General features: G+C 42.1%; 23 protein-coding genes and 2 long non-coding RNA genes across 49 annotated transcripts; 14 read left to right on the top strand and 11 right to left on the bottom strand.

Annotated features, from left to right (window-relative positions):
• The first annotated feature begins 7,104 nt into the window (after window positions 1-7,104).
• On the top strand, window positions 7,105-9,614 carry LOC110189329 (serine protease grass-like). The gene is made up of 4 exons (XM_020959372.2): window positions 7,105-8,696; window positions 8,755-8,797; window positions 8,867-9,042; window positions 9,099-9,614. Exons 1-4 carry the CDS (start codon window positions 8,480-8,482, stop codon window positions 9,536-9,538), a joined length of 876 nt encoding a protein of 291 aa, XP_020815031.2. The 5' UTR covers window positions 7,105-8,479; the 3' UTR covers window positions 9,539-9,614.
• Window positions 9,615-28,707: 19,093 nt separating this feature from the next.
• LOC110189404 (uncharacterized) lies at window positions 28,708-30,683 on the bottom strand. Of its 2 annotated transcripts, none has more exons than XM_020959459.2 (3): window positions 30,262-30,683; window positions 29,642-29,791; window positions 28,708-29,383 (listed from the first exon to the last, which is right to left on the bottom strand). In XM_020959459.2, the coding sequence occupies exons 1-3, from the start codon at window positions 30,374-30,376 to the stop codon at window positions 29,262-29,264; spliced, it is 387 nt and encodes a 128-aa protein (XP_020815118.1). In that variant the 5' UTR covers window positions 30,377-30,683; the 3' UTR covers window positions 28,708-29,261. The 2 variants fall into 2 exon arrangements, with proteins under 2 accessions (XP_020815118.1, XP_020815119.1); XM_020959460.2 differs by having other exon boundaries at window positions 28,708-29,570; window positions 30,262-30,580.
• On the top strand, window positions 30,487-31,861 carry LOC147643928 (uncharacterized). 2 transcript variants are annotated; one of them, XR_015271340.1, is made up of 2 exons: window positions 30,487-30,695; window positions 31,477-31,861. It is a non-coding gene; the product is annotated as an uncharacterized LOC147643928 (long non-coding RNA). The 2 variants fall into 2 exon arrangements; XR_015271339.1 differs by lacking the exon at window positions 30,487-30,695 and adding an exon at window positions 30,792-30,871.
• Window positions 31,862-32,496: 635 nt separating this feature from the next.
• On the bottom strand, window positions 32,497-38,679 carry LOC110189520 (uncharacterized). The gene is made up of 3 exons (XM_020959646.2): window positions 38,310-38,679; window positions 35,347-35,526; window positions 32,497-33,119 (listed from the first exon to the last, which is right to left on the bottom strand). The coding sequence occupies exons 1-3, from the start codon at window positions 38,359-38,361 to the stop codon at window positions 32,704-32,706; spliced, it is 648 nt and encodes a 215-aa protein (XP_020815305.1). The 5' UTR covers window positions 38,362-38,679; the 3' UTR covers window positions 32,497-32,703.
• Window positions 38,680-40,466: 1,787 nt separating this feature from the next.
• On the bottom strand, window positions 40,467-42,978 carry LOC110189408 (uncharacterized). Its single transcript, XM_086831548.1, has 4 exons — window positions 42,686-42,978; window positions 42,428-42,608; window positions 41,578-42,362; window positions 40,467-41,518 (listed from the first exon to the last, which is right to left on the bottom strand). Exons 2-4 carry the CDS (start codon window positions 42,501-42,503, stop codon window positions 41,378-41,380), a joined length of 1,002 nt encoding a protein of 333 aa, XP_086687674.1. The 5' UTR covers window positions 42,504-42,608; window positions 42,686-42,978; the 3' UTR covers window positions 40,467-41,377.
• Window positions 42,979-43,224: 246 nt separating this feature from the next.
• Pcf11 (Pcf11 cleavage and polyadenylation factor subunit) lies at window positions 43,225-53,441 on the top strand. 8 transcript variants are annotated; one of them, XM_086831539.1, is made up of 12 exons: window positions 43,225-43,513; window positions 44,018-44,286; window positions 45,404-45,529; window positions 45,594-45,812; window positions 45,877-46,185; window positions 46,252-46,927; window positions 48,288-48,870; window positions 48,943-49,048; window positions 49,105-49,207; window positions 49,287-51,650; window positions 51,711-52,190; window positions 52,269-53,441. In XM_086831539.1, the coding sequence occupies exons 2-12, from the start codon at window positions 44,104-44,106 to the stop codon at window positions 53,036-53,038; spliced, it is 5,919 nt and encodes a 1,972-aa protein (XP_086687665.1). In that variant the 5' UTR covers window positions 43,225-43,513; window positions 44,018-44,103; the 3' UTR covers window positions 53,039-53,441. The 8 variants fall into 8 exon arrangements, with proteins under 8 accessions (XP_086687665.1, XP_086687672.1, XP_086687669.1 ...); XM_086831546.1 differs by having other exon boundaries at window positions 43,343-43,513; window positions 46,255-46,927; window positions 48,612-48,870; XM_086831543.1 differs by having other exon boundaries at window positions 43,343-43,513; window positions 46,255-46,927; window positions 48,594-48,870.
• Window positions 53,442-53,811: 370 nt separating this feature from the next.
• On the top strand, window positions 53,812-55,738 carry U3-55K (U3 small nuclear riboprotein factor 55K). Its single transcript, XM_020959570.2, has 5 exons — window positions 53,812-54,008; window positions 54,065-54,903; window positions 54,962-55,159; window positions 55,218-55,354; window positions 55,409-55,738. Exons 1-5 carry the CDS (start codon window positions 53,955-53,957, stop codon window positions 55,645-55,647), a joined length of 1,467 nt encoding a protein of 488 aa, XP_020815229.2. The 5' UTR covers window positions 53,812-53,954; the 3' UTR covers window positions 55,648-55,738.
• Window positions 55,739-55,929: 191 nt separating this feature from the next.
• LOC110189377 (transmembrane protein 177) lies at window positions 55,930-57,071 on the top strand. The gene is made up of 3 exons (XM_020959424.2): window positions 55,930-56,153; window positions 56,209-56,665; window positions 56,724-57,071. Exons 1-3 carry the CDS (start codon window positions 55,981-55,983, stop codon window positions 57,054-57,056), a joined length of 963 nt encoding a protein of 320 aa, XP_020815083.2. The 5' UTR covers window positions 55,930-55,980; the 3' UTR covers window positions 57,057-57,071.
• On the bottom strand, window positions 57,062-59,082 carry HPS1 (Hermansky-Pudlak syndrome 1 protein). Its single transcript, XM_020959423.2, has one exon. It carries the CDS (start codon window positions 59,080-59,082, stop codon window positions 57,283-57,285), a length of 1,800 nt encoding a protein of 599 aa, XP_020815082.2. The 3' UTR covers window positions 57,062-57,282.
• A 156-nt stretch (window positions 59,083-59,238) lies between these two features.
• Ciao1 (cytosolic iron-sulfur assembly component 1) lies at window positions 59,239-60,569 on the top strand. The gene has a single exon (XM_020959216.2). It carries the CDS (start codon window positions 59,446-59,448, stop codon window positions 60,451-60,453), a length of 1,008 nt encoding a protein of 335 aa, XP_020814875.2. The 5' UTR covers window positions 59,239-59,445; the 3' UTR covers window positions 60,454-60,569.
• Ercc1 (DNA excision repair protein Ercc1) lies at window positions 60,466-61,668 on the bottom strand. Its single transcript, XM_020959218.2, has 2 exons — window positions 60,824-61,668; window positions 60,466-60,770 (listed from the first exon to the last, which is right to left on the bottom strand). Exons 1-2 carry the CDS (start codon window positions 61,406-61,408, stop codon window positions 60,582-60,584), a joined length of 774 nt encoding a protein of 257 aa, XP_020814877.1. The 5' UTR covers window positions 61,409-61,668; the 3' UTR covers window positions 60,466-60,581.
• Window positions 61,669-61,671: 3 nt separating this feature from the next.
• Window positions 61,672-63,494, top strand: wash (WASH complex subunit washout). Its single transcript, XM_020959214.2, has one exon. It carries the CDS (start codon window positions 61,769-61,771, stop codon window positions 63,302-63,304), a length of 1,536 nt encoding a protein of 511 aa, XP_020814873.2. The 5' UTR covers window positions 61,672-61,768; the 3' UTR covers window positions 63,305-63,494.
• An 84-nt stretch (window positions 63,495-63,578) lies between these two features.
• LOC110189232 (putative methyltransferase-like protein 25) lies at window positions 63,579-66,572 on the top strand. Its single transcript, XM_020959215.2, has 3 exons — window positions 63,579-64,560; window positions 64,616-64,807; window positions 65,403-66,572. The coding sequence occupies exons 1-3, from the start codon at window positions 64,180-64,182 to the stop codon at window positions 66,324-66,326; spliced, it is 1,497 nt and encodes a 498-aa protein (XP_020814874.2). The 5' UTR covers window positions 63,579-64,179; the 3' UTR covers window positions 66,327-66,572.
• LOC110189236 (uncharacterized) lies at window positions 63,747-66,572 on the top strand. 2 transcript variants are annotated; one of them, XM_086831537.1, is made up of 2 exons: window positions 63,747-64,560; window positions 65,403-66,572. In XM_086831537.1, the coding sequence occupies exon 1, from the start codon at window positions 63,747-63,749 to the stop codon at window positions 64,173-64,175; it is 429 nt and encodes a 142-aa protein (XP_086687663.1). In that variant the 3' UTR covers window positions 64,176-64,560; window positions 65,403-66,572. The 2 variants fall into 2 exon arrangements, with proteins under 2 accessions (XP_086687663.1, XP_086687664.1); XM_086831538.1 differs by lacking the exon at window positions 65,403-66,572 and adding an exon at window positions 64,616-64,864.
• On the bottom strand, window positions 64,814-65,168 carry SmF (small ribonucleoprotein particle protein SmF). Its single transcript, XM_020959220.2, has one exon. It carries the CDS (start codon window positions 65,166-65,168, stop codon window positions 64,902-64,904), a length of 267 nt encoding a protein of 88 aa, XP_020814879.1. The 3' UTR covers window positions 64,814-64,901.
• Window positions 66,573-66,761: 189 nt separating the features above from the next.
• On the top strand, window positions 66,762-69,358 carry Cyp6g1 (Cytochrome P450 6g1). Its single transcript, XM_020959759.2, has 4 exons — window positions 66,762-66,856; window positions 67,410-67,903; window positions 67,961-68,761; window positions 68,819-69,358. The coding sequence occupies exons 2-4, from the start codon at window positions 67,439-67,441 to the stop codon at window positions 69,125-69,127; spliced, it is 1,575 nt and encodes a 524-aa protein (XP_020815418.2). The 5' UTR covers window positions 66,762-66,856; window positions 67,410-67,438; the 3' UTR covers window positions 69,128-69,358.
• Cyp6g2 (Cytochrome P450 6g2) lies at window positions 69,056-72,143 on the bottom strand. 2 transcript variants are annotated; one of them, XM_020959762.2, is made up of 3 exons: window positions 71,660-72,143; window positions 70,016-71,244; window positions 69,056-69,952 (listed from the first exon to the last, which is right to left on the bottom strand). In XM_020959762.2, exons 2-3 carry the CDS (start codon window positions 71,150-71,152, stop codon window positions 69,665-69,667), a joined length of 1,425 nt encoding a protein of 474 aa, XP_020815421.1. In that variant the 5' UTR covers window positions 71,153-71,244; window positions 71,660-72,143; the 3' UTR covers window positions 69,056-69,664. The 2 variants fall into 2 exon arrangements, with proteins under 2 accessions (XP_020815421.1, XP_020815420.1); XM_020959761.2 differs by lacking the exon at window positions 71,660-72,143 and having other exon boundaries at window positions 70,016-71,284.
• Window positions 69,282-73,396, top strand: Cyp6t3 (Cytochrome P450 6t3). Its single transcript, XM_086831535.1, has 3 exons — window positions 69,282-69,646; window positions 71,664-72,898; window positions 72,957-73,396. The coding sequence occupies exons 2-3, from the start codon at window positions 71,669-71,671 to the stop codon at window positions 73,239-73,241; spliced, it is 1,515 nt and encodes a 504-aa protein (XP_086687661.1). The 5' UTR covers window positions 69,282-69,646; window positions 71,664-71,668; the 3' UTR covers window positions 73,242-73,396.
• Window positions 73,314-79,804, bottom strand: LOC110189623 (proteasome-associated protein ECM29 homolog). Its single transcript, XM_086831533.1, has 8 exons — window positions 79,668-79,804; window positions 79,410-79,540; window positions 78,405-79,285; window positions 77,862-78,347; window positions 77,342-77,808; window positions 76,922-77,284; window positions 76,223-76,858; window positions 73,314-76,153 (listed from the first exon to the last, which is right to left on the bottom strand). Exons 1-8 carry the CDS (start codon window positions 79,693-79,695, stop codon window positions 73,482-73,484), a joined length of 5,664 nt encoding a protein of 1,887 aa, XP_086687659.1. The 5' UTR covers window positions 79,696-79,804; the 3' UTR covers window positions 73,314-73,481.
• Window positions 79,805-80,940: 1,136 nt separating this feature from the next.
• Window positions 80,941-82,282, bottom strand: RpS11 (ribosomal protein S11). 3 transcript variants are annotated; one of them, XM_086831532.1, is made up of 4 exons: window positions 82,250-82,282; window positions 81,904-82,026; window positions 81,346-81,551; window positions 80,941-81,146 (listed from the first exon to the last, which is right to left on the bottom strand). In XM_086831532.1, the coding sequence occupies exons 1-4, from the start codon at window positions 82,259-82,261 to the stop codon at window positions 81,023-81,025; spliced, it is 465 nt and encodes a 154-aa protein (XP_086687658.1). In that variant the 5' UTR covers window positions 82,262-82,282; the 3' UTR covers window positions 80,941-81,022. The 3 variants fall into 3 exon arrangements, with proteins under 3 accessions (XP_086687658.1, XP_020814941.1, XP_086687657.1); XM_020959282.2 differs by lacking the exon at window positions 81,904-82,026 and adding an exon at window positions 81,629-81,754; XM_086831531.1 differs by lacking the exon at window positions 82,250-82,282 and having other exon boundaries at window positions 81,904-82,080.
• Window positions 82,283-82,914: 632 nt separating this feature from the next.
• Rpn13 (regulatory particle non-ATPase 13) lies at window positions 82,915-84,776 on the top strand. 2 transcript variants are annotated; one of them, XM_020959309.2, is made up of 4 exons: window positions 82,915-83,145; window positions 83,256-83,797; window positions 83,891-84,108; window positions 84,214-84,776. In XM_020959309.2, exons 2-4 carry the CDS (start codon window positions 83,277-83,279, stop codon window positions 84,654-84,656), a joined length of 1,182 nt encoding a protein of 393 aa, XP_020814968.1. In that variant the 5' UTR covers window positions 82,915-83,145; window positions 83,256-83,276; the 3' UTR covers window positions 84,657-84,776. The 2 variants fall into 2 exon arrangements, with proteins under 2 accessions (XP_020814968.1, XP_020814967.1); XM_020959308.2 differs by having other exon boundaries at window positions 83,891-84,776.
• An 875-nt stretch (window positions 84,777-85,651) lies between these two features.
• AGO1 (protein argonaute-1) lies at window positions 85,652-100,924 on the top strand. 10 transcript variants are annotated; one of them, XM_086831520.1, is made up of 8 exons: window positions 85,652-85,960; window positions 86,644-86,810; window positions 89,296-89,458; window positions 92,736-92,810; window positions 93,774-94,562; window positions 94,625-94,847; window positions 94,915-96,525; window positions 96,591-100,924. In XM_086831520.1, exons 3-8 carry the CDS (start codon window positions 89,338-89,340, stop codon window positions 96,727-96,729), a joined length of 2,958 nt encoding a protein of 985 aa, XP_086687646.1. In that variant the 5' UTR covers window positions 85,652-85,960; window positions 86,644-86,810; window positions 89,296-89,337; the 3' UTR covers window positions 96,730-100,924. The 10 variants fall into 10 exon arrangements, with proteins under 10 accessions (XP_086687646.1, XP_020815571.2, XP_086687649.1 ...); XM_020959912.2 differs by having other exon boundaries at window positions 85,653-85,924; XM_086831521.1 differs by having other exon boundaries at window positions 85,682-86,388.
• Window positions 88,575-88,835, bottom strand: LOC110189724 (uncharacterized). Its single transcript, XM_020959915.2, has one exon. The coding sequence runs from the start codon at window positions 88,833-88,835 to the stop codon at window positions 88,653-88,655; it is 183 nt and encodes a 60-aa protein (XP_020815574.1). The 3' UTR covers window positions 88,575-88,652.
• mRpL53 (mitochondrial ribosomal protein L53) lies at window positions 88,575-90,096 on the bottom strand. Its single transcript, XM_020959913.2, has 3 exons — window positions 89,743-90,096; window positions 89,097-89,224; window positions 88,575-89,035 (listed from the first exon to the last, which is right to left on the bottom strand). Exons 1-3 carry the CDS (start codon window positions 89,886-89,888, stop codon window positions 88,842-88,844), a joined length of 468 nt encoding a protein of 155 aa, XP_020815572.2. The 5' UTR covers window positions 89,889-90,096; the 3' UTR covers window positions 88,575-88,841.
• A 984-nt stretch (window positions 100,925-101,908) lies between the features above and the next one.
• LOC147643927 (uncharacterized) lies at window positions 101,909-111,388 on the top strand. 2 transcript variants are annotated; one of them, XR_015271337.1, is made up of 3 exons: window positions 101,909-101,995; window positions 102,113-102,223; window positions 111,022-111,388. It is a non-coding gene; the product is annotated as an uncharacterized LOC147643927 (long non-coding RNA). The 2 variants fall into 2 exon arrangements; XR_015271338.1 differs by having other exon boundaries at window positions 101,946-102,018.
• The last annotated feature ends 7,943 nt before the right edge of the window (window positions 111,389-119,331 follow it).

The raw sequence follows: 119,331 nt of genomic DNA, 5'->3' as shown, positions 1-119,331 counted from the left end.
ACTACGAGCCGCTGCTTATCTGCCAGCATTCGAGGGAGCATTGTCTCCTCGCAGGATGTGTGTGTGTGTGTGTGTTTATTTGTTTGCGTGCCAATATTACACATACGCCGCATAGGCAGCGTTTTAATTTCCCGTGCAGAGACGGAAATGCATTCACAAAAATTTAACGGAACTCATGCCGCATTGCTGATGACGTTTCCTGTCTACCATTTTGTTTGTCTGCCGCCCGAAAGATGTGCGAGAAATGTGGGACGATGTTTCTTGGAAATGGAACAGAGTAGAGGGTTTCCTTAAGGAATTTAAGATATTAAAGTGAAGGAAAATATTTAAATAATTTTAAGAGCTAGAATTTAAACCATAAAGAACGAATGAAAATATTTTCTTAGACAGATCTTAAGATTTTCAAAGAAGTATAATATTAAGAGCGTTTTATTTATAATTAAAACTACCATTTCCCATTAAAAAATAAATAAATATATGTCTTCAGTCAAAGGCTATAAATTGAGATGCATTTCACAAACGAGACTTTTTTTCAACTGAATCAAATTATGCGCTTCAATGAGCAGGCCAATGGAAATGTCAAAAGTCGATGCAATTTAAACACAATTTAATTAACATTCGAATGAATGAATAAGCGCAACAAACGAGGGTTTTCCACTTCCCCCTATCTCTCTGTGCGAGGCCATTCGGTTGGAAATTTATGCAACTGACAGTTGCACACAACAAAATCAAAATCAAAGTGCGTTTCAAGGCATCTCTCTAAATAATTTTGCCGGCACCCCCCCCAAAAACCCATTCCAATTAATGGAATCAATTCAATTTCCGGTTGTCTTTAGTTTATAAAAATATATATATTTATTTCACCCTGAATTTCAAACGCAATTAAAGCCGTCTTCAAGTCAGAGATGGAGTCAAGTCAAGTCAGTCGTCGCGTCGGCCGGAGTCCTGTGTCGTCCTGTCAGCTCCTTTTCTGTCCAACGGAGCCCGCGAGCCAAGTTCTTGCCTCAAATAGCCACCGGCAATGCGATGGCAAAGAACCGCCAACAATGCCAAAGCGGCAGCAACAACTACAGCAAGGACTGAAGACAAATACGGGGAAAAGGCGAAAAAAGCAACAACAACTGCATTTTAGTTGCGCCATACCAAATGGCCGTCAGCAGTGGCTACACTGGAAGAAATAAGACAAACTTTTGGGGCCTTACAAGAAATACTAAAAACATCAAATATCAAAATTACAATTGGTTTTGAACATATTGTAACATATTTATTTAGGAAATAGTACTTATATCCACAATTTATTTAAATAATATGAAAGAAAGCTAACTTCAGGAAGCCAAAATATGTTATTTCTTTCATTATGATATGAGACCAGGGAATCAAATTCTTAATAGATCATAGCTAAGCCAAAAATGCTTTAATTTCAATTAAGAAAACTTTTTTGTGATAGTTTTTGTTAGGTTAACAAATTGAGAATATGGAATTAAAAAATTTAACGCTTGTAAAATATCTAAAAAGATTCGAACATTTTATATTTTATGACAGATAGCTAGATCGATTCAGCTGATGCTGATCAGGAATATATTTGACTTATAGAGTCGGAAATGGGTCTTTTATAGCATGGCAAGCTACTAAAATTTAAATACTAAAATTAAAGTACACTTAAAAATCGTTATCGCCAAAAATTGGATTTATGGTGCGCCCTAAATAATAGAAAAATTAAAATAATAATAAATTCAATATAAATAGGAGCCTTTTTAATTAATTTTTAAGTAGAATAAAACGCTTAATATTAAGAAAGACCCTTCTGAAATACTTATGTTTCATTTCTATAATATATAAAAAAGGTTATATGAATAAATATGTACAAATATGGATTTAAATGACTATTTACCTAATATAATATTCTCACCATAATTATTCTTATATCATAAATAACTTTTCGTTCAGTGTACATCTGTTTATGTACAGCGGCTTATGTACTAAGTACGGAACCAAGTTGAAGGAGTTGCGGATGAGAAGCGCTGCCGCCGCTGTCGCTAGCGCAGTCGCTGCATAACTGTACTGAAAAAGCGTCGCTGCGTGAAAAAATGTCCTGAGGCGGACAGCGAAGCCGACGGAGCCAGCGACAGCGCAGTCCTTGCGCATCGCTGTGTTAATGTTGCCGCAGGACTTAGACGCTTTGATGAGCGGCCGAGGGAGCAGGAGCCGGAGTCGAAGCAGGAGCAGGAGCAGAACCAGGAGCAGGGGTAGCAGAAGGAGCTGGGGCGCCACGGAAGCAGGCGGAGATAGAAGCCGAAGGATAACCGGCGGCGATCTGCCGGATGATGGGTCGTGGAGAATCGCCCAAGGATCTGCGCCTGCGCAACTAACACGGACGGCTCGCCGCTGGTACAACTGTCACGACAGCCACTGTTGCAACAGTTGCAACTATTCTATTTTAATTGCATATTAATGCGAAAATGTGTGAAATGCGCCCGCAGGACACTATGGGAAATTCACGACAAAGCAGCCCTTGTTACACTAGAGTCGATTGAATCAGGAAGATTGTATAGAATGTCTCTTTTTTGTCGCTAGTTAATACATAATAATATAAGCTGTTTATTATTATTAGTCCGACCATTTAAAGTATATGTATTCTTGATCAGCATCAACATCCGAGTCGATCTAGCCATGTCCGTCTGTCCGTCTATCCGTCTGTCCGTTTCTACGCAAACGGGTTTTGATGCTATCTGAATGAAACTTTGTAGTTACTCTTCTATATACTCTAGCTCGTATATATACCTGCCATAGGAACGATCAAAATTAAAACTTATCCAGTTTTCAACAGATTTTCATCAAATTTGAGATATAGACTTTCCATATATTATACTAGAATTTCAATTTTAATTTTATGAAAATCGGTTGACTATATAATATATCTTTTATAAATAATTATTAAATAAATATATCATATAGCTCCCGTACAAACGATCGTTAGATATAGAGGAAAATGTTTAACTGTGAATGTAAAACTGTAAATATAATAAGTATAGATGAATAAAATGAAGACAGGCATTACTTTATTGCTTTATAATATATATAATTTATATTTTATTAATTCATATTAATCGAAGTTCTATCTGTAAGGGTACGTAAACATCGGCGTGCCGAAGATAGCTTCCATTCTTGTTTGTTTTTTACAACAATTTTTTGTACAACTTTCTTGCCTTGAGCTTATTTACTTGGTCGACCTGGTCTATATACTCTTCCACGATATCTTGCCAAGATAAACCCTTTAAAAACTCCCAATGAGGTGTTTCTACTACATGATGCGACCGACTGCTAAGTGTACACATTTTTAATTGAAAAATGTTGAATTTGAATAATAAAAGTGCCGCACTGTTTTATTCAGTTCCGATTTCAATGCCGAAATATTTATTGTAAAATATTTATAAATGGATATTTTGTGCTGTTTTCTCGCTGTTATTTTTCCTGCTGTTTTTCGCTACCCACCAAAGTGTTGAATCGGACTCGCGGTCTAACGCCTCCTTTGGCGGCGCTTTCCCCCCACACCTGACGCGCTAACAAATGAAAAACAAATATTAAGCTTTTGTTGTTTGGCCAAAATAGAACCAAAAACCAGCACACACACTCGCACAGACAACCACGAGCAGCAACGAAATTGTAAAGTGTTAAAAATAATAAATTATTTCTGTTATTCTAAGTGGTATTAGAAAATGTTCATGCATAAATTTAAATTGCCGGCGAGCGCGTGTTGGAAAAACATTGCCAACGCTTGGCGCAAATTGAAATTCCGTTGTCAAAGGAATGAATGAGGCCGGGCAGAGTGCAAAAATAGATGGATTGATAGTTATTCTTTATCCACCTGCCGCACCTCCCTTTCCATATCTCTTCGTATCTCCTGACATCAAATAAATGTCACTGGCCCCCGGCCCGCTTAATCCGTGGACTTAATACCTGGGGGGAGGAACTCAAATTCTGGCACAATTTATGTAATTTGAAAATATTTTTGTGAGCCGCTAAAGATGCTCGTAAATCACTCGTACTTCTCGGCTTTTGGCCAAAAACTCTGGCAGCCAACATCGAACGTGTTCGAGGCTCAGACGAGGGGGCCATTGCAACTGCCATTTACAACGTAAACACAACACAAACAATGCGGGGAGTATCTATGAAGTGAGAGGAGGGGGTGTAGAGTATCTTGCGGATGCCCGGCGGGCTATTTCTTATTCTCAACTCTCCTCTTTCACTATCCGAATATGAAATCTGGCCGCTGGCCACTGGCCTGACAAGACCGAAGTCCCCTTCCCCAGCTCCCCCACACAAACAGCGCCCAGAAAGAAAAGCTTCCAAACGCCGGGAGGGGGTTGGGGAGAAAAACTCTAATTGCAACTGAAAATCAAGGTATTTCCCAGGGATTTTTTCCCATTCGTTTGGGAACTCAATTGTATCTTAAAATTATTATACTTCAAAGATAAATTAAGTAACACATGAAAACAGAGTAGAAAACCCCATTGAATATGAATTAAGTAATTAACTATAATAAGAAATAAAAAAGTGAAGTAACATTTAATAAATTAATAAATTCCCCTTAAAATAAACCTCTTAATAAGCCATAAAATTAATTACTAAATTATTGGACATGTTAATTAGTCAAAGGCATTTCCGTTCCGCATTTCGTTTGGACCATTAGCCGTAGCTTATTAATTTGGCTGGAGCCTCCCAAAGCGCAAATAAGCTAACTTGGCTCGAAGGTCTCACTACCAAAAAAAAACAGAAAACCAAAAACTGAAAACCCCAAACGATGGATGCCAATTGAACTGAGGGCGATATTCTCACATATATGTGGGAACTCTTTTTTTGCCTTGAACACACAGAGCGATGATGCCACAGATGCCACAGATACGGATGCAGAGAGACCGGAGACCGGAGAGCCGAAACCGAAACCGAAGCCGAAGAGACCTATCTTCTTTGAAGCAACAATGCGGCAAATGTCCCTGGGGCACTATCTCCGGCTCAGTGCGACTACGACGCTCATTTGTTTCACAGTCGTGGACAAGATAATCGCCAATGTCCGCCGCTTAGAGGAGCAGTAGAAGAAGGGCTATGGGGAGAGAGACTCTACTAAAATACTCTTCGTTTTCATGGCTGGGGGAAATGTATCTCAATAATTTTCACACGAATTTCAAGTCGAAATGAAGCTGTTCCAATTCCCTCCTTCCCCCAGATTGAGCAGGGGCTAAGACCACTTCATTTGCGGTATTTTAGCCATGTCAGTCAGTCAACCAGTCACTCAGTCAACGAGTTGTGGCAGTAGCAACAGCTGTACGACATAGACACATGCAACCAGCTTACACACTCCCCCCACACACACACCTACTCCAGTGTGTAGCGCTTCTCAGGCATGTTGCCTCCTCGAAACAGACGGTAACTGAAACTGTCACAACGTCAGCGCGGACACCTTTGGCGCTGGTTCGACTTCATTTGGGAATCAGGAACCCAGGGAACCCCCATTCTCACCCACTCCCACTTCAACTCCCTTTGGCTGCTCTGCCTCCACCAGGTTGCCATGACTGCTAACGCTCCGGATACAGATATGACTCTACAGAGAAAGGGAAAACGCAAACCTTTCAAAAACAACTTAACTATAAATATAAATCTACGAAAATAATAACAAACCTTTCAGTTGTATCCTTAGATATTTAATCAAGATTTGAGCCCAATTTTATACCTATTTTCTGTAATATAACTCTAGCTCGTGTTTACTTTTCGCTCAGTGCACAGATACAGCTTCGACTACGGCTTCAGTCCAAGAGCAAGCCAAAGCCAAAGCTGATGCCTGGACCGAAATGGAGGAGAGCAGAGCTCTGGGGCCTGTTTCGCTTGTAATTATAATATTCCAGCCAACCCAGAACTTGGCTTCAGGCCACAAACAGGAAGATGAAGCGGCGTCATACGGAACTCTCGTTGTTCTTGCTGTTGTCGTGTTGCATGTGCCACAACAGCAGCAGCAATGGCAGCAACAACAACGAAGACGGCTACGGCGACTCCGACATCGCCTGCAGACTTTGCGGATGACCTCGAGCGCCACAAATGCTGATTACGAGGCCGTCGCACCAACAACAGCAGGAGCAACACAGCAACAGCAACATTCAGCAGCGTTCAGACCTCCATCAGGCAACAAACCAAAAATAAAGGAGAGAAAAAGGAACCTGGCCAGCCAAAAAGGGTCCATGTTGACATGGAAATACCCTAAAAGAAATCGGTGTTCAACTGGGAATACGATGGGAATATTTATATAGGAAAGACAAGTCTACAATCTACTTTAAAAATGATGTCAATAAATTCATTATTAAATAAAAATCATGTCGACTCTGTTATATATGCACTCTAGGCTATAGCTGTATGCTTCAGCTGTGTAGCTTCAGTTAAGAATATATCTAGTATTTAAGAAACAAATCCAAGGGCCTATTTATCAAGAGGAATACTGCTTTTAAAATATATATATTTATACTAGAAAATTGCAATCATTTTTTCATAATGATATATACAATAATTAAGAAACTTATCTGAGATCCTTTTGGTACTTTCTTACCTAAGAAATACTTAAGTCCGAATAGTGGATATAAAATATATTTTATAAGTAGTAAGTCTTCTTGTCCTTTTAAGGCTCCTTCTTAGGTAAGTTAAGAAGGCTACATTGAATTTTATTTCACATTATTATCCTAGATATTAACTTTAATATTTAATATTTTTAATAGATACAAATTTGATCGAGTTAGGGCCTAAACTCTTGCTTTGGCTAAGAAGCCACAAGAGGCTGTCACAAGAGGCTGCCACAAGAGGAGGTTGCCAACCTTTTCTCCTTTTGTTTGGGGGTGTGCAAGCATGAGGGTATATCTGTATGACCAGGGGGTCCTTCTCCTGCTCCAACCTGCTCCTTTCTGTACTCCCACTCTCACTCCCTTTCCCGCTCGTGGTCATGTTGTGCGTGGACAGGACATCGCTGGCCGGTCGCTGGAGCTGTGGCCCATTTACATAGCTTGAGGTATTTCAATTTATTTCATTGTGCTTTTCATATTATTGTATTTGCAATTTTGATTGCAGTTGCCCTGGGTGGGCGGTGGTCAGAGGGTCAGAGGGCATGTATACATACATATATATGCAAAAATCCGTATAGAGGCATTTCGAACGCAGATTGACAGACTTCGGCGAGCGATAACTTGATTATTTTCCATTTAAATTTTCACATACGCAAATTGCACACACTCGCACAGAGAAAGAGAGAGAGAGAAAGCGAAACGCTTTAGGCGGATACTCGACATTTTTCTTATTATGAGAAATAATATTTTAGTCAAATATTTGATTTAAATACGATAACTTGGCATTAAGTAAATAAACATAAATAAGACAAAAGACAAGGAAACAACAAATGTCAGATCAAATGTGTGCCCAGCGGCCAGCTTTTGATTTTTATGCCCGACTTTATTGTCCTTGCATGGCACACTGCAGCTCACCGAGCATTATCAATTGCAACGACATTGATATATGATGGCTGTCGAATCGGAAATCACAATAATAACAACAGCAACAGCAAACAAAAAACAAAAAAATAAAAATAAGAAGAAAGCCAGAGCGGAATTTATGTGGCCAGCGGATAGAATAAAAGTCATAAAATCAATGCACAAATTACACTCGAACGTACTTACAGATACGAATATCTCTGCAGCTCTGCATATCTCCATCGACATCTGCAATCCAGTTCAATCAAGCAAAGATTTTAGGCACAGATACTTTATTATCATTTCCGTTTTCCGGGCTCCTTAATTACACAACTCCCATCGGGATTGCCATTTAACTCGGGACTCATTGGCACTTGGCAGCTGCGGCAAGGATTTGAGTGCAAAATTGGAATCCTTCATTAAGCGGAGCTCGGGCAGAACAAATGTGTCATGTTCAATTCGAGGAAATATCTTTCAAATGGCTTGATTTTGATTGCAGCCTGCCTGTCGTCCCTGGCCGAAACAACAGGCCGAAAGAACAATGCCAGCAACGGAGTTTGGTAACAAACAATTGCCGAAAATTGAACAGACAGAATGAATATTGAAAATGAAAAATAAATACGTTCAAAAGTGCTCAGGAGGAGGTGGTACCAAGCCACCAGGAGCGTTCTCAAAGGGGGTTATGAGCCCATGGGCTTCAAAATAACCAAGAGAATATATTTCGAAATAACAAAAAAATATTGAAATAAACTTTAATGTAATTAATCAGAGAAGAACACAAACAAATAGTGGCTACGGTAAACTAAAATCAAGTCAATTGCAAATGCTTATCTCGCCTCTTTGCTTATATTTTCTTATATTTTCCTCAGAAACTTGTAATCTATATTTGAAGATTGTTAAATTCTTCGAATCAGCATTACTTTAAACTATAAAAGTGATTGAAATCGCAATACAGAGTCTCAGTTAGTCTCAGTTTCAACATGAAACTCGGTGAATCTATAATCATTTTATTCCCTTTTGTGATCCTGGCAAATGGAGCAACATTCCTCGAGCCAAACTGTGGCATTTCGATTTCAAGCGCTCGACGTTCGTCACCTCGAATAGCTGGAGGACGAGTGGCCGATATGTTTGGAAATCCTTGGATGGCATATGTATTATCCTCAAACAAAGCCTGTGGCGGATCGTTGATTACAAACCGTAGGATTTTGAAATCAACAAAATTAAGAAATACAAATGAATACAAGTTTTTTTTTAGGCTTTGTACTCACTGCTGCCCATTGTCTGACATATCAATTTATGTGAGTATTCTGGGAGCTGTTAAGCTATTAAATATTAGTTATAATTCTATCCCAAATTTCCGATTACAGGGAAGTATTCCTAGGTGATTTTGACATCTCTTCACGGACCGATTGCTCTGCCCGAGGCTGCATGCCAAATGCTCTCCGGGTGCCCGTGGATCAGCAAATACCACACCCTCGATATGTACATTTTACCAGAGATGACATCGCCCTGCTCAGACTGGCCGGATCGGTGCGGTATACAGGTGAGTAAAGAATAAAAAAAAAATATTTACAAAATACAATTACTTGTATTTTCTAGACTTCATCAGACCCATTTGCCTGCTGACTAACTCCAATCCTTTGAGTACTCTCAGGCACTTGACCGTCACCGGTTGGGGTTTAACCGAAAACGGGCGCCCTAGCAATATTTTAAAGACACACTCCTTACAGCAATTTGATCGTTCATATTGTGCCCGAATATTTAACCTCCAAGTGGATAGATCTCACATTTGTGCGGCAAGTTACAATTCGAAATCCTGCAAAGGAGACTCCGGGAGCCCAGTCTCAGCCCCTTTAACGTTGGGTGGTATGACCCGCATAGTTCAGTTTGGAATTATGAGCACAATACACCAATACTGTAACTCTGCGGAGGTCTATACGAATGTCATGCACCACATGGGGTGGATTAGGGAAGTGGTGCGACAAGGCGGCAATCAGAAACCACGATATCCCACTCGATATTGGCACTTTTACGGTTAAGGACTACTATATACATTTTATAGAAATTCGTTAAGAGATTAGCTGATGAATGAATAAAATATATTTCAAGCAAAAACAAGTAATAATATTGAATTTAGTTAGGTTCTAAGAAAACCACAGGGCTTAAAGCTTATCTGTTGCTTACATAAATTTTACAGTGAATTTTTAAACAATTATTTAATTCCGAGAACTCATATATGTACATTTACATTTGAATTGGCTTATCTCCTTACATAGCATTCCATTTGGTCATTATTTAAGTGTGCTATATATGAATACATTTCTTTCTTTTTGAAACCGATACCATTTCCTAAATTAAGTATTAAAATAACGAATTTAATATATAATACTCTTTATGTGACCTTAACCTTTTAGAAACCCCTTTAATGCCTACGCCTCAGAGTTGGACTCTGGTTTTCAACTGCAACAACTAATTGCAACCTTGCCAGCATGATGCTGCAATTAAAAGAAATATGAAATTTTAGTCGAACTTCTATTTCTAGCAACATTTGCCAAAAAATTTCTTTCTCAACTTGTGTGTAGTCTGTGTGTGTTCTCATTTCAATAGGGTTCCGGCTGGACATACGCCCACAAAACACACACGGCGCACACACCACACACTCCCGTTCCCAATAAATCAGAATGCAAGAACTGACCAAATACAAGAAACGAAAAATGCATAACGAAAGCATAAATTGCCAACAATAAATAACCGAAAAAATTGTAAATAAAGTTGCAGCACAAATATTTCATAAAAGCAACAACCGAGCGAACGAGAGACCAGACCGACCAACTGAATCCCAGCTTAGGGCTAAAGAGCAGATGCCAAAAACGAGGAACGAGGTAAGAAACACCATGGCACGGGCAGTCGCTGCAGTTCCCGCAGTTCCTGCAGTTCCAGCATCCCGGAATCCCAAGCCAAGCATCGAAGCACTTGGGCATCGGGCAGCAGGCAGCAAACAGCAGACACCAAATGCCAAACACCAGGCGAGGCCAAAAGTATTTATGGCCAAGTTAACACATGCCAGAAGTGGCAGCGTGACACGAACTTAATGGGGAAAAGTTTGCGCATATTTGGAACGATGTATAAACTAAAATGGAATTATTTCAACAATAATTTTACTTTGCGTAAGAAAAAGGGATTTTATATTTGTATATTGTTTGTATTTTATATATATTGGTAGCTAACAGGCGCCCAAAAACTCAATCTCAAAGCGTATTTAAAATCGATCATGACAAAGCCAAAAATGCATTAATTTCAATTCGGAAAGCGTTCCTACACTCATATTTATTAAGTTAAAAATCCTGCACTTAAAATTTTTAAATTGAACATATGAAAATTTATTTGAACTTTTTGACAATTTCAACAATGTAACCCCTAATAAAATGTTCAAAGAATTTGGTCAACATTTTTTTCCTTCCAAACATGGCTAGAACAACTCGACTTTCAATGCTGATCAATAATATTTATGATTCATGGCGTCGGAAGTGACTTCTTCACTGTTTTCCAAGCTTCTGACTAAGATTACAATACCAAGCAAGGTTATAAAAATATATATCTTAATTTCATAATTTTAAAATACACAATTTCCTTCTCCAAACTATAAAAAAAAAAACATAATAATTATGTTAAAAATTCAAGGACTCACGCCCTCACACCTGGCTCCCACACACGCCCAGGAGGCCAACTGCAGCAGCAGCTTTTGGTCCTTCCCCCTAAGTTGAGGGTGGTGGCGGCAAGGATGCGGGGATGCGGCTGTCGTATCGAAAAACCAAAAAGTAAAAACGGCCCCCGGCGCATGTTGCAAGCAGCGCCAGAGCCAGAGAGAGATAAGCAGCGGCAACTTAACATTTTAGTGGGATGAGGGAGTGGTGAGGGGGCGGCCGGCCGGTAGATATGCAAACAAATTTCATACTTGGCCCAATGCTTAAACTCCTCAATTGGCTGAAAGCGTTTTTCCCCCTCTCTCTCTTTCTCTCTGTGTGTGTGTGTGTGTGTGCGAGTGGTATCTAAGCGTGGCACGATTATTGTTATTATTGTGGCAAGCAGGCGGCGGGGCAGTTAGTTAGTCGATAGGGTCTAACTATTTATTTGCATAAGAGTGCAGCTAGAATTTATTATTTATTTATTGCAATCGTAACAGGTAAGTGAACTGTGGTCCCGGTATCCTTATTCTTATTACTCATAAATAGCACACGAGGCGAAGGCATCCGGACTTTTGTCAACGCAATGCTACAGAATGTTGCAAAATAAGCGAAAATAAAGGAGCAAGTGAAATAATCTTAAGAGGGAGTAAAATAACAGCTAGGTAATACCCTAGAATAGAGAAAGAAAATCTTAAATGTATAAATATTAAATTTCACTAAAATAAGTCAAGTCTAAGTGACTTAGACAACTTTAATGGTATTTATTACCCGATTTCTCAGCTATTTAGGATTATTTTCTCCATGAACTCCTATTATATTCTGTTAACTACGTAGAAAATACATGTTTTCATGTTAAACAATTTCAAAACTAATATCAAGCTGATCCTTGCGATCCCTAGACTCAATATACCCCTCGATGTATTGCCCCCAAAAGAAAGTACTGAATATGACGGAGAAAGGGAAAGACTTGGCGGTCATATAAGAACACCAAGAGGAGCAACAACAAAGGCGGGTACCGCTGGCGATGGTGGAATAAGAGCGAGTCAGCGGCAGCGGCAGTGGCAACAACAACAAATTGGAATATATGGCTGGCAGGCATAACGGTGTTCATAATAATGATGGCGTGGTCTCTGAAAAGAACCATGACGGAGGAGCAACCGCAGCGGAATCACCAGTAGAAGCAGGAGCAGAAGCAGGAGCAGGGAGCAGGAGCTGCCGCCAGGAGCCAGGGAAAGCAGTATGGAGCAGGCCGAGGGACCAGGCCGAGGCCGAGGCAAGGACAACATGGCCGCAACATAATGAAAACGAAGGGAATTTTCAGTTCGCGAACTCGGCGACAAGGATGACGATGACGACGACGATGAGGGGCAACGACGCACGAAACCGCACCAAATGCCCGCCGGCCATTGCAAGTTCTCAAGTGCTTCCGGCTGAGAGGTTGCCTACCCAGAACGAGCCACAACCAGGAATGGGAACGAGAACGAGGACAGAACAGGAGAATGTTGAATGGTGGCAGCAGAATGGAGAACGAGGGGTTGCCACCCACTTCCATCAGGCCACATCAACCGGCTTCCTGCACCGAGGAAAAATATTAAATGAGACAAGAATCAAGCTTAATGAAAAGGAGTAAAACCAGGATCCTTTAGAAATAATCACCAGAGATTTGAAATAATATAGATCCATCTGTAGCTATCATTTTCCCCAGTGCAACCCCGACGCTCACCTTCCAACCTACCAATATTGTCATGTGGTTTTCTTTACCAATGGAGGAGGCAGGCAGGAGCCGGAAGGTGGCTGGCAGCAGGACGACATGGAGGTAAGTCCTGGTTGACTGCCACTAACCATTGAGCTTCATCAGCAGGCAGCGACAACGACGACGACGATGATGATGACGATGGCGATGACGACGACGACGTCGACATCATGGGACGGAAATGAGTGAAGCGTGACATTTGCTGCTCCTGCGATGTCACGCTACGCTGCTCTTCTCCGCTCCTTGCGCTTGCCATCTCTTTATCCTTCCCCCATGCTCCTGTGTCCTTTTCCTCCCTGCTCCCTGCTCACATGTGAGCCGCGGGCCAGGCAAAAGGAAACTCCTCGTATAACGCAAATTAAAAATCGCACTGCGAATGCAAGACATCCCGGTAATGGGAAACTAGCGCGAATGTGTGGATGGAGGAAAGGAGCTGCCAAAGAAAGGTCTTCTTCTGCGGTTCCTTAGAGTATGCAACGCTTTTTTAATTAGCCCTCGACCAGGCAGAAGGATATCCAGGGATAAAGATCAATTCCAAAAGAATATATGCGAGTGAGTAAAAACCGAAAAATGTTAAGTACTGAAACTATATTTTCTCTAATTAGTTTTATTTAATACATTTCCAACCTTTTAACCATTAATTTCTGACCCCTTTAAGTAGCGCAAATAATGTAGAGAATAGCCGCGGGCAAAGGGAACATTTCAACATCAAAACAAATGCATAACAAAAGGTGTAGCACACATATCATGCATATTTTGAGGAAAATTGCCTCTAACGTGCCGCTGTCCGCTTTTCCAGCAATCCCCACACCTCCCACTCTCTCCCCCCCCCCCCCCTATCCTTGGTGCCGCAATCAACCTTTGGCAGCGGCTCGCGTTTTTGACTTGCCAGCGGCCAAATATCGATGTAAAGAATTAAAAACATAGGTACATGCGTACTGAGGGCGGCGCTTTGCCCCCGAGGCACTGAGTCCTGACGAATGGGTGGGGGAGGTGGGAGGGGAAGGGATTGAAGGACAGGGGTGGCCTAAACTGGGAGAGTCGAGCAGATACAATAAAACATGCAAATATGCGCCCAAGGACATTGCAACAACAACAGCAACAACAATAGCAGACACACAGTCAAAACAGAGAGAGAGCGCCAAAGAACGCAGCCCAAACATCAAACACACACGCACACACACACATACTCGGGCATAGAGAAGGTCCTTTGGTGGCGGCATGACCGCAGGTGTACACCCACACATACGCATCAGCTGTGTGTGTGTGTGTGTGTGTGTGGATGTGCGGCAGATACCAAAGGGTATAAAGTTTATTTAGCTTTAGACGAAATTAAAGGCCTTTGTATATTAAGTAACCCACGTGGAAGGCATCATCCATCCACACACACACACACGCTCACCCATTCGGCCATACATAAATGCAGTGCGATAACAGAACACACACACATATCCTGGGCATATCCTGGGAGCCCAGCAGCCTGGGAGTGTTGAAGTTGTACATAAAATATGCCCCTGGCCGTTCTAAACATACCAAAAATGAAATTTGTACCAGAAAAAGCAAAAAATAAAAAAGAAGAATATAAAACATATAAAAAAAAGAAGGAACGGAATGCGAACCGAATTCGTTTCAAATGTTCATTGGAGGGCCCAAAAGGACGCCGCAGGACATCGTTGCGTACCTTCAAAACGAGCTGTAAAGTTCCCCTGGCCCATCGCTGCCTGGTTATGAAAATACTTCGCCCATATTTTGATTTCATCAGCAGGCTTTTGTTAGTAATAACTGGACAAGAAGACAATCAAGAGACAGATCCACAGACTCATGAAACAAATCAAAAATCCGAATTGCAGGAGTCGTAAAATGGTAAATGGTTAATGGATGAGGGATTTAATGGATATCAGGAAATAGGAGTTTACGATATTTGCGAATGTCTCAAAATATTCTTTTTAAATGTTAGTCTAGTCTTTGTTTAACAAGAAATAGTAAAGAGATTTTTACTGCTTTTAAGCTTTCAGAAAAGCAAACAAAATAATAATATTTTAAGGTCTTACAAGACTTTTAAGGTCTTTGAAGATCCTTAAAATCTTTCAAGTTCCCTGCAATAAATAATAGTATATTCTAAGGCTATAGTTAAGAAATCAATGAATAAATTTAAAAATTTTCATATTTCTTGTAATAAATGAATATATAGTGCAATGGTAAGAGAGAAGATAGGAAATTATGAATTAATAAACTCACAACCTTTCCAGATCCTTACCATAAATGATAAACCAAAGCCATCAAAAAAAGCAAGAAACTCTCAATATTTCCCCACTATCTTTGGATATCATATACAAAATATTCCCACCCAAATGAAGGTCCTTAAAAAATAGCTCTGTATTTAAGATGGCCAAGCCATCGGCATGATTATTAACTTTTGAGCCGTATTTACATTTTGACAATTGCAGTACTGCAATCAGCCAGGCATGTCCTGGACTCTGATGCAGGTCCTGTTCGTTCTGATGCAGTGCAGGCGGGCAAATGTCATAAAATAAAATAAAATAAAATACAAAATATTGATGACGATGATGGCTTGTGCCGCTGTCTGATCCGTAACCATTACAGTCACCCCGCAGTGCATGTGTCCCAATGGTACAATTCCATTTTTTTGACTTTATTTCCTCTCTTTTTTGACATATAAAAATGCATGAAATGCGGCAAACGTAGGACTTCATAGTATATCTAAATATATACATATATATGTTGTACATTTAAATGCCGTTACACTGATTGACAAAAGCCATATCGGCGGGGGCTGAATAAAAACACGAGGACCACGGAGCGTATGAGTAATGTAACCGAAACAATGCAATTGCCAATAAAGATGAGATGAGGCGGTCACAGCAGAAAAACTTGATTGCCATTTCGAGGTTTTTTATGCATATGTTGATTCGTTCAGGGAAGTCCTCGAATTTTTTATGCATCGAAAAGAAATATATATACTCTTTAAATGCGGAAATACTTGGGCTTTTTCCCCACTCACCTTTGCATTAATCTAATAAAATATGCTGAATGCAAATAAGAAAGCTTAGAAAAGTGCAAAACTAACGCCAAAAAACACACTCACTCAGCACACAGAACGGCCTTCAATATTTAATGCAATTGTTATAGAAACTTATTTTGATTTTATTACAGCGCTCATCAATAATTGGCACACCTGAAGTTTGGGTACCTGAGACCGGGCATGCATACGGAAAAGCGTTTTCCATCTCGCTGCGTTTTCCTAAAACCGCTTGTCCCCTCGCGATCTGCATATTTTTAGGCAACATTTTATTATTAAAGCTGCCGACACTCAAGCATATATACATATGGATGTATATGGTAAATGTGTGTGGGTTCAGATCAGGTGGAATTTTCTATATAATTTTGTACTCTTGCATTTTGCGGAGCTAATCTGCATTTAAATGGAATTTTTAATTATTTTCCTAGCCGCATCCTTTGACAATCACAGCGGACCGACGGCGCTCGAGGCGCGAGCGAGGACGACCATCTGCCCCTCATCCCGGATCCGGTTCCAGCTTCAGTTCCTGGCCGATTCGCGGTCAGCAAACTGTAGTTCGAATTTAAATAAAACTTAACAAGCTTGTGCATACACAAAGGTGGGTTAGTGCCCCACCGTTCACCGATATAGTATATATATATACATATATATATGTATATAACTCAATGCTGGCGCATTTTAGATTGCCAATCAAAATGTGGAGCAAAATATATCAGATGGCGTTAGGGATACCCGGAAAATCGGTGCCGATGCACCTAACAATTTTGCCATCATCGGCTAAGCAAATAAGAATATTAATGGTTTTTTCCAGCCATTGCACAATATTTTGCACCCACCCATGCATAATACACCTGAGCGAGTTTTTCGATTAGAGGAGTCAGCCCACCTGCCCTACCTTCCTTCTGTGCCATGTTTATATACATATATACATATATGTATGTACTGTAAATGCCAGTGAATAAAATTAATATTGGCGACATTTTACAAATTGCATTTTCGCATTTATGCCAATGAAAAATTGTAATTAACATGTTAATTAATAGTTGGCCGCCGGCCGGGTTTGTTTTATTAAACATAAAAAACGCGTTGCATAATTTTAGGCCGCACGCAGTTCACACAAACACACACACACACACAGGTACTTGTCGTTGAACAAAAACAAAATCACTTTATGAGCCTGCTATTTTAATATTAATTAGTTTTGGCTGCCTGTAAAAAAAAACACACACACAAACAAGAACACACAATAAGGCAAACAATAAAAGTTTTATTGTACATTTTAATGACAATCCGTGTGGCAGCATGGAAAGGGGTTTAACCGATATATCCATTTGGGGTGATTTTGGCTTATATTATAAAGAAGTTGATTTTTTAAAACATGATACCATAAAAAGAAGGAAAACATGCTACCAATTAAAAGGGTCAAAGTTATTGTTTAAATACCTAACATAAACATTTATTTTATGTTCATAATAATAACATCAGGATGTAAGTCGAAGAGGAAATAAATTGTTAAATGGTCTTATAAAGTGTCTATGGAGAGAAAAAATATATTCCGAAGTTTTAAATTTCCTTAAGTACAGGATATTAGAAAATGTTGGGATTTATGAGGTCATTAAAGTATTTACTTTTAAAAAAATTTTTTTTTTTCAATATTTTAATCGGGTTGTGAAAATCAGCAGCGTTTTCTAAACCCCTGAGTAAGTGTCAAAATTATGTTTAAAAAAATTTGTATTAACTTTATATTGTTTTTAGAAACATTTTTAAGGGATTTCAGAACCTTAGTGATTTCTGGAACATCATAGATTATCTTAAAAATCAATGATTGAAAGTGATTTTTGACTACCTGTTTATCTAAAATTATTCAAGAGAAGGGACTCCAAAAACGGGTAGCAATATCGTGCAAATTATTGTCATTCTGGTCATAGCAAAGACCGGAAGTGGCCCCAAAATCCTGCGGGCATTAGCCGCTTGTCTTTCAATTTAGCTGCCTCGGCGGCAAGCATGTTTGGTTTCATCAGGTTACGGCTATGGCTATGGCCACGGTTACAGCAATGGCAACGGCTATGGCATATTCTGAATTCCGGTGAGACGATGGACCGAATTGGCCATTGGCGTTTTGCTTGAAATTCCCGCTTCCTCCGTGACACACTCCCCACTCCGCCTCCTTGGTATTGCTGGAAAGGAAATGTGAACGTGAACTGCATGTCTGGCCTGGATGGGGGACAGCTTCAGCTGCCTCTCACCTGGCCAACATCAACAGGCCAAGGAGCCGATGACGACGATGAAGGGTCCAAAAGATGACCCCCCCCCCCTAAGCCTGAGAGGCACAGAGCCTGAGTGAGCCCGAGAGCCAGCGAGCCACCGAGCCGGAGTTGGCAACATAACGGAGCGGAAATTAAAAGGAGCAAAAAGAAAACAGCACCGGAACAGGAAGAGCATGGAGGGAAAACTCTAAACCACAAGACACCCGAGCCATTGCGCATTACAATGAATCCTGCGGCGGGCGTTGTGCAAACCAAACCGAACCAACTATGTTAACTTGCGAGCAGTCCTTGGCAAAAAGGAGAAGAAGCGACGACGCATGTGGGAACGATATCATTCCATTCAAATCACTCCCCTGATCCTGATCCCCACCCGCCCCAACACTGCTGATGGCAGGATAATGATGCACAACGCCGAGTAAACCCTTTGCTGACTTGTTGCTTGGCTAAATACGGGTTCTGCAGAGATTGACAGTTGGCAGTCGAAAATGCAAACAAGGATATTCCAATTCTTGCGTTAAAGCGGCAAGTAAAATAACACATGTATTTGTTACAAATAAACAGTGTTGCATGTGGGATTTTAGTATTAGTTTTATTTAATTAGTTTTACATAACAACTGGAACTTAAGAAGGTTTAAAGTAAATAAAATAAAACTTTTAACTAAGGGTATACTAGTTATTTCTTAATACTTAGAATCCTATAGAATACTATACTGATTATTTCAGTTGGTGAGTATTTATCAGTATTTATCTTTTAAATAACATGTATATTATCTGCACAATCCTGTATCTATCTAAGACTTTTTACCCGTTTATCAATTTACTTATAGATCCCATTCAATTTCTGGCAAGTTGGAAAAGCAATTACTTTTTCGTTAACATTTTTGTGCTTCGTAAACATTTAATTTCCAATTTTAATTTGCTTCAATGCATTGCCACACACACACACTCATACTCATACAGAAGGGCCGCATTGGGGACTGCTGCTAGATGAGGTCCTGCTGCTGCAGCAAAGGACCTGTATGCCCGCCTCCTCCTCCGACTCCCTCTCCTTACACCCCTCTTCTCATATGGCCTGGGCTCCGTTTCTCATTTACATTAAATAAATATTGTACAATTGTATTGAGCAGCTGGCAAAGGTGAGTCGTCGAGGCGTCCCAGTCCGATGAAATGAGCTCCGATTGGATTCCGGGCCCAACTTCATCTTACGAGTGGTGCGGCTTTGGCTTTCCACCTCCACTCCGGCAAGTGTAAATATTCCCAGAAAATAAAAGAATTCCTGCCCGGTTCTGGCCCCAATTGACAAAGGATAAAAATAAATGAAGAAATGTAGCGAGTATTTGCAATGTATACTAAAAATAAAGATAACTTCGAAGCTCAAATACCCTAAAAGTTTTCAACTAAGAATCGATGCATTTAACTTAATCACAAAAAATTTATTTATCTATATTTAAATTTAATCAATATTGTTGTTAAAAAGAAATCGACACACATTCAGACACTTTTAAAACACAAAGATGGCCATAAAAATAGTACATAAAATAAATTATTTAAAAGTTTTCAAGTCAGTTTGTTTATATTTAATATTAAATAAATAAATAAATATTTATATTTACAAATAGCAACCAAGAGAAATACCGTCTAAAGCTTACCTTCCACATATGTGGATCGCTTTTCAGGATCTAAATACTTCCCGTGAGAGAGCAGTTAGGTTTCGTTTGTTTACATTTAATTTTCAATTATCAGAAAGAGAAAAGAGAATAGATAACGAAGAAGGGGACAACAATGAATGATCTTCACTTACCCCAGCTCTTCTCGTTTCTTCTATGATGGAATTCATACAATACACTGAAATACACTGAAAATATTCAGGTAAGAGAAAATATGCATACATACTAAGCCGAGAGGGAAAATGGAAAGCACTAGTTTAAGGTACTACCACTTTTGGAATTTTCCATTTAGCTTTCACACATTTGTTTTCTCTTTAGGCAAAAACAAATCTATGTGTACACCACCCGAGCGTAGAATTCCTTGAGTCGCACTTTGATCACGTTCCTTACACTTCGGAGGGTTGGTTTTCCTCGCCGGAGTGCAGAATCCAGGTATATCGCCGCCGATGACGAGTTTTCTCGCAGTTTTTTCGCTTTCCGCACTATTTTTGATCGCGCTGCGATTTACCCCGTCTGATTAATGCGAAAGTACAATTGATAAGAAATTGTGGACATTATTGGAATATCGGAATGCGGCGAAATAAACTGGAAGACCTCAAGCGGGAAGCGAAGCGGTTCAGGGAGTGACACTCTCTTCCAGCTGATAACAGATATGGGAAATCCCCAAAGATGCCAGCGAAAGCTGTGCGTCCAATATCCACTTCCATTTACCCATTGTTCCTATAAAAGCTATGTCATATTGGTGGTCTATTTTTTATGTAATATATATCAAAATACTAGTGAGAAGATTATCTGCAAAAATATCATTTAGATAGCTTTAAAACTGAGAGACTACTTGGCATAGAAACAAACTTCTCACTAAAATAATAATACCCTACAAGAGTATTAAAAATGTGAAATTGAAACGATTTGCTGGTTTTCGTTTTATGGAAAATGCATGTCCTGTATGCAAATGCCTGGGCCAAGGCAATATTGCAATATTTGGTAACAAATCAAAATAGACCAATTTTATTCCCATCTGTGCACTAAATGATTTTTCATACTTTTCTTTTCTTAAACTATAAGAGATTTGCATATAGAGTTTCCTATGAAATTAATGTTTTTGCCATGTTTTTCCAGTTGTTCGCTCGTCCTGGCGCCCTGCACTCGCACACAGATGTCATATCCTTTTTAATGGCTCACTGGAGTCCTGGATGCTATGACTTGTGATGTGCAAATGTTATCCTGTCTCCCAGGCTGTCTCTATCCCTCCGTCTGTCTGAGCGTCGGTCTGTCATGTCTCTCCGCATGTGTGTTTATAATTTACTTTGCTTTCTGACAAAAGGATTTTAAAACAATTATTTTAATGTTTTTCCCACACACACACACACGGAGGCACACAGGACACACAAGGAGAGCCACGTCAAATTGAGTTTTGTTTCATTGGCAAAATGTTAAAATGTTGAAATGACTTTTGTCAATTTTTGGCTTTTAAATGCAATTTTTCTCTTCATTTAACATTCGACCGGCTCTGGCGCAATATAATTCGTGCAAAATCGAAAACTTTATTTAATCAAACACAAACACAAATGCAAATCCAACAAAAGTGCAATGTAAATAATGCCGAGCAAGCCGACCAAAAAGAGTTTTTTGATACACTCTCGTAATATTCGTGTTTTTGCTTCTGCTCATGTTTTTGTTATTCCACAAATTATCCCCACAGTTATGTAAATGCGAAATTTTTCTGCAATTATTTATTGAAGCGTTAAGCAAAATACACAAATTAGATTTTAAAGGGCACAAGTCAAATGCCAAATGTGTAAATTACACGCAAATTACCCGGAACACACAAATTGAATAAAATGCAATTTCAATAGAAGCTTCAATGGGGCTTAAACTCATGACCGGCTAAGCAAATGATAAATGACCTGGCTAATTACGGCGGTAGAATCAACTTTTGGCCAACTTGTCCCGTTTAATCGCAATCGCACAACAAATCCTTAAGTAATTCCAAACACCAAACACTTGCAGCGGTTTTCCCTCTCGCAGAATATCTAGATAGAGCCAAAGTAAGCAAGTCATTAACATATCGCACCAATGAAAATGCAAATGCACCTCACAATCCCCAGCCAGGATAACCAGGATATTCCCCCAGCGCTCTCTGGGCTGACCGCCTGTCTGTCCGGTGGCTCATTAAAATGCGCTGCCATCTTGCGAAAGTGAAAAATTGCCCAGTCAAGGAAAGAAAGTCGAAAGAAAAACCCAGAAATTGGTGTGAGGATGAAAAAAACTTGAAAATAAAAGTTGGCTTTAAAAGAAGCACACAAAGGGAATACCTTAACACGTTCTTAAAGAAATAGTAAGCGGTAAGTAATTTTTATAAGGAAATCTGTTTTATTTATATTCAGTTTTGTTATTCTATTAAATAGGCACATCTAATCGGAATCTAATTCACAACAATTAAAACCAATTAAACCACATTTTATTTTTAAACTATGTCCAAAACACGTTCAGGATATTAATCGAAAATTATTTTTATCAATGCAATATACGTAATATCTTATCCCAATTTCAAATGTAGGAAAATACTGCAGTCAACGTAAAAATATTTTAATTAGCTTCATTAAAATATCAGAAAAATGTTATTTCACTTATTTCTTTTATATTCTTGATCAGCATCAACAGTAGAGTCGAAATTGTATGAGGAGTTTCATTGTTTAAATTTTCAAAAATTGATAAAAATGTAATTAACATAGGAAAGCTTTCTGAATTACAATTAGTGTTTTTTTTTTTGCTAAGTTATTAGTTTTTGTAAATGTGTAAATTGTCGAAAAATTATCAATTGTCATATACATTTATTGATTAAAAAGAATGCAAATATTTTAGGCTTAATTATGATCGATTTCTGGTTTAATCTTACAATTGAAGTGCAAACTGAAAGGACATAAAAGGTTATATTTGGCATCCCGAAGTTAGTTTCCATTCTTGTTATTATTATTTTATTAGTCTAAATAAAGTAAGATATTGAAAACATATTTATATTTATATCAATTAGAGCTGAAATAATAGTGTATATTTCGGTATGATTCCTTCCCGTTTGTTTTTCAAACTTCCAGATGACTTTTTTCGAGATCAGTTCACAAAATACTAATGACAGACAGGGACCATGTCTGGAAAAAGATGTCCCAAGTAAGAGTATTCCTAATACACAAAGGAAAGTCGAAAAAAAAACTTGTGCGGCCATTGCAGTCATTGCTGGCGGTGGTTCTTGGCATAAGGTGTTCCACTTAACTTGGCTCCGTCGTTATCCTTGTTGTGGCTATTGTAGCTTTAGCTTTACGCATTGTTAGCACTTCATAAAACAAATCTCATGAATATTACGCGGTTTTATCTGTGCGCTTGAATTGTTAATGCATATACCCGGTCCCAGTTGCTGGTCGAATGGCCGCATCCTTGACTTGGCTTTGGCTGCGGGTTATTGCCAGACGGGGAGTACGCAATCCGGAATCCTTGCACCCAAGCATCCTTGCATTTCACTCACTTCCTTCCTTCCTTTTCCGCTATCCTGTCGGACGGTGAGCAGTGCAGTCATGTGCAGGAATTAATTTTGCGATTACGCGTAATTACAGCCCGGAAAAAAGTCAACAAAGAAGGACGCAGCTACAGCGGCGGCTGGAGCAAAACTTAATTGCGAGTAAGTGTTGCTTAATACTCATTATCTGCACTCGCGCCTCCGCCCCCTTAGCCACCCCCCTTTTCGCCCCCCTTTTCGCAAGGAAGGAGGCGTGTCAGCGGCATTGCCGAAACTTAATTGTTAGCTTGCCGAAACTTTTCAACGCGTTATTTAACCCTTTACTTTTTGTTGCTAATTAAAAAACTTTTGACGGAAGATAAAAAAAATATATATGTATTAAAAAAATGATGGGAAATGAAGAGCAACGAGCAGAGAGCGACATAGATATATATGTTCATGGCTGGTTGTTTACACAAAAGCAATCATACGCCACGTTGTACCCGCGCCCCTTCCACCACCCAGTTATCCTTAACAGTATCGTCACTGTCAACAATACGACATCAAGGAGCGAATTTCGTTGGATTTCCACGAGTTTTCCAGGGGTTCCTACGCTCGACTTCTTGACGTTGCGCTGAAGTTTCATTAATTAGATAAAACTTTCTACCATTTCCCCTCCGCTGTACATTGTTAATGACGCCGAGCGAACAAGCGAACGAGCTGCAAATTATTTGCACACAACAAAAGTCAAAAAGTTGCAGGACCCCGAAAATGTTGGAAAATAAAACATAAAAGTGTGCGGTTACCAGGGTATTAAATGATAGGGGTAAGAATTAATACAGTAAATTATTTAAATTAAATACAATTTATAAGAAACTTTAAGATCTAAGGAAGATTTAGTAAGAATAAATACAAGATAATAAATATAAGATAATATAGAACTTTATCAGGATATCAGTTAAAATTATAATATCATAATAAATACAATATACTAACTATCTATCTGATAAAAATATTATATATATTTTTTAGAGAATATAAACCATTTACAAATTTTGTATTTGAGGGAAAATGTTTGAAAAATAAGTATATAGAGATATCAGTTGATATCTGAGACCCTTAATAAAGATAACGAGGTGTACAAAAAACTTCTCTTACCTGAGGCAATTTCTGAGATACTTCGCAGAACACCTAAAAAATTAGGTTTCAATTAAAAATGCAACTTCGCAGCATAAAAAAAGGGTTACAAAAAAAGAAGGTATTCAAAGCCAATCAGTCTGGATGATTGCTGCCCAAGTAACTAGGCCTCGTGTCTTGAGCAAATATCCAAAAATATCCAAGGGAAAAAAAATAATTAACCCGCCCTCAGGATACCAACTCCTTTCACATTCAGTGAAGGCTGCTAATCATGGAACAGTTCTTGCTAGGTGGTAAGTAAAGAAAAACCGGAAACGCCGCACCAAGAAGCGCCAATCAAATTAAAAAAAGGACCACATCAAGTAACCCCAGGATGCGAATGCGAGCCACAGGATGCCCGGCTACAAGATACTAGATACAAGATACAAATCCATGGTATATGCGGAAGATGAATTTTTAATTTGTTGCCGCTGCTTCCCGTTTTAATTGTTGTTGACAGACTGAGTGACTGACTCGGGACTGACTGACAGCGAAATTTACAATCCTTTTTCTTTTCCTTTTTCTGCCCCGGCTTAGGACCTCCCACCCCGCCACTCCGCCACACCGGAGGGTGGTTGGGTGATGATGGAAATTTTAATTAAAGAAATTGCGGTTAATCCTGTTACACAAAAAATGAAGATTCAGCCTCCGGGGGTCAGCTACATCTACATCGCAACCAACAATTGTGGCTAATTGTAAGGGAATTTATACGAGGCAGAAGGGGTAAAAAGTAATACATCTCATCTACGCATGAACATGAGGTGTCCTTATGCCAGGATCTCCACCTGGCATCAAAACCAACGTTCATCATCATCATCATCAAAAGGTGTAGCCACAGAGCTGAGCCTATGGGAAAACATTTTCATTTTCACTTTCGTTTGTTCGCTTTTAATGGCATTACCCAAAAATGGCAAAGGAGGTGAGTCTTCAGGTGGGGAACACTTTCATATTTGTCAAAGGATTTTGGGTAATTTCATTTTATGCCATTTGCACACCAATTTGCATCGAAATTTCAAAGTCCTCAAAGATGGCAATAAAGTGCGTTTCAAAAGTGTTGAGTTATTCATTATGTAAGCCAAAGTCTCTCTGGAGAAGAATTTTTAATATAATTATGAAAGAAATTTAAAAGATTAAAAGGCAAAACAACTTATATTTATACATTTCTAATAAGATACGCGAGGTAAATCTTAATTATCTCTCTTGTATTAGTTACGAAATCCTTGAATATATTTTAGTATTCATTTATTTTAAAGACCAGCTCACACTTTTCACTATCACTGTATTTTTTGCTGTGTGATTAAGGAAAATGTGTTTGTCATGTTGACATTGTGCGGACCATTAAATCGGGTTTAACTAACCCAAATATTTGGGTGCAAACAATGCACGACACGACCTGTTGATCCTGACAAAAAATGAAAAACAACTCTGCTAACCAAATAATTGAAGTTTAGCGTTGAAAACCTTTATGTCAGACATTTTAAATACCGGTCAGCCGTTGAATGGATGTTTTATTTAAGAAGTTAAGAAAACATGGGCCTTCCATATATAAAAGTATATGTGAAACGTTCATTTTTCGCTGAAGATTCTCAACGCAGCAAGAAATTAACTTAAAAATTCATTTTGCGGGCCAAAGGATGAGCCGGCTGTGAAAAAGGATTAATTGCATGAGGACGTGGAGTCAAGGCCCCTCTTCTGACAAACATGAAGAGCTGGCAACGAATATGCAGGATCCAGGAACTGACTTTTCCATAAGCCATCGACTTGCACCGCCGCAGACACATCCTTTTGGCCGAAGCCAGGACGAAGCCGTGTGTGTGTGTGTGAGCTCTGGCGGATCCGTATTTTTTAATAGTGTTCCGTGTGCCTCTCGGCGTTAATTTATGCCACAAAATCATTTTCTTTTATACTCTCCACTCTGCCACATGGGAAAAAATTTAAAAAAAAGGACAAATAATAAAAAGGGCAAAAGGGGGGCGAGGAGGCAAGAAAGCAAAGGAGCATGAAGCGTGGAGCGGAGATGCAAATTGCGTTGCACTGCCCGCAGGATATGAGACGCAAGCGCCAACACAGCTTTATGTCAAGCTTAAAATGAGTGCGAACTATGTATGACATGAAATATGAGCGTTACCCGAGCCTTATCCCCAGCCCCACAAAAGCCCCTAGTAAGCACCCAGAAACACACACAAAGTTTTATTAGTTTCGCTTTGGTTCAAATGCGAGGCATTAGCTGGCAAAAACGAAATCGAAAACATAAACAAATGCGAAAAAAAATAATTGGAAAACAGCAAAATAGAAATATGACAGCAAAATACAAATTGAGAAAAAAAAACCCACATAAATAATTTATTATGTGACATGCCCATGGCTGATCAGCCCTCCTGATAAGCCTCACGGAACGCCGGTACTTTTCTACAAAAAAATGTGACTTAAAAATAAATAAAAAAATTTACTAAAAAATATTACGACAAGCTCTCGCTCTCGTCTCACTTTGGGTTCGGGTTCACGCGATTCCTAGGCGGTATCACTGCATCCCTTATGCAATCTAAGACGCAGTAAAGAGATTTCACTTCAATTGCCGCATATAGAATGTATAGGAAATATAGTACTATTCTATTAAAGATCGCAAATAGTGTCCAGACAAGGCCGGTGTTTTCACTGTCACTGGCATTGGCGGGTTAAGTGAATTGGTTAATTGCCAGCCAACGACAATGGCAATGAAATATCTAGACTGCAGCGAGAGTGATGCAATGCACTCGACAGAAGGTCGAGAAATGTGGATCTTTAAGATATTATTGTCTTATGAGATAGTATCATCGTTATTTGATCACTTGTTTACAAGATATTATAGGTTTACGAGATAAAATCACTAGTTTATCAGTTTTCTTAGCCATTAAGGGAATAAATATGGTTCTTAAAGAGCTTGGTAAACAATAAACTGAGCAGCAATTTCAGTCTAAATAAGAGGCTCTTAATGCCAATTCTGATAGGTTTTCTAGTGAAGAATATATATTAGTCTTAAACTCAAAGGGGGCTTTTATATTTATTATTTATCCAGGTTAATCAGGTTATGAAGACCATATTGTTTATCAAATCAATCGACTCACATTGATCATAATTAATTACAAATACCAGACATATAGAAATCTTTGACTTATGCCAAATGAAATACAAACATAAAATTAAAGAAAATATGTTGAAAATACTAAAAACTAATTAAATATATTTTTTTAAACCCATTTTACAGAAAAACATATGCTAAACAAAAAATGTTTAGATTCTTACTGCACATTTAATTCAAAACCCAAGCGTAATGGACCACGTAACATCTAAAAATGTTACATTTTTGGTCTTCTACTCACTCCCAAAGAAGTTCCAAAGCTTCCTGAGTTGGCCAGAACCCGCAAGTATCCCAATTCATATATAATCCTCAACTTTTCCAAACTATATAGACACATGTTCACGCCTCAATGCCGCCATGCATGCGGATTCATTCAACTCAAGAGCACTGCTCTGGCCGAAAACGTACTAAAACTAAACTGTAGTGACCCTATAGACTATAAATAACTGAACGGAATAGGCGACCAAACATTAGCAATGAAATCCCATGCATAACTGAAAAATACAAACAATAAATGTACAAAAAACAAACACATGTATATATCGAAATATCAGAGAGTACATGGCGCATGGACGTAAAAGATATATGTTCGCAAGGTCGTTTATTTTCGTTTGGAACTGTTTTTGGAACTCATCGCTCAATATAGTTGAGAAAAATAATATAAATACAAAATTAGAGAGGCAGTCCAAAGAACGAATTGAATTTTTTGTGGGGATCTGAACTTGACATTGAATGGGGATTCAAGGGAGAGAGCCGCGATAAGCTTTGTTTTCATCTCATGATTTGGGCTGCCTCATCATCGTCTATATATATACCTTCCCGATTCCGCATCCAATTTGAATTTTTTATTGTTATTCTCGATTCTTCTTCTCCTTCTGGTCACAGAACTGTACTTAGAGGGGCACGTGACGGCACAACTCCCCACTGATAACGATAATCAGAGAGAGGATCAGACTTCCATTAATGGTCAGCTGATCCATACTCATACTTACATAAGAGCAGAGAGAATTGTTTTTGAAAATATTTACAATGCATTTATTGGAAGCAGTCAAATATTTTACGCTGTTTTGGGGGGGAGGATGGATGTTGTGTGTGGTTATGAGGGGGACTCCTAAGTTGCCATACAAAAGTATTCGTACAATATAATTAATATACATATAGTTAAATAAATACATGTTTATGTACGGTGTGTGTGTGTTTTGTTGTGTTGTGTTATGTTGGTGTCTGCACAAAAAAAAATATCATTCTAATTTAAATACAAAGAATTTATATTGGACTTTTAAAACATAATTCAAAGTTAATTTGCCAGAATTTATATTAGTAAGTCTCGATTATAAAAATTATTTTATTAAAAAAATATCCTCTACTCTTTGGGAAAAAAAATTCTGTCCAATTAAGCTTTCTTGAATTTAATATATATAAAATTGGGTTCATTTATCATAACTATTTGAAATATCGTAAAGCTTTGCTTACATTCTCAGCCCCAACTAGATGATTTTTTTCCTGTGCATGTTTTGTGTCTAAGTGTGGTGTTTGTGTTTGCTTCTAAATATGCGTAAGTATAACTAGATCAGGACACAGCAGACTTGGCCATTCTCGCAGTCATTACCGGGTCGATGGAGCCTCAGGTGGCACTTGTCCATGCATTGTCCCAAGTGCTGGGCACAGGGCGCTGGTCTCACCGGCACTGCAATGGGATGCAACGGGATGACGTTTTGGCGTTTGGTTGTTTTTTTCGAGGGCAGCGGGACATACAGAATGGATCAAGGTTTCGGATTAGTAAGGGATATATTTCGGAGTACCAATTATATAGGATGGATGTGAGGGTTAGTCAGAGGTGGTGGCTTAGGAGTTGTACGTCGACTTGCGTCGAGCTAATGGGATTTTTTTTAAGCGGGTTTTAAGCAGGGTGCAACAGACACTGGACGGTGGTATATTTACTTACGTTCATAACAGCATTCCACACCATGACCGGCACTGGAGGGGCACAGGCCCCGGTTTGTGGTGGGCTCTAGGCAGTCCTCGCTTTGGACGCACAATCCGCCGACCAGGACACACTGTCGATCATTGGGATACACCTTTACGCCTTGGAGCACTGTAGATTTGGAGAGGGAATAAAGAATAATTTGTATATGGTAGGGAGGATTAGATTTGCTTTGAATATTAGGATAAGTTAGTTAGATAACTATTTCTGCTATTTTTACTTCATATTATTTCATTATTTCTCGAAGAAAATTCTATAACATTATCATTAGATTATCATACTTTATAAGTATATAACTAAGTAATTTTTGTCTTAAATTCCACGCAATTTTCCATTTTTCCTTATTAGTCATTTAATTATAAAATAAAACATTCAACAGATGTATTGTCCGGAACTTATATAGAAACAATTTTAAAACGAAATCATAAACACAATTAAGACCCAAGAACACAAGTGAAAAATTATCACTAATTATATTTTTCTTTCGAAATTAGTTTCAGAGTTCTGTTTATAATTTTATCTTCTAATTTTTTGTGTTGCTATTTTCATTCTGATTAAAATCCACAAAATCGATTACTTACTGTACGTTTCTCCGCTATCCACTTCGTTTGTCTCTACATCGGCTTGGACATGGTGTAGCATTATCAGTGCGGTGGCCACCAGCAGGCATCCCAGGAAGCTCTTCCTCAGCGACATGTTCAAGGTGGGCAGCAGGGCGTATACGTGATGTGCCTTAAAATCAATTCAATTCTCTGCTGTTCGATTCGGCTCGATATTTCTCAGTATTTTGCAACTCAATTCAACTCAGTTCAGTTTCTATCACTTTGCGATCACGTCTCGGGCACTAATCCACTTCCACTCGATGGCACTGTTAGCGTTCAACTGATCCCAGCTAATTACGCTGCAGATGCTTTTCAACGAAAAGCGCCACAGACAGAGAGGGAGAGTGGGAGACGGATAGAGAGGGCGAGAGCGAGCGGTTTTGCACAACTGGCGGTGGAGAAAGAGACGGAAAGTGAGCACTTGGAGAGCAAGAGAGAAAGAGAGTGCAAGTGCTAGTGCTCAGAGGAGGAAGTGAAAGAGGAAGTTTGGTTCAATTGAAGAGCGTGAGAGAGTTTAGAAAATTGGCCAACTCCGATCGCCGTCATCCATCCGCCTTGACCACTACACTCGAAACAAATCGTTTAAGGAGTAAATGAAAATTATTTATTAATGGAACATGTGTGGCAGACGATTTTGATTATTATATCTTACAAGTTGTTATATGTATTTTTTCTCTTCTGAACTTTTAAAGCTCTTTATTGTCCAGTCTCTTAGTTTATTACAAATAATTTCGAATAATTTTGGATCACAAAATTTGTTTATTTTTTTACTTGTATAATGTTTGTTGAATTAATTAAGTAAAGCTACAAGTGAACAGCACCCAATACCTATTTTGGTTTTATGCTGAAGTAAGCTGGAATTTCGTACATTTTAACAAACTGAAACATTTATTTGTTAATACTCAAATAGTAAATAGTTTCACAGTATTTAAAAAACTCTAGGTATCGTTCACCAAAAAAAACTTTATACTACATTGCTTTATTTCAAGTAAATTTAAATATAGCAAGCTTTAAACTTAATTTTCTCTCCCAAAAATCTATCTTTTATTGTTTTTTAGGTGTTAAATATATATTAGATTTCGGATTCTTTGATGGATTTAACCAAGTAAACAAAAATAGTCAAATATTAATTACACATCTTCTTTCCTTGTAAAATAGCTCTCTCTATATAATTTTGTTTGTTTTGTATTCCAGATCTTGAAATTCTCGCAGTGTAGGGAAGATCGGTTTAATGAATGGACCCACAATCAAGCGTTCAACTCGGGCAACAAGGCGCCAATCAGCGGCCATCAGCGATGTGGAAGAGCAGCCAGCACTAGGAGAGCAAAGATGCACCAAGAACACAACGAGATGGTCTCTGGCATCAAATGAACCGCATTGAGCGGGGCGTAACGTGATTTTACTGCAATCCGATCTGGTTTGGTATACACCCGCCCCGATCTCGATCGTCTCTTTTATCAACTCAACAGCCTTTTGTTTTGTGTAATTTTCGAAAACATTTTTGGTGTGTGTGCAAAATAAACAATATGTGAAATATTGCGCATACGCCGTGTGCGGCGTGCTGACTGTGCCCCAGAAAGCGAATTCTGTCTTTTTTTTTTGTGTGGAACTGCCACCAGATGTTGCCTTCAATGGGATCTAAACAACAAGAAATGGCTAAGAAATTAACTGGAAAAAATCAATGAATGAACTAAATGCCTGACCCTGAGACATTAAATGGCATTGGGTGTGAAGAGATATAAGTGTTTTATTTGTATTAACTCTGGACTTATTTTTGTATTTCTTTTGTAGTCCATAAGTATTTTCTTTTCTTTATTTAATTTGTTCTTCTAGAGAGATCATTAAACAAACTTTTAAATTATCAGTATAACCAAAGGGACTGATATCAAGATTACTCGGAACGCGTTTCAGCTCCAGATCCACAGATAACCCAAGCAAAGATTAAAGCTCCCCTCCCTCAAATTCAAAAGGGGACTCCCCTTAACGTTGAAAATTCCCCTGAACTCAACTCAGCGCTTATCAGTTAAGTTTTCCCCAAAGCTTTCCCTAGGAAAGCTTCATAAATTCGGTTTTGGTATCAGATATGGCCAAGCAAAAGCTTTTAGTTAGAAGCGTTGCCACACAAGTTCAAGCATAACTTGGAATATCCGCTCAATAAGCCCTATAATTATTAAAAAGCTAAGTTCTTAGAAAATCAAAACAAACACAACTGAATCACTTTCATTAATAGTTCTATTTTTAATTAGCTTATTCATATATATTATCAGTTAAACTGGCATTTTATCATTTGTTGTCAGTCTTTTTGGGGATTGGGGATCTTAAGACGGCTAATACTCGTACTTGGCCCATTGCCATAAACAGCAAATATCACAGATTCGATTCACGGCGATTCGCTCGGAGGATTCACCTTCTGCTTATCGGTTAGTTGGCCGACTTTTGCAGTTCATTAACGGTAAACACATTGCAGGTTATGGAAGGTGGCAATGGACTGGCAGAGAGAGGCGGCGGTGGCGACGTTGGTGGTGCTTCCACCTCGCTACCCTTGTTATTAAAGGGTATCACGAACACGCTCGTCTTGGCCGCATGCTGCATTTTTATCACTGTATCGTAGCTGGGCGGTGCGAACTCACTGTACGAGGGTGACGGTGTGGGTGGTGCCCTTAATCCCTCCGTGGACTGACCTCCAGTGGGACGACGTCTCATGTCGCGGCAGCGACGATCCGAACAGGCCATCAGCATGAAGAAGGCGGCGAGGGCCAAAAAGGTGGCCACATACCACACAATTGTGATCACATCCATCGCTGTCTGGGATAGGTCGTTGGACGACTCGACGACAGCTGTAATTAAGATTTAAAATGAATTAGTGTTAATTAGAAGCAGTAAAAACCAGCGGAAATTGTACAAAACCTAGCCACAACACACCCAGTCATGTGGCTTAATTAATTAATTAAAATTAAACAGATTTGTACATAAAATATAACATTCCAATACGAAAGCTCAATATTTTATAAAAATATATTGTAACATTTAGATCTTAAAGATCTAAAGTTAAGCAATGTTATAGAAATAATATTCATTTATACCTAGAACCTTATGGAACTCCGAAAATATTTCACCAGAAACAAGAATAACTTTTTTTCATCCCAAAACCCCAGAGTGTGTTGCTTTGGCATCAGCTTATCACAGAAATGATGGCTGATTGCCGATTGCCTGTAGTCACGAATTCTGTGTCTGGGCCATAAAGTTTATGACGAAACTCGAATCGCGTTACTGTCTCGTCATCGAACTACGCTAATGCCTACGCTAATGACCAAGAGTACAGTTGATATGGGGGCTAACCCCAGTTGTGGGCACCACAATTAACCAGAAATTGATGTGTTGATTGATTGTTGGGTCGGTTCCAAGGGTTCCAGTAAAATTGAGATATAACCAGTGGACAAGTGTTATGAAACTGGGCTCATGTAATTCCAACTAAAGCCTTCTTGATCTTAGTTATTAATGTTTACTAATGTTTACAGAGCTCTGTGAGCACGGAACAAAAAATATCTATATTTTGAAATAGTTTTAAAGGGTTTTAAAAATAAAAACTTATTTAAATGCCACCAGATAACTTATCACTATAAGAACATGTCAATTTATTTATTTAGTCTTGATAAGATAGCGGAAGTTGAGCTTTAGGGGCTTATATAGATGAAGAAAAAGGAAAACAAATGTTATTTCTATAAGTTTGTTTATTACTTGCTATATCTCGTAGAAAAATCTTCGTTGGAAGTGTGGTAGAAACAAGTGTTTACTTATTGCGACGCTGTTGGGGATAGCTTCGGAACTGTTCTAGATTACTCTTGGATTACTCCGATTAACTTTCCGGTTAATGTTTATAATGTAATAAATATTTAATAAATGAAAAAAACTTCTTTTAACATCTCTCGCTCTCACTCTATCCCTTTCTCTCTCCCTCTCTCTCTTTCGGTATGTGTAGCTCGCCCTGTGTTCCTCTAGAGATGTCCCTCATTTTCTACCTCTTTCTACCTTTCTCTGCCTATCTCTGGCGACACCTCTTCCTCTCTCGCTCTTACTTTCTCTGTTCTCTTTCCTCAAGGACTACAAATACGGGTATTTCCATTGCAGTGGCCTCAGTCTGTCCGCGGGGAGGCAGGTGTTTACATCTAAAGTGATAGTGGTAGTGATAGTAATTGCCCTTCGACATCAAAAACAACACCTGACCAATACATCTAGACAGCCAGATGAAGCTCACTTTGATGATACCTAAGGAAATGGATAACTATGTATCCTCCACTGCGGTAAGTCTTAACCATCACAATTATACCATGTTTATAGGTGCTATAAGAGAGATTAGTCCTAGGCCTCGTATCTGATGTGCTAGCTATGCATTCACTTCCAATCCAATTAATTCTCTTATTGCCATGGACACCATTACTTCATTTAAATTTCATTTAATTTAATTTCGTATTAGGGGTTATAAATTATTGACGAATATTGATTTCCTACTCTTAAAATAAACTATCTATCTATCTATACTATCTGGCCCAAACATTTGCTACATTTTTAAACCCTAGCTGGGTATTAAAATTTCAATCAGAACAATCAATCAATCAACACAGTGAAGGAGTCGTTTTTGACCCAATAAATCATATATATTTTTGATCAGCATGAAAAGTCAAATCTTTCTGGCCATGTCCGCAAGAAAAATTTTTTTTCGAAATTTTTTGAAAATTTTACAAAGGGTTACATCGTTAAAATTGTGAAAAATTTACAAAATTTAAAATTTTTTTAATTTTAAACATACCTAATAAAAACTAGCATAGAACAGCTTTCCGAATTGAAATTCATGAATTGACCTTGTTATGATATTTTAGAAACTGTGATTCACCCAAAAAATTACCATAACAAATTTATAGATTTAGGTTTTCTTGCGAATCAAAGATCGTAATGGCAACTGTGAGTATACACACCTCAGCTTCTCGAATTTAGCTTTCTTTATTGTTTTATTAAATTTTCTTAACTGAACCACACTTAAATATCTCTTCGTTCACAAATACTTACTATTTTTGTAGACAATAATCCGTGTATTGTTCGCTATGTTTTCAGGAAACAGATCCACCTCGGTGGTTCCGTTTGCAGACGTAAGGTTGCGGGGCAGCTGTCGCGAGGACTCGTTGAGGACGTTCTCCAGGCTGAACAAATAGGACTGACCGTGTGCACTGCTCGGGCAGGCGATGAGCACTGAAATGGAGTAGAATGCCCAGGCCGAACCAAACCAAACCGCATCGAATCAAATCGAATCGAACAGCAGACCATGGTGAGGAGCGGAGCGGAGCGGAAAAGAGGCATTAGTGGTTGTGATATCAGGGAAAGCAAGACGGAGTGGTGGTGAGCTCACTGATAGATGATAGCTTATCGCGTCCATTCAGCGGCGTGCGAATGCCAAGATTTTCTTTCAGGTGAGGGAGAGGTCCAACATCATAACCATCATCATCATCCCCGACTGATAAGTGGGTCTATATATAGCCCCTGTCAACGGGGCGTTCCCCCCTTAGCAATGGATCACTTAATAATCGGCGGTTAAGTTTACGGCTATAGCCACTTGACTTGATAAGAGAAGGCAAACCCGCCCCAGTGACGACCCAGTGTCTGAGGAAGTCACAGTTTTTGGAAGAATATATCTAGTGCCCTGATATGGACTGGAGAATATCCTCCAGATCTAGAGCCAGTGGGGTAGGTGCTAAGCTGATGTTGGCATTATCTTTCCCCCTGCTTGCAAAATATTTTGACGTGACCAGGAAACCACACACTACACATAAACATAAACACCATAAATGCTCGCTAAGCTGCCGGCAATAAAAAATAACGTTGCGTTCTGTCTCCACCTTCCCTATCTCAATTAGAGGACCCAGCGATGGGTGTTGACAACTGTTTGCACACTTCTTTGGCGGCAGAACACAATTTCATCGTCACATTTCGCCATCGAGGGTGCGTCCATGGAATAAATGGATGGATTGGTAGATTGTCGTTTGGGAGCGGGAGCCATAACGGCACACGGCACCCCAATCGTTACTCAGACCAAAAATATCTTTACTGCCTGTCGGCTGTCAATAATTATTTGATTTGAGTCGAGACTCTTCCTCTATCAATTTCACAACGAATGTGATGAAATTTTATGGGAAGGCACAATCAAAATTGTTGACCTAGGTTGGGGATGCTACAGCTGGTCATTCCCACAGTAACCTTTTTTTCGATTGGGCAGTCCCAGGGTAAAGTTGCGCAACTGATTATTGCTTGGGAATACGGATCACTCATACGCCCCATTGTCTAGCCAAGAAACAATTATAAAAGTTAAGCAGATAGGAAAGTCTGGTGAATAATATAGTACGTCAGGGGTTATTTTTAAGTGAATTTAAAACTGATTTATGTGGTTTTGAGAAAAAAAGTATCATAAATCCCTAATAAAACCCGAGGCATCTAGCCACCAGATTAGTAAAAAAGTTCAAGTGGAAACTTAACATTAAAAACAAGTTAGATTAATGGAATATTTGTTTTAATTTTATCAAAAATAATTCCATTCTAAAGTCTTTCGACAAAGTCATCAGGGAATCTTTCTATTAGTCTTAACAAAATATTTTCCATGCTGATAAAACCCAGAGGAAACATCATCTGGCTTATCTGAAAATGTTGCCATACCATAAAAGGCAGAAAAAGAAATCTTGTCGACCATGTTCCAGTTCTGCCTGCTTATGGAACTTGATATATGGACTTCTAAAAATAGCACCACCCAAAGCACCTATAAATAATGGGTGTGTGGGTTCTTAAGGGAGCGTTAGCTAGATACCAGTTAACCTTACGGTGGATAAAATTGTGCGGGTGTTTGGTTATTTATAGAGTGTCAACTGATAACTGATAAGGTGGCAAACACCCATCGCACAACCACAAGCGCGGCAAAAACAACAAAATATTAGCAATTAAATTCTAATTAACTTCTAATGGCAAAACGTGATGGAGTCAACGTCAGCAGTTTAAGCTAAGCAGCGAGTGTGGTGTACGGTGTGGTGCGGTGACACCTGTGCAAACCGAGCAGGTGGAAATGGGAGTAGGAATGGGGTGGCATGTACGCGCCATGTGCACGACTTATTTATTATTTATTGAAGTTACAGATAAACGAACTCCATTCGCCTTGAACCGACTGAGAAAGCCGAATTCTGGGAATTTCCGTGATTTACAGCCATTATCCGTAAGTCGTAGGGAGTAGAGCACCCCGATTTAATCGCTTCATTATTCATTAGCCAGACACGATTTGAGTGTAAACCAGTTTTCATAAATTGCGGGAAAATGGAAAAAAAAAAACCAAGTCGCAGGCCCCCTGAAATGTCACCCGAATGACGAGGGGCTTTGACTTTGATTCGCTTGGATGATATTTATGAGGTGATCACATGGGCTGCCGGTACTAAGTTCTTATCTACCATGGGGATTAGCAGATGACGGGCCTCGTAAAGACATCATTAACTGGTTTACGATGTCTGAGCCCCAAGATGATCATGATATGGTCTTGACGTCTTGAGGTTCCTCAAACAAACGTTTAAGGTTATTATAGGTATTCAAATTTGAACTGATAAGTTTTTTCTGCGGATTTCTGGGCTATATAGGATATATCTGGTGTTGTTTTTCCGACTTTTTAAGTCATTAAATAGAAAACTTCTAGTTTGAAATGATTGATAATCCCACAGATTTCATTTAATTATGGATTATTCTAATGAATATTTTAAAAATCAACGTTTTGTTATTTTTCCTGGTATTTCTATACTATAAATGGTTTAGTAAATCCCATTCAATGAATTGCTTTGATGATGTTTATTCATTGGACAATGAAGACCAATCAACAAGGGCTTGTCGAAGCTAACGTTCACACAATTAGCATATAGCACAGCGTGCTTATTGTGTTTCTATATATGTATTTATATGTCTTGATGCACATTATATCCAGAGAAGGCCTGACTCTCGGCGGGGAGACTCACCTATCATAATTAGCAGCATTGTCTGGCTGCGATCTGGTCGGCGATATTCCATTGCAATAGGTTTAAGGGGTATATGTTCAGGTAGCAGGGACTGTTGTTTATTATTTGCTTTTAATTCACACACTTGTCTGGTTGAATTGCAATCAATATATTTCCATAAATCGTTCACTGCACTGAGAATTTCACCGGGCGACTGACTGGTTGTGGGGTATATTGAATATGGAAATGTTACGGGTTTGGACTTGGATGCGGACTGTCCGCCGAATCGATCTTTCAGCGTCGACTGTGTATCGCAGACTGAGCGAGCGGCATGATTTACCCACAACTTTTAGCCGGAGCCGGAGCTGCTCTTGCTGGTTAGCTGGTAGCTGATTGCTGGTTGCTGGTTGTTGCCGACTGTAGTTTCTTTGTGCGACCACCACTGCGTATGAGTCACGCGCTCTCGCGCTGGGCGAGAAAGTAATTCATACAATTGGTTGTTGGCTCGAGATTGGTTAGAGCGCCGTATCTAATTGCTGGCCAAAACATTAAACAATGGCTTTGTGGAGACGGAGGTGCAAATGTCGCCACCGCAGATTCGATGAATGATTAGAAGGGGGTTTGGTTTTCGACTTGCTGTTCTTGTGGTTACCTTGCACACACCCAGCATATAGGATACTATATAAAGTTCCATTTATAGAGGCAGATAGCTCTGGCAAATATTATTATGAAATATTAGCGCATTCAAAAAAATCCAAAACCTGTTTATCAGATATCAGAAACAATCAAAATAGTAAAAACACAAATAACACCATTAGATCTCACAAAGTATCATTTGTTATTATATGAGATAGTCCTCAAAAGAACACAGAAATAATCAAAATGTGCTTCTAGATGATTCAATATTATATAAACAATATATTTATAGGATGTTAGGCATATCTTATTGATAATGTCTGCGTAATGCCTTAAAGATAAGACCAATTTTGATATGATTATAGAATTTACGACCTCTTTTACGCAGTGGATGATTTGACTTTATGTAATTGCTTGAAATTACAAACATTCCCTCCCTGATTTAATATATATCTGACACATATTGTTCTAAATATAAACCCCACCATATACCAAAGCTCAGATCCTTGGTTACCGTTATTGTTGGCTCTGAAAATAACCGCGAAGGCAGCTCCCCTTCTGCAAAAGTATCTCAGGAAAGTCGCTTTGCTTAGGGTTTATTTTTGGGCGTGATCGTTATATTGAACTCACACCTACACGCCCCACTCGCGGGTGCTAATTCGCACCACGAATTTCGCGATTTGACAACATCTAAGCGTCAGACGAAGATCGAGTGAAATTTCTAGGATGCCCAAGTGTTTTCGCCCAAGAAATGATGGATTGTACAGGCCACCAAGACCTACAATTAGACAACCACCAAAGACTTCTCTTATCAGGTGTTTGACTCTAATTAAGGCCAAGCGTTGATTATGAGCGGCGAATTGATCGGCGATTGGCCATTTCATGCTTGTGACCCTGAACTTGATGGATAGAGCATTGTCTGGCTTCGTCTCTTTTGTGTGCGTGTTAAAATTGGCACCTGGGCGTTATATATATACCGAGAGATCTGTGGATTCATAGAGCCGTGCTACCAGTTGTCAAGAGGGCTGCACATTCGCTAATTGATTCGCATACTGCGACTCCAACCAAGGCAATCAGACAATTGCGATGGGCCGACATTGAACGGGGGCACGGATTGGACGGCAAATTGTCTCGCAGATACCCGATGGCAATAACCAGTTTGGTCAATTGCCTAGAGTCAACGTCCCAGGTGACCCCAACACGTGCCGCTCTGCGTCCAGCACTCATCTATGCGAAGGAGAGGAGGAGGAAGCTCTCAGTTAATGACGTAAGCCGGTTCAGAAATTGATTAGACCACGGATGACGCAGAGGCAGTGGCCACCTAGTCGTGACCAAAGCGTCGATTTGTGGCGAGATGAAACTAAAGCTTGCAAGTTCGACAGGTTTTCGCTTTTTGGATAAGGCACGTGCTGATTCACGAAGTGTGTCACCATGTGATGAAACCCCCAAACCCCAAGCACCCAACCAGGGGGGTATGATGATGATGATCAGAGGTGGGTGCCGAGGTAAGGTGATTCCCTCCCGCATTTTCGACACGCTCGGTTTGATTTAGTTGGTTTATTTATCGGTTTATAATACGTATTTGAGTGAGTTGCGTGTGTATACATATGAGTTAATTGGCTTAAGACGTACTGGCCACAATATGGCCCGCTCTCATTTGCATATTTGGAGTAAATACTGTAGTTCTTACACATAGATAATCTGGTTAGCGCGTGTGCCTAGTTATTGTAATCTCATTATGGGTTAAACAATTGACACTTTCTGCCGGCACACAACAAGGACAACTACAAGCGCGTGTTTTTTCTCTAGGCGTACAAATACGTAACATACATACATCTATGCAGTACACAGAAACAGGTACAACTATGTGGAATGCTGGCATTTGCGAAGCCATTGCTGACCCTTGGAATATTTACGCTAGCTAATACAGAGACGAGTACATTGTGGCTTATAAATAATTGTTGCTTAGGTAAATAATTGATATAATTTTCATAGAGTTTCGGTAATATCAGTGAGATTTCATCAGTGATTAAACAATTAACTTCGCCAAAAGGCGGCTTCAACAGTTACAAATACTCTTAGCTGCAGAGTGTGTGACAGAACATAAAACTTAAATATATACAATAGTAAAACTGTAAACCTGTGTAGAGATTCTCAAGGGAGTATTCTTGGAGAAATGCTCATATATACTGAGCTAATACAGAGTGTTGGGGAATGTCAGACTTAAATATATACAAAATACTTTGGGGTTTCGGTTCCAAGTGAACACATTGACAAAGGTGCCGCTAACGCTAATCACAAAACAATAAATCAGTCCTAACATATTTACACGGAATGCTGATCTGTTCAGATATAGAGATACGATTACCTAATAGGACTAATACAACAAGTGTGCGATGCCAAGGACTTGCTGATCTGGCACAAAGCGGAATCAAAGCCGAAGCCACGGATCCTTATCTGTCCGGAAACAGTGACTCGTAGCTAGGCGGCAGATCCTTGGGTGTTGCCGGTTGCTGCTGCTGGGGATCGTGCTCGTGCAGCACGCCATCATCGTACTGCGGAGCCGTTGGCAGCTCAATGGTAGGCACATCCGACTGCAAGAGAGGGTGACAATTAGTTTGTAAACCCATATAATTGCGAAACCTTTTCTCACCCTGGCACGGCGCTGGTTAAATCGTGCGGCGGAGGCCTCATGCGCCCGCTGCTGCACAGTAATGCAGTTCCAGTACTTCCAGCAGATCCATACGCAGAAGCCGACGCCCAGCATGGTGAAGATGAGCGACGTCAGGGCCGATATGGCCACATTGGCTGTGTCTATCTCCTCCGTCACGATGGCGTCGTGGAAGCAGGTGCCCTCGTCACGGCACGGATACAGGCAGTTGGTGATGTTGTCCCGCACAAAGTGACGCGAGATGCACGAGTACGGGTCCTTGGGATCGCACAAGAAGTCGCCGTTGAACTGGCACTCAGAGTGGGCGGTCAGCACCATACGCAGTTCAAGCGGGTCACCCAGGATGTGTCGCGAGCGGTCAATAAAAATGTGAACGTTGACCTCACGGTCACGCTGGTCGAAGATCAGCCGCCCGGCCGGCCCATCGATGGCAATGTCCGTGCAAATGCGCTCGCTGGGCGAGCGATTGCCGCTGCTGAACTGAATGTAGTCGATGCACTGCTTCGACACGGGATCGCGCCGAAACTTGAGCCGCGTGATGATGGTGTAAATGCCGCGCGGCGGCCGCTCGTTGGTCAGCACTCGGAACTGGCAGTCGTACTTGATCTTGTTGGCCGCATGTCCGTGGGGCAGTGTCAGGTTCCACGCCTGCGTTATGATAGCTCCGGAATCATCGTCAAACTCCAGCCGCACCGTGGGGTCGCCCCGGAACGGCTTGGACAGCGTGTAGAAGAGTTTGTCCGAGCATATGCTATCCTGCAGGCGAACTGAAATGAGGAGATGAATAATAAGAAATGGGAAATCCCTTGACCTAAACACTATGCAAACTCACCATTTTTGTAGGCAGTGGAAAAGGCGACCAGCATCGCCAGGGGCCACAGCGCCCCCATGCTGCACTTGACCAACATCTTGACACGTGCCCACACGTCCCGAGTACGTCCTAACTTATCCGTGACCTTTTTATTTATTTAATTATCCAGTTTAGCTAGCATTTGCGTTTCGTTTGTTTATTGCTAAAATTGTAAGAATGTGACCATAGCGGGAGAGCTGGTATATACTAGTAAGGAAGTTAGGTGGAAAAAATACTAACACAATACAAGAAATACTATTTCGGTAATTTTGTAATAAAATCATATATTGATGATAAAATTTGACTGCAACTTTAATTAAATAAATACCTTAATAGGCAAGTCAAATTACTTTAAAAAACGTAACGTATTTATACCCTGCAAGGTATACAAATTTCAGTCAAAAGTTTACAAAGCAGTGCAGGAGTCATTTCCGACAATATAAATTGAAAATATTCTTGATGTAGTTTCTCAGTTTTGGAAATATCTGAATGAAGCTTTAAATTTTATATTTTATAAAGTCTCATTTGTAACCAAGTCGGAACGGGTCGGATCGAACAACTTTATCATATACAACATACAATATATATATAAATATATTTCCATATATCCATCAAAGCCATCTTGTTTTATTCTATAATTTCGGTTTACATTTTATGTAAATCCGACTACTTAACCGTATAGATGCCATAGGAAACTAAAGTGTGAATATGAATTATGCATTAATTCGTTTTTATTTGACACAAATTATGATATTGATGATCGAATTCCAATTCTTAAGGAAATAAGAACTTTGGTGTGCCAAACTTAGCTTCCTTTCTTGTTCAAAATATTTTTGCGTTCTCAGTGGAAACGTGTTAGTTTTCATTTTGGTATTTCACAAAGTATGAAATTTAGGTATGCTCTGACTTTGCTGTCTAGCAACACTGTTCGAAGTACACATTCATCAAAAACAGTTGTTACGTGAGAGTTTTCAAACGTATAATTATATAGTTTCCAAGTGTTTTCTTGAAAATTTTATCTCAGGAAAGTGTCTTGCAGTGATTGTACAAATGTATTAGCATAAAAAGGTATGTTTATAAAAGTGTTTGCGGCGATAAAGTGTGTTTTAAGTGGATATGAAAAAAACGTGTGTGCATGTGTATTGGTAACATAAACGTGGCTTTGTCTGGGGAAAAACGATGAAATCATGCCAGAAAACCGAACAAGGCCATCAACGAATGTTTGCTTTTGGTTTTTCCTATGGAAAACAGGCCCATAACACTATAAATATAAATAATTTTTGGTTATTAACGGCGAGGCCATTTGGCGTGCAAAAAATACATATGTCTCACGTCCGCCATATTGAATTTTTGCAACATACATATGTTTGTATGTTTGTGTGAGTGTGTTGTGCGGCGGCTTGTTGTTTGTGGACGTTCGTGATTGTTTACATATGTATGTCTGGCATTTAATAATCAAAAGAAAACGCGCATTAACCAGACTTGCCTTAATTAGTTGAATGCCTAATAGTTGAATTAAAAATAATATTCGTGCTTGTGTCAAATCTGATGTTTTTCGTTTCTCCCTTGCAGCGAAAACTAACAACTGCAAATTGAGTTGAAAGCCTAAAAACTTGATCAAGGATCAAGGAAGAGCTAAGCCGAGTCTGGCCGCCACAATGGAGCAGTTATTTCAGAACTATCGCGAGGATGAGCGGCGGATCGGCGAGGAGTATCTGTCCAGTTTGCAGGATCTGAACTGCAACAGCAAGCCACTCATCAATATGCTCACGATGCTCGCCGAGGAGAACATCAGCTATGCTCCCGTCATAGTCCGCGTGGTGGAGTACTACATCAGCCAGGTTAACAAAAAAAACAAGCGTAATTTTTTAGAGACCAAGACACCACACACACGTGCTCAGTGAACAGAAGGTATCTTTTAGCGACGAGTTCATGTCAAAGTTGTTGTACAAAGTGTGGTTGACGGATGCTGTTTGATTTTGCAAGGAACTCTAACGAGAGACAGTGTTTTTCCTAGTTTTAGTTATTTATTGATATTCAATGGTTTGATATTTCTTTCTATATCACTTAAAACCATTTTATATAGACTATATTTGTAACTATATCAAGATTTAATAATACATTTAGATCCCTTCTCTTTTTTTAAAACATGATAACCGTTTTAATAGTCATATTTTCCGTCCTCGTTGGTGTTCCTTAGCAAATGAGCCTTCCCCCATAAATCTCCTTTAACGGTAGATAGGTTTTATATCTTAATATTTATCACATAATTTGGGTTTTAAGCCGGAACTGTCGATTTTTAATCTTCTACAAAGGTAAGACTGCTCCTTTCTTATTTCTTTCTACTTTGGTTCCCAGAGTTTAAAGCTAAACAGAAACAACGAAAAAAAGATTAATAATAAACCAAAAACAAGAAAAACGCAATAAAAAGAGAAAATACTTAAACAATTGTCACCAAGTTGTCTTTTATTTTATACAAAAAACATTGCCTGCTTACCAGCATCGTTCGTAAGAGAGTGATGTGCAGCAATTTTTGTATTGCCAAAAAGAAAAGAAAATAATCGCAAATTTTGGTAACATTTTCAATTAAAAGCCCTAAGTAGTTTTATTGTTAAATTTCAATGCTTCTTTTGCTCGAAAGAGGGTTAAACCTAATGCTAACTTTATACTCCGAACACTACACTGTCCCAGAATATAGTTTCCCTTGTTAGGACCCCTGTCCCGTGGAGATTAGGTCGCTTCACCATGGAATTAATCAAAAATAAAGTTGGCCCAGCCGTGGATGACCTCTTTGGATGATGTCGCTGGATGAACGCTGAACGTGCTGATGTGTCTGTTAGTCGTCGTCCACCCTTGTTCTGTCCATCTCTCTGTTCGAATCGCGATCTTTGCTAGCGACGCCCCCACTAGACACTTATTGTTCTCTTTTTCTCACCTATTTTACCAAACTCTAAACAGGTGGCGCCCGAGTTTAAATTGCCCATACTATATTTAATTGATTCGATAATAAAGAATGTGAAAAGCAGCTACGTCCAGTTGTTTGGGCAATGCATAGTCAACATATTCCTCAACGCCTTTGAGTCGGTAAGTCACCATCGATTTAGTTATTTTTATGAGCTAAAAATCTAAAAAATAATTATTATCACAGGTGCAAAACTCACAGTCGCAAGTCCTGGAAAAGGTACGCGAACGTATGTATGCCCTGCGACAGACCTGGAACGAGGTATTCCCACAATCAAAGATGTATGCCTTGGATATGAAGGTCAAACGATTGGATAATAATTGGCCAATTACCGCCAAACAGCCAGCAGCCAACAAGATCCATGTTAATCCAGCCATTCACGTTAATCCAGACTTTTTAAAGACGGTAATTATACCTAAAAACTTTTAAAAGTAAAATCGAACTAAATTCGATATTAAATCCTTACCAGGGCATGGTTCCTGTGATGCCCGTTAACACCACACTGGCCAGCGATATGGAAGAGATTCTGCAGGCCAAAACACGCGAGCTACTGGAGCTTAAAAAGCGCAAACTAGAGCTTGAGCTCGAGCAAACCAAGAAGCATTTAGAGGAGCAAGAACGTCAGCTTAACGATACGATAGCTCCAATGGTCATGCCAGGGCCAACGACATCTGCCATACCCCCGCCCATTGTGGATCCCGCCGCTACGGGTGCCATGCGTCATCAACGGCCGCCACCCCCAATGGGTATGATGCCCAATATGCCAGTGGCCTCACAGGTAAGCCAAAACTTCTGAGTGTGATCTTTGTTTATTGTAGAGTTATCTTTAAATTCCCTTCTGCAGCAGTTTCCGGCCAAGCCAAAAGTAAATCCAGTCAATCCAGCCTTGCTCAACTCTGTGCGCCCCCGAGATCCGCGACTGGCGCGACAGATGCAGGCTCAATCCTCATCGCAGTCGGTCGCACCCGTACACACTGATCCTCGCCTGAAGGCCAAGTCAACCTCATCGAACTCACAGAAATCTAGTCGCTCGCGTAGCAAGTCACCTGTGCGAAATAACAGCAGTCGTTCTGACAAGAGCAACCATAGCAGCTCGTCCAACCGCAAGCGAAGCGAGTCCAAAAGCTCCACAGCCTCTTCATCCTCGTCGGGCACCGATGTGCGGCATAAAAATGGCAGCAGGTCAGCTCAATCACCGGCAAAGCGATCCGGAAAGAGCTCCAAAGATCGCTCAGATCCCTATGCTCGCAACGGATCGCCCACGAAGCGCAAGAGCTCCTCGCCAGGCGCTTCGCCCTCCAAGTCCAAACGCAACACATCACAGAAAACCTCCTCGTCTTCGTCGAGGGGAAAGTCATCATCCGGGCGATCGCGCAGTCGATCACCGGTCTTCATGGACATTGATCTGCGCCGCAGCAAGTCACCACAGCCAAAGGCAGCGGTACTCGTCTCCCTACCTCAGGTGACAACATCATCCTCGTCATCAGCAGCAGCAAAAGCACCAAATGATTTAGAGAAACGTAAGAAACCATTTTTAATTCTAATTTCACACTTGTTAGCCAGCAACCAAGTTGTCGTCTTCTTCGACTTGGAACGTAGCCCCACTACATACGACAAAAGCGTAGTTGAAAATGCAGAAATAACGAACCATATTGGCGGCACTCGATGGCTTAGGCAGGTGGAAAAAGGGCGGGTCCTTCAGGTCGTTGGCGGTTGAGTTGCTAAGGGAAGTTCTCGACTATGCTTTAACCGATGTCTGTGATATAAAACCAAGCTGTGATGCCATGTGTACCCATGGATATGGGCATATACACATATATATTTTTGGCAATGATTCTCCGAGAGATTTGATTGTTTCCCGATGGATTTTACAAATCTTCTGATGTTTCCATTAGATCTTATATTTTTTTTAGAAGAAATATCTTCTTAAAATCTCTTTGAAAAAGACTCGACCACCTGCTGGAACGTTGGGAATCCTTCGTTGTTCTTTTAACTGGGGAATTTTTGAATCGTTTTAAGGCAACCAATCAACCTATAATAAACTAACTTATGCCATATTTTTTGATAAATACTTAAGCCTGCTTTAATGAATTCATAAACAAAAAGAAAAATGCCAAAAGTTTAAACAATCGTAAACGAAAAGTGTAAATAAAAAATGTGTTTGAAACCCTTTTGCATTCCAAGTTGTTTTAATTAATGCAAATTACAAAGCCAGGTGCCGCCAACGAAAAAAGTACAAACTAAATTTAAACCCAAACTTAAACCATGTCAAGTATATTTCCTGTAAAACCTTTTAAGCCAAACCAAACAGACTATTGATAAATTTGATGATTGATTAGATGAAGAGATAAACTCAAATAAAATAAAGACTGCCGACTGTTTTAATTTGTTGTTAACCAAACCCGTGTAAACGAGGCTAATTGTAAACTTGAAACTAAAAATTGGGCACTACCCAAGGCAAAACTTAATGTTTACGGTTTTGATTTAAGAGCATTCGTTGTAGTGTTGGTATAAGTAAATGTTATATATAATTTTGTATTTTGTAGAACGGCACTTTTACCCTTCATTTAATTACTGTTAAACTTTTCAATCGTAATTTTAGTTTTTTAGTCTAATCTTTATAAGGTCCCCTACGGATTTATGTTTTATTTATTAATTACTCTTTCTCTAGCCTTATTGTTGTTGTGCCTGGTGTTTTTTGGTCTTGTTGTGCCCCGCCCTCTTTTAATTTCATTATGATTTTGCCCCTAGTTCCATCTAGACCACTTTCTGCTTAAATATTTCTATTCGGTTCAGTTTCCGTTTCCTCCTCTCCACAATGTGTGCCCCGAAACCAAAGCAAAATCAATTTTCTAGCTACATTTCAAATACTTGAACTAGGCCCTACTCCTCCAGCGCCTCCAAGTCCGCCGATTATAGACGTATCGTCTTTGGACACTGACTTGAGGCAGCGGCCAAAGACGCCGCCGCCCCCTTTCTTCGATCCAACCGACAGTCTCGACACGAAGGCCAACAAAAAGAGCAGCAGCAGCAGTAGTAGCAGCAGCAGCAGCACAACAATACTAGCTAGTAACGCCTCCGCGTCTTCGTCTTCATCTTCGTCAACGTCCTCGTCCACTTCCAAATTGCCCGCAAAAGTGTCGTTCAAAATACAAAAACAGTTTAATAAATTAGAAAAATCTACAGCGAATCTATCAACAGCAGCATCACTGCTAAACCCAACGACCTCAGCAGCCACTGCCACCTCATCATCATCACCACCTGTTGTCCCAGCAGCCTCGTCCTCGTCATCCCAGGGTAACGTATCTGACGCGCTGCAGCAGTCCATCAATAAGCTGCTGCTAGTGCAGGGCGTACCCAATCCCGTTGGACAGAAGCGACCCGCCGATCCCGCACCTCTGGGGACCGAAGAGGAGGAGCTGTCGCAGGCCCAGAAGCGCAGCAAGTCTGCCAAACTGGACGCGTAAGTTATGCGAAGAAGAAGACGGCTCTTTTACCTTATATAGTTGTATACTAATATCATTGTCTTGCCCAGTCTCTTTGGCAGCGAGGATGTAGACCTGCGCCGCGAGAATCCCGCCGTGAAGCCAGGCGTTATTGTGGTGGAAGACGACTCTATGGATGATTGCGATTTGAGCGAGGTAAGTTGGTTGGTAATAGTTGGGATTTTCTTACATCTAAATAATGTGTCTTACAGACCACAATGAAGTCTACTTCGCAGCCAAAGAAGGCAACGCTCGAGGAGCTGCGTGCCAAGTTGGCCAAGTCAGCGCGCCAGCAGAGCAAGTCCGGCAAGTTGGGTAAGTAGACAAAGAAAAGATTAAAAAGATTTATCGATTAAGAATATAGACTGGAACTTCCTTGATTCCCCCCCACCAGATAACAAGAGCAAGGAACAGGGCGTATCACAGCGCATCAAGCAATTAGCTGAGTTGAAAGCCAACGATGATTCCCAGGAGGCACACGATGAAAAGATGCGAACGATTCTCAGCCAGGCGCAGGAGATGTACGAGAATCACAGCATGAATCAGGAGCAGTACAAGGATCTAGTCCAGAAAGTGGTAGCCATCAACGAAAGCAGCAAGAACAAGGCCGACCGTCGACGTGACGATGATCTTGACTTGGATCGCAATGCTGCCAGGGATGCAGTTCTACGCAAACGCATACCCAAGCTTAAGGGCAACGAGAATCATTCGTCTGGCTCGCCTCGCAGCGACGGCTCGCCCAGATACGAGGAACAGCCGGCAGCAGCAGTTCCAGAGAAGCCCTCAAACAAGAGGGATAAAGCTAAGAGGGAACTTAAGAGACGCAAGCCCACTAAATGGGGCGATCAGGTGGATCCTGTGGCAGCTCAACGTGCGGCCTGGCAAATGGCTAATAATAATAATAACAACAACAAGCGAGGAGGAGGAATGGGAGTAGGCATGCAGATGCCTATCCCGAACCAACCTAATTTCCGTGGAATGCCGTGGCAGCAACCTCCTCCGGCCATGGTAATGGCACAGTCTATAGTTCCGCCGCCGCCTCAGCCGCCATCGATGATTGGACTGCCCCCCGTGCCGCCCGTGCAAATAAGCAAGGCCATTAATTCACTGGATAATCCCATGGCGGACGTCGTGCGTAGCATCACCATCGACGGTGGATCCAAGGAGATTCGTTTCTACAACCAGGTAGCCATTATCTTTATGGCCGGCGACGAGCCCCACGAGATCGGCTTCCAGCAGGGTCAGCGAGTGATTCTCATCGACCACAACGAGCCATTGCCCCTGAGCTTCAACGACGACTACAAGCCCTTCCAGTTGGATGGCCAGCTGCATCGCATCCGCTTTGGGTTTCCGTCCCGCGAGCTCTACATCGACGATCACTGGTACGAGATCTACTTCGGAGGTCCGGCCGTCTCCGTGCCGATCGGCAACAAGCTGCACGTCCTCAAGGCCGAAGGCCCGCCGCCCAACGTCGACATTGGCCGAGTGCGCCGGGATCTGGTAGTCGGAAAGATCAATATGATCGTAGACGCACATACAATTGTGCCGCTTTTCCTGGACGCCAGACAGCAGACCTTCCAGCTGGGCGCCGAACAGCATTCACTGCAGTTCGTGGATAGCTTTCAATATGCTCTGGTGGACGGGCAGCTGCAAAAGATCGAGTACGGCGGCCTTCCCAAAAGCATGATGCTCAACGGGGGTCGCAACTGCTTCATACGATTCGGAACCCTCCCCAAGGGCGTTGTGGCTGGCAAGACGCACGTGGCTGATATGGTGTACATTAAGACTGAAGCTCCGGCCGAGCCACCCCAACCTCCACCGGTCATTGTGAAGCCACCACCTGTGGTGGAGCAACCTTTAGCGGCAGCCCCTGCGCCCGCTCTCTCGCTGCCAGCAGCGGCCGCTGCCTTAGGCAGCTTGAACATCAACGACCTCTTCCAGAAGCTCGTTTCGTCAGGAATAATCGGAGGAGCGGCTCCTGTGGCAGCGGGACCTACCTCTACGGAGTCTTCAGGCACCAAAGAAGCGACTCCTAGTGCTCCGGAAGCCACAACTAGCACCACAGCGTCAGCAACTGTTGCTTCCTCTGCTGCTGCCGTACCGGCGGGTCCACCTATGGAACCCATCAAACGTATCGATCTTCGCAAACCAGAAACTATCAAGACCCGCCAGGCGGCGGTGGTGGCCACGCTTTACATCGGAATGCAGTGCAGCAGCTGCGGCGTGCGATTCCCACCCGAGCAAACGATCAAGTACAGTCAGCATTTGGACTGGCACTTCCGGCAGAACAGAAGGGATCGGGACTCGACCAGGAAGGCTACTTCCCGGCGCTGGTTCTACGATCTCAACGACTGGCGGCAATACGAGGAGATCGAGGATGTGGAAGAGCGCGAAAAGAACTTCATGGAGGCGCAGGGTCAGCCGGGTGGTCCCGAGGCATTTGACGAGCTCTCCCAGCAACGGTCCCTGGATTCACCCGTGCCCACGTGTGCGGCCGGAGCTGATGATGTGGATCGCTGCTGCGACATGTGCCACGAGAAGTTCGAGCAGTTCTACAACGAAGAGCTGGAGGAGTGGCATCTGCGCAGCGCAATCCGTGTGGAAGATAAGATCTACCACCCGCTGTGCTACGAGGACTACAAAGCCGCACTGAATCCTCCTGCCGAGGTGAAATCCGACAACGATGTAGATATGAAGAACAGTGATGACAATGCCATGGACACGCTGATCAAACTGGAAGTAAACGACGATGAAGACGGTGAGTTTTAGGGTGCAAATTCGAAGAGGAGGAGTTGCAATCAATATTTTTATTCTGCAGATGTTCCGAAAGCTTCGCAGACATTTTTGGATGATGACGATGACGATGTAATTGTGTTGCCCAATGAAGAGCCCAGCGTCACAGAGATTGTTGATGACGATGATGAGGAGGAATATGTTCCCGGCAATGTAACAAGAGCGGAAATGGGCAACGAATCCTCCCAGGACAAGACCGAGTCTAATTCCGAGACCAAGGAGCCGAAGGAAAGGGCCGCGGAGCAGGGCCAGCAACAGCCCCATAGTGAATCGGCCAACGAGTCCGATGTGGAGATTCAAGAGCCGAACATTCCCTTCACCGATCTGGACACGTACGTGGAAAAGGAAATGGATGAGGCCACCAAGGAGGCCTTGCTCAACGTTAAAATCAAGGAAGAGCCGAAAGACGATTATGAGGAGGACGAGGACGATGGCTTTGAAGACGTGGGCACGGTGGTGACCCTACTGCCTCTGCCCGAGGACGAGATCTCCATCCACAGCAGCGGTAAGTGTTTGACTTAAAGCCCTTCCCCAGTAAATGACCATGTTGCACAATCGTCTGGCTTCATCATCGTCCTGGCAGAAACTCAAACACATACCATCGGATCGTCCGCCTCGCCGGCGACCATAGAACGTCCAGCGTCCGTTACGTCGCTCTCGCTGCCTGCCAACGAGGCGGACCTGGATTTGGAGCCGGCGGATACGTCCGCAGCCACGGAAACGGAACTGAACGGAGAACCGCAGGAGTCCACGCATAATCTGAGCTCAGTGGGTCCGGCGTTACCTTTGGCTAGCATAGTTAATAAAATAAAGATAAATATCACTAAGAATACAAGTAGTAATAGTCATAATAGTGCCTCCACCGCCGCAACATCATCATCATCGACGACAGCGGACTCGCAAGGGTCAGCCATCAGCGTCATTGGAGGATCATCAGGAGCTGGCGGAGCAACCGGATCCGGAGATCCCGCACACCAGGTGAACACCATTCAAACTATTTCCACCATTCCAGTGCTCTGCGGCGGCAACACGTTCGTGCCCAAGATTGCGACCAGCACCCCGGCTATGGTCAGCTCGATCTCAGTGATTGGCAGCAGTTACGGCGCCAGCGGCAGCAGCAGCAGCAACAATGGAAGCAGCAGCAGCCGGAGTAACAGTTCCGGCGCCAGTGCAACACAAGCTTTAACGGAGGCAGTTGGTCAGAAATCGGCAACTCCACCGCCGCCAACTGTTGTGGAGCCGGAACCAGAGCCCGTCGTCGAGCTGAAGCCTGCGTTGCAGAACGTAACGCTCAAGCGGACGAAGAAGGTGCAAAACGGTGTCGAAACATCCGGCCTATGCTCGATCATGTAAAGCGATCGCAGGTCTCCCCCATAAGCGATATTCCTACTTATATTCAATTTTTTAATGCGATTCTTTTTACACGTTACTTAGTTTTAATTATTAGCTAGCTAGGCGAGAGCAGCAGCACCACCAGCAGGCTCCTCTTGATCTATAGGTACCCAATAGAGTTCCACATCTGGAGCTTACACCGCTCTTAAACTAATTTATTTAAAAATTTTAATAAAAAAAAGTTACAGAATAAAACAGAGTATACATAATTTGTGATAATTTTATAAACAACAAAAACGAATCAGATTTTATTTTCTAATACTTAAAATTCAATTCAAACCCAACAACAACATTATATTGTAATTATGCAAACTTTTAATGCTAATTTAAAGAAAAATAAAAATAAAAACAAGAATGAATGAAATAACCAATGTTTATGCAATCCATTTTGATTTTTAGCTTATTAGTTGACTTATAACCGAACTACTTAAAATATAACAATAAATATATTCAAACTAAAACCAGAATTTATTAATTAATGGTTGGGTTAATAGAGGAATTTTAAACAATATTTATTTATACAAAATTTATATTTCCCTTATGATGTCCCTTATGATGTGCGTTTTTATGAAAAATTTTGTTGTATTATATATTATATTATATTATATTTTAAGCCAACTGTTTCTAAGTTTTATGAGAACATAAAAAACAAATATTTTACTTTCAGATTAAAAATCTGCCAACTTGCCGCGCACTTTAGGGTTGCCTCTCACGAATGCGTTTCATAGCAAGCAGCTTTGACAAACAGCTGTTTGTTCGAAATGCACTAAAAAACTCCTGGCGCTTTATATGATGCACGTGGGCTCGTTCCAGCATTTAAATTAAGTTTTTCGTTTAAAATATTGAATTAAAGCAACAAAACTGGTTAGTTTCTACGATGTCATCTTCATTTTTCCTCAAACCAGGTGCCAAAGGCACCAAGAAGCGCAAGGTAAGCAAAAACAGAGAATATCAAGTCTCAGCTCACACTTGTAACGCTCTCCAAAGAATCCCACAGCGGCCGCCGCAACAACAACAAAAGGAAAACCCCTTAAAAAAGGAGGGACACCGGGAAATCCTGGAAAAACAGCCAACGTTGGACCCGTGCCAAAGAAGCAGCGACGGCCCAAGGAGGAGGAGGAGGAAATCGCCAGCGAGGATGAGGAGTTCGATAGCGACCAGGATGAAGCAAACACCCTTGCATTTTCCTCCGATGAGGGTGAAGAGGAGACTCCCCAGGACAAGCGTCTGCGACTGGCAAGGCAGTACCTCACAGAGATCGAAAAACAGGAAGCGGAGCGCGCCGACGATCGGGAGCTGGCACAGAGCGTTGAGCAGCGTCTGCAGACGGAATACTTGGACAGCGTGGGAAAGCTGCGAAGAAATATAGCCAGCAACCTTAAGACTTGCGAGACGAGCCGAGTGCTAAAGCATAAAATCCACCACACCCCCATCTGTGCCCTGGCCCTTAGTCCCGACGGCAAGTTCCTCTTCACGGGCGCCAAGTCGCAGTTCCTTTTGAAATGGTGCACGGAAACGGGGAAAGTGCTGGAGAAATCAGATGTGTTGTCACATCGCGAGGAACCTGCAACGATCAAGAAGCGGCGCTCCCATATTATCACCATCTGCCTGTCCAACGATATGAAGTACCTGGCCTTAGCCGAAGGCGGTCCCCACATACAAATCTGGTGTCCGCAAACGATGAAGCATGTAAAGACGCTCAAGGGCCACAGGGACAGTGTGGCTGGGCTCGTTTTCCGCAAGGGAACCCATGACTTGTACTCGGCGGCGAAGGATAGATCGGTGAAGATCTGGTCGCTGGATGAAATGGCCTACGTGGAGAGCTTGTAAGATTCAATTTAATGAAATAATTATAGGCATGGTTTAACACCATATCTTGCACAGATTTGGCCACCAAACGGGCGTGACCAGCATAGATGCCTTGAGCAGGGAGAGAGCCATCACCGCTGGCGGATCAGATTGTTCCTTGCGCATCTGGAAGATTACGGAGGAGTCGCAACTGATCTACAATGGGCACAGGGATAGCATTGAGTGTGTGAAACTGATCAACGATGAGCACTTTGTCTCGGGAGGAATGGATGGGTAACAGTGGAAAGAAATCTGTAAGGGAAACCCAACTAATTAGATTTATTTTCTGCAGAGCCATCAGTTTATGGAGCGCTTTGAAGAAGAAACCCATTTGCACCACACAAGTAGCGCATGGGACAGGAGATAATGGTGTGGCCAACTGGGTAACAGCCTTGGCAGTGGTGGTCAACACGGATTTAGTGGCTACAGGTTGGTCGAATCATGACCTCCGAATTCTCCCTATAAATTCGTTCTCTTTTTCAGGCTCCTGTGATGGCTGCGTCCGGCTGTGGCAGACGAATCCCAATGCCCGTAAACTGCAGCAGATTCAAAGTATACCCATTGCCGGTTTCATCAATGGCCTGGCCTTCAATGCTGATGGCACCCAGCTGTTTGTAGCTGTGGGCCAGGAGCATCGCCTAGGTCGTTGGTGGCGGCACAAGGAGGCCAAGAATCAAGTAGTAGTAGTCGACATAAAGTTACAGAGCGCGACTAGCAGTTAGTTTTATATTTTAAGCTTAGGTAAAGTTGTATAGTTCTTAAAAGAAGTAACGCTGCCTGCAAAAAAGTAAATAAAAGTAAAAGAGATTTAAATTTTAGTTTCCAGTATATTTTATGGCAATTTAATTTTCCGTAATTCGAATATTTTAAGAATTTCTGAGAGCATAAGAAACCCAAAATAGAAATTAAGTTATGCATTTTTAAACTTTAAATTTCAGTCTTTAAAAATGATAAGTATTGATAAGAAAATAGCAAAACATCGGTAGTATCGATAATGCGAAGATTTTTTTGCAGCACTACTCTGGTCCCACTGGCTGTGATTACAAAACAACGGCATGCAGGTGAAACCAAAAGCCGGCAGGGGACTATTCTCGTTTTTCAAGACTGAAAACGGCCGTAGGCTGGTCTTCTACACGGCGGGAGCCACCACGGTTGGATTGTTCGTTGGCAACTTCCTGCCGCACACCCTTGGCCTTAAGTATTACCGGGACTTTGTGCAATGCTACCAGTAGGTGAAGAAGTCGGATGTGATCCGGTTGACCTTACTTACACCGTCTTTGCAGGCACGGCGTGGAGCGTCCTGTGCCGGATGCCGTGAAGCAGCGCCTGGAGAAGGCCCTGGACTTTTTGGGCCTGTCCGACTTCGAGCGCAAGTTCGTCAAGCCCTTTACTGTGTTTGGGTTTGATCTCTTCCAGGCGGGCACCACGAAGCTTCGCTTTGGCGGCGCCCTAGGCATTCCGGTTAACTACGGCTATGGCAGCCAGGAGGAAATAAAGCGGGCAGACATCCGCTTCAGAGATCAGCAAATCAATTGGAGCTCACCCAGCGGGAAGCTTCTAGAGGAGGCCATAGTCTTAAACGACGATGAGCAGGTTTTCGGCTTGAGCAAAGCTGTTCTGCAGCTGCAAACCCATCGAGTGCTTCTCAACTCGATATTTCCAAGCGTGAGCTTCCTGATGGTGTACACCATGGGTCACTACCTGAACCTGAGGCTGAATCTGTTTGCCCGCCATGGAAGCGTGAGTTGGAATGCTCTGGCAGGGATCGATCCCTAACAATCGATTGTTCAATTCCTAGGTTCGCTTCGTCATGTACAGCATTCTGGGACTCTTTGGCACCGGCATCTGGTGTTTTATGAAAGACTACAATCAAGTGGCCACAGACGCGGAGATCGACAAGAAGCTGGCCACAATGGGCCCTCAGTTTGTGGCCGCCGGAGCCAGCTTCTATGATAAACATTTAAAGAAGAACATTGCGCTGCGGGAACTGATTGGCGACGACACCTACACCGCCCTGGGTAATGAGAACTATATGGTGCGCCAGAAATCTATGCCGTTAACGGCTCGCAAATCCTTCTTCCTGAAGAGGCTGGAGGAGTTGAAGAAAGGGCAGGCACCAGAGACTCAATAAACAAATTAATTGTTACATTTTTATTACCGACTGAAAGTGATGGGAAAGAAGTTTACAAATATCATTATGGTTGTTTAGCCTATAACAGTGAATAGTTGTCCTTAGAATAACAAATTTCGTGAGGATTACCTCCTCGGGGAGCCTCGTGAATTGACTAGAATCTTGCGCTAGCGCTGGGAATGTGGCATGGAACGCTAAGGTGGAAAGTGATTAAAAATAATAATTGTTAAAACGTCTCTTCGCCCACCACATCGCTGATAGTGGCAACCAGGCGACGAGCATGCTCCACAGCACAGGTGGCGGTTACTAGTCCTAGGTGAATGCAATATAACTCATAAACGCGCACTTTTCCCGGTGAGATTTTGGGGAAGCACAGTTCGGCCAGATCATGGTAGTAGTCCATAGTAAGGGCCCCCGGCTCAGTTGGGGATTTCGTTCCATTGCCACTGGCTGCTCCCGTGGCCAAAAAGTGCTGCTGTAAATCTAGCGAGGTGCTAAGGGTGCTGCCCGACTGATCCTCGAACCAAAGGAAATACGAGTAGTGGAAGGCCTTGTCCTTCCACATGACCGTGGTCTGTCCCTTTTTCAAATAGCTACGCGCTATTTCCACCATGCTCCAGAGCTTCGTCTTGGGCACCAGTTGGTTGGGCCGCAGATCCGGTGCCAGCATGTGTCCACTGCTCCGGTTTACATAAATAAAGTGCACTAGACCGGGGAAGTCCTCCAGATATGCATCGATGGATAAGTTACGGGTCGCCTTGACCGCCAGGAATTCCGCGAATTCCAAGAGTTTAGCCTCCACATTGGCCGCCGTATCGGCGAGCTGGTCTAACTCGTGGACACTCGAGCTGTCGCAGCAAGCCAGCGTGAAGAGCTGCTTCAGTTCCTCCCCGAAAGACGGTAAATTCGACTCGATCCTTACAAGCATTTCGCGCTCAAAGTTCTTGAAGTACTCCGCGTACATCTTTCGCAGGTTTTCCCACTTGGTGGCGAATTTTTTGTAGCAATTCTCCATGTCCTCTGGTCGCTGCTTGGCGTATCTCTTTAAAGCGGTCAGCGTTTGGCCCACAAAGGACTCGAGATTCTCGTAGGCAGGCTTAAGGGCATCGGAATCTCCCTGGTGCTGCACGGAAATGATCTTTTGGAGGACGAAAAAGGAGTCATAGATGCAGCTGGTCAGCGGCATGTTGGCATACTCGATTATCTGGAGGAGCACCTGGTTGCCATGCAAGCGGGAAATGTGTACGATACTCGGAACGCACCCGGAATTTACGTCGTGGGAGACACCCTGGAGGAACACGGCCACCGCCCGTTGTGCCGGAGACTTTGGCGACTGCATGGCTCGCGACATGAGGCTGAGGAAGAGTAGATCGGCGGCCGAGAGCGGCAGAGCCTGCCCAGTGCTATTGACGGCCAGCAGCTTGTGCGAAACAAACAACAAGGCATGGGCCCTGGGTAAGCCCAGCTGTCGTAGATGCTCGAGAGTGGCATCCAGGGTCAGGTGTATTGTCCTCTTCAACTCCGTGTTGACCAGCAGTTTGGGCATGGCCTCCACCAGATAGGCCTGGTCCTCCTCGCTCAACAGGCTCTCATAGCAGTCGAGACACTGGGTTAGTAGCTCCTGTTGCATAGCCCCAGCCTGGGCCGCAAACAAGTTGGCACCGTAACAAAACCGGGTGAGAGTAATGGCCACACCCATTTGCCGTCCAAGTTGCTCCACGGGAATGTGTCCAATCTTCAGGAAGGTAAAACCAAGAAGTTCACCGAACACCAAGTTGAATCCCTGCTCGCATTGGAGGCTGGAGTAGGCGTTGTCGAACTGGCACTGCATTATACGCTGGGATCCAACAATGGGGCTGAATATCTGCAGCAAGATGTTGCTGTCCAAGTTGCTTCCGGGTTCCTGCATCCCCGCTGACACCAAGCCCTGGGCAACAGCCACATTTTGTATCTTCTGCGTTAGTGGAGTGTTTAGGTTCTGATAAACAACGTCGCTGGCGCTGTTGAACACGATCAATCCGTTCATTTTCTTATCAGCATCAGCAAAACACAAAATTCACAATACACAACTTTCTCCACAAGTGGTGATAAGAAAACCTGAACTTACCGTTGTGCAACACTGTCGGTCATCAGTGCTGGCAGTTTTTATTTTTGGATACTAAGAAAACTTAAAATTCCATAATTTGTTTTACATTATAACCAGCATTATTTATATTTATATAAGTAAAACTATTATACAAAAAAACAAATATTCAAGGACCAGCTGTGGCGGTGAATTTACGTTGCCCAGCACTCCCAACAGCTGTTGCCATGTCGCACTCTTCTTCTTGCCGCAAGCACCTTTGTTATCAAAATTCGAACAGACAGTGATTTATCCACTTAGACAGCAATGGGACGATTAATTCTGGAGCACACGCTGCAGGGGCACAAGGGCCGCATCTGGGGGGTAGCCTGGCACCCCAAAGGCAATGTGTTTGCCTCGTGTGGTGAGGACAAGGCCATCCGCATTTGGGCCCTGACCGGAAGCACTTGGAGCACCAAGACCATTCTATCCGACGGACATAAGCGCACCATTCGAGAAATACAGTGGTCTCCGTGCGGCCAGTTCTTGGCATCGGCTAGCTTCGATGCAACCACCGCGATCTGGTCCAAATCCTCGGGAGAGTTCGAGTGCAATGCCACCCTGGAGGGACACGAAAACGAGGTGAAGAGCGTCAGTTGGTCGCGTTCCGGCGGACTCCTGGCCACCTGTTCACGCGACAAGTCCGTGTGGATCTGGGAGGTGGCTGGCGATGATGAGTTCGAGTGCGCTGCCGTCCTGAATCCGCACACACAGGACGTGAAGCGAGTGGTGTGGCATCCGACCAAGGAAATCCTGGCCTCCGCCTCTTACGACAACACCATCAAAATGTTTGCCGAGGATGCGCTGGACAACGATTGGGACTGCACGGCTACCTTATCCTCTCACACGAGCACTGTTTGGGGCATTGACTTCGATGCCGATGGCGAGCGTTTGGTTTCCTGCAGCGATGACACCACGCTAAAGATCTGGAGGGCTTATCATCCAGGTAACGAGGCCGGCGTGGCCACGCCAGACAAGCAGACGGTGTGGAAGTGCGTCTGTACCCTCTCCGGTCAGCATTCGCGTGCCGTCTACGATGTATCTTGGTGCAAGCTGACGGGTCTGATAGCCAGTGCCTGCGGCGACGATGGCATCCGGATATTTAAGGAGTGCAGCGACTCAAAGCCAGATGAGCCCACATTCGAGCAACTAACAGCAGAGGAGAGCGCCCACGAGCAGGACGTGAATTCAGTGAAGTGGAATCCAGCAGTGGCCGGGCAACTTATCTCCTGCAGCGACGACGGCACCATCAAGATATGGAAGGTGACTGAGTAGCCAGCCGATCAATACATATGTGTGGTGGTATATTTAAGGTGTTAAACAATAATGCAACTTGATTTTTTGTACAGTTTCTTCCTACTAAGAAATTAAAGTATTTAAATGACGGACGAGATGGAGTCTCTCTACTTGCTGAGGAACGGCTCCTGAAGGGTTTTATACAGCCTCTTGGCCTTTCGGGGACCTAGGCCCATCACTTGGGAGAGCCGCTCCTCGCTGGCTGTGATAATGTTGCCCAGATTCCCAAAGGTTTGCAGCAGAGTCACGGCATCCGTTTTGTTTACCGGCTTGATGTTGGTTAGAGCAGCTACCAACTATACCCAGAGTTTTAGGTACATTGTTGCAGTTTGAATTTCATCATAATTACCTTCTGATGCGGATTGGACTCTACACGCTCCATGATCAGGTCTGGCGGCCGTTTCTCAAATTGTTTGTAGGTCTCAATGATTTTGCCTGCCTCCTCGGCATTCCAGGCGAGCATCATGGTCAGATCCGCCAGCAGTGATATCCTAGTCAAGCTCTTGAGGGCATTGTGCGGCTCCGGTGTGTCCACCTGGACCAGCAGCACTCGCAACTCGTACATCTTGCCCAGAGCCTTTAGTCGCTGACATATGTAATCCGGATTGAGATTGTGATACTTTAGGGACAAGTATAGGACGCAGGAAGTGCGACCCACCACGTAATCGGGTATAATGTCATCACGGAACTCCAGCGGGACACTAAGAATGGATTTCAGGATGGGATTTCCTCGCTGTTTGCTGTGAACGAGGATGCTGTGAGGATTGGAAGCCGGCTTGGCGGCAAGAGCTGCAGTGGAGCTGGGATGGCTGCTGCTAGTGCTGGCCACAATTGTCGCAGTGGTGGGCTCCTGGACCTTGGGTTGCTTCGGAGCCGTGGGCATTTCCATAGAGCCCAAGACATCATTGAAGGAATCGTCGTCGAATTCGTCCATTCTTTGGGGAAGCTAAAAAAAAAATCAAACAACAAAGCTCTCTTGTCCAGAATTCCGACCCGCGATTTGTGAACTAAGACTGGCCACACTATTTCGTCAGAGCATATTCTGCAGGTCTTGGACAATTATCTATTTTATCGCTTTCTTTGGCAAATATCAAGTTATTCATGTAACTCTCGAAATTATATTTCTCTAAGCAAAATGTTCTCTTGAAAATAATCAACAATTTACGTACAGGAAACATGAATAAGGCTTCGTATAAACGCTGGGAGAAATTCAGTATCACTGCGCAGTGGTCACACTAGGGGCGCATACATATATATTTTTTATTTATTTATTTTTTTTATTTTGCAAACAAAAATGGACGAAGAGGCCCCCTACCTGCGCAGCGCCTACCAGGTGTCCATAATTCCAACCGACCTGCATCATCAGGAAACCATAATCAAAGCAGCCCAGTCACTGGACTGTCTACACAAAACGATAAACTCTATTTTCGAGCGGATCGATGCTCGCTTGGCGAGGAATGGATCAAAGGTTGACGACATAAACAGTCGTGTGAAGCGGGCCCAGGCGAAAATCGATGCACTCGTGGGCTCTAAGCGGGCCATCCAGATCTTCGCCCCAGCAAGATTCCCTGCTAGCGACGTTCTGGCCCCCCTGCCAGCCACCTTTCCACAGGTGACGACTAAGCTAATGGAGGAGCAGCGGAAGCCACGTCCGGCGCAGCTGACACATCCGGGATACAGCGGCAGCAACAACGAACCCAATGAGGAAGCTGTCTTCTTCCATGTGCGGGGCGACCGGGAGCACGAGTCGTCGCTAGTAACCGAGCGTAAGATGACTAATCGCACTGCCGGCCTGGGAGCCCTTCCCGTGGCCGGAGTTCACTCCGTGCCCACGCTGATGCGCTTCAACACCAATGAGTTTGCCTATGGTGAGGACTTGAATGCCTGGAAGCGAACACTGCCTCCGCAAAGCGCTCGGCGCGTTGCCAGTCAGCCCTTAAAGAACGCACCAGAAGAGCTGCTTGCTCCGGCCCCCCGCTCGCTAGCTTATGGCGCCACAAAGCTTGCCACTCCAGCCGGAGATCTGCGCTATAATCCTGCTGCTATGGCTGCGCCGGCTATCGATGTACCACTGGATCTGCCCGATCTCCCCGGAATAGCCAATGATCTGAAGTACCAGCCAGTGGAGGAACAGACTCCCATTGCGCCATCGTACCAGTACGGAGAGCTGACTGACCTGCCTGACCTTCCGGAGCTGCCAGACCTGGGACTGGAAGAGCAGGAGATCACGGTGCAGGCCATTGCGGCCCAGACCCACATTCCAGGGCCGAATAAGAATCGACAGGGACAGTATATGGCACCACCTAGGACCTTACCACCACCGCCGCCCCCTCCACCACCGCCGCCACCGCCGCCGCCACCGGAAGAAGTCTATAACCCGTCTGCGCCTCCACATTTTTCCACCAAAGGAGCTGTAAAGCCACTTTCTCCCTCTCCTGCCACACCCCTTAGAATGCCCCCACCCCCTCCTCAAACTGTGGATCCAAGATCGGAGCTTATGGCTGCCATACGGAAGGCTGGAGGCGCATCCGGAGGTCGACTCCGATCGCAGGCGGCTGCACCTCTCGACGTGGTGGATAACACACGGTCCAAGGCGGGAGCTGTAGCCTCATCATCGGGGGATCTGATGGCAGACCTGCACAACAAGCTGATGCTGCGACGCAAGGGAATCTCCGGAAACCAGAATCCCGGAGAACCCACTGCCACCGCCGGTGGTAATACCCTGATGCAGCAGTTGTCGCGCGTTATTCCGGCGTCCGTGCAGCCGAGGAAGGGATCCCAGAGCAGCGATGAGGCACGCTCCGAGGAGGACGAAGACATATGGGACTAGTGGATTCGCCGGGAGTCTCCCAACTTAGCTTTAGCACCGGTTATTGTGCCTTTGGCTGGCTTTAAGCACTGGCTTCACTAGCTAATTTATACCAATCTCTAGAACGAATTCCAAATTTTCTTTGCCGAAGCGAGCATGCCAAATTAGCAACACGTAAAAACGGTTGAATAAAATTAACAACTGAAAAAAAGGAATTTTAACTGTGGGTTTAAAGTTTACTAAATTAATACCCCTGATTAAATGTGAATAAAATGCAAGAATACCTTTGATACACAGTTCCAATCACCGTTTCAGTGTTGGAAAATACCACAAGTCGAAACACATTTCGGCTTCAATCAAATCTATTTTACTAAATTTATATTTATTAGTTTAAAATATATTTTAAAACGTGAATTATAAAAGGAGCTAGACTTCAAGTAACAACAATCTACTAACTTGTCATATGATGACATCTCCATCGCGGGATATAAACGATCTGTTTGACGATATCGTGCTCACCGAGGAGAAACAGGCTCGCCTGGGCTACGAGGAAGGATTAACCGACGGTCAGAAGCAGGGCAACGAGGAGGGCTATAGATTGGGCTACGCCCAGGGTGTCCAATTGGGCGAGGAACTGGGCAGGATCCTCGGACAGGTAGTTGCCCAGCAGCAGCTAAAGCACACTGACAAGGTACGTCGCAGCTTGGAACAGTTGCGCACGGTCATCGAGCAGTTTCCTCGGACCAACGATCCGGAGGCGGACATTGTGGGAGCCGTGGAAAATATCCGAAACTCCCAGCGCCGTCTTCGTGCCTTGTTGGGATCAAAGAGGAGTACAGGAACAAATTCTCCTGAACCCACCGCTTCGGAGCGCAAGGATTACAGTTTCTAGGACGATGTCCAAGGTTGGAGTTGCCCAGTTGCAGAGGCGGATTGATGGTTTGCTTGCTTTTCTCCATCCCCACTGGGACTTTGTGAATTGTCATATGGTGAATTACTTGACGGACCAACATTGGGACAATTTTCTACCAGACGCTTTGAAAAAGGAGATTGCAGGAAAGGAAGATGTGGACTTAGCCATAGAGCATTTATTTTGGCAAGGACGTGAATCAAAGGACGCATTCCCTGAATGGAAAAGTTTTCTAGCCCAAGGGGAGCACGAACGTCTGTCGCTTCATCCAGAGCTGTTGACGACTGTGGAGGAGCTCATTGAGGGACAGGAAAACGCCGCTCAACTAAGCATTCGAGAATTTATGAGTGCGAAAAAGTGTCATGAGGTAAGTGAAATCTATTGATTTATAAAACCAATCAGATATTGATCTTCTGGTGTAGGTGGAGCTAACAGCCGCTTTGGTAGATAACCTTGTTAAGAACTCGAGTCAGCCTTGCTGCATTGTAGATGCTGGCGATGGCAAAGGCTATCTCTCGTCCCGCCTAGCGCTCCAATATGACCATCACGTACTCGGCATTGACGCCAATGCTGCCAACACAGAGAATGCTCTGAGCCGGAATCGTAAACTTCAGGTACACTTTCGACTACAAAATAATATTAGCTTTATTTCATTAATTTCATAGACTTAAGATAGTGCTTCCTCCTCGCAAGCGATTCTCTTTCTTGCTAATCCCGCATCTCGCCCTCCTCGTCGTCGTCCTCCATGCCCTTGATATACAGCACGTTGTTGCAGCGGATGAGCACCTCTCCGAGATTACCGGTGACTGAGCCCTCGATTACCTCCTCCGTGTTGGCCAGCTGCATGTTCATATATCCATCGACGGAGACCAGGAAGCCTTTGTACTCCTGGCCCCATTTCAGCTTCACCAGCACTGGTTTTCCCGTCAGGCCGTTCAGGAAGGGCTTGGGGTTGATGGGCATGCCAGCCGACATGATGTTTGTGTGATTTTCGTCGGGTTTAAAAGGAAAAACAGAAAATTATGTGAAAAAGACCGGCAAAACGTTTTCTTGCGTTGTCGAGGAAGAAGAAGAATGATAGGGATGAAAAAGTATTTTAGTAGCGATATATCGACAGATGCTGAAAAAATAGTGTTGGATAATTCAGCAAAGTCAGCTTAATTCAAATTTAAGCAATTTTTGAGTAATTAAATATTTATTTTGTTTTAGCGAGCTTGGAATGGCCTCACGGAACGCGCAGAGCTGCAGAGTCAAGGCATTACTCCCAAAAGGCGTGGTAAAAGGTCGGCTACCCGAGATGTCCCAAAAAATGCTCCTTTGTTGGAGAACTACAAAACTACAGCCAGATTTATAACGACCGATCTAAATTTTGGCGAGTTACTGGCCGAGCAATTTCCTCAGCTAGCAGGTATAGGCAAGCCCAAAAACAACATTTGCCTGACTGGACTCCACACCTGCGGAAATCTAGCTTCCACTTGCCTGCAGGTCTTCCACGCCCAATCAGACTTCCGACTACTCTGTAATATTGGCTGCTGCTATCATCTGCTAAGGGAACGCTTCTCCAAACAGGAGTTCTTTGGCAACAAGGCGCTGATGGACAAGCAAACTGACTTTGGCTTTCCCTTGAGTCAGTATCTTCGGGAACGACAAGTCCGAATGGGTCGAAATGCCAGGATGCTGGCGGCTCAATCCATTGAGAGAACCCTGGATGCCAAGGAGTTGCCAAGCATAACACTGTATTACCGGGCTCTCCTAGAGATTCTGGTTTGCCGCCATGCGCAGCATTTAAAAAATGAACTGCAGGTGGGCAAGGTGCGGAAAATCGAGGATTTCCCGAACTACATTCGAAAATGTGCCTCCAAATTGGAAGCTCCTTGGCTGGCCGCCATTGAAGAGGCTGAACTTCAAGAGCTTCTGCAGGAATATGCTAAGGATAAGCAATATTTGGACCTGTTCTATCTGCTGCGCATGTCCTTTGCTCCGGTTCTAGAGAGTCTGATACTACTGGACCGCCTGCTGTATCTGAAGGAACTCGGCTATGAGCGCAGCTATTTAATAGATTTGTTTGATCCTGTCATATCACCCAGACACTACGCCATTGTTGCTATAAAGCAGCATCGGTCTTGGCATTAACATCATAATCGGGCTCTAAGTAATAGTTCATTTATGATAAGCGTGAAATACATTTGATACAGAATAATTAATTGCCTTAGATTAGCTTTATATTTGGCAATGTGGATAAAGATTATACTTGAATAAAGCATATTAATCATGCTCTATATCAATTCTTTGCCGTAGGTTAGTAGGATTTGTTTGTGTTTTGTTTAGAGCTTTTTAAAAATAAATACAATTTATAGCTTTTGAGAAGTTGATACATCATGCTTAGCTTTCAATAATTTTGCTCTCTCAATGGGTTCATCCTTTTTTTTTTAGTAGAAAACTGTGTACGATTTCTTTGTTTTTGTTTATAACCGTCTATTCACCACACAGGTAAACTTTTAACACTTCAAAACGCTATCTCAGAACTTTTTTAGCAGTATAAAAACCCGAACACAATTTCAATTTGCTGCGAAAAGCTTTAATTGCCGGTCGTGTGTGCTCGGGAGCTCTGAAAACAAGCATATTTCCTTGAACTTGAGCTGGAAAAACAAGTTGCAAATAAGGTCAGTTGCAAATAAGGTCAGTTGCAAATACTGTGTTAAAAAAAAATATTTAAACAATTATGGGAAAAGGTGAGAATTAAATTGGTATATAAAGATTTTAATGTCCTTGCTGGGTTGGAATAAACAGCAAACTCCTGATAAATACAAGATTTTATAATATAGTGGAAAGTGTTGAACAGTTTTGTAATCTTAATCCAAATCTATTAAACAGTGTTATCTGTTTTTCTTAATTTAAGTCTTTTATTACATCATAGTTACGAGATACTGGGAAATGCGCATCAAAGCTCTAGGCTAAGTCCCTTTATTGGTATTGTAAAAATCTGTGCAACACTTTTCATAAGTTATTTGTTTTGACGGCACTTAACTAAGTTGCATGATAACGTACCCGTTAGCAAACTATTTTTGCCTTAGGTCTAATGAATGGAAAAACACTAAGAGTTCTGCTTTACCACATGCTCTTAGCCTAGATAACTTTAGAACTGAGGGGGACTGACCTATCTTAAACCCGTATCAGTTAATAAATTAATTAACAGACTTATTGCTGATTTATTAGAATTCCGATAAGGATAACGAAACTCAAAGATGGCATTAACCGAGGCCCTCTTTCTGGTGGTTGCCGCCCTGGGAGCGGTGTACGTGTGGTTCCAGCGCAATCACAGCTACTGGCAGCGCAAGGGATTGCCTTACATCCCGCCCACGCCCATCATTGGAAATACTAAGGCGGTCTTCCAGCTGCAGAACTCGTTCGGTTTGTATCTATCGGAGCTGTATAATGATCCCCGGGTTAAGGACGAAGCTGTGGTGGGAATTTATGCCCTCAATAGGCCCGGCCTGATTATCCGCGATCCCGAGTTGATCAAATCTGTGCTGATTAAGGACTTTAATCGGTTCCACAACCGCAACGCCCGCTGCGATCCTCATGGAGATCCCTTGGGCTATAATAATCTGTTCTTTGTGAGGGATACCCATTGGAAGGATATTCGCACCAAGCTTACGCCCGTATTTACCAGTGGCAAGGTTAAGCAGATGTACACCCTAATGCAAGAGGTAATCTTAAACTTTTACTTCTATTTGAAATTTGTTTTTATGGTGCCTTCTCTACAGATTGGCAAGGATCTGGAGACTTCTCTGCAAAAACATGGCGAGAAGAGCTCTGGTAAATTTATCACCGAGATTAAGGAAATCTGCGCCCAGTTCTCCACCGACAGCATAGCCACTATTGCCTTTGGTATTCGGGCAAATAGCCTGCAGAATCCAAATGCGGAGTTCCGTAACCATGGTCGCAAGCTATTCACCTTTACAATACCCCGTGCTAAGGACTTCTTCGTGGCCTTCTTTCTGCCTAAGTTGGTTTCGCTGCTGCGTATCCAGTTCTTCACACAGGAGTTCGCTCACTTCATGCGCAACACCATTGGACATGTGATGGCAGAAAGGGAGCGCACCGGCTTAATCCGCAACGATTTGATTGATGTTTTAGTTGGGCTGCGAAAGGAAGCGGCAGAGGAGCCTACAAAGCCGCACTATGCCAGAAACAATGACTTCCTGGTGGCCCAAGCGGGTGTCTTCTTCACCGCTGGCTTTGAGACCTCTTCCTCGACGATGTCCTTTGCTCTTTACGAGCTGGCCAAGCATCCGGAGATGCAGGAACGTTTGCGAAAGGAGATCAACGAAGCTCTGGTGGAAGGCGGCGGAACTTTGTCCTACGAGAAGATCCAATCCCTGGAGTATTTGTCCATGGTGGTGGATGAGGTGCTGCGTATGTACCCAGTGCTCCCGTTCCTGGACCGAGAGTACAACAGCATTGAGGGTGAGCCGGATTTGTCGCTGAAGCCATTCTATGATTTTACGTATGAGAACGGAACCGCTGTTTTTATACCAATCTATGGACTGCATCATGATCCCAAGGTAATGATTTTATTATGATAAACTAAAGAACATTTCTGACGCTCCTATGATCCCCAGTACTGGACCAATCCCAGCAAGTTCGATCCGGAGCGTTTCTCGCCCGAAAATCGTAAATCGATTGTGGCCATGGCCTACCAGCCCTTCGGAACTGGCCCCCACAACTGCATCGGCAGTCGCATTGGACTGCTGCAGAGCAAACTGGGACTGGTGCACCTGCTGAAGAACCATGCAGTAAGGAATTGCGCCGATACCATGAAGGAGATGAAGTTCGATCCCAAGGGCTTTGTGCTGCAGGCTGAGAGTGGAATCAACCTGGAGGTAGTCAATGATTGTCTCTACGACAAGAGTGCATCGCCGGTGCAGTGAATCTGTGAACTCTAGACCTAAATCTAATATAATCGTAGATAGTGAGTGACGAGATAATCGCCTGCCTGTCGTTTTACCAATTATACAATAATCCGCGCCAGAAACGGCGCTTCGGCACTGGTAAATAAAAACAAAACAGAAAAATTATCAAATTAAATGTAATCTGTTGAGCTCTCGGTTAGAGAGTCTATAAAATTACGCCACCAATAAATAAATGTAATCTACATCTAATACATCTCGTACATGCAAATGCGATTTTAAACGTTTTCAAGATGATTTGGGGGAAAAAAGCCCCATAAATATGCACTGTTAGGTATATATCTATATATATCTGAGTGATTGATCTACCAAGTCATTTCTCCAGCGGATAAACACGCCACTCGTCAATCAAATTGCCCTCAAATATACGCGACACTAGTTTAATTCTTAATGCCAAAACACGCGAATCTCCGGCTTAGTTCTCATTCGATTGTTGTTCTAAGATATTCGGTATTGCCTTGCTGAACTCCCAAAAAAAAAGTAAGTTTCCCTTTCGGGTTATACGCCCATAGGATCACGGACTAGTCGCAGATGAATGCCTCCTTTGGCCTGGGTAATAATCGCCTTGGGGTCTAGCTGCATTCGCCGTTGTGTGCGTTCCGATGTGGTTATCAAGTGATTGCGGAGAATGTTCACCAGACCTACCTTCGTCTGAAGCAAGCCGAAGCGCTCGCCGATGCAGCCGTGCGGACCGAGGCCAAAGGGCATGTAGGTGTAGGGCCTGTGATTCTTTCGATTCTCAGCGGAGAACCGCTCTGGCTGAAACTTCTTGGGCTGGGGAAAGAACTGGAGAAAGCAGACCGACTTTAGTCCTAAAAATTTCGGTTATTACTTTAGAGTAAACCTCACCTCGGGATCCATGTGTATGGCATAGCAGGGTATGTAGAAAGGCATTCCCTTGGGCACCCTTAGGTTGTTGAAGGGAGCAAAAGGGTAAGCCTCGTCGGAGGTGCACTCGCGATCCAAGAACGGCAGAGGAGGATACATGCGCAGCACCTCGAGCAGAATCATCTGCATGTACACCAGGGATTCAATCATTTGGAGCGTCACCTGGCCATCGCTTTCCACCAGAGCCTCTTTGATTTCATCTCGCAATCGCTGCTGCACATCCGCATCCTTGGCCAGCTCGTACATGGCAAAGGCCATAGTGGAGGAAGAAGACTCAAAGCCGGCGGTGAAGAATAGCACGGCTTGGGCCACCAGGATGTCGCCTTCGAACACGAACTGATCCTTGATGCCTGCAGCCTTCGCCTGCAGCGTGCTCCTCCGAAACTCAATAAGGATGTCTATGAGATCGTTTCGTGACTTGCCAGATTTCTCACGCTCTTCCATCACATAGTTGATGGTCTTGCGCAGAAAACGTGTGGCCTCAGCGGGCACCACCTTGAAGCCAAAGAAGGGAATCAGGTGTGGCAGGAAGAAGACCATGGTGAACTCTGCCGCTCTTAACAGACTGAAATCGAACACAGAGCGTCCATGCCGCCGGAACTCCCCGTTCGGATCCGTGAGACTGTTTGCCCTGACTCCGTACGCCACCGTAGCAATCACATCCGTGGTGAAAAGGGCGCACAGCTCCTTGGCCTCCAAATCAAAGCACCGCATCCGTTCATTATGGAGCGGCTGTTGGCGCAGATGGGCATCCAGGCTGGCACCCACTTCTTCGACGAGCGGGAACATATTCTTCAACCTGTTCCCAGTAAAAAAGGGTGATAGCTTCAATCGCACCTCCTTCCAGGCGGGGTTCTTCAGGAAGAATATGTTCTGTGAGCCCAAGGGATCAGCCTTGTGATCGGAGTTCGAGTACCGATTGCAAAATTTTCCAAAATCCTTGACCAGGATGTTTTTCACCAGTTCCGGATCTCGCAGGAGCAGAGCAGGCTTATGAAATACGTGTATCCCCACGAAGGGTTCGTTCTCCGCCGACGGATGATTATACAGCTGGGATATGAACTCGGCGGGACTTTTCTGCATGCTGAGTAGTCCCATAAGGTTACCCACTATCCACTTGGGTTTAATCTCACGCACTCCCAGGCGCTGCCAGAAGGAGTAGTGCCTGTCAAGTAGGCCACAGACTAGGGCTAGAAGGACAACCGAGAAGATCAGCAATACCAGTGCCATGGTGGCTCTACTAAGTTCCGTTGTCGACTGGCAAAAACCAATCCTACTCAGCTTGTGTTAAGCTTTATATGGGGTTCATCGAGATGATCCTTCTCTTTGTGAATGAATTCCATGAATGGGCAGGTCTCTATTGTGATGCTAAGTTGGACTCTTTTGTGAGATATTTCAATGTTTGTTTTATCTTTTTGGTGTTCATGAACAAGGTAATGTTCTTTATAAATATAGAGGGTTTCAAAAATATGACGTTTGGTTTTTTAAAGTAATTAATTTTCCAGAAATGGAATAATGGTTTTAGTTTAAAAGGGTTTAAAAGGGCCTGTTGTGATGTGTTTTAATAATCTTTAATACTAATTCATTGATATTGTTTGTTCTTACCTAGGAAATATGCTGATTCTCTGGCTGCTGCTTCTCACCATGCTAACCCTCCATTCCTGGCTGAGGCACAAATATGCCTATTTTAAGAGGTTCGGAATACCCCATCTGCCTGTCTCCTCCTGCTCCCCACTGGGTCACCTCGGTCAGCTATTGTTTCTCCGCATTTCCTTTGGAGATCTCTTTAAAAATATCTACGCTGATCCACGTTGCAGTCAGGCCAAGGTTATGGGCTTCTTTGTGCTACAAACCCCGGCTCTTATGATCAGAGATCCAGAGTTAATCCGCCTGGTGCTGATCAAGCATTTCAATAGCTTCCTGAATCGCTATGAAGCGGCGGATGTTGGAGATCCTATGGGAAACTTGACGTTGCCCTTGGCCAAGTATCACAACTGGAAGGAGAACCGTCAGTGTATGTCGCAGCTCTTTACCAGCGGTCGTCTACGTGAGATGATGTATCCCCAGATGCTGAGTGTGGTCCACGACCTGGAGAACTATCTGAAGAGAAAACTGCGGGACCTACCGGACCGCGTGCTTCCGTTGAGCAGAATGTGTCAGCTGTACACCACCGATGTGACGGGAAATCTCTTCTATAGCCTGGATGTGGGAGGATTACGTCAGGGACGATCGCAGCTACTGAAGAAAACCAAGGAGTTATTTGAAACCAGTCCACGCAAGGTCTTGGACTTTATGAGCGTATTCTTTCTGCCCAAGTGGACCAAGGTTGTAGGAGCCAAGGTCTTCAGTGAAGACTACGCACTGTTTATGAGAAACTTGGTCAAGGATCATGAGGAGCCCAAAAAGGGGGATCTTATTAATCAATTGCAGTACTTCCGACTGAGTCGCTCTTCCAATCACTACTCCCAACATCCTGACTTTATAGCCTCCCAGGCGGGCATTATACTCCTAGCCGGTTTCGAGACCTCCTCAGCCCTTATGGGTTTCACTCTCTATGAACTGGCCAAGGCACCCAACACGCAGCAGCGCCTCCGGCAAGAACTAAGTGACGCTTTTGGTGCTAGCTGCACTTCCTCCATCGACTATGACACATTGACTGCCTTGCCTTATCTCAAAATGGTTTGTCTGGAGGCCTTGCGTCTGTATCCAGCGGCTGCTTTTATTAACAGAGAGTGCACAAGTCCTGAGCCAGAAGGATTCTCCCTGCAGCCGCATTTGGACTTTGTGATACCCCGTGGAATGCCAGCTTACATTTCTATTCTGGGCCTGCAGCGTGATAAAAAGGTACTTTCGAGAAGATTTACTTCTTATGAATCTATTATTATTTTTATATATTATTCAGTACTGGCCCGATCCTTGCCGCTTTGATCCCGAGAGATTTGCCCCCGAACGCCTTGAAAGTATTGTCCCCATGACCTATATACCCTTTGGAGCTGGTCCCCATGGCTGCATTGGCAGTCGCCTGGGTATTCTTCAACTGAAGCTGGGCCTGGCTCACATTTTAAAACTATATCGGGTGGAAGTCTGCGAGCGGACAGTTCCAAAGATTCGTTTCAATCCTAAGAGCTTTATGCTAGAGTCTCGAGATGAGATATATTTACGGTTCTGCAGGGAGTCTATGACTTAAAACTTGTATTAGAGGGCACCTTATGGCTGTGAAAATTACGATTCCTAATTACAAAAAGTATTCCGACTCTTATTTAGTTAATATAGTTAAAGTTTAATTTATAAATGGTTCCTCAAACGATTTCGTTTAAAAAATACAAATTTATTTCAGCCAAAGTTACGATGTTTAATTTCCAGACTTACCCCTTTAGGAAATCTACCCAGCAATGGGGTTTTGGCGACATATACATCACAGGGACCTCTAATTACCCGGATTCAGCTTTCCCAGCTTCCCTTCGATGTCTTTGATACGGCAGCGGATCTCTGGAGCGGAATCGCGCTGGAACTTTTCCAAATTCAACTCGAAGCTTTGCCTGATTAGGTTCAGGGGTTGCTGGTTTTTGGCCCCACTTTGCCGCTTGATGAGCATCAGGACAATGTTGAGGGCTTCCTTCTTGAGACCTGTGTGTGGGACGCCAGCAGCAAGGGCTACGGCTGCCAGGACATCGGTGCAGATCTTCTCAACAATGGCTTCGCGGGTTTGTGGCGCCGGCGCTTCCGTCTTGATCTTCTTCTCCTGGTTAATCTGCGACAGATCTGGCAATTGAGCGGACTCATCGAAGACATAGAGCCGCTCGATATACTTGGCAAGGGCGGCCAGTAGGCTGACCTGCACTGGGCGCGTGCTCTCCGCAAGAATGCTCGTGCAGTTCTCGGCAAAGAAGAGCTGGTATCGGTGCTGTGTTTCGATTGAATGACGCGGCCAAGACTTGCCCAATGTCTCCCAGACGACCTCCTTCAGTCGGTTGAGTGTCTGAGCCCTCTTGTTGCGCTCGTCAGCCGTAAGGTCCTTGCTGGTGCTAGGCTCGTCTTCGTCGTCTGACTCTTTGCGCAGCTCCTTCTTCTCCAGCAGATTCCAGCTCATGTTGTACACCTCTTCGAAGCGATCTGCTTCCAGCTGGTCGAGAATGTTGCCCAGAGAAGCCAAGGCATTGGTACGATAGATGGGCTCTCGTTTCCTTGCCTCCCTCATGGCTGCATCGATGATGGTGGGACAGATTTCGTGGGATCGATTCAGTCCCTTGCAGAGTCCAGCCAAAGCTTGTAGGAGGCGCTCCTTGCCCTCGAAGGTGCGACCCTGCAGTCCAGTTAGGAGGAGCCTGATTAGGCGCACTCTGTCGGGCTCTTCCAGGGTGCTGCTCAGGCGAGTAGCTATCGTTTGGATGGCATTAGCTGCCTGCGCCTTGCGAGACCAGCTGGCATCGGTGAGAGATGTCTCCAGCTTGGGTATGATCACATTCAGATTAAGACGAATGCCTGCGTCCCCTGGACTGACATCGTTCCACAGATCTTTCCACAGCTCCACATTGGCCTTTGTTTCCTCGCTGACCTCTTCATGCATGGCGAAGAAGATCAGTGGTAGCATGCTGTCCATGTAGTCCTTCAGGAGCTCATGATGGCGCTTGTTCATGGACTGAATGGTCAAGGCAATTGAGCGATTTTCCGGCTGCTCCACATACAATTCGTCCAGCTTAGTGAACAGGCTCTTGATCGACTGCTCTTTGGCCAGCCCCAGGAGGTAGCCGATGGCACTGGCGTTGTACTTCCGTACAGTGGCGTTGCGATCCTTGATGCCCACGAAGCAAGCGCGAATGTATTTACCCACCACCGGTGTCATCTCCTTGCCCAGCCGGATGCTGATCAGACAAACGAAATGGGCACAGCCAATCTTAGTTCCCAGATTCACACTGGACCGCATCAGTTCCAGGACTTCGGGCGTCATCTTCTCTAGCACAGGATAATCAATGTACCGCACGCACTTGCCAATGGTCTCCATAGTGTGGTGTGACTTCGCAGCCTCCGCACGGAGTGTATCCACGGCCTCCTGTGCCTCGTTGTCAGCTCCCAAACGAGTGGACACGTAAGACAGCTTGCTATTTTCCAACTCGCCGGTGGCACGGAGCAGGCACGGAATCAGGGTGACCAGATGAGGAGCAATTAGGGCTCCCGATGAGTCAATCATGTCGGAAATGGTCTTGATGCTCACCGTGCGGATCTCAGCCACTTTGTGACCCACTCCAATCTCCAGTAGATACGGTAAAACAGATGTAGCCACCGCAGTGCCAGATTTCCCATGATCCGAGGAGGAGGCAATAACGCACAGCTTGCCGAGGAATGAAGCAGTGCCGTGAGCCGCTACCCTGGTACCTTCATGGATGTCGTCCATCACACGAAAAAGCTGAAACCATAGTTCCTTCAGCTCCGGCTCGGGAACCTCATCGACCTCCATGGCATCGGAAGCAGAAGTCCGCCGCACAAGCTCATCCGAGCGCAGTTTCAAGCCATTGGAACGCTTCAGCAGATCCCGAACCGCCAGGCAGCATGCGATTCGTACTCGCCACTCCTTGCACGTGAGATTGTCCAGAAGCTCACGCAGAATTTCCCAGTAGTAACGCTCGGTTACCTCCTTCGAGTCACTCACAATAGTGTCCCAAATTGAGATCATCGAGTTCTGAATTTTGGGTGTGGGATCGTACTTGTAGCGATAGAGGCGCGGTATAATCTTGCCCAAATACGGTTGCATCTTCTGTCTGGATTCGGCGGAAAGAGTTTTCAATCCGAAGGCCGCTCCCAGTTTGCTGGTCCAAGTGGCATTGTGATTGGCCAGCTGCATGAACTGGTAGATCATGTCCGGTTGGTTGAGATCCGAAGCTAGGGAGCAAAGCTCCTTGTAAGTGGTGATATTGCCTCCCGTGGGCGTCTTGCCTAGCATGCCTTCGGCAAAGATTTCCGTATCGGCAGTGACCTGGTTCACCTTTCGTTTGCCCCCAATTAGTTGATCCAGCAACGAGTTGGCCAGGTCACTTTGGCTGTTGGAGTCTGAGAGAGTGTAAACAAGTCCCAGGCCACGGGACGCCACATCCTGGACGAATTCTAAAAGAGAATGGTAAGAAAAAAAAAGGTTACAAAAATGATCAATTCCTAGGGAAGCCTAAAACGCACCGCTGTCATCGGAGAGGAGCTCAGTGAAGGCAAACTGAAGCAGCTCCTTCTTGGCCAACACTGCGGGACGCTTGCTGCAGTGCTTTACTACGGCCAGAAGCCACACGGAGATGGCCTGTCGGGAATTCGGATTGGGTTCGGTGACCATGCGAATCAACGAATTCAGGAATTGCTCAAATTCGGCATCGCTGCAGTGTAGATTGACGAACTTCTCGTCTGGCTGTCCCTTGTTCACATCATAGCCGCAAAGGGTGTTTACAATCGCCTCGGATATTGCTATGTTTAGAGCTGCATCCTTCTGCACCTTGGCAAGGGTGAGGAACTTTTCCAGATTGCGCTTGGTAAAGTGCTCGCCATCGCCGATGGCCAAGTAGCCAAGACATCTGGCAGACTCCTCTCGTATTTTTTGGCGCGCCGACGAACTGCGCAATAGCTGGAATACCACGCCAAAGACAACCAGCTTAGTAGACGAATCAATACTCGTGTATTCGGTCATCTCTTCGTCGTCATCGCCATCATTGGTGGGCACCTGGATCTCCACCTTGACGTTGGGTATCTGCACAGCCTTGCCGATCATGGAGATGCATTTCACGGCTGCCGATACAAGCAGCCACTGAGATTCACAGAGGGTTTTGGCTAAAACAGATAATTCATGTTTAAAAATCAGGAGTTCTATGCTCGGTAAGGGTTCAAACTCACATATTATCTTGACGGCATTTACAAACTGCGACCAAGTAGCAAAGTCTTTTGCTTTCTTCTCCTGTTTGAGCATGGCAATCTTCCGATTAAAGGTGTGTCCCAGTACCAGGAGCCAGCCATGCTTATGCTCCAATGTCTTTTGCGTAAGGTTGTTCAGGCACTCGCCCACTTCCTCGTCGAATTTATCATCGGACAACCCGAAGGCCCATAGAATGCCATAGACCTGAGCCACATGGATGCGCATTGTCTCGGAAACATCCTTTAAGGTGTTACCGAGCGGCTCCAGCAGATGCAGCTGCTTGGCAGCAAAAAGCTCTGGAGCGGCATTTAGTAGATCGTACAGACAGACAAGATTAGATTCGCCTAGAAAGAAGACATATGTTACTTTACATTCCTTAAATACTCCTGGCTCTCACATACTTCTCTTGGCCTCCACACTACGTTGGACAAACTGCACGTACTGATTCAGCGCGTTGTTTTCCTCCTCGTCGTAGTGCAGGGTTATGTACTTGCGTAACTCCTGGGTATATTTCTCATCCCCAGGAGCAGACACTACGCCAGCCGAATACCACAGGCACAGACGTAGATAGTCCAGCAGCTCCTCGTACACTTCCAGGCTGTACGGTAGCTTGGTGCGTCCCACCACCACGCAGGAGTTGCTTTTCTTAAGCCGCTTATTAGCCATCTCGTGGACGTGGGACATCATTACCGGAAAGCTGGGCAGTACCACACGTCGTTGCTCCAAGGACAGGTGATTAAAGTCACTAATGGATTCACTATTGGTGCGGTTTTCGACCTGCTCGATGGAGGAGAGCAGGTTGTAGTTGACATGATCCTTCTTCGAAGTGCCATACAAGTAGGTTGTCACATTCTCGCGCAGGGAATTTCTGAAGATAACAGGGAATTTTATAAAAGACTCTGAGAGAAGAATTTAGCTTACCGCTCTCCCGCAATGAGCAGCAGCAGGTATCGGGCGGGGGCATAATACTCTGGATAGCAGCTGGTCAGGAAGACACTAGTCACATTCTGAACGATCTGGATCTTTGATTCGGCATTGTCTAGCAGCATGGCCAATAACAGATGCTGCTGGCCATCCAGCTTGACGGCCGATGGATCTGTGTTTTCCTCCATCTCCATGGCATCGCTTTTCTCCTTGGTCTTCCACGCAAATGCTGGAGCCATGGAGACTAGTGCCTCGCGTATAGACGAGTGCAGTTCAGGAGCACAGCTGGCCAGGTTGTTGAAGTATCCAAGGACCAGCTTCAGGTCTTGACTAACGTCCTGCGGAAAGCTGCGAGCATGCTGCGCCAAGGCGGAATATGCCGCATTCTGGACATCATTTGGTTCGGTAGAGTCGCGCCCGATAATCTTTGTAATGCCAGTGAGGATGACCTTCGAAACCTTTGAGACCAACTCTTGGGGACCACTAGAAGGCGAGGATAATGGGATAAGCTTTAAAATAACATAGGGTCATAATGCTCACTCTCTGAGTACCAGCTCTACGAAATTCAGGGCTAAAACCTTGCATTTCTGATTGGTGTTAGTCCCGAAGAGACCGTCGAAGATCACCTGCAGACCCTTTGTCACGTTGATGCTCTTGCCGCGACACTTGATGAGGTACTGCAGCAACTTTTGACGAATGCGGGCACAGCAGGGACGCGTATGGCGGTCCGTCAACTTGCTCTGGTTGCCGACAAACAAGATGTACAGCGGAGCGGTTACTGCTGGGTTGCTAAAGTCCAGCATGGTGCACAGCTTACTCAGCTCGGCGAGCGCCGGAGTGGCCACGCTGAAGCGTGTGTCTGCCGAGGCCACCACAAGAGGCGCGAAGATCTGCACATCTGTGAAGACGCTGGCGCAGAGGAAGCGAACGATTCCCTTCTTAACCTTTTCCAGTTCCTCGGCACGCCAATTATTAGCGATGATTCGCTTAAAACTATAAATACTCATTCCTGGCGGTATCTCCTGATCCTGGGTGATGCCGTAGGGCAGGAGCAACACATCCTGAAGTAGGGAGAGAAAGTTCGTACTGATGCCCGGCTTGTCCTGCAGATTGAGGAGCTTTGAACGCTGTGCCGGATCATCTGGGATCTTGATCTCTGACAGTATGGGCAGCAGCAAGGCAAACATCTTGTCCTGGTAGCTCTCCAACTTGTCTTCGCTGCCCACCACCTTGCTGGCCAGACCGGCCTGTTGCTCCAGCGGCAGGCGTGGATAGCCCATGGCGATGAATATGATGGCGAAGTTCTTTAGGAACGTGCTGCTATCCTCGGCGGCATACTGATCAAGCAGAGCCTCCACTGGGATTTGGACTTGTCCCCGCGACGAGAGCCGCCGCTTGATGTGGGTCAGCACCTCCACGACCTGGACGTTGGAGGAATTTAAATTCACAATGCATTAGTCAACCGGCACAAGCGAATTTTGCAGCGTCATTGCAGCGAGAAGGGGGCCAGTCACCCGACGGCCTTGGTTTGAGTCCTTTACTTGCCTTGGTGCGCACCGCATTGTGGGGAGAGTTCATCTTCAGGATCACAGGAGTCAGGAATTTGCCCACTGTGGCCTCCAGCTTCTCGTCCGAGTCCGCGTTTCCTAAACGCAACAGGACGCGCTCCAAAAGCTCTGCAAGCAGTAGAAGGTGGATAATGATGTTAGAAAATTTCTTGGTAGCAGGTTCTTCCTCCGATCTGGCGCTTCGCATCACCGAAGGGGACACAATCTGTATTTCGAGTGTAAAATTCATTTTTACCAATTTCTGCATTTGGTCCAGATTCCATTTTTAATGTTGTTTCTCCTTGTGGGTGTGACCAGTTTCCGCTTTAAATTGATACCAAGAGGTGTAAGCTTTTTATTACTGAAACAAAACAGCTGTTTTTAGCTTTATTATAGCCAAATTTAAATAAAAATTTGTTAATTTTATAAGAGTACATACTATCATTATAATCAGAAGCGTGCAACACAGTGAAGGAGTCATTTCCTACACTATAAATTGATATTATTGATCAGCATCAACAGCCGAGTCGATCTAGCCATCTCAACTAATTTTTTAAGAATTTTATAAGGGGTTACATCGTTAAAATTTAAAAAAATTAAAACAAATTTAACTTATTTTTTTATTTTAAATTAAGTAAGTTTTTGGTGCTATTGGCTAAAGGATTCATTTCCGACCCTATAGATCATATATATTCTTAGTCAGCCGATTCCAAGTCTAGCCATCTCAGGAGGAAAACAAATTTTTACCAATTTTTAAAGAAATTTATAAGCGGTTAAATTTGTCAAAAATTTATACAAATTTTAAAATAAATAACATTTAACTTAAATTTGCAAAAATAAATAACGACATAAAAATATCGATTTGAAGTCCCTGTGCATATTTTAACATCGAACAGTTTCATTAAGTTTTATATATTTCGTTTCACACCTAAGCTATTTATTTCGAAAAAATAAAAACCGACTACAATTTTTGTAAATTTTTTAACGTTGCCGAAAATGCAAAACTTTGTTTAATTTTTGAACTTTAAAAATGTGCAGATTTCTTACTTAAATAAATGAACACAGAAAATCCGAATGGAAAGCTTTTTCGGCTTAGTTTTGATCGATTTCGAAAGTCTATATTCTTTTTTATTTTAATATAAACAAATAAAAAAACTTTTTTTCGTATTTCGATGCATTTTTATTAAAAGAATTCATCAAGTTAAATCTAGTTAAGGTAATAAGTTCATAGCTCTGGTCAATTTAGCCGTCTTAAATCCTGCAAAAGAAGAAAAACACATTAGTCAAAAATTAAAGAATTCACAGTAATAAAAATTTTCTTTGATAAATTTCAGTATTTCCACTTTTAATGGAAAGAGTCAAGGTTCTTCAGCAATTTGTTTTATGAAGACCGTCATGATTTTATCATCAGAACGCCAAATTAAATATAATTAAAAGTAACATCTCAATACACACCTTTTAATGGAATATCTGTTTCGTCCGCTGAAATGCTGTGGAAACTAAGAAGAGACTATGGAGAAGAACAAGGGTTAAAGTTACATTTTTTGTTTTATTCAAAAAGAATAACTGCTACAAATATTATCTCTCCCGAATGGTGGTTGTCCGCCTCACTTAGTACTTCTTGAAGCTCTTCTTGGATCCCTGACCCTTGCTAACCTTCAGAACGTTGAAGCGCACAGTCTTGGAGAGGGGACGGCACTCACCAATGGTGACAATATCGCCGTGCTCAACATCCCTGCAAAGGAACAAGAAAGATGTAATTAGTATGGGCTTATCTTCAGTTGCAATATAGCAAGATTTATGTGTAATTTCAGTTTTTTACGTTTAGTAAAAAGAGTCAAGTTCTTTCAGCAATTTGTTTTATGAAGACCGTCATGATTTTATCATCAGAAAAAAAACATTATAGAATTTGGTTCAAGTTGAGCTTGGTTTACCTGAAGACGGGCGAGCAGTGCACGCTCATGTTGCGGTGACGCTTCTCGAAACGACTGTATTTACGCACAAAGTGCAGGTAGTCACGACGGATGACGATGGTGCGCTGCATCTTGGCCTTGCGGACCACGCCGGTCAGGATGCGACCACGGATCCTCACATCACCGGTCCATGGGCACTTCTTGTCGATGTAGGTGCCATCGATGGCCTGTTGGGTGAGAGCAGAGAGACATGTTAGCTAGGGAATCGATGGCATTTCAGTGGGGTACAAGTTTCTAGCATCACCTCACGGGGGGTCTTGAAGCCCAGGCCAACATCACGGTAACGGCGCAGGATCTTCTTCTTGGTGATGCCGGGCTTGACCTTGCGGTTCAAGTTAACACCGAATTGTTTTTGGAAGGCGCGCTCGTTCTGGTTAATGTGGAATCATGTGGAGCACACGGGGGCGAAGGGTAGGTGGTGTTCAGGTTCGGCGTGCAGAACGGTCAACGTGCAGGGAATGAAATGGAAACAAACGGAGGGGCGCAACATTAGTCGTGGTTTGCTCTTCATCCTCTTACCTCGGCCGGAGCCCTGAAGCCCAGCCCAATCTGGCGGTAGAACCGGGGGCGCTTCTTCAAAGTGGCGCTCTTGCGGCGCACTACCACCACCGCGTGCTGTTTACGGAACGCGCGTTCGGTTTGCTGCAATATACATTTCGTGTACACTGTGTGAAACACCATGCGCTAAAGTGAGGTTAGGGCGAGGCCGCTCCGAGTTGTTTGCTGCCTCTAGGTGTCCCGGACTTTCCATCGGTTTTATACTTGAAATATCACTTACACACCGCTTTAGCAGGGTCCTTTCATCTTGCAGCCGCGGTTTAACCCGCGCATTTAATTTATTTTACACATTCTCGTGGAATCTTACCTGATCAGCCATGTTGATGAAAAAGGAAAGAGCGATTCGCTCAGTGTTGCCAGATGGAGCTGGGAAACTATCGATGACACTATCGATACTATGGCTGTTTGGTTATTGCTTTCAAAATATCGATTTTTGCATTATCGATTATTTGAAAAAAATTGTTTTATTTAGGGTTGGTACCAACATAAGATAAATGTTCTTCAAATGGCAAAACTACAGATAAGTGGTAGCGAAAAGAAGAATAACAAGAACAATTTTGTTAGCTTTCGCCTTGGATAATATAGGATAAATGTTGCTAGCTAAAAATTTAAAGCGTTGCCGGATCAAAAAACTCAACAACTTATTTAGCGAGCGAAATAATACCATATACATACATATATTTTTAAAGCCCAAATAGAGGAAAATTACCTAAGGAACATTTTAGGGGCCAAAAAATGAGGTTCTGATGTACATATATAATATGAGATGAGACATTTTAAACACGAAAATATTTTGTTTTTGGGCGACGACTGTGTTGGCGCTCCGGTTATTTGGCTTTAGACCCATAGCGTCAAAAATAACAATTAATAGTATTCCTATATCTAATCCGTTCTAATTAACTTTGAATTTAATTTATAAAGTTGGTTTACAAGAAACATCTGGCTTCGGCTGTCAGTTTGACCATTTTCGCCCATTTTTTTTAATTTCTTTGGTCACACTGGTTCTACATTCGGGAACACAAAAAAATATAATAGACATATAACTTTCATCATTAATAAAAACACTAATCACCTCTAGAAATACCGATACAACTATCGATTACACATCTTTGCACATCGCTAACACAAAAAACTTGCTGGTCATCGAAGTCGAATTCATTAAATATTTTCAAAAATCTTTAAATTCGACGCATTATATATCCTGTGAGTATGGCAACAGCGATGAATAACCCTCTAACTTAACTTGAAGAACGGAAAAAAACGGTTTATCGCAAATACACAGCGCCATTACGACACAATCTTTTATTTCGCAGCTCTCGAGAAGCGCTCGCATCATGTTCGGCAGACAAAGTGGACTGGGCAGTTCCAGCAACAGCAGCAACCTTGTGGAGTTTCGCGCAGGTCGCATGAACATGGTTGGCAAGATGGTGCACCCGGACACCCGCAAGGGCCTGGTCTACATGACCCAGAGCGACGATGGCCTGATGCACTTTTGCTGGAAGGACCGCACCTCTGGCAAGGTGGAGGACGACCTGATCGTCTTCCCCGACGACTTTGAGTACAAGCGTGTCGAGCAGTGCAAGACCGGACGTGTCTACGTGCTCAAGTTCAAGTCATCGACGCGCCGCATGTTCTTCTGGCTGCAGGAGCCCAAGACTGACAAGGATGAGGAGCATTGCCGCCGCATAAACGAGCTGATGAACAATCCCCCGGCTGCCCACCAGCGCGGTGGTGGCGGCAGCAACGATGGCGACCTGCAGTACATGCTTAACAACATGTCGCAACAACAGTTGATGCAGCTGTTCGGAGGAGTGGGCCAAATCGGAGGTCTTAGCTCGCTGCTGGGCCAAATGAAGTGAGTTTCTAGGTTATAAAAACTATATTTTTAAGGATATTTCCCTTTTCCATTTTATCTGATCCAAATTTCTGCCTCTGCCTTTCCTTAAAGCTCCCGTACGCCATCCTCTCGCAACACGTCGTCTTCGGGTGGTGGCGGCGGCGGTGCCTCTGCATTGCAGACGCCCGAGAACGTCACTGTGCCACGCACCCCGTCTGCCCCGTCCAAGGGCTCCAAGTCGGGCAGCAGCCGCAGCAGCAGCAATGTGAACTCGCAGGCCGGCGACGCCGCCGGCAGTGCCGGATCGTCCCTAGATGCGGATGCCTCCGGTAAGAACTCAACCACATCGACCACAACGGCGTCAGAATCGACCGGAGCCTATGCCAACCCATTCCAAGCCTACTTATCCAATCTCTCCCCCGAACATGGCGCAGGACGATCTCTGAACATTGACCTATCGACAGCGCTTTCCGGCGCCGAGGCCATCAATCAGCTCATCGCCGATCCGGAGCGCGTCAAGTCGCTGATCGTGCACCTGCCTGAGTCTGAGGATGCGGATGAGGATCGCAAGCAGCAGATTAAGGACCACATAACCTCCCCGCAGTTCCAGCAGGCCCTGGCCCAGTTCTCCAACGCCCTGCAGTCGGCCCAGTTGGGTCCGGTTGTTAAGCAGTTCGAGCTGTCCAATGAAGCTGTGGCCGCCGCCTATTCCGGCAACTTGGAGGAATTTGTCCGCGCTTTGGAGAAGAGCCTGCCCGCCGGCGCCACCATGAGCGGCGATCCGCCCAGTGAGAAGAAGGGCGAAGCCGAGGTCACCGCTGTCGCTCGGGATGAGAACACCGATCCAGCTGAGAAGCAGGAGGAGAAGCAGAAATAGCTTTCGCTTGTGTAAACGACAATAATCCAAATGCGTTCGTCGTCAGCATATTTTTTCACGTTTTTAAGTATTTTTCGATTCGGAATAAATTAGCAAGTTACAAATGCATTACAAAGAAAATTGTTTCATTTTGCTGGTAATTATGAGTTTTCTAGCGCATACTATTAAAAAACATTATTTTATTTTCGAGATCGTTCAATGGTAAGAAGCAACAACAGACAAGTCGTTTTAGCCACGGTCCGATCTTGATATCTAAAAGATCTGGACTCAAAAACTTTTTAGTTTTTAAAAGATTCTTAAATAAATCAATCACGAAATATCAAAGTATACTTGTAACTTGTTATAAAGTTTAAATAGTTTCAAGATTTAAGTTTTAAATATCTAAAGTTAAAAAATGTTTAGTTTTAAAATTTTAAGGTTGTATAGAAAGTATATTTTTATTGATTACCGTTATGTGATTATCGATGCTCTTTCTTGATTTTTTAATAATCTAGGATCTAATCTAATCTAACTTTAATTTTGTGAATTTAAAACATAATTTTACGGTTAATTTTGTATCTTTTTTATCTGAAAAACTTTATTTTTTTATTTTTTTTGGGCGTTCAAAAACCTTAAAAGAGTTATAACATTCCATAATATATTCTCCTCATCCTCATAAACTTCAGTTCCTATTCGTTTCTAGCTTTCGTCACTAGTTGGTACAGACAAAAACATATGTACAACTAATGAGTAGCCCTGCTTATTTTGATGATTACAAAATATTGGTAAGCTACCAAATGGCAAATTGGCTGATTTATGGCCAGTAACGGTAATAGTAATCGTCAAGGTCATCATTTCGGGTGTCATCGTGTCCCCCTAACGAAAAGCTTGCCACTCTGCTCGCGCACCCACCCCCTATGGTTGTCCCTGTCAGGCACGGAACCGACATACAATTTTGGCTGGCACTGTTGCTCTTCGTGCTTTTCAGCGCCGCCGCTTTCCGAATCGCCAAGTTTCACACAGATACTCGCTCTCGAGCCAAAAACACACAGATACACGCTCTCGCGAGCCACACGCACACACAGAAAGTCGCGCGCTCTCGCAACAATATTTATTTTATTCAATTCCAAAACGGCCAGCCTATAAGTTGTGTTTGTGCAAATCGCGCGCGTTTGCAATTTTCTGTAGTTGGCTCTCGATTCTCATCATAACGCGATCTCATGCGATCTCTCCACTGACAGCGAATAAGGAAATATATCGACGAAATAGTTCAATATCCCAAACTCTGCGTAATTGTCCATATTTTTTTTTTGCAATTTTTGCCTGTATGTTTTGTATCTGTTGTTGTTGGTGCTTTCATTTTGCAGCAATCTCGGCGTGCGTGTGTGAGTGAGCGCTGGTGCTTTGGCAAATGTTCGAGCGTGTGTGTGTTTTTGTGGCAGTCTGTATGTTTTTTTTCCAATGACTGCTCCGCGTTTTTGGTAGCGAAAGCTTTTACCGTCAAAAGTGGTTGCCATAAAAAAGTTAAAAGCCGCGGCAAAAACAAACTCAAAAGTAACAAAAAAAAAACACGACAGCAGCAAAACAACAACCACATTTAGCTTCTCCGAGCGAGGGAGATAGCAATTGTGACACAGAGAGAGAGAGAGCGCTCTCTCGCACACTCGAAACCTTTGACTTAGACTCACTCGCATACGAACCAACACATACCCAAGGCGGCATAGAAGCTTGCAAAAAAATAAAATTAAATAAAGTAAGAGTTCCACTCCAAATGGTGCATATGTGTGTATGCTGCCGAATAACAAAATAAACAAAAAGCTTTTGGAATTCGCAATTTTTGTTGCCATACCGAGGCGGCGACGGCGGCTGCGAGTGTGTGCGTGACTCGTGTCTGTGAGTGCGGCGATCTGGCAACACCAACAACAACAGCCCCAAGAAAGAAATTGCGTTTTAACCATTTCCTGCACTTATATTTCTCGCCTTTTTAAACCATAACTCCCCCTGTTAGTGCACCCGCAACGTTTATTCGGTGAGGACGCCAGGCCCAACGTGTTTCCTTAATGAATTCCACTCAAATAATCGGAATTCGCAAACAAAAACGCTCGATTTGCCGCTGATAAAGCTGATAAAACTACAAAAAGGCATCCATAAAGTCAGCTGCAATTTTGCGATAAGGTGAGTAAACAGAAGGGTAGGGGTCTGATAAGGGGTTTCCGTCTCTGCCGGCTGCACAAGAGGCTTCCAGAACAGCTGCAGGAACATCCAAAATGAAAACTCCCAGCACCCACTCAAATGGCCATAAAAAGGAAAACCTTAAAAGAAAGAAGAAAAGAAAGGACAAAAAAAAAACAAAACACAAATGGCGCCTGAGCATATGCTATAAGAAATTTCAAGAGCAGCGGACGCGCAGCGAGTGGAAGCAGGATAACCATACTGCCTCTATGTTTATGTTTTGGTAGAAAGGTCACATTCACATCCTTAGCTTCCAATAGAAACACCGTTCCGTTAGTTCGCTCGTTACCTTCTCGCCCCGCGCGCCCATTACGTCAGGCGACAAAGTTTCCGAGTGGGTGGCGAAAGTTCCGACGCGACAGCGACTCCTTCAACATGGCTGACCAGCCGTAGAGAGGGGCGAAGCAAGGGGGGCAAAGCTCCTGTTGTTGGCCCGACATTGAACTTGGCAACTTCGAATTGAATTCGATTAATCACAGTCACAGGGTGCCCATAAGAAACTTTCACCAAAAACATTTGCAGCTGCTGCCCCCAGCCACTTCAACAGTTTGTCGCCTGAATTTTTCGGCTGTGGCAAGTCGAACATACATATACACTCACACGATGAAACATCGCGCCATTTTATAAAGTTTAGCTCAAAGCTTCGAGTGACGAGCGCACTTTCCTCGTTTTTGAAATAGTTTGTACATGTGTGTGAAATTTCCCGCTTGGGATCCAAGAAATCTAACTCAATCTCAACAGCTGTCATGGCACTTTCTAGAAGCTTTCCCCGCTTTCCCACCGCCTGTTGATCCTTTCCTTTCTAACTCTAAAGAGGTTTTAGGTCTCGATCGGATTCTAACCAAGAAACTTTCTGAGGATTATCCTAAAGGTTTCAAAGCTTAATTATCCTTTTCTTTTTTAATTACGTCATACTTTTACAAAGAAAATAAAAAGATGAAAGCAGTTCGTTTTAGTAAAACCCTGATTATGATTAATATTAATAATAAATTAATGCAATTTTAAGCCATACAGCAACCTCACTTTGGCCAATGTTCATTTGCAAGTTCGAATTCCGAAGAAAGAATCCTACTTGCTCAGATTTTGTTATTGTAATACCTGTATATTCCGTTTTTATATCCCTGAATGTGCCGATCAGAGAGCTAGATACAATATATAATTTAACAGATTTTGTTTCGTTACTTCTATATGATCAAAAGTCAAAAGTTACTTTCTTTTGTTCGACATTAAAAGTCACAGATATATGCTTTCCTACTATTTCCCACAACATGAGCTTTAAAAACATTGAAGTTTATTTTTATAATAATCGGTAGTTTACTGCACTGAAAAAATAGTTTTAATTAAGTATATTTTTCCTATAAGTTACCACCTTAATGCAAAATCGTCTTCTGGGTCCACCCCAAACCACGTCCGCTTTGCATCGCATCTCTGGCACATTTGCTTGACTTCCTCTGGTCCAATTATCAACGGCTCCCGCCCCCTGCGACTATAAGCTCTGCCCGACAGGCGACTCTCTCATCTGCTGATATTTGCAACGGCAGCACAGCCAGCAGCCGTGGCACCAGGAGCAGATGATTTTCCGGTTTGCCAGGGCCCAAAAACAGGTTTAAAAGAAAAAATGCTCAGACTGACAGACCGAACTGAAAGTTGGGACCCGTGCCCTTTCGCACCACAGTCGTCCCCAAAAGTGAATACAGTGCGGAGTGGTACATGTTAAAGCTTATATATTTCCAAATGTACGTCCAAATGTACGAACGAGAAATTTGACAAAACAGAAACTTTGTCTCAGAAGTCGACGGGCTTGATGGTGATGAACCGGGAGAGAATGAACGCCATCAGGATGGTGGCGCAAACGAAACAGAAGGCGAACATGTAGAAGGTCTCCTCCGTGAAGATGTCGGAAAAGGCTGGTATATCCTGGTAGATCTGCTCGATCACCGCCAGCGTCCCCTTGTTTTTCTTGACCATGACGCTCTACTTCTTTTTGGCTGCCTTCTTGCCAGCACCGGCACCGCCTCCCAGCTTCTGTTTCTCCGCCTTGGTTAGGACCTTGTTGGTTATCTCCTCAACGGGTGCCAAGCTGGAAACGTGTCTGTTGCACAGCTGCAGGAGCTCTAATGTGTTTAAATTATCGCTGTTGAAGCGAATCTCCTTCACTTTGGCTTGTTCTGTGGGAGAGCGTTTAAGGATTACAAGTATCTTTAAAATAAGAGGAATCTAATGCCACACCTTGCGCCGAGTCGATTAACGCAAACTTAATGCAAGACGGCTGGCGATCGAACACAATGTCGGACTTGACCACGCACTTGGGATTCGTTTGGGCCACCTTCGGTGTGGAGAGCAGGAAGAGGAACTCGCTGCGGGCGAAAAGATAAAATTAAACGATTTGCGATTAGCGTTATTGATTTTTCCTTATCCCCTTTTCCAGGAGCAGCGCCGCCGCCTCAAACTGACGCCGACACCGACCAAGATGTCAACGGAGCGTGAGCTGGCTCCCGGGGGGCCAGCTCAGCTCCATCCGCACACGCTGCCGCTGACGTTCCCGGATCTCCAGATGACGTCCGCCGTGGGCATTATCGGCAAGGTGTACGGTAAGTGTGTGTTGTTGGCCCATATTCACGCTCATTCCATCATCCTGCCATCTCGAAAAGGGATCTTCTTTGTGTCATACTTCACATTCGTGCACCTTTTCGATTTTTCACCTCAGTTGTCTTTTGTTTTCGTTTTTGTTCGCCTTTCCTTTTCCTCCGTTTCTCTTACGCACTTTTGGTTCCGAGAAAATTTTCCTATTCTAAGGGGGAGGCGGTGGGCAGTGCGCATGCCCCGCTATCGATAGTCGCTCGCTGAGGGCAGGAAAAGCGCTTTTCCGACTCACCGTGTCGACTTAACATTTTCCGCAAATGGATCGAACTGCACCGTTATCCGCTTCACGCCCTTCAAGTTGACGCTCTTCAGCTGCTTGCCAATGGCGGAGACAATGCCGCCCGACTTGCGGAGGGCGCCGCTGAATGGCACTGACATTTTGAGGAGGGAAAACTTTGTTTTTCGCCCGCGAAAATAAGGAAAACTTTTCTGCGACAAGCAACGTAATAAACACGCTACGTAACAGCTGACGATAACGATAGGCCAGAGCCACCATTTGTTTTCCAACACTTGGACACCTAGCTAGCCAAAAGCCATATCGATAACGCCGCTCCTTCCCAACACTGCGCTGGCAGACATCGCATAGTGGTGGTTGCTATGGTCGTCCCGCTCACTCGCACGGCGCGGAGCGAGAGTGCTTTGCCCTCATTTAAGTGTGGTTAAGATATGCGTCACGCTCACACGTCGCGAGTACAATTTTTGTGTGGACGTCCAGTGTGTGGCTGCTGTGGGAAAAGCTGAAGAAAATTGCATTTTTTGCATAATGCGCGGCGTGAAAAGCTAACAAAAGTTGTGGAAAATCAAAATTCAATAGTCTGGCCACGGTTTGTGCATAAGAGCGGGCGGCGCGAACGTGTTTGGTGCACAAAAATCACGTCTCGAAAATCCAAGAATTCTACGTGCACACATTTTTTGGGCTGCCATATATAAAAAACGCATACAAACGCATTTCTCGCTGTATAGCTGAGGAGCAGCAGCAGTTTTCACACACACCGACGCAGGATCAGTCAGTCACTCTACACGCGCAAGCAGACACACACATACAATACACACAAACAATTACACTCACGAGATATGCGAGCATAAAGAAGAATTTTTTCTTAGTTGTATTACAAGAGCATTAGATACATATATACATAAGTATATAAATATACATATATATACACACGCGCCTAAGTGTGTACATAAAGAAATACATATATATTAAACGAAAGCTGTGCCTACATTTGTGTTCTTTTCCAATACAAAAATAACAACAATAATACTAATATAAATACCATAAATGCAAATAAAAGAGAGACAGAGATAACAAGAGAGAGACGAGATTCCCACTTGTCTGTTGCTAAATTCCAATTTATATAAAGAAAAAATACGCCTATGCCACGCCCACGCGCAACACCAATAATAAATAAATAAACAAACAAACAAATGCAAAAATCAACCAAACGAATAAAACTTTAAACTACTTTAAAGTGTGATAAGCAAAAAGGCTGAAATCAAAACAAAACAAAAACTAAATAATTAGTAGAAAACCAAAAGCATCAACAACAGCAGCAACAAGAAACAACAACAACCACAAAGAAAACAACAAACCAATCAAACAATCAATTACATTTATACACCAAAACACGAAGAAACATCAAACAAACAACAACCTTTTTATACATTAATTATTTTTCTTAAAACAAAAACCTTAAAACTTAGTGCAAAAACATGTATCCAGTCGGACAACGTAAGTTGCATAGCGAGCAAAAAAACCTAACAAAAAACACACGAAAGACAATGCAAAACAGAGGAAGAAAGGAAAGAAAAACCGCTGCTGCCACAAGTCTCCAAGAAACCCCGGCCTTCCCGCCCACTAATCAAGTTTTTGATGTTCTACTTGCAAATGCACATGTATGTGTGAGCAACTCCAATTGCACACACATGCAGTCAGCCACAAACACACCTATGTCCATACGTCACAGACACGTGCGTGGAGAGTTGAAAATGCGCAAAAAATTGGGTCAACGACCGTCGCGTCGCAGTAGTTTTCCCCCCTTTTCTTTACATTCCTGCTCTGAGGGTTGATTTTGGGGCATTTACAACGATCCATTCAGATTTTCCGTCTCTGGCTTCTCTAGCTTCCATGTTTCACATGTGTGATTCAAGAGCAGACATCGTCTAATTGCGTCGCAATTTACAGCTTATTGTGCGTATTTCTTTTCAATATTTACACTTTCCGAGAGGGGTGAAAACAGAAGAAATTGTAAATATAAGGGATGGAAATGTATAGCCTTTAAAATCTGAAAGATATTCGATACATATTTGCCTTATTATGATTTTGAAATCGGTGCATTTCAGACATGTTTTTAAGTAACCTAGTTTCTTTTGAGATATCGCCCTTTTCCCTGTAGAAATTCAGAATTCTCACCTTATAAGGAGTAATATCTTTAAACAATTCTTATTCTTACATATTGCCATTCAAAGTTTTCTTTGGAATTACCTAATTGCATTTTAATAGGGAAACATCAACTTAGTATGCAGATTTTAATGGGATTTAAGTCTTTTATAACTATTAAAACATAATTATATAACTTGAGGTAGACTCTAGTTTTACAATATTCTATACAGTTTGCATTAAACTCTTTAAAATATTACGATTGATACTATTGATTAAAACGGATAAATAAAGGCCAGATTTTTGTATTATTAGTAGAACCTTGGTAGAACATCAAAGCGGACCGGTCCCTTCTCTTCCAAATGGGGTTGGGATCCCAAGGGTTGAATGGTGCTATAACTGAGAACTAACTAATGGTGGCTAACAATACAAACACCTAAAAACCAAACCCAAGCCCCAACGTCTTACACTGATTCCATTTCCATTGACCAAAAGGGGATGGACTTGTGGCAGCGAAGCACACACAGCAAAATACACACACCTGTAACAAAAATACCTATATATTTATATTTATTGATGACGATGATGAAAGAAAACTGTAACTAAAATATTATTAACGCACCTCTATTTCGTTTTCTTATCGTTTGTTACAATACCGCCTCTCGTTTTTCGGTTCCCTCATCATTTCATCACCCGCCCCACCACTTCTGACATTATTGATTTCGATTCTCCATCATCGAACGAAACAACCATCGATTGGCCATTACCCTCTTGATTTGAATACCTCTGCATTTTCATTTCATTGATTTACCTTGCGTTTATTTGATTACATTTTCTTTTTATAGAGTCACAGTGGACCCCCTCGCCCACTCGGCCTCAGAGTCCCTCTCAGGCGCAGACTAGCTTCGACACGCTCACATGTAAATTTCTCTCCAAACCAAAAATGATCTACTAAAACTACTAAGAACCTTATGCAATTGATTTGAATTTGATTCGAGAAAGCAACGAAACTGTTTGTGTTTATGTTCTTTAGTTTGGTGTTATCCTAACAAAAGCTCTCCTCCACTTACTAACTAATCCTTTGAAAAATTGAACACAAACTACTAACCCTTTTTGCCGTAATAATTACTAACAAAAAACTACCAATTAATTTTAGTTTCATGTAAATGTTTGTTTCGTACCATGCAAAGTGCACTTTGAAATATTAACTCTTACACCTAAATTAAAGACACCTCAAAACTATGTTTGAACTTTGAGTATGTACTTATTATGTTTTGTGTTTTTTTTTTCGGCTCGTTGCATGCCATTTTTTAAGCTTGTAGCTATTTAAGTGGAAGTTTTTCTGTGCTTAGGTATAATGGTATATGAAGAAGGGTTTACTTTTAAAGCTATTAAGTAGTTTTGCCAAATTGCAGTCTTTCAGCTAACAGAAATAAATTATGAATTATAATGATCAAAACAGAACAACACATTTTAAGGCTAATCTTCAGAAAAAGTAATACTTATAAGGCTTCTTAAATAAGAGCTAAAACAACCTGGACCATATGTATTTGTCTTACCTTGATCGTATTTTGAACTCTATATCAGTAAATGTTAAAGTCTTGCTTCAAACAAATATAAATAAAAACGATACAGTTTAAGATTTAAAAAATATAATTGGAATGTCTTTTAAAAAACAATTATAAAACCAAGATAAAACAGTAAACAAGTACATACATATATTTCATGAGATTTATTTAAGCACTTGAAAATTATTCCCACAACAATTAATGTTAGAATAGTTTCTTACATTATTTTACGTTAATTTCGTTACCTTTTTGATACTCTTAAAAATTATGCTGGGGATATCGATGAAACTAACTGTTGAAACTGACCGATTGCAGCACCACCAACGCCCGGCTCGTCGGTAAATCCCACCGCTGTCACCAGTCCAAGTGCCCAGAATGTGGCAGCTGGCGGAGCCACTGTGGCCGGTGCCGCAGCAGCTGCCGCTCAGGTGGCCTCCGCCTTGGGCGCCACCACCACCGGTAGCGTGACGGCAGCCATTGCTACCGCCACGCCAGCCGCCCAACCGGATATGCCCGTCTTCACGTGCCCACGTCGTCCGAATCTGGGTCGCGAGGGCCGACCGATTGTGCTGCGCGCCAATCACTTCCAGGTGACGATGCCCCGCGGCTATGTGCACCATTATGACATCAACATTCAGCCGGACAAGTGTCCGCGGAAGGTGAACCGTGAGATTATAGAGACCATGGTGCATGCCTACAGCAAGATATTCGGCGTGCTCAAGCCCGTGTTTGATGGTCGTAACAATCTGTACACCCGCGATCCCTTGCCCATTGGCAACGAGAGGTTAGAGCTGGAGGTGACACTGCCCGGTGAGGGCAAGGATCGCATCTTCCGTGTGACCATCAAGTGGCAGGCTCAGGTGTCGCTCTTCAATCTCGAGGAGGCTCTGGAAGGCCGTACCCGGCAGATACCTTACGATGCCATTTTGGCCCTCGATGTGGTCATGCGCCATCTGCCTAGCATGACGTACACTCCAGTGGGAAGAAGCTTCTTCAGCTCCCCGGATGGTTACTACCATCCTCTGGGCGGTGGACGCGAAGTGTGGTTTGGTTTCCATCAGAGTGTGAGGCCATCGCAGTGGAAGATGATGCTCAACATTGACGGTGAGTTGTGGCGGCGCCTCTGAAACGGGAAATTAACTTACTGATGCCTGAATTCTTTTTAGTTTCGGCTACCGCTTTCTATAAGGCTCAACCCGTCATTGACTTTATGTGCGAGGTTCTGGATATACGCGACATCAACGAGCAACGCAAACCGCTCACCGATTCACAGCGCGTCAAGTTCACCAAGGAGATCAAGGGGCTGAAGATCGAGATCACGCACTGTGGCCAGATGCGTCGCAAGTATCGCGTCTGCAATGTCACCCGTCGTCCCGCCCAAATGCAATCGTAAGGACCTTTGAATATAATTCATTCTGTTGTTTCTGCTAACCCTCTTCCTCCTCAATATTTCCAGATTCCCACTGCAACTGGAGAACGGCCAGACCGTGGAGTGTACCGTTGCAAAGTATTTCCTGGACAAGTACCGCATGAAGTTGCGTTATCCTCACTTGCCCTGCCTGCAGGTGGGTCAGGAGCACAAGCACACCTATCTACCCCTGGAAGTTTGCAATATTGTGGCTGGGCAGCGTTGCATCAAGAAACTGACCGACATGCAGACATCGACCATGATCAAGGCCACCGCTCGATCGGCTCCGGATCGTGAGCGCGAAATCAACAACCTGGTCAAGCGGGCTGACTTCAACAACGACTCGTATGTGCAGGAATTCGGCCTGACTATCTCCAATTCGATGATGGAAGTGCGCGGCCGAGTGTTGCCACCACCCAAGCTTCAGTATGGGGGACGTGTGTCCACCGGCATCACCGGCCAACAGTTGTTCCCGCCACAGAACAAGGTAAGCCTGGCTTCGCCCAACCAGGGTGTCTGGGATATGCGTGGCAAGCAGTTCTTCACCGGCGTAGAGATCCGTATTTGGGCCATCGCCTGCTTTGCCCCGCAGCGCACGGTGCGCGAGGATGCGTTGCGTAACTTCACCCAGCAGCTGCAGAAGATCTCGAACGATGCCGGCATGCCGATCATTGGACAGCCGTGCTTCTGCAAATACGCCACCGGACCGGATCAGGTGGAGCCAATGTTCCGCTACTTGAAGATCACCTTCCCCGGACTGCAGCTCGTCGTGGTGGTGCTGCCCGGCAAGACGCCGGTGTATGCGGAGGTGAAGCGCGTCGGAGACACTGTTCTGGGCATGGCCACACAATGTGTGCAGGCGAAGAATGTTAACAAGACGTCACCGCAGACACTGTCTAACCTGTGTCTCAAGATCAACGTCAAGTTGGGTGGCATCAATTCGATCCTGGTGCCCTCTATTAGGCCCAAGGTCTTTAACGAGCCCGTCATCTTCCTGGGCGCCGATGTGACCCATCCGCCAGCTGGCGACAATAAGAAACCATCAATTGCCGCCGTTGTTGGCTCCATGGACGCCCATCCATCGCGTTATGCGGCCACCGTGCGGGTTCAGCAGCATCGCCAGGAGATCATCCAGGAGCTAAGCAGCATGGTGCGCGAGCTGCTGATCATGTTTTACAAATCGACGGGCGGCTACAAGCCCCACCGTATCATTCTCTACCGCGATGGCGTCTCCGAGGGTCAGTTCCCGCATGTCCTGCAGCACGAACTCACGGCTATTAGGGAGGCATGCATCAAGCTGGAGCCGGAGTACCGGCCGGGCATTACGTTCATCGTAGTGCAAAAGCGTCATCACACGCGTCTCTTCTGCGCCGAGAAGAAGGAGCAGAGCGGCAAGTCGGGCAACATACCCGCTGGCACCACCGTCGACGTGGGCATCACACATCCCACCGAATTTGATTTCTATCTGTGCAGCCACCAGGGCATACAGGGCACCAGTCGCCCCTCGCACTATCACGTCCTCTGGGATGACAATCACTTTGACTCGGACGAGCTGCAGTGCCTGACGTACCAGCTCTGTCACACGTACGTTCGCTGCACCCGCTCCGTCAGCATACCGGCCCCAGCCTACTATGCCCATTTGGTGGCCTTCCGGGCCAGGTGAGTCTCTTTCTTTGCCTTGCTTTCGACTGAGTGTTTGATTTATGCGAATGTTTCCATTGCAGATACCATTTGGTAGAGAAGGAGCACGACTCGGGCGAGGGATCGCACCAGAGCGGCTGCTCCGAGGATCGCACGCCGGGCGCCATGGCCAGGGCCATCACAGTGCACGCGGACACCAAGAAGGTCATGTACTTTGCCTAAAAAGTATATCGAACACCAAACACCAAGCAAACAACCAAGCAACCACCCCACACCGAACACCAAAAAGCTAAAGAGAATACAAAATCAGTTTCGAAATTCGATTCGAATAAGCCAACTTCTCCCCCAATCCTCAGTCCTCCTCCGATCACACGAGCGAATGAAGCCAAGCATAGAATTGTATAAATAAGTTTAACAGCTATATATATTTTAGGTTGAGAGATAGCGCGAGCATCTTGCATGCAATTAGTTATTTAGTAAGTTGAAAGATAACCCACAAAGACACAAAAGCCAAGCCCACTCATATGCATCCACACAAAGAGCAGCAAGTGAGAAATTATAGGTATATAGGGAATCGAATGTTAAGCACAAGTTTGCGCAACTGATGGAAGAATAAACGAATCGAAAGCGAACGTAAAATGTGAAAAAGAAATTCTCAAAAAATTACAAAACAAAAAACAAGCGTAGCAAACAAATAATAAAAGCAAACAGAAATCAACTAAAAGGGAACAAAAGCGAACTACGACGGCAACACCAACCAATAAAAAACCAGAAGGGAAAGGGAAAAGCGAAAAGCAAAAAGCAAAGAGCGGCATTAACAAAAGAGAGGAGAGAACTTTTTCTAATAGGATTATTACGATTAAATTGTACAATATATTTTTACACGATACGAAATTGAAGACATAAAGGAGCTGAGATGAGATGAGATGAATGAATGCATACAACCAAAGGTTTTTTAGTATACAAAAGTGAATAAGTTGCTGATTGACTCGAACCACAACACAAAACACACAACATCAACTCGGATTCTCTACTGTGAACGAAGACCACCACCAAATAATTAACAAGAAACAAGAACCACTAGCAGCAGCATTGAAACCAAGCGAGAGCAACTTAGCATGTACTAAACGAATGGAAAATACTTCAATAACTAAGGGCGCATATTTAAAAACCGAGCAAGAAGAACATTTAATAGTTTTTAAGAACGTTGGGAGAACGCCAACGCAGATCAGATTATAGATGATGAGTATCGAGAACTGCAATTTCAACAAGGGACAGACATCATTTTTGGTCAAAACAATAGGCTACTATATTATAAAATAGAGAGCGGATAATATATATAACCAAACTAAGTTAAAGTTTTTAACCGATGCGACATATTGTGGGAAATACTTAAAAATTCGAAAGTGCAAATAAAACACGGTAGAAGTGCAGATATTTTTATGTTAGTCTTTAGTCGAGCCTCCACACACATACACACACACAATCTGAACCTCTTGTCCCCTCCCTGCAAGGCATATCACTCAATGTCCTCTTATTTATGTACCTCCTAACGATATTTAGTTTGTACTTTATAAATATTTTTTAAAAAAAGCGCGAAACGAACAGGCCTTGTTTCTTCACTGTAAACTCTGTATTAATTATTAACTTTAGAGCCAAGTGGTGTACGGGTAATATAATAATCTAAACAATGCTAGAGAGCGAGAGATGATGGCAACTACATTTCAATATTTTACAAAGTAGTCTTTAGTTTTCTTTGCCAATTCATTCAATCAATCAACCAACAAAAGCAACCATAAACAAATATGATGTATGAGAGAAGCGTATGCTTAATAATTGTACTATATCGAGGACACAGTTCAAGTTAACATTATGATGAGTTGTTATATATTTATTCGGTGCGGTGCGACGGCGGTGCACCGGAACCTTATTTATACTTGTGTACAATCCTTTACAGATCCCTTTTTAATTTTAGATTTAGTTTGCGAGCATGTATGTTTTGCCCATCCAATCGTACATTATGTGAGAGAGCATTATAAAATACATAATATTTAAATCGATATATGCTTACTATATTTAATCCTCTATTGCACTTACAAATTAGTTGGTAATATCTGAAGAAGAATTAAGAAATACATGTAGAAACGAGGGGAGCCCGGCAAAGGCCAGGTTGCACCATCTCTCGATCAATTAATCAATCAATCTATGTGTGTGGGTCGTCCGTATCTGTTGATTTCTTCAATTGTAATTAATAATTTTCCAATTTGTTTGTTTGTTACTAACCACGTTTCAACACAAGGGATTAAAATTTAAAAATTAAACTTATTTCTTAATAATAACTTACTTAAACCCAAGCAAGCCCAAGCAAATACAAAACAACAAAAATCTACCAATTTTAGTTAGTAAGCAAAGACGATAGAAAACGAATCAATGCAAGTAATGAGTTCGATATCGAACGGATCAATCCAAACCATGTAATGATGATTATTCAATAAGTTTAAGCTGAAAATGTGTGCCGACAATGAATGCATCTCGTAGTTGTTAAAAATGAGCGATAATATTCAACAATAATAATTTACTTTACCAGCAAAAGCACACAAAATAATGTGTTATATGTGTGTGAGAAGAGTCCATAAGCTTTAACTACTCGCAAGGAAGAAACGTAAACTGAAAGTTGACTCGGGAAAGTCCCCAAAAATCGAAAAATGCCAACAACAACCTATAGCTACTAGCGCCCCCCCAGTTCCCAGTTCCCATCCAGAACAATGGGCTGTAAGAGTAGTCCCTACTATTATACTAGATAACTCCGATTTTCCCCCTACTGACACACGCAACAATTTCAATGGTTTCTTCAGTGTCGTGCAGCTAAATGCAGAAAAAAAAGTGAGGAGACGCAGGAGAAGGTTGGAGACCGACGGAAAGCCTTATGTGTATATCATTTTCAACCTTCGTATATATGTTCTGCTCAGAGTCAAGGCCCCTTAAGATAAAGACAACAAAAATAATGGAAAGCCGGGAACTTGCATCTTTTATCTGTCAAAATTCAATTGAGCTTTAAACTAAAGATGTAGATCGATGTGAAAAATATGCAAAAATAACAAAAAAAAAAACAAAAACTGAGAGACAAGTAAGGGATAGAATTCGGATCGCATTGTTTCTACATATATTACTTATAAATGTGCCGTTTATAGATGTCTACAATTATATACAACAAATATATAGATTATACATAGATATATGATATATAATCAGATCGAAATCGAAGCTAGAACAGCAATTTGCACAACTCTTCCTAAAGGAAATAAAAATAAATACAAATCTAACGATAAAAATTATATATATGCCACAATTACCGAGATTTCAAAACAAGTGACAAGGACTAACTCCAAGCAATTATAAACGTTACATTATGATATGTGTGTGTGTACTCTATACTCTTCCAATTAAAGTCCCCATTGAAAGTCCTTCCTTCCCCCCCCCCCCCCACACACACTCACTCTCCCCCTCCACCTTGATGTAGTTTTCCAAATACGAATCAGATAAACTATAACCCTTAGCTGAAATTCGACTAGCAAAAATCTAAACGATTGTAGGACGATAAAGAGGAGAGATAGAAGAGAGATCATCATCTGGTACATCCCTTACTTTAGAAATCAACCAAAATGCCGGGTAATTAATCAATAAAATACATAATATTAGTGCTAATATATAAGCTGAGTAAGCAAGATACATCAACATACGGATAAATCTAAATCTAAATCTAAATCTAAAGATAAATGAGCAACGTGAGCAACGTAAAATATGGGAAACTTGTAACTTTGGTGATCTTTTTAAATGTTATTAGTAAAACAAAAACAAACACAACAAAAACAAAAAACTAAAAAAAAATCAAGTTTAAAGACGAATACAAATCAAACCAGTTTTAAATGTGACTTAAAATACGACGTAATCGACATTTTTTCCACACAACAAACATATTATATGTAACTTGAGATCGATCAGAGTTTGTCACATATTGCAATTCAATGGAAATCGATGATCTTTTCGAAAGAATTCTGTCAAGCTGTCTAACAATTAGTTCTAAGCGCTTCAATACAAATACCATTAAAAACCAACAAATAACAAAACTCAATTAAGTTAATGAGAAAACACAATTATATAATTAACAAAATGTATATGTTTTATACAAATTACAATTATTTTTATCAAGTTTTTGCGGTTTTTATTCAATCCGATTTTGAGTTTCTAAACATTGGCAAAAAGCTGAACAAGAAAACCGAGCCCTTAAATAAAAATGAAAAAAAAAAAAAAACAAACAAAAAAATATAAAAAATTCATAATTTCAGTTGATGTTTAAAAATAAGAGAACAGCATATACAATTCATTTTTGTTCAATAAAATTATATATTTAACTAAACAACCTGCCTTTTAACTTTTGGACTTGGGACTGATAGATGGTACTTTCACCTAAATTAGTTACAGAATTTAATATAGGAAGCGTGTGGGAAAGGCGCATTTGATCATAGGTAATGCTTAAATGCGAAATTCTCAACAATAATATTTATAAATAATAATAATCTTAATCCAATGACTCTGTTTTAAGCCACAATTATGTCAATAATTCTGAGAATAAAAACGGAAAATTTAAAATTAAATGACTTATATATTTTTAGAATCGTAGAAAACCAGAGTTCTTTAATATTATATATTGATTATAAATGATTTTATGTACTGTTTTTAACCTCCTTTGCCTCTCTCTTGAATGGGATTATAATTTCAGTCAGAAGTTTGCAACGCAATGAAGGAGAAATAAAAAAAACATATATCTTCTTGATCAGGACCAACAGTCTGAAGGACGACTATATCTCATGTAGCCCCCATAGGAATGATCGAGAAATTAATACAATTAAAAATTATAACTTTTTCAGTTTTCAACAGATTTTCATCAAATTTAAAATATAGCCCTTTTTTATTATTCTAGAATTTTGATTTTTGTTATATGAAAATCGGACGACTATATTTTACTTAAAATTGAATTTAACTGCTGAAAAAACAAGTTGGATAAAGACTCGGAATTGAAGCTTGTCTATATTCTCAAGCGACATCTGGTGGCTTCACCTTTTCTAAGCTAATAACCTTTTTATTTTTAGATTTTTACAGCATTTCAATCCAAGTTAACAACCTTTTGGTTTTTGATTTGAAAATGAGGTTACCAGACTTCCGAAAAACTGCTTACTGGAATTGGGATCTGCTTAGAGGAATTTGTTACTGCATTACCGACGATAATTTTACATGTAATTTTTATATACACGTGTAAAATGTAAATACCAGTTTCGTATTCCAGAGTGACCAAAACAAAAATATGAAGATATATTAAATTTGGACAAACAAAGTAGCGGCCAAAAACCTATAAATACGAGTGCAATCGCGCACAAAGAGAGAAATACAAAAAAATCACTTCGGCCGGTCCACGATCCTTTGATCCGGCGTGAGTGTTTTTTTAAATAAAACGTAAACATAAATAAATAAAAGCAAAACCTCGCGAAAAACGGACTTCCCACAGTTCTGGTGTTGCATAAAATAATAATAATTTTACCTTTTCTAGTTCGCCGCCAATTGTGTCCGTTTGTTGTTGCACTCTTGCAGTCCGCGTATGTGTGTGTTGTTTCCGTGAGTGTGAGTGAGACGGGTCATTAATCCGCCGCTGTTCTTTTTGGTAAATTGCACAAGTGTAACGGTTTTCAAGAAACGCAACAACTAAAGCATGTAAATTGTTTGTAACCAGAAGCGCGAGAAAACAAAAAACGAAAGAAGCGCAGTTCATTCAAACTGCGAAAGCAGCAACAAAAGCAACAACAACAACAACTGCAACAGTGCACACGAAATAAATTGCCATAAATTATTCTGCTATAAGGTTTTGCGTGATGAAAGAAAAACAGTGCCGTGGCCAATGAAAAGCGCCCAAAAGGAAATAGTGGAAAATGTTGTGTGTATATAACAGTGATTTGTGAAAATTAACATAGAGCTGGAGCGAAATCCCATGAAAAACCAGGAAAAACAGTGGAAGCAGCCGCAACAAAAAAAGAGTAGTTCGAGAAAAAAGAAGTGGAGGATGGAAAAAACTAAAACGCTTGCTGCTGCACTTACACACACACACACAGCTATCAGTGAGCCACCCTCTTGCGTCCTTTTCCCCGCCAGGTTCCTCACTTGGAAGTCGCCATCTCGCTCTAGCACCCGCTGAGATCTGTTTCAGCAGAAACCTGACATGCGCTCTCTCCCGGCTCTCTCGAAAACACAGTGCAATTCTTGTGCCCTTTTCCTTTTCCTCCTTCCATGAGTCACGAATAAGGCGAGCGGGGGCGAAACGGTGTAAAATAAAAGGAATTTGGGAAAAAAAAGTGGTGACAGTGCAAACAACAGCGACAATTTAGCAAACTTGGCGAAATTCAAAGGCAAAGTGCAATGTGCTAATTGCCAGAATAAAAGGCGTTATTTGTTTGTTCCTTTTGGCCCGCGATTCTTATTCGTTTCGTTTTTGTTTTTCCGCCCTACCCCCGTTCGCCCGATTACGTGTGTGTGTGAGTGGAATTTTTAACTAAACAGCCGCTGCCTTTTGTTGCTGCGGGGGCGGGTAAACAAATTAAATAATTTGTTTATAAAACTGTGTCAGAGCAAGAGTCATTCATATGTTCCGTTCAACCCGCTCCCCTGTGTGAGGTAGGTGCGTTTTTTGACAGTCGAGCTTCCTTAGAGAGAACCATTCGTTATCTGCTGTTTGTTCTATTTATAAACGCGCTTATCTGGTGTCAGAATTTGAATATAAACTGGGATTTGCCGAGACAACTTTTTGTTGAATTGCAGATATTTTATATTTTGCTATAATTCATCTTAGGGAAGCTTTGCTGTTGCTTAGTTGCTGGCCGGTTAATCAAAGTAAAGTCAGCGTAATAAATTCCCATTCTTCTCTCTTTTTTCTCTGTCGCCGCCTATCTGGGTCCACTCCAGTTCCTTGTATCTTTCGTCTATCTGCCAACACATTCGCCCTTGTGGTTTTATCAAAGACTTGTTATAATTAGAAAATGCTTCAGTTTTTTTTTGTCATTTGTCGCATATTTCCATCACTGGAAAAAATCGATAGTGAAAGAGGTGTTGGAGGGTGAGAGAGGGGTGTGTGTGTGGCGGTCATCGTTTTTTGAGTGGTGGGTGACACATCCCATAAAGTCCATGTGCCGTTCCTTATTCCTCATTCTCTTTCATCATTCATTCAATCGCGGACAGGCTACGCACACCCACACACTCAATAAAAACGTGTGCGTGAGCCTGACACTGACACTGACCACAGGTAAAGAGAGAGAAAGAGAGAGAGAGAGAGAGCGGCGCCACTCACCTTTTTGGGTCTCCCTCTCTCAATTTTTCTCTCCTTTGCCTTCCTTTTGCCGGTCTTTTCTGTTTACAATTTTATTTGTTTTGGTGAGCAGCAGGCAAAAAGCAACCCCCGAAAAAGGAAACACCATTTGGCGGCAGGCCCAATTTCCAATTTTCATTTTTCCCAATTATACCATTTCCCACACACATCATTCCGAGACCGAGACCTTAAAAAAACATAATTGGAATACATTAGAAGAGTTTTCCGGCTAAAAAGTTATACAATTTTTTTTACTTTATTATTATTTTACTTAATTAAGTGTAATTAAAACTCATTAAAATACCCCATTACATTAGATAAATTGTGAACTTTAAGAAGAATTTGAATTATTTTAAACATGTTTTGAAACTGTTTATGTCGGTTATATTTACTTAAACTTAATCTTCGCAATCCTGACCTTTCCCAAGTATTATTTCCTAGAACTCTAACTGTGACCTATATATTTTAAAGGTTGTTTTTTTCCAAGAAGTCTTAGGCAATAAAACCATTTTATGTTCCGAATTGAAAATCTTCAGAATATATTTCTGGGAACTTTTAAATAATTACTTTAACAAATAAACCACTTTAGTCAATTCTAGAATCATCGCAAATGTTTTAAAACATTAAAATACATTTCAAATGCCGAATTGCATAAACAACTATTATTTAAATAAATATTTTAAAGGGTTAAAATTCTAAGTAAGCATTTGAAAAACATTCTTGTAGTATTTGAGTATCTTTTAACCCCGTAAGTAATCGATTGTTAGAATACAAGACATTATCCTTTGACTATTTTATTCAAATTAAGTTCTGTAAATGAAGTAATACTCAAATGAAACTTGAAACTCTTGGGAACGCTAGAAATGACTTTAGCTTATTTACATAACTTAGAAAGACAAAGTAGATAGAAATGTCCTTTAATTTTACGGACTCGAACAGAGGTTCCCCCTATTCCCTTTTATGTTTTTTTAATGGATCCCAGAGGATGAGGACGCACCCTGGCGGCTCCTAGCTCTATGAATACAACATAATCAGACAGTTTTTTCTCTATATATCCAGCTCTCGCCTGAAATACGGCAAAAGGGGTTGCTGCCTTTGTGGCTGTTGTTATTATCGCTGTTGTTGCCGCTGTCTTAGTTGTTGTTGAAGTACTTTTTTAGCTGTTACTAGTTGTCTAGTGGTGTTTGTCGGCCTGGAAAATGCACTCAAGCGTTTGGGCCCCGAGCTCCTCTTCAGTTTTGTGTTTCCATTCCCTCCCCAATGACTGCGTTTATTTTTTTATTACTTACTACACTGGGCCGTCTGACAAGTTTCAGGTTTTTGTAGTGTTTCCCCCGATTGGCAGCGACATGCACTTGGCATCGGCAGTTGGAAAAACTCCATCGAGGTCGCGACTGCACTGCAAAAGTGGCCATCCATCGGCCGTGGAAATCTAGATGTCTCAAAGTTCTGTTCTTTTTCTGCCACAAAACGGAGGCGTCTCCGTTGGTTGTTACAGTTGAATTTGTTTAGCGTCAGATTGGGGCTAATTGAAGGAAAAGTTGGTATAGAGGCCTGGGTGATGTGTTCTCATTTATTTATACATTTAAACCATACAACAATTTGATCATATACTTGGGAGCATATTGGTCTATAAGTACAGAAGCATGTATCCATGAGATGCTTTTAAGAGATAGAGATACGGATACACATAATTCTAGTTCACACTGAGATACTTTTATAGGTACAAGTTTATGGCCAGAAAAGCATTTTCTGGAATGGTTCTTAAAAGAAAACCATTAAGATATAGAACTATAACATTTAAAGCCTGTACTTTACCACTAGTTTTTCATTAAACAAATGTGTGTGAACTATTTAGCAATACAGAAATTTGTAAAATTTATATTTTACTCAAATAAGGATATATTTTCTAAATATCTTTTTAGTAAATCTAAACCTAAGTAATCATATATCTTATAAATTCTTCAGCTCTAAATTTTAAACTATAAAATTGAGTTCAAGAATGGAATGTTAACTTCGTTTCCTTTCTCACTAATTGTTAATTTCATTTTTTAATGTGCCAATGAGTGTACAAGTGCCCTATAAAGATGTGTCTGTCTCGATTTGGTAGGCCCAAAGAAAGGTTAAAGACCGGGTTGTGTGTCAAATTGATTTGGTTGCGCTCCATTAGCTAATGTTTTTCACACGCTGTCGGGGGGAGGGGTTCCAACCAGATGCCTTCTTGCATCCCGAGACCCTCGTCGGGGCCATATCTGGTGTGTGGCATCTGTGATAAGCGAAACACAATGCAATCAACCGCTTGATTTCCACACGAAAGATCGTCGGAGCTGGGAGGAACCAGCACAGAACACAACTCCCGACTCTTTCTCCTCCGATCTCTGCCCTTTTGAGTGGTTAATTTAAGTTGCTCGCCGCTCGTCAGGCGACGCCCACAAAGAATTTCGGAGCCTAATTAGTCCGGAGATCGTCTGGCCATTTATCAATTAGCACACAACTAACTAATGGAGCAACCAGAGGGGCAGTTCTACGAACCTTGAGCGACAGCGTGCGTGCCCCTCGAATCGATTTAATTTGAAACATGTCGAATATCAATTCAATTGAACCCGTTTAGCAATTTGGCATGCAAATTTGCTCTCAACGAATGATATACTGGGTAGTTTTACAGCCATGACATAATCCCAGTTAACAAAATATGGGAGTCACAGTCAGCCGCAGGCATGATCTAATGGAGCAATCAATGCAATTTCAAATATGATTTCATTGCGGAGCTCGGGGCCTAGTTTCACATTTTATAAATCCCCTCCCATTGTTAATAATTAGACAATTTTTCAACTCGATCGTTTGTGTTTCCCATGGAGCAAAGTTTCCCCCCATACTGATCCCTTTTTGTTTCCCCCCTGGGTTTTCTATTTCCAAGCGATGACGTTGTCAAACTTGTTTTATTCTCCAGAACTGCTCTGGACACATTATTCTCTCTCTCTTTTTTTTTTTATCAACGTTTATTGTTTTGTGACTTTTGCGGTTGCCGTTTATTGCCTTTTTCAACTGTCGCTTAATTGACTTGGTTGTGTCTCGCATAATTCTCCTCCTCCCCCACCAGCAGCACCACCTCTTCTGGGTGAAACCCCCATCAGCGAGCCCTGTGAGAACTGGGGACACCTACACACAAAATAACCATACAGAATTCCGCATTGTTGGCGTTATCTCAAGGGCCTTTTCTTCATATCGCCAAGTTCGAATGGGACTTTGAGTGGCATTGGATCATAAAGCTGAGAAATTGTTGTTATTGTTATGCTTTAAAGATAAAAGAGTGATCGCTTTGAAATTATGTATTTCTTGGGTACAGGGGTCTAATTGGCAAATATCGATAAATTTGTGTACTTTTTGTATATATGAACATATATTTACTTTACGTTTTTGCCACTTTATTTTGTTTGGTGGAAAAATTTCAATTCTTTTCTTTAGGGTTTTATGTTTTCTTGGCTAAATATTTGATTTTAGGAAACAGGGTCTAATTGGTTGGAATTTGTATATTGGGTAGGTTTTTAAAGATATATCCCAAAATGGTTTTGTTACAACGATCTTTATATGCAAATGTTGTTTTATGATCCACGTGAGTTCCCCTAAAATCTGTTTATTAATTTAGTTAAACTATATTCCACGTTTTTGCGATATTTTCATGCGCTAAACGGTATTCCATACATGGAAAAATGGAACGACTTTAGATTTAAAAGTATTAAAGAGTTTTGCTACATCTAAAATAGGTCTAAAGGCGTATTCTTTCTAGAATACTTCTGCTATTTCAATCCTTAAACATTCTTCGGTGATTTTGCTGAAAGATTTAATTCTTCAAGGGGAATTTCGCTTGGCAGTTCTAGCACAAGAAGTCTGTCGGTCTAGAGTCTAGACCCTAAAGTCTAGACGCATTCCGTTTGCATTGAATCCCTTAGACTGCAGCCAAGTAGTTTTATTGCCACAAGCCCTTGGCCTTCAACTCTTGTGTGTTGTGTGTGTATTTTTGCTTTGGCCGGCACCGCATTTGTTTTATTTTTACTGTCACAACAGCTGCTGCTGCTGCTGCTAATTTGAAACAACGCTCAGTTTGAGGGCAATGCGAGCTACTATCGGTCGACTGTCGTTTGTTGTCTCTCTTCGATTTCGTTTTCATTCGCTATTTTTCGTTCAATTTGCGTAGCTAATTTGCAAGTTTAATTCCGAGTGGCTTTGTTCAAATTAAGACTAAATGTGGAACTGCCGCGTCTTACACGCCGGAAGGGAGGAATCGTAAATCAGCTGAAAATATACAAAAAAGTAGAAGGTCTCTCCCCCTCGATTAGATCAGCGTCAGGTTTCGGATTGGATTCGGGCTCACGGGTTCAGGTTCCGTTGTTCAGGTATACAGATAAAAATAAATAGATTGATCGTATAATTCTTACTTAAACGTAATACCTACCAATTAAAAAATAAGTATGGGAGAACATACATATATGTATGTATATCTATTAGTATTAGCTCATATCATCAGGTAATAGTAGAAAGTAATAAATTGCTTTTAGGTTTAAAAGATAAAAAAATTCAGACTTAGTTCTTTATTGCTATATAGTTTGTAGCTTGGTTTTAAAAATTGTTTTTTTATTTATAGATTTCAAAACTCAAGTGGTTTTTGTAATTTAATCAAAGCAATACATATTTTTATGGGTCTGTACAATACAACTAAAATGTACTTTTAAATATTGCTTATATAGGCTATAAAAGAAATATTTTAAATGTAAGAATAGTTAATATATTATATAGAGAGTCATGATATTTAAAGTGTACACTGGGCCTTAGCAAACATACTTAAATAATGTATTATTATAAATGGTAGAAATCACTAGGGTTTAACAAACCTTAGTTAATATATTATATAAATAAGAAAATAAGAGAAGTTAGGTTTCAGCAGATACTTTTTCTAAGATATTCACAGTTTAAATTTGCTATTTAATAGAGAAAAAATCCAAAAATCCCACTGCAAACCCAAGAAATAAGCGTTATTACTCATTTCAATACCATACATATTTTCCCCTATAGTATCCGGTCCCACAAGCAATCAAATATTTCATTTTTGTAGAAGAAACCCTCGAGAGTAGCACAGTTTCGTAAGCGCTGTGAGACTTATCAAGGCATGGGCGCAATCAAAAACATTGCCCTGCTTATCTGCTGATAAGCAAACCGACTCACGCACATAGAGGAAAGGTAACAAAAACGCCAGAAAAGCCGAAAAAACAACCGTTTTTTCATTCGTATCGTTTGATAACTCTTATTTTTTTATTATTCAAAGGCCGTCAGCAGTCTGTCAACCTGTTTGCCGCGTTCTGTGAGTTACCGGTGCAGTTTGGCAGCCACTGTTTAGCAATCTGATCACGCCCCCCCGAACACCCCATTTCGGTTCGCCCCCCCATTTATGAGATTCCAAATTTAGTCGCTTTGTTGGCATTTATGGAACGATTTACTTTACTTCACGCTCCATACAGTTGTACAGTTAGCGTTTGTTTATGCGCCGCCGGCGGCAGCAGCAGCTGATAAAAGCCTCGAGTCGCTGGATCCCACGCGGCAATCGAGCCGGTGCCGATATACCCAATAATAATTCAATTTAGCAGCGATAATTGGCCATCGAGTCGAAGCGGAAAGCCAAAACGATCAAGCACCTCTCCTACGAAAACAGATACGGGCAAAAAACTAGCAGTGCGAATTTGTAAATTAGGTTATTTTATTGGAGAAATTTATTTAACAAGGATTTTGGGTTATTTTTATGCATTTTTAGTGAGTTACTGAACCTTTAATGCTTGATATTCTCCGTGTTAACTTCATTTTATTTTATATTGAGACCTAAGAGTATTATTTATTGTCTATACAAGTCAAGAGGTTTTATTTATATTATTATTAAAAAGGAAAAGGGGGTTTTTCCATCTTTAAGAATGGTTTTAAATAAAAGATATCAAAGGTATTATTAATAAATTTCACTGCTATAATTTTGACCGCGCCTGTAATTGGCAATAGAGGAAGAGAATTGCAGAACGCGATAGAAGAATCAAGTCACAATAACGGGTCAAAAGCAATAACAATTCTACATCTTCATCTCGTTTCTTTTATGGCTTTTGGCCACTCTCTCTCTCTCTACCTGTGGCACCTCTCTCTGTCTAACAAAAACTGTTTTCTTTTTCTTCCTTTTTATTTCCGGTGTGAAAACTTTGCGCATGCGTATTCTCTTCTAACAGGAAAAAACCGGTCGCTCTCTCTCTTGCTATCTCCACACCTCTCTTTGCGGTTTTTGTTGACATTTTGCTGCACTTCCCACACATGCAAACATAAACGCACACACACACACACAGCTGTTGTTTTTTGTCTTTGCGGTTGTTAGTTTCCGTTGTCTTTTCATTCATTATTGGTATTGCTTTTCGAACTCGAAGAAAAGAAACTTAGCCGAGACACAGTGACTGCCAAACTGGGCTCAATTATCAGCAATTGTGTTTCCATTTTATTTCTTGACGCTCATTGTTTTCCGCTTAATTTGCCAATGACCTACTGGCGCAGAATGAGAACGCAGCGATAAGGCAAAGGAAATGCCTCTCACATCTTCCTTCACCCCCTTTTATGTGCATTTATTTCACCCACAAAATATGCAAATAAGCAAAAGGTGCCTTAGGCTGACTTCGAACTGGAACTTTTTCTGGATAGCCTGAAAGTAGGCAACGAAAGAGAAGAGCGCGTAAATTCGAAATAAGTATTAATGGGAAATTAGTGTGATTTTTGTGAGGGAAAGCTTAAACTATAAATTAATTATAATATTAAAAACAAATATATTTAAAAATATTATATAATTATTGCTCTTTTTGTGTTGTGTGCTGCTTCTACTTCTAAATAACAAATTACAAGTATATAAAATGACTTTTCAAAGATTCTGTGATGTTTTCAAATAAATCAAAGACAAGATAGTGTGCCAAATTATAATAAAAATAATAAGCAATAAAAAAAACCATAAATTTTACACTTAAACAAAAAAATATGAATTTCTCTCACATATCAAGTGATACCATTATTTGTTTTCATATTTTTTTTTCTTGCAGTTAAAAGAAGTATTAAAGTTTAGCAAATATGTTGCTAGCCCAATTCTAGATAGCTAAGAAGATTAGGATTAAGTTGTGGAGAGTGCAATCCAAGGGCCTGTAACCTATACAGCCACCTGTCGCCGGTCCTAGAAGAATCCAATCCTCCGTACTTCGTACACCGTACTCCGTACTCCGTCCTCCATCCTCACCGCCGCGCGCCACAAAATCAGCCAAGACGGCGTCCCCCCGCAGTTACGTCCGCTCACGCTCCACCCCGCAGTCGCCACATTCCCCGCAGGCGGCACTCCTCGGCGGCGGCAGATCCCATCACGGTCATCACGGTCACCATCATCACCATTCCCCGTCGCCATCACCATCGTCGCCCTCGCCATCGTGCCCCACGCTGCAGCTGCAGCCGCGCCTCCATCATTCGGAGCAGCAGCTGTGCCAGCGTCGCCGGATCTATGCATCCACGGGGAGTGCCGCCAACATCATGATGGATCGCGAATCCCTTAGCGAATGGGCTAAGGACAAGCCGCTCAGCATCCTGCAGCTGGATCCGGCGGATCGTGCCGTTCTACGGATAGCAGGTGAGTTTTATACATTTTACATAATTTTTATAATCATAAATAAGGACTTTTAGAAGCTATATAAAAAAAGCTATGGTGGTGGCTAGGATATTAAGGAAATTGTACATTTTATCCTTTTGGATATTTCAAAAGTAATAATTATTAGACGTTTGAATATAATTAAAAGACAGTTTACAAGTAAGCATTATAATTATAAAGGATTTCTTGCATAGATTAAAGAAGTTGGTCAAAAGGTTACACCAATCATAAAATTATACAGTTTAATACAATAACTAATTTATTTAAAGAACAAAAGCCTTTTTTTATAAATATTGCATTTATTTCAACATCATTGGAATTTGTAAAATAGTCTTAAATATATAAGTTGTTTTAACGTATATAGGTGTAGCGTGGCTGTAACTTTTTCTATTCAAACTCCTTGAAAAGCATAAACATGTCTTAGTATATTATTCATTTTTAAGCTAATACCTTTCCGAGAGTTTTAATGATTCTTTGGAAAACAACAAATTAGAAATTGCAAAGCAATTTCCTCCTATCCAAGCCACCCCACTGTAGTAGGGCAATTGAGGTAATCCCACCGACTGATAGCTCCATTCAAAAGGGCAATATGTTGAGCAAATATTTGGCCAACCCACTCGCACCAGTGGCACTCTTCCCTCCCCCGGGATGCACCACCCCCCCCCATCACCCACCCCATCCATAAAGAGCACCGCTCGGCGGTTCATTGCACTTGGGGGCTTACACAGCAATGTCCACAAAACTGTATGCTCCCAGCTGCTCTGGTGCGGCATTATTATGCGCTAATTCCGCACTAACGGTGGCAGCCTCCGCCCATGAACCCCGTCTCCCATATAGCCCATTTATACTATATATATATCCCGTCTCTGTGCCAGCTTTGCCGTTTTGTCTGTCAGTCACTTGTGTGCAATTCTATTTCTGTTCCGCCAACGGAGTTTTTGTCGGCCCACAGAACTATGTGCATATTGCGACGTACAACTGCAAAAATCGAAATTTATGTCGTCGTTTTGCAGCCTCGAGGGCATTGTTAGTCCCGCACAACAACAATAACAACAAAAAACATTGAACAAAAAGGCTAAAACACACACACACACATTGAAATGGAGTCTATTGAATACTTGTCGCATTGTGCCCAGAGAGAATGTCTATTATAAAGTTCCTACGGCGAGGAGTTCACGGGATGTGGCCAACAACGTAAGGAATGAGATACTGTCAGATCAAAGGATGCACAAATAAATTACATTTTAGATCAGGGGAGGAATATATAACATTTGCTGGATCAATGGATTTAGATTAGAGAAATCACTTAAGTTTTAACAACTTTTAATTTGATTTTAATGGGTGCCTCAGTTTTGGATCACTTACTAACGTAAGGCCTTACTTTGAAACCTTTTAAAATGACACTCAATGACGTATTATTTATAAAATATTTATTAGAGCCTGTCAAACTTCTTATTGTGTATGAAAAAGTTCCTTTTGAGAGTTTGCAGAAGTATAAATCCAAAATCGATGGTTTGTTATGGAAAGTATTGCTTTCTAAGCCTTATAAAAACAAAAGTTACACTTCGATTCGGTGTTTTTCTCTAATATACCATCTTACTAAAGATTTTAAGGATGCTTTAGCCTTAGTCTTTTGGTTTCCTTGCTTTTTGTCAATAAAACTTTGAACTTTAAAGTTTAAACAATAAGGTTTGATTCCGAAAAGGGTACTGTATATCGTTTTCTAATTCAAACAATATGTTTTAAAGTTCTATTAAACTAAACCTCAAGAATTCTATTACCGGAAAACCCTCTGATCTCGTTTTTAAATACACAAGATTTCACACTGACAATACACACAATGCGTCACTCTCCACCTTCTCCTCCTCATTCTCAACGCGATTCAGTTGTAATTACTTTCAATTGAAATTGATTCAATAAGAGAAACGCCCAAGATCTTGTCAATGAAACTGAAAACAAAACTCGTTTTACCTTAACGAGCCGAATAAATATGTGTTTATATATACTCGTACGAATATTTATAAATTGAGATTGATGTCTGGGATTAAGTAAGGCCCCCGACAGTGTGTGAGAGAGGGAAATGGAGTGGGAGACACCTCCACAATCCGTGGAGTCCAAGTCCATGTTCCCATTCCTCAGTCAAATCCAAGCCCAAAACCGACTCCAAGTTGATTTCACATGCGAAATGAAAAGTTTACTTGTTTTTTATCCCCCATTTGCCGAGTTTTAATTAGCCCTGAGCCAGTTAGCCCACACACAATTTGGCCAAACTGCATGTAACGGAAAAGCTTGCCCAGAAAACAGCAGCAACAATAGTAAGCCAACTCTGCAATACAAAAAAGAAAAAAGTATTTGAAAATGGAGGAAAAAACTCACAGTTCGCAACTAGCTAATGAACAAGCAAAGATGACGCCCCCGCGGATCGATTAGATGAATCGTAATGGTTGCCATTGAATCCCCATGTGAAAGACGTGTTAATGCCTCGATTAAATAATATTTGCTTACGGTTTTCTATTATTTACAATTGTTTTGTGGATATTTTTAAACCCGATTCTCCCGCTGTTTTTCTGACGTTTTTCTCACTCTTTTTTTTTATTCGGCTACGCCTGCGCAAAGTGAACCAATTTTGGTCTTTGAATTCGAATATATAGTGAATCGATCGAGTCTGAGTCTTTTGGGTGTTTGCTATGTGTGGGCGTAAGGCTGTTTTTTTTTTTTGCTTTTGGCCAAGTTATAATACTCTCATCGAACCATTTTCGATTTCGATTTTGGATTATTTTGACAGCATTCGACAGCATTTATTTTTAGACAAGTGTTATCATCGCACGGCCTGTCGCATTACCATTAATCGACGCAGTTTTCAAGTGCTCTGGCATTATCGTTATCGTTATCGAAGTTTTCCGTAACCTGTCAAGGCTTGGCCCAAAATCGCTCATCGAAAAAGAAACTATGTGTGTGCGGGCAGGCGCCAAGCCCCAGTTAGCTTCCAATCCCTGTATCGCATCGCCTAGGTTTCATTAATAAATCTATGCGAGTGTGTCGTAAGTTCTGTTTCGGTTTCTGTTTCTGTTTCTGTGACTCGAGTTTATCGTTTAGATATTCGAGGCACACTCGTTCACACATTCACGTACACACGATCGGTTTTAATGGGAGACTAAGCCCGGCAACTGCTGACACCGGAAGTACAGTTGCCACAAGGAAGTCGCGTGCGACAGAGTTGTATATTAATTGAAGATGTAATTAGATCGGGAAAACCATCTTTAAAAGGCGAATAAGAACAGTATTCAGGGTATAAGTAATATTTTAAAAAGTAATATATAAATTTATAGACTTGTTTTAAATTTTAAAGTCTTATCTTGCTAGTTTTTGTGGCTCTATGAGTCAGAGTACCTCACCCTTAAAAATACTATATTTACGTCAAATATAGATACATTTCTGGCCACAATAACCCCAATAAGAAGTTGCCTTTTAGTGTCTGTAATTTTATCACTTGCATTGGTTGCTTTTATTTTCGGCATTGTGCGTTGTATCTGGAAGATACAGATACGTCTAGCGACATAACACGATGTTGTTAATTGAAAACTGATAACTGTTTCACTGTTTCAGCCTGCTGTTTGCTTCTGCTTCTGTTTCCTTTGCAGCCATTCGTATTTCGGCGATGTATTCTCCTTTGGCTTTTTTGGTTTTTTAATTGTCGTTATGTATATTCGTATCTCCATATCGCGTATCTGCAGCTGTGTATCCGTATCTGTATCTGAATGGGGTGTGCCTGTGAGTGTGTGTGTGTGTAGATATCTTTAATTAGTTTTCAATTCAATTTGCATTTCTCGTTCGCCGTTAGCTTGCTTCCCCTCGTTGCTATCTTTATGTCTTTATTTTGGTGCCCTCCCATTTGCGACTGCTTTCGGTAATTATTGGTCCTAAGTTATGACATTTTTAAGTGTTCTGGAATCGAATGACTAAAGCTAGTGAAACATCTGGATATATTGATATGATGATTGGATGTTTTATCGGGTTTTTTATTTTATTTTTTACCCCCAACAGTGGTTGTTGAGTTTTTTATGTGCAGCAAAACACAAGCTTCCTATTGAGTTCCTCCTCTCTTGATTACTATCATGTTTAAGTCTGTGATTTTAAATGATTTTGAAATTTGTTAATAACCGGTTGAAGGGGTGAACGTTTTAGACTTAATTTGGATATTTTGAGAGGTATTATAAATATAAATTAAAAATATTTCAAAGAGTATTTGTTTATTTTGCTTGTAAAGTCCGGATAAATCAATAAATGAATTGAAAACATTTAAACATACTCAGAAACATCTATATAACTTACTAATAAAACCACAAGGCAGTGTTAAACTTATGAAATCATATGCTAATCTTTTAAATGGAATCTTTTATAATGGAATTATGAATTATAACCCCAATAACTAATACAAATTACTTAATTATTCAAGAGCTCTTATCAAGTGATTACTTTATAAAACAATTACCAATGATGACACTTGAAAAATAAACCCTAGAAACTGATACCTTCTCTAAAATAATTACCAAATATGCGGCTGTAATTGGAGAATAAAAAAGGTATATTTTGGGTGGTGCTTTAAAAGCTATTAATAGAGTACAATAAATAATTACCGAAAATCCGACTGATATTTGAGAATATAATTTGGACAGTCAACGTCAAATAAAGACTTTGGTTTCCCCATCTGTCGGTGGCAGGTGACATTCGTGAATTACATTCACACGCAAATGCAGTAAATATATCTCGTATCTAACACGGCCCCAAGGCTACCAAACCATATGGCCATATGGCACCTTTCCCAGACAATTGTCTCCCACTCCAGCAAAAGCAGCAGCAGCAGGTCCCTCGTTCTCCATTATACATTTATGCGTACTATATAGTACCTCCCCCGACAAACATCCACAAAAACTCTTCTGACTCATTAAGATAAGCAATTTCGTGTGTCAATTTGTCAACTCCAAAAGAGAAACAAAACGCAATTCTCTGGCAGCAGAGCGTCTTTTGGGATCAAAGCAAAAGGACCGCCCCGCTTGGCGCACTTGAATATAAATATAAAAATCTATATAAAATCTACGCACACATACGTACCAAATTATTTGTACACAAATATTTAATTACGCTACTAATTGCCAGTGACGATCAACAGCAATGGAATGAAACACTCCGGCATGGCGAGGTCGAGATACTTTAACTTATGAGCGATATTGAAGGGGAGACGTACTGCCAGATACTCCCCCTGGCACACAGAGAGAAAATGTGATTGAGTGTGGCCTTTAAGATTTGCAATAATAAAGATGTTGTTTTTTGTTAAACTCGAGCAACATTTACATTGCGGTGTTGCACAGAATGTTTCTAGCAGCATTTGTCTTTATGTAAGCGTTGCGCAACATGTTTCTAGCTACATTTACCTTTATTTCTCAACATTTTTTTCTGCCTCTCGCCCTGTTTAATTTAAGTTTTTCATAAATTCGAACTTAATTCATTTCTTCTAATGACATACACAATTCTGTCGATTACACTAGACTATAGCTTTCCTAATTGTTTTATAACCTATAAATTTTGAATGTCTAAAGTTGGACAGAGAAAAATGCCTTCTTGAGCCCTTCAGTTAAAGATTCTACCAAATCCGAGTGATAATATTTGCAGCATAAGAGTCCAGTATTAAGTCACATTTCCTAGTGTTACCTATTTACCCTTAAAAACCGCCTTAAATAAATATAAAATATAAAACATTATCACATAAAATTTCTCTTTCTGTATACAGATGTTTTTTGTGCAATGTTTTTGCTAGATCGAGTGGCATTACTTTTTTGCTCTGTGGGAGTTTCATTCAAGGCGTTCCCGGTTTTGCGGCTTTCACAGAAATTGCAATGATCTCAGCTTCATCCAATATCACTTTATGGATATTTATGACCTGTTATATATATCACAGTCAGTATCTCTCTCTGCTTGTGTGGGTGGAGTGACCATGACGTCACTGTTGTTGCTGCTGCGAAACAAGTTGGCCTTTGTCAGCAGCAATCGAGCAATCATTTAAATGACATTACACGCAAATAAAAGTGAACAACAAGCGAATACGAATACGAATACGAATATGAATCTGAATCCCAGTATTCAACGCCCACAACTTGGTGTTGTAAACCTGTTTTTTTTGTCAGCGATTTTATATTTTATTTTTGGGGGATGGGTAATACGGGGTACTGTCTGTCGCCGTTGTCAGTGGGTCACCCGTATTCCACACACAGGCTGGGCCATGGCTCACCCTTGAGGTGAAGTGAACTTACACGAATATTCCATATACTCGCCATTGTTTTTCTTTCCGCCTTTGCTGTTTGCACAAATAGTGGAAACCGAAACTGAAACCGAACCCGAACCCGAAAGAGGGGAAAACGTAACTCTTTTTAAAGTTTATTTTTGGAAAGGGAAGTTTTGGAGGGAATAAATGTTGAAATATATGGAGGAAAGTCCACTTAACCGGCATTCCCAACCGACTTGTTTACTCTATGACTGTGTCTGTTGTGACTCTCAAATAAGTCGCGACAAATGCCACATTGACACACATATTTCTTCTCGCAATTTCGACAGTTGCAAAAAAAAAAAAAAAAATACAGAAGTAATGCCGGATAATGTCTCCATTCCCCCAAAAACCTTTCAGGCATTCATTACTCACATGAAACAGTTGCATTTGTCAGGCTTTTTGAGTGTTTACTGAAAAGATTTGCATTTTACAAAAAGAATGATGGATTTTATGAGTCATATGATAAACAATACCTTTAACAATTGTCTGAATAATAAGAGACATGTTCTTTACATGCAAAAATAAACTGTAAGCTCTAAAGAATTAATTTAATTTATTATATTCTTTTAGTGGTTTAATGAATTAACCTATTTTGTAGGATTAACATATGTATTTATTTATTGATACAAAACAAAAAGAACGTGTTAGGCTATTAAATTTCTTCAAAATCTGTTAGATTTTATTACTGAATATATAAATAGCAGAACTAAATTTATTCATTTATTCTAAGCCTAGTTTTTTCTTAGGAATTCAAAATACATTTTGTGCTTCTCACAGCTTAAATATTAAGTTTACTTAAAAGCAAGAAATAATGAAAGAATATCTATCTATTTTTCAACACACTTCTTAACATTTATCTTAATTTATGCTTTAAGTTAAGCACATGACGTTGTGCGAATAATTTTTTATTATTGCTCTCTGCCTTCTGTTCGATTGAAAATGCCAATTGCAATTTGCCGGCATTCCTTGGCAAAACGGGAAATTGTCTGCAGTCTGCAGTCTGGTGTCTGTCTCTCAGTCGCTTTTGTTTTATTTGCATTTTTTTGTTGAGTTGAGTTTTGTTTTTTGTATATTTTTTAATTTGAAACTTCAAGTTGAATGCAGGGAAACTGAAAACTGGGGGCGATGGGCGGCCGTTTAGTTGCCTTGAGACGGATGTTGGCTGTGACAGGCGGAATTCCGAAGACTTGGGCGTGAGTGAAGCGTGGGCAGTGGCTTAGTAATACTCGCAAGCCAAATAGTTAAAGCCAGGCGACAGCTGCCCAGCAGATATCCATGTATATATATTTTTTTATTATTATTTTTTATCTTTGTGTGACTAAGTGGGTGAGTCCATTCAATCACTACCACATCAATGGTGTGCCAATTACCTTAAATAGTTTGATAAAATAAATAAAT

This window comes from Drosophila serrata, unplaced genomic scaffold (assembly GCF_035046125.1).
Source record: "Drosophila serrata isolate PLE 108 unplaced genomic scaffold, ASM3504612v1 contig_240, whole genome shotgun sequence".
Lineage (NCBI taxonomy): Eukaryota > Metazoa > Arthropoda > Insecta > Diptera > Drosophilidae > Drosophila > Drosophila serrata.
Note: the sequence above shows the minus strand (reverse complement) of the source record. Positions and strands in the feature narration are given on the sequence as shown.

Coding starts and splice junctions, on each gene's coding strand:
- U3-55K (XM_020959570.2), top strand. CDS start 53,955: ATGTCATCTTCATTTTTCCTCAAACCAGGTGCCAAAGGCACCAAGAAG. Junction 54,904..54,961: donor ATGGCCTACGTGGAGAGCTT/GTAAGATTCAAT, acceptor TATCTTGCACAG/ATTTGGCCACCAAACGGGCG. Junction 55,355..55,408: donor CACGGATTTAGTGGCTACAG/GTTGGTCGAATC, acceptor TCTCTTTTTCAG/GCTCCTGTGATGGCTGCGTC.
- RpS11 (XM_086831531.1), bottom strand. CDS start 82,065: ATGGTGTTTCACACAGTGTACACGAAATGTATATTGCAGCAAACCGAA. Junction 81,552..81,903: donor GCTTCAGGGCTCCGGCCGAG/GTAAGAGGATGA, acceptor CTCACCCAACAG/GCCATCGATGGCACCTACAT. Junction 81,147..81,345: donor CACTGCTCGCCCGTCTTCAG/GTAAACCAAGCT, acceptor GTTCCTTTGCAG/GGATGTTGAGCACGGCGATA.
- Cyp6g2 (XM_020959761.2), bottom strand. CDS start 71,284: ATGGCACTGGTATTGCTGATCTTCTCGGTTGTCCTTCTAGCCCTAGTC. Junction 69,953..70,015: donor CCATACACATGGATCCCGAG/GTGAGGTTTACT, acceptor TGCTTTCTCCAG/TTCTTTCCCCAGCCCAAGAA.
- LOC110189404 (XM_020959459.2), bottom strand. CDS start 30,376: ATGTCGCTGAGGAAGAGCTTCCTGGGATGCCTGCTGGTGGCCACCGCA. Junction 29,792..30,261: donor GGATAGCGGAGAAACGTACA/GTAAGTAATCGA, acceptor CCAAATCTACAG/TGCTCCAAGGCGTAAAGGTG. Junction 29,384..29,641: donor TGTGGAATGCTGTTATGAAC/GTAAGTAAATAT, acceptor ATCCCATTGCAG/TGCCGGTGAGACCAGCGCCC.
- LOC110189520 (XM_020959646.2), bottom strand. CDS start 38,361: ATGGAATATCGCCGACCAGATCGCAGCCAGACAATGCTGCTAATTATG. Junction 35,527..38,309: donor AATGCTGCTAATTATGATAG/GTGAGTCTCCCC, acceptor ACTCCATTTCAG/TGCTCATCGCCTGCCCGAGC. Junction 33,120..35,346: donor GATTATTGTCTACAAAAATA/GTAAGTATTTGT, acceptor TCTTAATTACAG/CTGTCGTCGAGTCGTCCAAC.
- LOC110189377 (XM_020959424.2), top strand. CDS start 55,981: ATGCAGGTGAAACCAAAAGCCGGCAGGGGACTATTCTCGTTTTTCAAG. Junction 56,154..56,208: donor GACTTTGTGCAATGCTACCA/GTAGGTGAAGAA, acceptor CCGTCTTTGCAG/GCACGGCGTGGAGCGTCCTG. Junction 56,666..56,723: donor TGTTTGCCCGCCATGGAAGC/GTGAGTTGGAAT, acceptor TTCAATTCCTAG/GTTCGCTTCGTCATGTACAG.
- Ciao1 (XM_020959216.2), top strand. CDS start 59,446: ATGGGACGATTAATTCTGGAGCACACGCTGCAGGGGCACAAGGGCCGC.
- mRpL53 (XM_020959913.2), bottom strand. CDS start 89,888: ATGTCAGTGCCATTCAGCGGCGCCCTCCGCAAGTCGGGCGGCATTGTC. Junction 89,225..89,742: donor GAAAATGTTAAGTCGACACG/GTGAGTCGGAAA, acceptor TTTCGCCCGCAG/CGAGTTCCTCTTCCTGCTCT. Junction 89,036..89,096: donor GTTAATCGACTCGGCGCAAG/GTGTGGCATTAG, acceptor GCTCTCCCACAG/AACAAGCCAAAGTGAAGGAG.
- wash (XM_020959214.2), top strand. CDS start 61,769: ATGGACGAAGAGGCCCCCTACCTGCGCAGCGCCTACCAGGTGTCCATA.
- LOC110189408 (XM_086831548.1), bottom strand. CDS start 42,503: ATGTTGGTCAAGTGCAGCATGGGGGCGCTGTGGCCCCTGGCGATGCTG. Junction 42,363..42,427: donor TTCCACTGCCTACAAAAATG/GTGAGTTTGCAT, acceptor TCCTCATTTCAG/TTCGCCTGCAGGATAGCATA. Junction 41,519..41,577: donor TTAACCAGCGCCGTGCCAGG/GTGAGAAAAGGT, acceptor CCTCTCTTGCAG/TCGGATGTGCCTACCATTGA.
- SmF (XM_020959220.2), bottom strand. CDS start 65,168: ATGTCGGCTGGCATGCCCATCAACCCCAAGCCCTTCCTGAACGGCCTG.
- LOC110189724 (XM_020959915.2), bottom strand. CDS start 88,835: ATGGTCAAGAAAAACAAGGGGACGCTGGCGGTGATCGAGCAGATCTAC.
- Cyp6t3 (XM_086831535.1), top strand. CDS start 71,669: ATGCTGATTCTCTGGCTGCTGCTTCTCACCATGCTAACCCTCCATTCC. Junction 72,899..72,956: donor GCCTGCAGCGTGATAAAAAG/GTACTTTCGAGA, acceptor TATATTATTCAG/TACTGGCCCGATCCTTGCCG.
- HPS1 (XM_020959423.2), bottom strand. CDS start 59,082: ATGAACGGATTGATCGTGTTCAACAGCGCCAGCGACGTTGTTTATCAG.
- LOC110189232 (XM_020959215.2), top strand. CDS start 64,180: ATGTCCAAGGTTGGAGTTGCCCAGTTGCAGAGGCGGATTGATGGTTTG. Junction 64,561..64,615: donor GTGCGAAAAAGTGTCATGAG/GTAAGTGAAATC, acceptor CTTCTGGTGTAG/GTGGAGCTAACAGCCGCTTT. Junction 64,808..65,402: donor GCCGGAATCGTAAACTTCAG/GTACACTTTCGA, acceptor ATTTTGTTTTAG/CGAGCTTGGAATGGCCTCAC.
- AGO1 (XM_086831520.1), top strand. CDS start 89,338: ATGTCAACGGAGCGTGAGCTGGCTCCCGGGGGGCCAGCTCAGCTCCAT. Junction 92,811..93,773: donor TAGCTTCGACACGCTCACAT/GTAAATTTCTCT, acceptor GACCGATTGCAG/CACCACCAACGCCCGGCTCG. Junction 94,563..94,624: donor GATGATGCTCAACATTGACG/GTGAGTTGTGGC, acceptor AATTCTTTTTAG/TTTCGGCTACCGCTTTCTAT.
- Rpn13 (XM_020959308.2), top strand. CDS start 83,277: ATGTTCGGCAGACAAAGTGGACTGGGCAGTTCCAGCAACAGCAGCAAC. Junction 83,798..83,890: donor TCGCTGCTGGGCCAAATGAA/GTGAGTTTCTAG, acceptor CTTTCCTTAAAG/CTCCCGTACGCCATCCTCTC.
- Pcf11 (XM_086831539.1), top strand. CDS start 44,104: ATGGAGCAGTTATTTCAGAACTATCGCGAGGATGAGCGGCGGATCGGC. Junction 46,928..48,287: donor ACCAAATGATTTAGAGAAAC/GTAAGAAACCAT, acceptor TACTTGAACTAG/GCCCTACTCCTCCAGCGCCT. Junction 52,191..52,268: donor GATCTCCATCCACAGCAGCG/GTAAGTGTTTGA, acceptor TCGTCCTGGCAG/AAACTCAAACACATACCATC.
- LOC110189236 (XM_086831537.1), top strand. CDS start 63,747: ATGATGACATCTCCATCGCGGGATATAAACGATCTGTTTGACGATATC.
- LOC110189623 (XM_086831533.1), bottom strand. CDS start 79,695: ATGGAATCTGGACCAAATGCAGAAATTG. Junction 79,286..79,409: donor ACAATGCGGTGCGCACCAAG/GCAAGTAAAGGA, acceptor TCCAACGTCCAG/GTCGTGGAGGTGCTGACCCA. Junction 77,285..77,341: donor TAGTGTGGAGGCCAAGAGAA/GTATGTGAGAGC, acceptor TCTTCTTTCTAG/GCGAATCTAATCTTGTCTGT.
- LOC110189329 (XM_020959372.2), top strand. CDS start 8,480: ATGAAACTCGGTGAATCTATAATCATTTTATTCCCTTTTGTGATCCTG. Junction 8,798..8,866: donor TGTCTGACATATCAATTTAT/GTGAGTATTCTG, acceptor TTCCGATTACAG/GGAAGTATTCCTAGGTGATT. Junction 9,043..9,098: donor CGGATCGGTGCGGTATACAG/GTGAGTAAAGAA, acceptor TGTATTTTCTAG/ACTTCATCAGACCCATTTGC.
- Ercc1 (XM_020959218.2), bottom strand. CDS start 61,408: ATGGACGAATTCGACGACGATTCCTTCAATGATGTCTTGGGCTCTATG. Junction 60,771..60,823: donor AGTCCAATCCGCATCAGAAG/GTAATTATGATG, acceptor CTCTGGGTATAG/TTGGTAGCTGCTCTAACCAA.
- Cyp6g1 (XM_020959759.2), top strand. CDS start 67,439: ATGGCATTAACCGAGGCCCTCTTTCTGGTGGTTGCCGCCCTGGGAGCG. Junction 67,904..67,960: donor TGTACACCCTAATGCAAGAG/GTAATCTTAAAC, acceptor CCTTCTCTACAG/ATTGGCAAGGATCTGGAGAC. Junction 68,762..68,818: donor GACTGCATCATGATCCCAAG/GTAATGATTTTA, acceptor TATGATCCCCAG/TACTGGACCAATCCCAGCAA.